Source organism: Populus alba, chromosome 13, assembly GCF_005239225.2.
Source record: "Populus alba chromosome 13, ASM523922v2, whole genome shotgun sequence".
Taxonomy (NCBI): domain Eukaryota; kingdom Viridiplantae; phylum Streptophyta; class Magnoliopsida; order Malpighiales; family Salicaceae; genus Populus; species Populus alba.
The window spans coordinates 3,519,257-3,663,047 of NC_133296.1; the positions used below are offsets into that span (position 1 = coordinate 3,519,257).

Below are 143,791 nucleotides of genomic sequence, written 5' to 3' on the forward strand. Positions count from 1 at the left end.
TAGATTATTTGGTGTATTTTTCTTTTGGAGCCATTGGTCAGCAGGTTATATAGGGCATGTATAGCCTCATGCTATTGATTTTTTTAGCTGTTTCTTGGTTGTTCTTTAATTAGTGTTTACTTATTGTTTATTCCATATTTGATCATATAATATTGATGGATCTCACTGTTATTTTAAAATCTAATGTCCTTCCTCCTTTTGTTCTTAACTGGATAGCCTAAAAATGATTGGTGCCCTTACCAGCTACCATATATTAAAGAGTTGGTATACATACTGAGGTTTTTTAATCCTTGCAAGTAACTGCTAGCATGGCAGAGCAGAAAACAAAAAATTAACATATTGGCCACTTGATTTTACAGATGGATGTGAGGACTCAATTTCTGCTGTGCAAAACCCAAGAAAACTAAGTAATAACACAAAATCAAAGGGATATGAAACACAACATGGTTTGGCAAAGCCTACTTCACAAAAACATCTTACCATCTAAAATTCGTATAAATCCAAGGAATTTTCATTACACAACTGTTAGCCCTCACAAACTACAATTGTGAAAAACTAAACGATAAGGCAACCCTTTCACAAAACCCACCACTGCCCTCATCAAACAATACAACTATCAAGAAAACAATTATTTATTGTTGTATAAAACTAGCCACCACATGCTATTTATTTATACTAGCAATAAGGTGGATCCTTGTTTTACTAGGAAAAAGGCTTCAAGTTCAAGTTCAATAATAGAATATGTTAACCAATCTAACCTAAACCAACTCACCAATTTAAGCCACAACTCAACAATTTCTTTGATTTTTCCTTTTGGTCTTAACAGTCATGGAGACAGAATGGTGTTATTGAAATGCTGATTTGCAGCGACAAGGTTTCTTGTTTGATCGAAATGAAGCACAAAAAGGAGATAGTAGTTGACAGGACAAATAATGGTAGAATTAAATGTTCTAACCCAGTAATGCGGTCCGTTTTATAGGCGGTAGAAACTATGAGAGGGTGTCAGAGTTTTATAAAATTTGGTTACGATTCGCCTATTGGTGTACCAATTTTTTAGTTAGATAATCATTTGTTGGCTGCTGTCCTGCAGCTATATAGTTCTCTGTAGTTTCCTTGTTCGTTCCATGACTTTATGTAAGTGCCTTGCCTTTATCGTTAGGTGTATTAAGAACTTATGAGGGGAAACACAAATGTTAGGTATTGTTATGGCTTTCATTCAACAAACTTTTGTTTTTGATAGTCAGGATCAACCATATGAATGCCAGTTATTGGATGGAATAATGGCCTGCACTGCAGGGTCCTTTCTTAACATAAATGGTCATCTGTTTGGATATGTTCGCATCGTTGCTGATGAGATGGTCTTTCAGTAGTGGTCCTCTCTCAATGTTTTCATAACATGTCGTTTTCCATTTTTTGCCGTACATTTTTGTAATAAAGCTCTATTTCGTGGCTAACATGGCATTCTTCTCATGTGTTGAAACACATTAAGGTTACCTTAGGCGTTTGTTTTGTGTTTTTTAATGTATTATTGGCTTCTAAGCATTTGGGTGAGTACTAAATTACTAAGCTTGTACGGGACCCTCAACAACTGCCAAAAGAACTAGGGAAAATAAACAAAAGTATTGCTTCTTAGCCTATTTGTTGAAGGGATGCCAAAATTAATAGTACCTTATGGTACAGCTACAATCAACAAGTTACTGTATAGGTGGTTTCATGTAGTCACGACTCAGTCCATTATGTGTGCTATAGGAATAGAGAGATTTCATTAGTTGTAATCTCCATGACATCAAGGGCCAGAAAAAGTGTTTATGCTGTTGAGGTGAGCAATGCTTGTAGTTGCATGACTCATGATGTTTGGTCCGGATTAGATCTATCTAGGACTGTGCTTGTCAGTTGATGCAACTAGCTCACTGGTTTCTGAATTAGACATGAGAGATGCTTGGAAACAAATCACAGTAAGTTTTCCAAGTTTTGTTGGAAGCAGTTAAAAAATGGCTGGTTGGACTTGAAAGAGCGCGGGCTTTGTTTTTATGTGTATTTTGTCAGTTTGGGCAGTGAAGAAATCAAACCTCAACTCGCATTGCTGTATTCTGGGTAAAGCAACCAACTTCATTCTTGATGTCAGATGTGTTATCTACTTTGCAAATTAAACAAGAATGGATATTTCTTTTTCTGTATGATTATGGAGAGCTGAGAGGCAATGAAATTGATTACCGAGGCTTGGTGATAAGATAAACTAAAATGTATGAACAAGGCTAGGTAATGGAGACCTGGAGAGACAATTAAGTTGCGTTGGATGGTGATACTAAACTAGTGTTCTATCACTTACCGTGGAGGGAAAAGACTTGACATTCATCTAAATCAATGTGTTTTCTCTCTCTGTTAGTCTTCAGCACTCCTTTTATGTGCCAGAAACTGTGAAGAAAAGGAAAGAAAAAAATGTTGAATTGCTTCAGAAGTTGGTGATATTTCTTTAAGCATATTCACTTGCTATGTTTTCTTGTCCCTTTCATGAATCAACTGGAGAATAAGCTAATTTTTCAGGCCCATTTCCTCGAAAGAAGAAAGAGTTTCTTTGCCTACTTTTATTCGTTATTTTTCCCTTGCTATTTATTATTTAACTATTTATTATTCATGCCTTCATCTTTTATTCATGCAGTATCTGGATGAAAACAAGTCATTGATTTTGAAGATTGTTGAGAGCCAGAATTTAGGGAAGCTCAGTGAGTGTGCAGAGTATGTAGTAGCCTCTCTCATTTTTCATTTGAAAATTTTCCTTCCCTCTGTTTAGAGGAGGCATCCATGCTGCTAATAGTCTGCTTTTTACATGTTTGGTCTTTGTTAGAAGTAAGGGAATATGGTAAAAGAGACATTGAACTTGGTTCATGATCAACGATTAATTTGTCCTCGATATCTTCTGCATTTGGCTGCTCACCATACAACCAGATATCTATCAGTCATGATCATTTTTAAACCTTTGGCATGCTGGTGTTTTAAATTTAATTGACTAGCCCATTTGTCGATGCAGGTTAGTACCAAAAATTTGCCCACCTCTATAGAGCTTATATTCTACTCATTTTCTCTTACCAAGGTGTCTTCTTCTCTCCTCCAGGGTGGTGACTTTTCTTGGTTATATAGCATTCTCTGTCATCTTCTTCCACTGTTTATTTTGTACCTCTGGTCCCAACATGATACTCTCCATAGCTTGGCAAGCTGAAATGATGGTCTTGAATTCTATTTGGGAAAATGATTTTGTCCTTGATGTAGGCAATTTAGATCCTAGACTGATGTCTAAAAGCTAGAGCTGTAGTATAGGTGATTTCTGTTTGTGCCCTTTCTAGTTGGAGTTCGTAAGTGAATCTATCTGTCTGGAAGTGATTATTAAAGGATTAATTGATGACCTAAATATGTACTCCAAAATAACAAGCCGGCTCCGAGGTTGGAAATTATTCATATTTAAATTGCTAAACTCTGAGCATTTTGTGTCGTAGGAACCAAGCAAGACTACAGCGGAACCTGATGTACTTGGCTGCAATTGCTGACTCTCAGCCCCCGCCACCTACCATGCATGCCCAGGTAAAAGTGCTTTAGAGAAGTGTTTAATTTGTTACCTGATTTTGATTTTTTTTTTTTTTTATCTGTAAATCCCTGTAGTTCCCTTCCAGCAGCATTATGCAGCCAGGAGCACATTACATGCAGCACCAACAAGCTCAACAGATGACACCACAAGCTCTTATGGCTGCTCGCTCTTCCATGCTGCAGTATGCTCAACAGCCATTCTCAGCTCTGCAACAACAGCAAGTGCAAGCCTTACACGGCCAGCTCGGTATGAGTTCGGGTGGAAGCGCGGGACTTCATATGCTGCAAAATGAGGCCATCATGGCAGGAGGCGGTGGAGCACTTGGAGGTGGAGGATTTCCTGATTTTGGAATCGATGCTGCTGGTAGAGGAATTGCAAGTGGGAGCAAGCAAGATATTCGGAGTGCAGGATCTAGTGAAGGGCGAGGTGCGAGCTCTGGAGGGCATGGTGGTGATGGAGGTGAAACCCTTTACTTGAAATCTGCAGATGATGGGAATTGAGATGTAAGAAATGGTGAACCTACTGGTTTGTCAACATCTGAACTTAGGAATGTTTAGCCAGGAAGTTGATCTAGAGATAGGAACCAGGGAGGACTTGCTGCCTATAAAACTTGTCATGCAAAAACTCGTTGAAGACTTGCCCCAAACCATTGGCTGGCTTGTTTTGAAGTGTTGAGACAATGAATCTTGTGCTAGTGTATCATTGTAAATTTCTAGGTTATGTTTTGGTGTGCTTTAATCCTGCTCCCTTTCTTCATGTTGCTGGTGAGCTTGAAATATAGGTGTCGCACTCTACATCGCGGCGGCCTTAAAAATTATCTAGATTATGGAAAAAGAATAAATTTTTGGCATCTGGTTCTTTTTTTAAAAAAAGTCTTGTTTAAGAAGTCGCTACCTAGTATTATGGTCATTAAGAACCCTAATTGGTTAACAAAGATTTTATGGTACGAGACTGGTTACGTAAAAGGAAAGATATTATCACCTCTTAAACGTTCTGCCTGAGACAGACTGCATTGCTGGTTTTGTCTTAAATTGCTAAATATTTATTGGTTTGTACTCTAATGGTTTACTTGCAATATTTCTGTCTCTGGCGCTAGTGAATATTCAACTACGGATAATTCCAACTCTAGCGTTGGTAAATATTACCTAGCTATAAAATAAATTTAAATCAATATTTTTTTTATTCCTGACTTTAACGCTAGTGAATAAACAAATAAAATAAATTTATTTTTATGAATGCATATATTGTTTATTATTTTTCTAGCTAAATAAAATAAAATACAATGAATAATATAAATTTAAACCGGTATTTTCATTCCCAACTTTGACGTTAATGAATAAACCAATAAATTTATATTATTTTTATTAATGTATATACATTTTATTTTTTATTTTTTTACTTTTTTACATTTTTATATTTTTATTTTTTGGTTGGGCCTAGCTCAGTCCATATGAGTTAGACCCAGCCAGCCCGACTCGGTCATTAACCCAAGCCAGTGACCCGGCTAGGCAAGGGCACGCACAATGCGCGCGTACTCAATGAAGGGATAATTAAATTTACGGCAACAGTGTCCAATGAATTAAATTGCAGAATGGGAGAGGATGTACTTACCTGGTCTGGTGTGCTTGACAACGAAGACGAAGCTGCGGGTGATTAGTGCCTTCCTTTGCTTTTTCTCCTGGTTCTGGAAACGCCGAGGGCAGTAGCAACGGTCTCGGTGACTTTCCTTTGCTTGTGTTCTTTTTTGCTGTATTTCATCTGTATTTTTTTTTTGTTTTTCTCACTATTTGGTGCTGAGGCCTTTCTCTGACCCTCCTTCTTTGTCCCCCCTCTGTTTTCTGGGTTTTTCCTCTGGGTTATGCGTGCGTTTTTTCTCCCCCTGTTTCTCGGTCCAATCCCCCTGTTTTCTTCTCTGGTTCCTGGCCTCCCCCCTGTTTTTTTTTTTTTTTTTTTTTTTCAGTCCCCTGTGTTATTCGTCTTCCACTCGTTCTCTGTTTCCATTGTTCTTCCCCTGTCTCCAGGGTTTTTATTCTTTGGTTTTTTTCCCTCTTGGTTTAGCTTCCTCTCCTGCTCTGGTTTTCGGGTCCCTCCTTCGGTTTGTTCGGTTCTTTTCTAGCTGGTTTCTGTTTTTTTCGTTTGGGTTTAGCTTGAGTTTTTCCTCGGTTTCTCATTCAAACCCCCCTCCTTGTTCTCTGCTCTGCCCTGCCTTTTATAAGGCCAGAGAGCTTCAAAAACCATCACCTCCACAAACGGGATCGTGGTAATCGTGGCAGAAGACATGGTCATGATTTGGATCGGCTGCACTGATTTTCTTGTTGAATCGGCTGCCTCCACGCGAAAATGAAGGGATGATGAACAGTGCCTCCAAACGGTGCCATTGGCATCCTAGGGAAATGACAATTTTTCACTTTGGTCCCTAAACGTTTTAAACTCAACAATTTGGATCTTAATCAGTAATAATTAATTTCTAATTGTGCCCTTGGATTAAATTCAATTTGAATCCCTGAGTTATAGCGCCATTTACACAACAGTCCTGGATTTATGGACTATTCAATTTGGTCCTTGAACTTTATTTTTCTAGCAATTTTTTTTTGAATCAGCTCCAAACTTTGGTATTTATTTAGTTAATGTTTGTTTACGCGTTAAGAATCACGTTTAATGTAAAACGCAGGAGGCAAGTGTTTGGTAACAGAAAAACCACTGATTACTGTTCATGGGCCCCTTTAATTTCTGTGTTGGGAACGCAGGCTTGAAAGAAGCAGCTGAAGTCTGCTTTTCTTGCACTGTTCACGTAATTGCACTGTTCGATGAACAGTGCAATTACGTGAATAGTGTACATCAGCACACTGTTCATATGAACAGTGCAAGGGAATTGCACTGTTCACTTGCCCTGCAGTTGGTTTGTTTTTTTTTTTTTTTTAAAAAAAAAATTTAATTTAATTTAATGAGTTAAGTTTTTTTTTAAAAAAAAAATAATTAGTTTAGAGTGAATTTTATACTTGATAATATTTTATCTAATTTTATTATACGCTAAAACAATTATGAAAACTGTAGTTCTTGTCGGATGTATTTTGTACGTAATGGAATTGTAGATGGTTTTAAAGAATAATAAAAAAATATTTTTATATTAAGTATGATTTATTTCATGATATAATAGCAATAGTTAAATCCACAATATTTAAATTAAAAATCATCAATATTAATATATATATTTAAAAATTATTTTATAACCTCAATTTCAAAAGCATTCTTAACCAAACACATTAAACTACTTTTTGTTCAACCTCAATTTAAACCACAGTTTTAACCAAACACCTATTTTTTCAAACCAACCTCAACTAAAAGCACTTTTTATAAAACAACTTTTTTTCAAACCACAACCACAACAGCTACCGCAATACCAAACACACTCTTAATTAAACCCCTGATTCCTTTAATTGATTAAATCAAAGTTTAATTAAGTACTCAAACTCATTAATTTTTAAATTAAGCTCTTGATTTCATTAATCAAAATAATCTAAATTTTAATTAAATTCTCAAACTTATTAATTCTTCAATTTCTGACCAATTAACTCTCAAATTTTAAAAATTTTAACGTTGAGCTTTGAATTTGTGTTGTCTTAATCCAATTCTCAACTAAATTTATTTTTTTAATATTTATTTAAAAATTAGGTTATGAGAATGGGTGGCTAGTTTCAATCTAATTTTGAATGTGGTCGAACCATGTTCTAGGAAAGCATGTATTTGCAAGCCTTTGAAATCACAGAGGCATCACTTGGATACCTCCACCCGTAACGTTTGTCAGAATCTAAAACTTCTATAAACACAAAGTGACTGGCGGTTTTGATTCGTTGATAGAAGTGAAGTTTGGAAATCTGGAACTTTGAACGACAACTTTGTTCTGGAGGTGTTATTGAATGTAAAAATTGCAGTAATGAAACCGTTTGGAGATGAAAGCCCTGCTCATACGTGCTTTCAATCTTAAGTTCCAACAAGACAGTATTGTGCTGCTGCCAAAAACCCAACAGCCAAGAAAATATAATTCAAGCTTATAGATTTATTCGTGATGAAATAGTAGAAGAGAATATCCTGAGAGGGGGGGGGGGGGGGGACCAACCGCGCGTGTAGCTGCAGGTAAAACGTAAGCTATTAATTAATCATGCAAAAACACAAGGAAATCGAAATTCAAAAGACATATCTGAAACATCTCCCCAAAAGAAACCATCTTCTGTCTGCAGAAATGGTGTGTTGTTGGGAAAAACATCATGCACACCTGCCATATTGAACTGTGGAGTTCCATAGTGAGGAACTTGACTGGCTTCTTCATTGCTAATCATCGAATATGCATCAAAGGGATCTTCAACTTTGGAATCTTTTCCTGTTAATTCTTGAACAATTGCCCTAAACTCGGAGGCACTGGTTGCTTTAACCATTGTTGGGCTTGAAATGTATGTTATCTTGACCGGTTCTTTCTTGTGCTTGGTGCGTTTTTTGCCCCTTCTAGGTTCTTGACGGCCAGAATATTGCTCAGTAAGCTGGCTCATTTTCTTCGATTTTTGGTGGAAATATGAAGACGAGGAAGAGGGAGAGAGCAGCTGGTTTTAGTTTTGTTGTGTGTTGATCCTTTGCCTCTTATAGGGTTTTTTTTTGTGAGGAGGAGTCGAGCTCGAGGGTGCTTCCAAGAAATTAAGGATGGCTGAGGTACGTGACAAAATTGGAAAAACCAAAGGATGACTGGAGAGGAAAAACATTTGTGGGGCGCACACTTCCTTCCTTCCTCTGTTTGGTGGGCACTAACTAAATTTCTACAATGGCTGCCTAAACCATGAGTGACAGCAGCAAATGTAGTATTGAGCTATCTCATGAATAATCACTCCCAAGAAAACATTTATCTTGTACTTGGTTTTTCGGACGGTCCACATATCACTTTTAAGTGGAGATTTGAGCTCCAAGTACTCATGAGATATGATTTCATATCTGATAAGGTATTGACCATGTTCATGGTTAACAAATGCCTTTGAGTTTCAGATTACCGGGAGACCAAAAATCTCCTTTGCAAAGTAATCTAGATTCGAACTTTGTCTTCTTTATTGACCAAAAACCTTGTTATAATGAGCATATATTCTTATCACCAAATTATTATTTTGTATTAGATTATGTCAAATTTAATAATAATAATAATAAAAAAAAAAAGACTTAGTAGCTGATCAAGAGGCAGTGAAGGAAGTAGAGTGCTTGCGTCCACTTTCGCTAAGAAAGCCGACATCAATATTGACTGCAGAAGATAAATTATTAGACGAATCTATTTCTTTTTCCAGGACCATGCATGATGCATCAATAACCTAACCTTTATTCCTTGTAAGAATTTCCAATATATATCTTTATCAAAACTAAGAAAAAGGATAGCAGGTTACAAACTTCCAACCATACCTCCAAGAACTGAAAGCAAAAGGTTCGAAAGCCAAGTGTTGTCTTTTTTCCACGTGATTTGTGATTTAGCTAACCTTGAAATTGATATATGTTTACATTATATTATATTTAATTTTTATCAAATAAATAAAAATAATGAAATTTAAGGTCATGATTACTTAATCATCAAGGCGTTAATACTATATCTAAGAACTAATTCAACATAAAAACTTAAGTTTTTAGGTTGAATTAGTTGATCGTTTGATAATCAAGGTTTTAATAGAATGTCAAAGAACTAATTCAGTGTAATAATTTAATTTTTTAAGTGATGTTTTAAAATATATTTTTTATTATTTTGTAATAAAAACAAGTATTATCGATATAATTAACAATAAAGAGTGAGTTTGATTTAAGTATTCATATCGAAAATGAATAAGTTTAATATTTAAATATTTATTTTTAAAATGAATAATTTAATATATTATTTTATATATTTAGTAAATAAATTTGTGTGTTAGCTAAGTTATGAACGTGTATAAGTGACAATGTCCAGTCATGGGTGACAGCAACAATATTTTTCTTGTTGATTCAGTCGACATGCTCATATAAATATTTCATAATAACTAGGTTGAAAATCATGGAAGAAGTTTGGCTATTCAGCTGGTCTGGTTTTCACACTTCATTTTCTCACGTGCTAATATTATTCTATTAACAGAAGTAGTCAAGGTGACGTCCTTGCAATCTCTATCAAGCTTTCGTATCAATTCTGGAAAAAGGGGTAATTAAATTATTATTAAAAAAAAAAAAAAAAGAATAGAGAGAGGGCGTAGATCTATTGGTAGAATTGATGCATGTCTTATTCTTGGGTTGAATAATAAAAGGCAATGAAGCTTCCTAGAAAATATGATCGAAGAAGAAATTTCTAACTTTCAACCCATATGCCTCTTTTATATATATATATATATATATATAGAGAGAGAGAGAGAGAGAGAGAGAGGGGGGGGATGAGAATGACAACTTAAATAATATATTTCGTATTCACATTATATGGTTACATAATTATTAATTTTAAGTTTTATAAAATTACTCATGCATAAATTAATCCGGATATATATATATATATATATATATATATATTTGGTATTAATATATCAAAAGAATATATAAATATAAGTAAATAATTTTAAATAAATAGATAAATAAAATTTAATTTATTTTAAAAACATAAAAATAATCTTCAGGTTCACTGAACATCCTACAAGCCCAGTGAATATATAAGATACCACGAAGGTGACACACATACACAAAGTGAAGCTTGAACCCTGGTATAAAAAAAAAACAAATCCTTTCAACCATTAAACCAAAACCCCTATGTGGATTAAATAAGATTCTTGGTATTGCTAAGAAGTGCTAACCAAAAGATAAAAGTGTCGTCAAATTGCCAATTATCTCTTCGGAATACGACAATTGACAAAAATGTTGGATTCAATAAATCTTTTTTTTTTTCAACAAAAAATATAATTTTCATATATTTTGATTTTTTTCTTATTCAAAAAATAAGTTGTATATCGAAATTAAACCCCTTCTTCTCCCAGTTTTTATAAGCACAATCTCCACCTGGATTTGATACATTAAAAAGAATTAATAAATTTTAGTACTGGATGCTAGCTTTAATACTTGAATTTAAAAAATCAAGGAAAATAATATATCTTCTCGTCCACAAGCAAACCTTGATTGTTGCACGCATTTGCATGGAGAATTTATTTGAATAACATTACCAAGAAACAAATAATTTTAATTTGAAGGGTTATAATTTAACTGATTAAGTTTTAAGTTTATAAATTTTAAAGTTATTGTAAATTTGATTTTAAAACTTATAAAATTAATTAAGATGTGTATAAGCTGGTCCAAATATTTATATTAATAAAAAAATAAAAATAAATATTTTTTACATAATTTTTTTTTTCACTGTTTAAATTTTTGGTGAAAGAAAGTAGATGTATCTAGAAAGGATTGTCAGTTTTAGTCCATCAATTAATTAGTGGGACAGTTAAAGCAGATTTTGTTGACTTTATCACCAAATCAGGTTGACTTTTTGGGAAAATAGTTTTAAGACAAATGTTTTATATTAAATTTAATGTGTCAATCAATAAATGATAAATTATAAGTCCCATAAAATTTAAACAATTGGGCTCTCGTGAAAAAATAACTTCACGTGTTTGTGTAGAAATCTTGTGTGAAGACTTTTTCACTACCGGATTTTATTTATTTTTTTACTTCACACCGCAGTCATTTTTCCTTATTTTAAGTAAACATCCTTTGTTTTTTAGCTGCGGTTATAGTCTCTATAATATAATTTGCTAAAAAAAAAGGAATTTAATATATCAAATACATGCGTAGGTTGTTCTATAAATATAATTGTCTGTGTAATATAAATTTTATAAATATATGTATTTTACATCTTGTAAAATATATGTATTACATATGTATTATCTTGTAAAATATTTTTTTATTTTAAATATTTTTGTACCCATAAAACCCCAAATTAAATAAATTCTTCCATACCAAAAAAAAAAAAAACCAAATGTGCTGACACTGTTAAATGAGTTTTTTAATATGAAGATTTTATTTTGGGAGGTTAAATAGATACCAAAAATTTTTAATTTTATAAAGATATAATTATTGTAAGTTTAGAATTAAAACAAAAGTTAAAAGAGATATAATTATGCATACATTCACAATTCACATTGAATTTGTATAATAAAATTATTATTTTGATCTCAATAACAAAAATCATATAACTTACTGAACAAAATTATCTTTTTTACATAATTTAATTTTCATTACTAAATTGAAAAGGGATAGAGTGGTTTTTTTTATTTCTTATTTGCATAGTATACTGTCTAAAATAACCTTAAAAATTAGATTGTTTAACTGTTTGGGCAGGGATGTTTTTGGTTTTCTATCTTTGTTAGTATAATGTAATTATTAAGATACCCTTATAAGCAGGAAATCTATAGCTTAGATCAAAAGGCTTTTTGGTCTTTTATGGTTTTTTTCATTAATATCATGTAAGGTTATAAACGATTAGATCTTTTGATAAATTAAAAAAATAATTAGCGATGCATTTAGCGCTCGTGTTAGTGTGTGGGAGGCACTTGTACTCTTTAAACAAAGTATATGGTGCCTACCATCAACAAAAAAATAGCCAACCGCCATGTTTGCCAATGATTCACGTTGAGGTGTATCCAACAAGGTGATGCATGTATAGTATATTGCGGTGGTTGAATTTTTTTTCTCCTTATCATTTTCTCTCTTTCCCACACAAAAAAACATGTTAATCTAGTCAAAATTAAAAATTGTCCTATATTTTCTTTTTATTTCAATTATGACTTTTATTTTTTTTAATTATTCTTTATTTGCTTTGAATATTTTTTTTTAGATTCCTCAACATCTTATCCTATTTGGTATTTATATCAAATTTGATTTTTTTTAATTACATCCTTTATCATTTATCATTTGACTTAATTTAATTTTTATATCAGATTTAACTATTATCCCATTATTTGTTTTAGAAAAAAAAAGAGACCACTATATATCAGCAAAATATCCTTCACCTCTCTTGTCTAGTACCAATTTTATTTATTTATTATGGGAAATTATTATGATTATAACCTCTTAAGTAGTACTAGAAATTAAAAAAAAAAAAACAATGGGTGCCTTTTAATTTATAAACAATATAAATGGTCACGTAGTAAATATCATCACCTCTCTCGACTCTCAAGGGAAAATCTAAAATAGTAAAAAAAATAATTATTAATGCTTGCTTTATAAAAATAATAATTATAAAAAAAGAGAAGAATAAGAAAAAAATATGTTTATATCTAGATAAAATTATTTTTATTATTTAAATTTAATTTTTTTTTATCTCTCTCCCTCCCTCTCTCTCTAAATATATATATATATATATATATATATATGTATGTATGTATGTATGTATGTATGTATGTATTCCCATCCAAGACTCTAAAATTTCTCCATTATCACTTACCTTTCAAGTTTTTTTTTTTCTTTTCCTAATCATCAACCATTGTAGATTCCTTGCAGATTCCTTTTCTTTAGAGGATGTTTAGGAATATAGGTAGTGTTGGTTTTCAAAGTGCTTTTCACTTAGAAAAGTATGCTAATAATATATATATTTTTTATTTTTTAAAAATTATTTTTGAGATCAGCACATCAAAATGATTTGAAAAAATAAAAAAGATATTAACTTAAAGCAAAATAAAAAATAAAAAATTTTCAAATTTTTTCAAAAGTGTTTTTGAAAAGCATTCCAAACAGGCCCTAATTTGTTTATTTTTTTATGCATTTTTTTTTAAAAAAATTGAATAGACTACATGTCATCCACACAATTTTAAAAAAGAAAAAATGTTAGGTGCTTTTCATGGCCTTCTAGTCCACACACACTTGAGGTTTTCATTTTAGAGGCCTGGTGGTGTAAACTCCTACACTCATAAACATGTTTTTTTTTTAAATAAAAAATAAAATAATTTTTTTTTAAAAAAATTAATAATTTAAAAGCATCCCTCTAAATTCACCTTGCGCATTTATAATAATTTTTTTTATATTCCAAATAAACCAACAACATTGTCTAACAATAAACCAAAAATTAAATTTCCATTTCATTAACATGATAAATGCTGACAAATTTCCTTCCTTCTCATCATATTCAAAGGAAAAAAAAAGAGAGGAAAAACCCCTTTCATGCACTGCTTGAAAAGTTGTGATCATGGATTAAAATCAAACGGCCATTAAGAAGAGATGCAGCATAACACGGTACTGTCAGTCATAGCATATAGATGGAGACATTTTCGTCGAGAGAGAGAGAAGAGGTGGTTAGTAGCCACGAATTGGCGCGAAACCATAGGAAACCAAACCGAACTCAAAGGTCCTCTTGAAGACTGTCTCACCTATTGTCTTCCCCTCTCCCCCTTCACTCTCTATCCTTTCTTTTCCCCTCTTCTATACTAATTAAGAAACATATATAAAAAAAATTCTTCATTTTCTTTGAATATCCAATCTTTTATATCTATTTTTTCCCCATAATTGGAATTGGAGTCGTTTTGTTTTTAAAAAAGAAATCTAAGTTGATCTAGTTTCTGTGAAATTTTGAGCTTGATTCGTGTTTGTATCAAAAGAGTCAGGAATGGAGGTTCCTATGTGGTCATTGCTCTACTTATGGATTTGATATGATCAACAAGGTAGAATCTTGAGAGCCAAGAGAAAGTTGAATGGTTGGATCCTTACATTTTATGAAGATGGTGCTTGCTTAGTCCAACCTTGAATTTAAATAGCTTCAAAATGGTGCGTGGATTTATATTTTACTAACTTCTTCTTCTTCTTTTTTTGGTATAGGCTACAGATTGATTTCTTGTTATTGGTTTTTTTTTTTTTTCATGTGATGATACCATATGTCTTTGTATGAAATGAATCCCATTTTTAAGGGAAGAGTAAATGGTATGGCATTGATAAGGTTTGAATCTGTGTGCCTTGAGTGTGTTCTATTGAAGGAAAAAAAAAACAATTAGTACAACATTAGACTTGGCTGCTTATAAAGACACTGGGCTGATGATTATGAAGAAAATAATGACTATGTTAAATAGTTTGGTGATTCCTGGAAAGTTACTAGATATATGGGGTTATGATGTGATGTAAGAATAAATCAGAAGATGAATCAGATTCAAGGGAACATAACTCGGCCATTAGTTTCTATCTGTAGATCTATCCACACAAGGTTGAGCAGCTTGCAAAATACTTTCACAGAGATATGACCATACGGGGATGTAGTTTTGTAGTGGTGATTTGCAAATATTCTGATGGGAGGCTCGATAGTGTTGTAAGATGGAAAAAGTTTGTGAAGAAGGATGCTGATAGAGAGGTTTGTATGCTTTCTAATGGAAAGAAATGTTGCGATGTTTTACCTTAAAAGACGTAATCACATGGATGGCGACGTTTTTGCCTTCCATTGTTTCGTTGGGAATGGATTGAACTTACTTTGGTATGTAAACTTTGAACTTAGTATTGTCGATTTGATCTAGCAACAATGTGGTGGTATTGAAGCTGTTAGATCGCTCCGAGGAATTGATGTAGCTTTCCACAGGGCTTGCAACGTTCTATAGCAATCCAGTTAACTACTCATCATCTATCTTTCATGAAGAAGAGAAGAAGAACGCTAAAAGAGAGAATATACTGTTGAGGTGTTAGCGAAGCTGAACATCTATCACTACTTCCTTTTCTTCTTCCTTGATCCTAAACAAGTTTCAGATAGCAACTGAATCAATGAAAAGTAAGGGTCATTTACACCTCTTAGGTTTGAGATAGATAAGAGATACACATTAGAGCATTGGCGTTACAAAGACTTCGGAGACAGAGAAGAAGAAGAAGAAGATATTATGCTTTTAGTAGGAAAATTCGAGCAGATTCATTCTTTTATCTGTTGAAATCTCTCATCCAGTTTTATAAAGTATAGCTTAGCTACATTGTCGAATATCTTAACATCCCTTATGCTATGATGGGGGCTTAAAGGTTAAGTTTCTGTTTATTTGATTTCTTTGCATCTGATTAAGGATGTGAAACCAAATATGCATATATTGTGAAAGTAATAGTGCATTTCTAGCTAAATATTTACAGGCTGCACCTTATATATGTTCATGCTTTGAATATCGGCTTCTGCAGGGAAGTACGGAGAATATAATTGTAGGTTCTGAAGTTTGGGTTGAAGACCCTCAGTTGGCTTGGCTTGATGGAAAGGTATCAAAGATTACAGGGCAGGATGCGGAGATCGAGACTTCAAACGGAAAGAAGGTGCATCGAATGCCTTAGTTTTTTATGTTTTGATTTAATTTCTTCCTATGGAATAACAGCTCCTGTGGTTAATGGTTGTCGAATGGTATTTATACTAGGATTTTGATGCCTTGTCCCTCTGTAATCATACTAGAGTTGCATTTCATGGACTAGCTCTACATGTTTTGAAATTGAGAAGAAATTCTTCTTTTTAGCAGCTTGTGTCCTCGGTAACCGTTCATGCATGTCTCTGTTGCTAAAACCAAAAATTAAAACTAATCTTGCTGAAATATTCATCTGTTATTTATGATTTAGATACTGGTTATACAAAAATATAAAAATTCAAAGCAACTTGATAATAAAATCACTTAATCAGAACAATGTTCACATTGCATTTCAATGTTGGTTTTTTCCTGCTCCCTGACATTCTCTTTTCTGTTTGTCTAAATACAAGGTCACTGCTAAATTATCAAAAATATATCCGAAGGATATGGAAGCTCCTGCTGGTGGAGTTGATGACATGACAAAGCTTTCTTACTTGCATGAGCCTGGAGTTCTGGAGAATTTGAAAACGAGATACGAACTGAATGAGATCTATGTAAATTTTCCTTCCACTTCATGTTAATATTATAACTAGCATTGCTCTAAGTTACAAAAGAAAAAAGAAGAGAAAACTGTTAATTTCAGCCTCGATGGTCCGTGCAACAATATAAACCTCCATGTTTCTATTGCAGACATATACCGGAAATATTCTTATTGCCATTAATCCATTTCAAAGACTGCCTCATCTCTATGATGGCCACATGATGCAACAATACAAGGGAGCACCATTTGGAGAGCTGAGTCCTCATGTTTTTGCGGTTGCTGATGTTGCATACAGGTTATTCCTATTCACATTTTCACTTTTTCGTTTTCTTTACAAATGGAAATATATTCAACAAAGTGTTTTATTGACCTCAGGGCAATGATCAATGAAAGGAAAAGCAATTCCATTTTGGTCAGTGGTGAAAGTGGTGCAGGTAAAACTGAGACCACGAAAATGCTTATGAGGTACCTTGCATTTTTAGGAGGTCGAGCTGCCACCGAAGGACGGACCGTTGAACAACAAGTTCTTGAAGTATGTTTGAAAATTCAGCTTTTGTTGTTAAATTTGGTGTTTCACTATTCCATTTAATCTTCCATTTGGTGACATTCCTTTCATTTCTCATGAATTCTGACTAGACCTTTCTATTATCTGATTTGATTGCAGTCAAATCCAGTCCTTGAAGCATTCGGGAATGCTAAAACTGTTAGAAATAACAACTCCAGGTGAGATAATTCTCTTGACATGAAATTGGTATCAGATAAAATTGTTACATGCTTTAGCATCGAATCTTCCACAACCTCCAATAATTTTATGGACAATGTCATTAAGATGTTTCAAAACTACATTCATTGGTGTTTTTGCGTTGATGTGTTCCTAAAATTAATACTGGTGCAGCCGTTTTGGTAAATTTGTTGAGATCCAGTTTGACAAGCATGGAAGAATTTCTGGAGCTGCCATCAGAACTTACCTTTTAGAGAGATCTCGTGTTTGCCAAGTTTCCAGTCCTGAGCGCAACTACCACTGTTTTTACCTTCTTTGTGCCGCACCACAGGAGGTAACTTTCTGGTGAAATGATAGCTCCAAATGTGATTTTATAGTCAATGGCGAATGCTTATTATGCCAGCATGTTACAACTTCTAGCCTTTTGTTAACAGGAAGTAGAGAAGTACAAGTTGGGGAGCCCAAAATCATTCCACTATCTTAACCAGACAAATTGCTTTGAACTGGCTGGTGTAAGTGATGCCCATGACTATCTTTCCACTAGAAGAGCTATGGATATTGTTGGAATAAGTGCGAAGGAGCAGGTAAGCTTTCGAAGAAGTATGCTTTTTACTGCTGCCAGTCAATCCAGTATCTTACCCTCTCCCTCTCCCAGGAAGCAATTTTCAGAGTCGTTGCTGCAGTCCTTCATATTGGAAATATTGATTTTTCCAAGGGAAAAGAAGCTGATTCGTCCGTTCCTAAAGATGACCAGGCTAAATTCCATCTCAAAACAACAGCAGAGCTACTAATGTACAACACTACAACTCTAAATTTACATATACGAGCATAGATGGTATCTGATACGTTACTGTTGAATTTTTTATTTATTTTAGGTGTGATCCTGTAGCCTTGGAAGATGCATTATGTAAGCGTGTTATGATCACCCCTGAGGAGGTCATCAAGAGAAGTCTTGATCCTCAAAGTGCAGTGACTAGCAGGGATGGTTTAGCTAAGACGGTTTATTCTCGTTTATTTGATTGGTAAGACATTAGTGTCTTCAATTGATAACATCTATAACTTGAAGAGTCATATGATGATAACCATGCGTGGTTATGTACAGGATAGTAGATAAGATTAATAATTCCATTGGACAAGATCCTGACTCAAAATCTCTGATTGGAGTCCTTGACATCTACGGTTTTGAAAGCTTTAAGACGAATAGGTAAGGAGCAATGAAAAGTAGATGCATATAATTGAATGAATAGAATTATATTTATATACATCACAGGAACTACTTAGGCAGTTCTCATAACAATTTTACAATTCCTGCTGCGCAGCTTTGAGCAGTTCTGCATTAATTTCACAAACGAGAAGTTGCAGCAGCATTTCAACCAGGTAATGCTGCAGACCATGTTAACTATTTAGCTAAAGTTATTTTCAACTTTTAACTGAAGAAGGTTTCATGATAACTTTCAGCACGTCTTCAAAATGGAACAAGAGGAATACACAAAAGAGCAGATTGATTGGAGCTATATTGAGTTTGTCGATAATCAAGATGTCTTGGATCTTCTTGAAAAGGTTTTTTCCCTGTGATTCACATTTTTCTTTTTTCTAAACCTGAATTCTAGATAAAATATCTTAATGGGGTATGTATGTGCAAATTTTGAGTGTTCTAACTATTTATGAGTTATTTTTGGCTCATTTTATACTCCATCACTCCTATTATTTACTACCCTTTTTTTTTTTGTTATTGCAGAAACCAGGAGGTATAATAGCTCTCCTTGATGAAGCTTGGTATGTTACTTTAATTTATGCTTTCCAGGATAATTTGCATCTATATGAAAAGAATTCTGACTGTACTTACCACTTCTTATAATTGTTTAAAACTCTCCCCTTATCTATTATCAGCCGCTTGTTGTTTCTTTCTTTAAGCATCTTGTTGAAGATCAAATTGGCTTCTCAATTCTTGTTAACAATGCCTTGTTTTCAGCATGTTTCCAAAGTCAACGCATGAAACATTTTCAAATAAGCTTTATCAGACATTTAAAGTTCACAAGCGTTTTATCAAGCCAAAACTGTCTCGCACAGATTTCACCATCGCTCATTATGCTGGAGAGGTAAGCTATATTGATAAAACATTAGTTGTGTATACTTGTATGATGTGAATTGCTGCTGCATTAAGATTAAGTTTCTCGTATTTTCAGGTCCAGTATCAATCGGACCATTTTTTGGACAAGAACAAAGACTATGTGGTTCCTGAACATCAAGATTTGTTGAATGCTTCCAGATGTCCTTTCGTAGCTGGCCTGTTCCCTCGACTTCCAGAGGAGACAAGTAAATCTTCAAAGTTCTCTTCAATCGGTTCTCGTTTCAAGGTAGAATTATTTGTTATCTAAATGAGCAAGGCAGTTGCCTTTTTCTTCATAAACAACAGTTGAGCTCTATATATACCCCTTATGCCTTTTGTCTATATTGTATGCTTTCTTGTGGTTCAATAATTGAGAACTAACTTTCTGTATACAAAATGATGCAGATACAACTACAGCAACTAATGGATACATTAAATTCTACTGAACCTCACTACATTAGATGTGTAAAGCCAAACAATCTACTAAAACCTGCTGTATTTGAGAATATCAACATCATGCAGCAATTGCGATGCGGTGTAAGTACAATTTAACTTTTCTTCATTGTTGAGCTGGTTTTCTCAAATGTACTTGTTTATCAATGTCTTTTGCAAAAAAAGGTATCTAATTCTCATTACAATCTGACATTTAGTTTTGAGATGGTTTTCACAAATTCTTGCTAGTTTTTATTGGTTAGTGTAATTTTAATGGTTGTCAATGTAGGGTGTTTTAGAAGCAATTCGAATAAGTATGGCTGGATATCCTACTCGCCGCCCTTTCTTTGAATTCATAAATCGATTTGGACTTCTTGCCCCAGAGGCTTTGGAAGGAAGGTAAGTAATCTATTGTAGGATAAATTGTTGTTTTAGTAGTTAATAATTGTGGCTCCTTTCACTGTGAAGTTGTGGCCACTTTGAATTAGTCTTGAATTTGTTGAATATACTTGAGAAAAATGTGGATTTATTAAATATAAAATTTGTTGTGAACAGCTATGATGAAAAGACTGTTTGCAAAAAGATTTTGGAAAAGAAGGGGCTTAAAGGGTTCCAGGTAAAGCTGAAGTTTCTTTGCTTTTTGTGCCAATAGCAGATAATGTAGGAGATAATTATGAGATTGTTTTCTGATATGAAAGCGACATGAATGAAATGTGTTATGCATGATTCACAGTTGATGTCTATGTTTTAACTTAAAGGAAGTTCTCCATCCAGTCACATATTGTTTCGAAATAATTGAGTCCTCTGTTAGACTGTAATTCAATTGGCACTGGAATGGCTTGCAGATAGGCAAAACAAAGGTTTTCTTGAGAGCTGGTCAGATGGCTGAATTGGATGCAAGGAGAGCTGAGGTACTCAACAACGCGGCAAAAACCATCCAGGGACGGATACGGACGCATTATGCTCGCAAACAGTTTATTGCATTGCGGAAGGCTACCATAGTGGTGCAATCACTATGGAGAGGTCATTCATCAGAAAATATACTAGCTTAACCTGGTTTAGAAATGCAACCAGTTTTAAAATTTGACATGCTTTTACACGAATCTGTATGATTTTGTAGGAAGACTGGCTTGCAAAGTTTATGAAAGCATAAAGAGGGAGGCAGCTGCTAGAAAAATTCAGAAGCATATACGTAGATATGCAGCCAGAACAGCCTACAAGAAACTTCATATATCTGCGCTTCTCTTGCAAACAGGTTTAAGGGCAATGGTTGCTCGCAAGGAATTCAGATTTAGGAAGCGAACTAAAGCTGCAACCATTATTCAGGTTACACCCTTGATGATATGTCTCTTATTTATTACTTCTCTACTTTCTGGTGCTCCAACAATAAATTATATTACTCTTTACTTGGATGACAAATGCAGGCCCGATGGCACTGTCATAAAGCTGCTTCCTACTATAAAAGGCTGCAGAGAAGTGCAATTATCACACAAACAGGATGGAGGTGTAGAGTTGCTAGGAGAGAGCTAAGGTTGCTCAAAATGGTCAGTTTCGGGCAATCTTTTATTTATATGGTTTTAAAAGGTTTTTATTTTCCATGTGTAATTGTCAACTTCATGTTTGCAAGACATTGATCTAAGGGTATAACATAATTTAATGAATGTAATTTTGAAACTACCTGTATCAGCTTTACTCCACAAGATAATCTGAGTATCTTGGTTAACAAATTATTACCACTTGAAAAAAAAAAAAAAAAAACAGAGTTCTTCAATATATAGAGAAGTCTAGATATGGAAATTTGATCAGAATTTTAGGTGGTGCGTAAAGGGAGGGTAATTAATAACCAAAAGGTTCACTCGAGTTTTCGGTATAAGCCATAGATATGGTCTTAGTACATGAGCTTCAAATTGAAGTATCAAATTCTGAGCTATACTAGTTTAGTTTGATAATAGAAACAGAGGATATTTCAATTAGAATTAACAAGAACAATAGGCCATCATTGACACCTTAAGGGCTTTCATAAACATGACAAAGCCAACAGCTATAATGACAACATATATTTGATATGAATAGCATTTTTTTTCCTACTAAATGCTTGAAATATGTTTCATATTAATGCCTGTGATTTTTAAGTAGGATTATTGACATACATCTCCGATTTCTTGCAGGCTGCAAGAGACACAGGTGCACTACGAGAAGCCAAAGATAAGCTTGAAAAGCATGTAGAGGAACTCACATGGCGTTTGCAGCTGGAAAAACGTTTAAGGGTAACATGTTCTGCAGAATGATATTTTTCCAACAAGAGAGTTCTTGGATATATGTGAATTTACAACATACTATGAAAAGCAGTATACTAACACAACATCTAGCAGAATAGTACAATTTTGAATCTAAATGGAAACTATTTGACCTCAACACCCTTCAAATACTATCAGATAATTTATGATGAGAAGAAATTGTTGCTTTTAAGTGATGGAGTTTGATAATTATATGCTCATGCCAAGGCTTGACATCACGCATGCAGACCGATTTGGAAGAAGCAAAAGCACAAGAAGTGGTGAAATTTCAGAATTCACTTGAAGAAATGAAAAACAAAATAGAAGAAGCGAATGCATTGATAATCAAGGAAAGGGAGGCTGCAAAGAAGGCTATTGATGACGCACCTCCTGTAATTAAAGAAACTCAAGTACTTGTTGAAGATACTAAGAAAATTGATTCTCTAACAGAAGAAGTAGAAAACCTAAAGGTAAGAAGTTCAATCAAGTAATCAATAAATACCTTTTTCTGTAGAATCAAATGTGATATCAGGTAGTCATTTGATTTCTAATTGAGGAAACATGTTCGGAAAATAATGCGTCATTTAGCAAAATCCCTTTCAACAATTTGGATTCATTTGAGTTAATGGGTGCATATCTATTGTTCATCCACTACTAGAAACACTTTTGAATTTGCACAGGTTTTGGTTTATTGCATGTATACTAGCTGCAAAATTTATCATCTCATTTAGTCAATCTTGTCATTGGTTTCATGCACCGAAGACAACGTTAGATTCTGAGAAACAAAGAGCTGATGATACTGAGAAGAAATACAGTGAAGTAAAAGAGATTAGTGAAGAAAGACGGAAGAAATTGGAAGAAACAGAGAAGAAGGTTCAACAACTTCAGGAATCCTTGCAAAGGTAGGAAATCAATATTATTTGTTCATGCTTGCTTTATTTAGTATTGTATCACCACTTATATTCCGATAACTGTATTCTCCTGGACTGCAAACTTTTGAGAGTTCAATTAGTATCTGTAGCATGGAAATATCAATACGACTTGCCTTTTTATTATTAGGCTAGAAGAGAAACTTACCAACTTAGAGTCAGAGAATAAAGTCCTGCGGCAACAGGCTCTATCAATGACGCCCAACAAGTACCTCTCAGGACGCTCCAGATCAATTATGCAGGTAATTCTTTATAATGTCATATATTAGACTTTGCATTTTCTGTCACGGGAAGGAATTAGAGCTTTTCCCGTTTTCTGATATTTGACAGAGGGCTGAGAGTCACATTCCAGTGGATGCTGCAAGAGCAAGTTTGGTAAGCATAGCTTACATAATTACACATTTTCAGTCTTTTGGGCTCCTGAAATGTTTTTTCTTGACTCCTTTTATGATTCTGTTCACCTGATTAAATGGATTAGGATCTGCAAAGCCCTTCAATTAATCACAGGGAGCACTCTGAAGTAGATGATAAGCCACAAAAGTCATTAAATGAGAAACAACAGGAGAACCAGGAGTTGCTCATTCGCTGTGTTGCACAACACTTGGGATTTTCAGGGAACAGACCTATCGCTGCTTGTATCATATACAAGTGCCTTTTGCAGTGGAGATCGTTTGAAGTTGAGAGAACCAGTGTGTTTGATCGGATCATTCAGACCATAGGCCATGCAATTGAGGTTTGGAATGCCAAATCTTATGCATTATTGTTTTTATTTATTACCATTTTCCCCCCACCAGAAGTCACCCCTTTTCACCTGTTATTTCAATTTGAACATCAGACCCAGGATAACAATGATGTCTTGGCCTATTGGCTATCCAATGCCTCAACACTCCTCTTACTGCTCCAACGCACATTGAAAGCAAGTGGTGCAGCAGGAATGGCTCCACAACGTCGACGATCATCATCAGCTACTCTATTTGGAAGAATGACTCAGGCATGTACAAGTTTCTCATTGAAATCACCAAAAGCCATCAAGATAATTTCATTTCTTTACTAAAGTCAGGTTTCTTCCGTGTTATTTTCTTTCAGAGTTTTCGTGGAGCTCCACAAGGAGTCAATCTATCCTTAATCAATGGGGGCATTAATGGTGGAGTGGACACATTGCGGCAAGTTGAAGCCAAGTATCCAGCTTTGCTTTTCAAGCAGCAGCTTACAGCATATGTAGAAAAAATTTATGGAATGATTCGGGATAATCTAAAGAAAGAAATCTCTCCTTTGCTTGGATTGTGCATCCAGGTATATTTTCTATGCATCAGTAACTACGTTGTTATATATATAATTATGCTTCTGTTAACATGTTTAAATTGTTTGCTGTAAAATTCCTTAGATAGCTTTTTGTTTGAACATGATTTTCATAGGCACCAAGAACATCCAGAGCAAGTTTAGTGAAGGGGGCGCGTTCAGTTGCCAATGCTGCAGCCCAGCAAGCCCTGATTGCTCACTGGCAAGGAATAGTGAAGAGCCTTGGAAGCTTCTTAAACACTTTGAAGTCAAATCATGTAAGAGTCCTCCCTTTGGTTTTCTTATTTATCAAATCCCCTTCTTTCTGCCTCGCTTATATGATAGGGATCAGCAGTAAATAGTCTTCTTGCTAGTCTAGTTGCCACCATACACAAGGTAGAAAGGACAGGAGCATGACCTCTTAGAGAATATAGGAATACTGAACACTTTTCATCTTCTTTTTCCTGCTTTTATATCCTCTTCCATAAAGGAAGGCTTCAAGGACTTCTACTTCCCTTTCTAGATTTCCTACAGGAACTCACTCATCCCATTTCCCTTCTACTTCGCTTCATCAAAACTTGAGTGATCAATTAACTGAATTCCTTTTTTCTTAATATGATTCTTCTTCTAGGTGCCGCCATTTTTAGTTCGTAAGGTGTTCACTCAGATATTTTCCTTCATCAATGTTCAACTATTCAACAGGTATTCAGTCCATGCTCCGATTTTCATTTGTCTTCTAAGGTGGCCGTAATTTTGGTTATTTATGATGCACTTTTTTTTCGGCAGCCTTTTATTAAGAAGAGAATGCTGTTCATTTAGTAATGGTGAATATGTTAAAGCTGGGCTGGCTGAATTGGAACATTGGTGCTACAAAGCAACGGATGAGGTACCTAGAATTCACTTCCTCGCATCTTGTTGCTATAAAATATAAGATTTACCAACCTCAAAAATATAAATGCAGTATGCAGGTTCAGCCTGGGATGAGCTCAAGCATATTAGACAGGCTATCGGGTTTCTGGTATGTTTTCCTTCTTTATGAATTCACGAGTGCTTCCACCAGACCACAATTACATGTTAAGATGGTGAAGAAGGAGAAACAATGACATGTTCAATTTGATCTTTTTTCCTGATGTAGGTCATTCATCAAAAGCCAAAGAAAACATTGGATGAAATAAGCCATGACCTGTGCCCAGTGAGTGATGAACTATCATCCAAGAGTGCCTGGATGTCGTTTTATTCCTGTGCTGTCATCTTCACCATTTCATAGCCAAATTAATTAATCTGTGCATGCAGGTTCTAAGTATCCAGCAGCTATACCGAATCAGTACCATGTACTGGGACGACAAGTATGGCACACACAGTGTGTCGACGGATGTAAGTTCTTACCGATACCATGACTTCACTAGGTTAGAGTCATCTTTGTCACATGGGAACATTGGTAACCGTTGCAGTATTACATTAATTTGATGAAAACTGATCCAGCTGAGCTTTACCATGTGTATGCTTTCCGTGTAGGTTATATCCAAAATGAGGGTGTTGATGACAGAAGATTCAAATAATGCAGTTAGCAATTCTTTCCTGCTGGATGATGATTCAAGGTCAGCAAACAATGTTATCTTTTCCTTTATGTTCTGCATCATTCAACCTTTTTCTTTTATTATTTGAACTTGTGATACACGTTTTTGCATACCCAGCTAGAATTTTAGCTGGAAAGTATGAGTGCTGAAAACTTTCAGCAAGAATCCAGTGCTATCCACCTGTAGCTAAAACATCATATTAATGAATAGAAGTTAATCTGGAATGAGGAATATTTCTTTGCCACAAGAAGAGGCGCCTCCCCTTAACCTGAACTTGTGGCTGTCACTGACCTTTTACAAAAATTTTCATGCTTGCAGCATTCCATTTTCAGTTGATGACTTGTCGAAGTCCATGGAACAAATTGACATCGCTGACATCGAACCACCACCTCTGATTCGTGAAAACTCTGGCTTTAGTTTCTTGCTGCCACGCTGTGATTAAATATGATCACACTGCAGAAATGGATCGAGTTCTATTCATCAGTCTCCCTTACTGAAAGATGTAAATTAAAGCCACAAGCTCCCTAACTGTAGATGCCCTCCTGAGAGGTTATTCATTTTGCGAGATTTTCCATTACGCTAGACATTACTATGTCCTTTGAAATTCTTTTCTATAGGTAGTCCATTGCTGCAAAAAGGGATGCCATTGCTCCCATATCAATTTAGCAACGTTTCTCTGTTTTTTTGTTGTACAACTAGTTGATATCTCTTACGAGGAAGAAAAAATAAAGGCTTACAAGATTTTTCTCTTGAATAACATTTGTCAAACCCTAATCCTTGTTGCAGAAGCAATACTCGAAGAAATTATACTAAATATTAAAACTCGTACGAAATTCACAGTAGACGCCATCACTATTCGTGCGCGCACAGATCACTTCATATGATCATAATGCATTGATGTCAACTGCATATTACCGAACAGATGTATACCAACGACCTTTGGAGGAGGTACTGAAGTTCTAGACTTGTCAATAATCATTCTGATTCTGTCTTTACCTTCATCCTTCAATTGGTGGTAACTAGCTTTCCATGAATGTAGCGCCTGGCCTATGGTTTCCTGCTACTGCATTTTTGTTTTGCGTCTTTGGATGTTCTTCCCGTTTGGCGGCTGCTGTGGTTTAGGTTAGGGTTTGGAAGACAATTGAGTTTTTTTTTAGTGTTGGTTGACCGGTTCAATCGGCTTTGAACATTTGAAATCGAATCAAATTGAAAAATTTTAGGTTTTCTAATCAATTAATTCAGATTTTTTTAAGTTTGTTTTTTTGGTTATTTTTTATTTTTTAATTTAATTAGTTTTTTGAGTTTTTTTACTTATCTTTAATAAATATAATATTAAAAGATAAAATTTTAAAAAAAAACTTAAATTGAAAATAAAAGAAAAAAGAGTTTTAAAAATTTTGAGAATGAAAGTAAAAAACTTCATGTCATTTAACTATAATGCCAAGGATTTCTAATATAATAATAATAATAATAATAATAATAATAATGCACTTCATCCATTGATAATTATGATTTCGAATTATACGTTAAATATCAAAAAGTATAAGTGGTTATTCCAGATAAGCTCAAGAAAAACGAGATGTGCTTCAACGTTAAATCCAAGTCAGTGAAGTAACTAATCCAACGGCCATAAATCACTCATCTCACTCCTTGAAAACAAGAAAGAAATCTGAAAATCCCCTTTTCTCTCGCTCCTTAAAAAAAACCCTAAAATACACACTCAAATCCTAAAAAGTAAAAATATTCAATTCCAGAAAAATAAAAAAAAAATCTCACAATTCCCTTCTCTATCTCTCTAAAAAGGAAAAAAAAGTAATGGAACCCAACGACTCGCACCCACAGCAGCAACACCACTTCACCTCTTACTTCTCCACCACCACCTCCACCACCACCACCACAACCACCCCATCACCTACCAATGGCCTCCTGCCACCTCATCAACCCACAGACTCCACCACTCCTACTGGGCCCCACATGCTCTACCCTCATTCAATGGGACCCTCAACCACTGCTACGGTGACAGGAGGAGGAGGAGCACCAGTGGAGGCGGCGGCAGCGGCAGCAGCAGCAGCAGCGAAGAGAAAGAGAGGGAGGCCAAGGAAATATGGGACGCCTGAGCAAGCGTTGGCTGCCAAGAAAACGGCCTCCTCGAATTCTGCTGCTGCTTACAGAGAAAAGAAAGAACACCAAGCTGGTTCTTCCTCTACTATTTCCTCGTTTTCAGCCTATTCATCCAAAAAATCTCAACATGCTTCTCTTGGTAAGTTTTTCTCGTTTATATTCCAATTAGTTGAATGTTGATTTTCGTTTTGTTTGTGAAATGTAGTTTAATTCCTTTAAGAGTTTTGTCTTTAGTGATGTAAATAGTTGAATTTGATATTTTTTTTATTGTTCTTGTTTGTGAAATGCTGTGTATTTGATTGAAAGATATGGTCTTTGCTGGTGTAAATTTCAGAATTTCTTATTGCTTGAAGTTTTGCATGTTGTATAAGGCTTGCATGTATTTGTCTAGTATTCTTCACTGGTATTCTTTTTTTATGTTTTATGGAATTTTTAAATAAAAAAAATACTAGGTGTCCCATTTTTTCGTGAAAACACGGTATTTTGAAGGGTTTTTGTATTCGGTGGTATAAGTAGTTGAATTTATTAGTGAAAGGTTTTTGTGTTTTGGTGGATTTGTTTGTAAAATGCTATTTAATGCCTTGAGAAGTTTGGTTTTTGGTTGTGAAAATGTGATTTTTTTTCCTCTAATTTTTTTCTGTGGTTGAATTGAAATTCATTGACTTGTGGTGGGTTTCTTGCAAGTTTAGTTCAGTTTTATACTGTTATTTATGGTTTTCGTTTATAAGATGTTGTTTAATTGGTAAAAAGGTTTGGTCTTTGATGGTTTCAGTTGAAATTTTTGAATTAGCTGGATTTTTCTATTGTGTATGAGTCATTGCATGCGTTTGTCTTAATTGTTTTTTCTAGTTTAATGAATTTTTTTCTAAAAAAATTGACAATAGGTTTTGGAATTCTTTTTTGATCAATGAGTAAGTGAGTGAATCCATTTATCTTGTTTGTTTAATTCTTAAAATGCTTTTTCCATGAATATGTTTCTTAGGTGCATTTCCTTGAACTGCTGTCTCTTTTTGGTGTTTTCAATGGACGTGATTTTTTTTTCCTTATTTCTTTTTTTGCTGCTTTGGCTGTGGAATTCTGTAGTGTACAAATTCCTTGAAAAGCTTCTTTTTTTGGTGGTTTGCAATTGCAGCAAGTATCTAGAATCTTGCATTTTGTGCGATCATTGCTTGTGTTTGTGTCGAGTAACTAGTAATTTTGTAAAATTTGTTTTGTTCTTGGTCTGATGGGTTCTGCGAGCTATTTGTATTATGATGGTTTCTAGCAACTTGTCTTTTTTTAGTGGGAATTTATTGTGCATTATCTCTTAGACAACTTATCTTTCCGTATGTTGAATTTGTGTTTCTTGAATGAATGAGGGTTTGTTCCCCTGTCAGTACAATGTGCACTCCCCCCCCCCCTCCCATTGGGTAATAATCATTTAGTTATTTCTGTTTTCTCTGCTGCTACCAGATGAGTTTCTGACTATTCTTTGTCCAAGATTTTTCCTGTTATAATGGTTATTTCTTGAAGTTCGTTGTTGACATTATTTTTGATTTATTCTAATTTGATGGGAAAAATGAGCAAACAGTATTTAACTGTGCTTGTCCTACTACATGGGGTGGCTCTCTGCACACTCTTTGGTGATAGGGCATACCATATTAGGTATAGCAGAATCCCTTGAGAAGTGCTAGTTGATCAATATTCTTGTCCTTGTTTGTTGATTTGAATTGGTATTTACTTGAAAGGAATCAGCAAGCACCTGCTTTATTAAGATGGCCGGGCTTCCTAAGGACTAGTCAGTTGATCCTGTTGTGATCCTGTAAATTGTTGTGAAGGTTGCAACCATTTTTAGCTTTGCAATATGTGTTAATTTTGTTTGAGGATTCATTGTCATGTGTTTTGATTATTTGATCCCAAGAATGGAAAAGAAATCTAGGCAATATTCTGTATTTTGGATTTGTTTAACGAGGCTGCATTTTCATCAGCCTCACTTATTTCCTGTCTCATTCTCTTTCCCCTAGAAAATTCATTGAGGGCCCCATTAACTGCATGGCTCTTTGATATGGTTACCTTATCTCGTCTTTCTGCTATTTCAGGCATTCCTTGTTCTTTTGTATTGTCACACTAGTTTTAAATGCTATAACACAACCTCATTCATAACTCCCATCTCAGTTTTGAGCTTAATTATTCTGCTACTGTCTAGTGCTTTGTTGGATGTTCTGTTTCCCAATGAATACCAGGCCCTATAATTGTTCTTCTTCATTACAACATTTTCAACATATAGATAAAGAAATTGATATAGAAGGCAAACAAAATTTAGGTCTAGGCTATATGTGTGATATTATATAATCTACATAGCCTTGAGTAGGAGTTTCTGGGTGTGATCTATATAGCCTTGAATAGGAGTATCTGGATGTACCTGAATAACAATAAGCACCTTGTTTCATCAGCTTGTGAGTTATCAGGAGGATCTGATACTATCTCGTTGTTTGTAAGGCTCTTTTTTGTGATGTCACTTGACTCTTAGCTTGAGTGAGATGGCAACCTAACATACTGTACATCGGTTATGGTTTTGTTTAATGGCTCTTCCAATAATGCAATGTCACTTATGCTGCATGCAGATTATTAAATCAGTACTTCTGCTATAAATATGCAGGATACCTATATTGGGTGTTAAGTGTAGTTTGCATTTGTATTGGATAAAGTACTTTCCCTTTGCCTGCTTATGCTGTCATTCTTCGAGTGCCTTTAGAGGTGTAATATAGCTGATATTTAGTGAGATTGAGCTGCTTTAGTTTTTATAATTTAGTTTGTTAGTATGCTGCGCCCATATACTGGATGCTGACTTATCCTTCCTTTTGTGATTGCACTTCTCCTTCATTATTGATACATTTTCTTTTGCCTAAAAAATGTAGTTTGCATTTGATAATATGTGCAGAGAAAGTTTGTTGATGTCATTGAATTTGTGTCTGACTTGCTCTGTCATTAATTGTGTGCATTTCTTATGTGATACTAGGAATTTGTTTGAGTGTGGTTGATTAGGAACGTTTTCTAGTCAAATAGATGAGAATGCTGATTTTATTGAACTTGAATATGATGCCAATTTGCTAATTTGAGTTGGGAATACCTTCTTGAATTAGTTCTGGAGTTGCTTTCACACCACCATTGACAGACTCTCACTCCGTATAATGTCTTTAGTTGGTTTGGAACCCTGTATGTTATGAGACTGATTTATTTATTTTTCTGGTTTTGAGAATGCCTATTCAGGAATATCATTCCATTACATGATTTTTTGGTAAACGGTAAACTTGTATTTCTTTGATGTACTGTTTCTTTGATAAAAATGATTTCAATTTTACTGTTCTCATTGATTTTATTGCACAGATTGAATGCTTACCCTTCTTGTTCTTTTCTCTTTGTTGCAGGCAATGCTGGGCACGGTTTTACACCACATGTTATTACAGTAGCTGAGGGTGAGGTATGGAAACTCTCTAACCTTGGATTATACTACTATTATCAGAAATTAGTTGGTAGCTTGTTTTTTATTTATCCGGCTGTTTCTTTTGCATGCTATGCAAGCATACAGAAAAAATCTTTGTTCATGAGGATTTCCTCAACTCTTTCCACTATTTGTTTTGTTTTTATTTTTTTTTATGTATTGCATACTGTGGCACTGTGTGCTTTAATGGGGTTTTCCTCTTTTAGTGACTTGGCAGGAAAACCATAGTCAACCTGCCCATGTCTTTTAAAAATGTGGATTCATTTATTTCCTTACTCTTGGGAAGCAATAATTTAGTGGTGATTTGCCTGGTTTTCTGAACATCCAATTTTAAAATTTTGATTTAGAACTGAAATATATACTTAGTTGTGATATGGAGGGATTGTTTTCCTTTGCTTTCAGTATTGTTGCTGCTCAGTTTTGGTATGCATATGCAGACTTCTACATGTTTTCTTTGCTGGGAGAAAGCTAATGTTCTTGATGACTTAGCTAATGTTATAGACATGTGGTATTTTTAATTGTTAAAGATAATGCAAGTATATGGTTGGTTTATGCTTGTAGATACTTGAGGAGGTTTGTTTGATGGTTGTGTCCTTTAGCTGTGGATGATTATGATGTCAATATTTAAGGAAGTTTTGAAATTTTGATGATGTATCATGTGCTAGGTGGTTATCAGAGATGCATTTGGTGGAAGGTTATTGATTACATCCTAAAATCAATATTTGTGCTGGCCACTATCAGTATGTGATAATTGGGGAGAAATGTATAATTTTTTTATAGTCTTATAGATTTTGGTTTACCTACAATGAACTCCTGGATGAAGTTGGGGTTCTTTCCTTCTAAGTTCCTCATGGAAATGGTTGGCTTTTGTTGTTGTGGAGAAAGGTTGTGAGAAAGTGTTCATTAGCATGCATAGTGAAGCGTTACATGTCGAATTGAAAAGATAAAAAAGACCATGATCTAAAATTCTTAATTGGCCAAATTACTATGGCACATACTTATGGTTTCCATCCAGGAAAGGAAAGAAATAGGAAGTCAGAGAATGGAGTTGATGGTGGAAGAATCTATATATATGATGTCTGTGAATTCTAGACAGTATTTCTCTGATAATGTAGACTCTTTTGATTGGGGTGGAAGATAGAATGTTAAGAGTCTGGTTTTTGGGTTGTTAATTGTTTCCAGATTCCCTTTGCTATATGTGTTGAATTCTTTCTTAGGAATTATCAGGGTCATTATGTCTGTTTGTTTGAACAACTTTAGTTAAGTTCTTTACTGTTCCATTGGGAATGACAATTTTTTCAGAGAATTTGCCCATACAGATTTCACAATATTAGTCGGTCATGGTAACAAACTGCATGTGTTTTTCATTTTTTATTACTGGTTTGTCTTGGTTCCTTCTGTGTGCAGTTTCTAAGTATCTGTAAAGTCTATGACTCGTTACTTATTTGTTATTTTAAATGTTAAACAAGGTGATTGGATCTTTTTGTGGTATTTCATTAGCACACACAAGCTGGAAAGCAGCTCCTTTAAATGTGATGCATGGGTGATAGTATGTCTGTATATTTCTGTTCCAAAACTGTCAGTAAAGAATTCCCTTCATTGTTGGTTTTTATTCTGGTGAACATTATGTGGTTGAGTTTTATACTTAAGAGTCCTGGGCATTCAAGTGATAAAGATTTGGGATGTGATTAGGGTGTGATAGATCATGGTTAATCTATTTCTGAAGTCATTTGTTGCATCTATTAGTAACTAGATGCTACAACAAGAGAGTAGGATGTGATTAGGGTGTGATAGATCATGGTTAATCTAGTTCTGAAGTCATTTGTTGCATCTATTAGGAACTAGATGCTATGAGTAGTTGGAATGCCAATAGTGGTTTTAGAGATACATCCAAGTCTCTGTTTATTCCTCAGTAACATAGATTCTCAACAGGATGTCACCCAGAAAATCATGCATTTCCTACAACAAAGTATGCGTGAAATGTGTATTTTATCAGCATCTGGTTCAATTTTGAGTGCATCTCTCAGCCAACCAGCTACTTCAGGAGGCAACATTTCATATGAGGTAATTGTTTATGGATGTTTTTAACTTTTCAAATTCCTTTATGGCCTCTGGTTATCTTTTCCAATATCATGATTCTGTATCTGACTGAAAGAAAGATACTTGACTGAGAGGAAATAAAGAACAAAATATAAGAAGGGAACAAAAAAATTGCATCTCTTCAAGGGTATATGATAAAGAAGAACCACGTGACATGACAACTGCAAAGAAGTCACCTCATGGTGGTTTAAGTGCTCCTCTGGTTCTGAGAAATGATTTCTGATTAGTGGAGGAATAGTGTGGAACTCTTCATGTCTGCACGTAGAAAAATAAGATTCATCTCATGGAAAATGGGATGGCTGGCAGGCGGGCAGGAAAGGACATATCAACTGTAAAGGGTTTGGCATGGAGGTTTTTATTTTTTTTCTTAATAAAAGACATAAAGGAACCTATGCTTAGGTGGTTCAGTTCTAATAATCTACAAATCTGCACAACGGGGAAGTGCAATATATAGCTGAGCACCATTATTAGTACATTTCCATGATATCATGATTTGTTTTTGTTGGTTAGACCAACTAATTGAGGAAGTCTGCGAACGATACAGACAGAAGAAGCTTTGCAAAAATTCAACAGCATATACACTGTGTATCACTCGAAAATCAAATGGTATACAAAGTTGCTTTCTAGCTCTCTTATATCTGGAAGCCTTTTTAATATTTTCATGTGTGCCCAAGAATCCTCTGATAGCATATACTCTTGGTAAATTATCATTTTACTGTTTGCATGAACAATTGATACACTTCCGGTGAAATTTTATGCTCTGAAAACCAACTTGACAATTCGAAGAGCTAGTTAAAGGGTAAAAATGATGTTCTGAGATGATATGAAATTAATTGTTTTTCCTGCATCTCTTCAACATTAGGGTCGGTATGAGATCATTTCATTGTGTGGATCGTATGTACGTACTGATTTGGGGGGAAGAGCAGGTGGGCTCAGTGTATGCCTATCTGATACAAATGGCCAGATTATTGGAGGAGGAGTTGGTGGACCTCTAAAGGCTGCTGGCCCTGTGCAGGTATTGCTTAAAATATACAATTTTTCCAATAAAACATCTGTTGAAGTAGGGAGCAAACCATGATGAGGACAATCCTTTTAGTTTGCAAGCACATGCATGCATGTCACAGAGTCCTGATCATAGAAATCCTTGTTCCAGATTTAAAGGGATTAATGCGATCAGGTCTTTAATATTTAATGATTTATTAGTTGTTTGTACACAGGTCATCGTCGGTACTTTTATGCTTGACAATAAGAAGGGTGGTAGTGGAAAAGGCGATGCCTCTGGCAGTAAGTTGACATCACCAGTCGGAGCATCAGTACCAAGTTTTGGCTTCCGCTCTCCAGTTGAATCTTCTTTGATGAATCCAGCTAGGGCAAATGAAGACCATCCACCCATCGGAGGGAATCCTTTTACAATGCAACCTACCAGCATGCATATGACACCTCCAAGGCCCCTGGATTGGATGAGTGGTCCAGATGTCAGAACTGCAGGTTATGATTTTACAGGTATATTATCCTCCCCCCTCCTCTACTTCCTCTAATCCACAGACAAGAACGACTGACATGAGGTGTTTCTTCTTTTTCAGGAAGAACAGGTCATGGAGGACCCCAATCTCCGGAAAACGGGGACTACCAGTAAATTCCAGGTTACAGATTGGTTGACTTTTGAAACACTGTTTTGCCATCGTTCTTGTGATCATTGACCAGAGAAAATGCATGCACAAGCTTTTGGACCCTTCGTGGAGTGCTAGATGATATATATCTGTACAGTTTAGTCGCAATCATTACTCATTGCTAGCTTATGCTTCCTCCTAGATTATGGCCCTAAATTAGAAGTGTTAGCCTTATTTTATGTTCCTGTACTGTTTTGTTCTTTTTTCGTGTCTCCATTTACTCTGGTTTTGCACACTGGAGTTGGTGGCTGATTCCTGTTGACATTGAATTAAGGTTCAACGGCAAACCTGGCATGAAAGGGAAAGTTGTGCAAATTGAGATGATTTCTATCATGCGTACCGCCTACGCGCCACCATGAGATCTTCGCCTGATGATTATACTAAGCATGTGAGGTTATAATACCAGCAGCTCTTTATAAATAAGCTGAGAGTTGCTCGATTAATGGCCAAAGATTGACAATTATACTTTATAAAATAAAAATTACCTCGTATTTAACAAAATACTCAAAAGTACAGAACGAATATTGCACAAGGTATTATTTGTTAGATATACATAAAATAATAAAAATATACTTTTAAAAATATTTTAAAAAAATTCTGTTTATAATTTTTTCCAAGAATTCTATTCACCATAAGCCACATGTACTTCTAAATAACACTCTTTTTAAACAGCCCTTCCTCTTTCTCTCATCTTTTTTTTTTTTTTCTTTTCTTTTTTCTAATTATTCTAACCAGATACAATATTTTTAATTGTTCAAACAGTTATGGATTAGATTTATATAATCTTTTTTTTTTTTTTGGAAGAACTCAAAGAATTTATTTGGCAAGAGATTTCAGAGTTTTGAGACACATAAAAAAGGCACCACGTGAAAAGCCTGAAAATGAAGAACTTACTTGGAAGTCCATAAAATGAAGTAGACAAGATGCCACTCGAGGTCAATGATTTTCGCTATTGTGACCAAGTCTTCTTCACTTTATTAGAATCGATTATCAGGGTTGCAATCTCATTTTGAATCTTTGAAAAATTTAATGGCTAAGTATATATTGTTTTTAGTATTATTAAAATTACATGTTTCTATATTTTTTTTTTTTAATCAATTATAAAATTAAGAATTATCAAAACTTTAAAGGGATACTGATGGTGGAGGTGGGATGGTAATGGTGAAGTTAATGATAAATGATATTATAAGATTTTTTTTATCCATAAAATGTTTTAGTTCTTTTTATTTCTAAAAAAATAAACTAAGTCATATATATTATTTGTGAAATATTTTATATTATTTATTTTTTTAGTAATTTCTTACTGAAATTTAAAAAATATTTTATATAAAACAAATGCTCCATTTTAATAGAAAATAAAAACTTTATCACACTTCATGGTGTCATTACCCCTAGGTCTAACGTGGGTGGTGATCATGACATTAGTATTAGCAGTGGTTTTATGTGCGGTGGAGTTACAATATTCAATAGTTATTGGTTGCAAAGTTAGAAAAAATTATTAGAGAAAATCATATATATATATATATATATATATATATATATATATGATTTGCTAATGTGAATGATCAATATTGAATACCATACATAAAACCACTACTAATACTAATATAAATGATCACCACAACCATTCTTATATATATGTGTGTGTGTTTTGAAGAAATATTAAATATTACATTTCCAAATATTAATATTTCTTTGGAAATGTAATATTTAATATTTCTTCAAAACACACACACACACATATATATAAGAATGGTTGTGGTGATCATTTATATTAGTATTGGTAGTGGTTTTATGTGCGGTAGAGTTACGGCATTCAATATTGATCATTCACATTAGAAAATCATATGTGTGTGTGTGTGTTAAAGAACTAAAACATATAATATATGTTTTTGAAGTTGCTTCATTATAAATCTTGTCAGAAAAAATATTATGGGACAAAACCTCGGTGAAAAAAATAATATAACATGTATATATCTTCTTCTCATGTGAGTATACTGACAAATATGTTCGAGCCGAAGCATTCCAATTTTATGTATGAGTTTTTTTAAAGATATGAAAGGTAAGCTTTTGTGAACAAATATGTTAGATTCTTATTTGATTATACCTAATGAACATTGATTTCTTTTTTTTTTTGTTTTCTATTTTTTGGTAATCATGTGCCAACAAATTTTTTGATGATATGTGATTAGTTTTTTCACCTTTAATATAACATCTTTTTATTTAAGTAATGCAAGCAACATTACCCTTATATAATATTATTGTGCTCCATTTAATTGTTGAAAGATTACATTCCTCTTTAATATGTTGAATCAAAGATCTCAATCATATACATTCTTAACTTGCTTCATGAAGTGCTAATATCTTGACATGATTTAAAGAATTAGCTGCAATAGTTTGTTTAGTGGAGCACTAATATATAGTAATACCACCATATGTGAATAAATATCATGTTTGAGAGGGGTTTTTATATAGATCAGACAAATACTCAATATCTGTATATACTATCAATCATGGATTTTATTATTTTGAATATAATAATAATCTCATATAAGTTATTTCATGAAGATAATAAAATATATTTTCACATCATTTCAATGTCTTCATGTTAGTGTTGAAATGTACCTTGCCAATAAGCTAATATAAAATGTTGTATCTAGTCTTGTCTAGTTAGCAAGATACATTAATGCACTAACTGTACTGAGATATGGTATTTTAAGACTAGTAATCCTTTATTATTTTCTAGAATATGAAAATGATCATTTTTTATATCAAGGGATTGAACTATTAACAAAGAGTTTAATGGATTTGCTTTGTACATATAAAAATGTTTTGCACTTTTTTTTTTTGTATAAATGAATTGATGGACAAGTATTTCATTTGATAATTGCTTGATTTGTAGATGAAGAAATTTATTTTTATCAATATACATCGCAATAATAGCAAATCTAAATTTTGATTTCATAATAAAAATGCATGGACTGGTGAGATTATTGACATTCCCTTTTAAAGAAGATATGTGATAAAATTTGTGTTACATTCGTTTTGATTGTTTTAATCTATACAAAGATATTTATACTTTAATTCTATATATTTTTCGGGGCTTTGAGTTGTATGCTTTGGAAATATTTAGTCCTTCAAGAACTTTCATATAAATACCACTATTAATTGAGCAATATACGGTTATTACAACAAACATGAGATGCATAAGGAGTCCTTTATAAATTGTTAAGCTAATTAAAAATCTAAATGTAATTTCATCTACCACATGAGAATATATTTTCCCATAATCAATTTTAGATATATGTGAAAAACCTTATGCTACATGTCATGCTTTATATCTTACAACTTAATTATTTTCATTTTGTTTTCTTATAAAAACACCAGTATGTATCCTATAGATTTGAGTCATTTGACATTTCTCGGAGCTTGAAGTACTAGTCCAAAAAATTTATGTTTTGTAAGTGAATTTAGTTCTATTTTGTTTGTGCCTTTTTACTTTTGCTAATCATTTCTATGATGATATTTTTTAATATACTTCAATTTAAAATCCTCTTTTTTTTTTAATTAGATTAGTAGCTAGTACATATACAAATACTTTAGCAATAAAAACTTTATTTTGATTCCATTTTTCTCCATAGTGATATAATTTACTGAAATTTCTTCATTCTTAATATTTATTTACTTTGAATATTTTTAGGTACTTAATTGACTTCTAAAGTTGTTTATTTGAATATGTTCACTACTTATGTTTGTGTCATAACCACTTGAAGGTACTAAAAACTATAAAGATGTTGACTTTCTTATTCTTCATGAACATATTGGACAAAATATTTGACTATCATAACTTGTTACAATAATAAAATGACAAAACCAATTATGATAAAGATGAATAATTATCTCTTTAATATCAAATAGTCTTTTCATGAATGTTATCAATGTACATTGAATTTCTTTTATGAGAACGGTTTAGGATATGACTCTTTTTTCCATATTAGACATGCAATTAAGACTAATACTATCATAATTTAATTTTTACCCCTTCTAAAAAATTCACGTCAAATTTAATAGATTTTGAAGGAAATGATGGTTGTTAAATTATGATAAAAATACAAATAATAATAAAAAAAATGTGATTTGAGATAAAATTAGACAAATAACAAATTTCTAAAAGCAATAATTAGGCCAAAGTAGGTACAATTAAGTCAAGCATAATTGTTTACCATTTGGAGTTTAATTGAATAGAAATTGAGAAAAAAGGTTGAAATTAAAGTCATTCCCAATAATTTGTTTTCATTATAACAATTAATTAGCAATTGAAAAGACACAAAGCACTGACTATATATTTAGTCGCATATGGCATGCAACGTGGTGGTATGTCATGGGTCAATAAATCATCGTCTAATTATTTGGTTTATAGTAATTAAAAAGCCCGAGCATACCAATTTTATTAAAAATTTTAAGAATGAGAGATTAGTTGTGGTTATAAAAAATATTAATACTTCTAGCACAACTTATCTAAAGTAAGTTGCATTGTATGATTTAAATATGGTTTAAATATTTTGATGAGTTTTTAATCGGTGGTCAGTCGATGACTTAAAGAAAAAAAAATACTCTTATAAATAAATCTAATATTTCAAATTTGTTATGAGCTCATATGCTTAGATAAATTTTCATGTAAAAAATCCATGAAGATATCTTGATAAGGTTCACCTATCATGGAAGGCAAGAAAAGTTTTCCACAACTCGTATATTGTGGTGAAAAAATACTCCCAATTAAAATTGATAAATATTTAAAATAATTCTAAATTTTTTCTAGTTAATTCCTAATATTTAATTACCAGTTTATTTGTAGGTCTAACATTTATATTATAATGTTGACCATTAAAATACTATTATTAAAATCCTAATAGGCAAGTTGTGTTGAGACTATTTATATTGATGAACAATTTAATTTGAAGAATAAATAATACAATCTTCATATCATTTTATTTTTGGTCTTGTTTTTATATAAAATTCTATATTTCTACGAGTAAGCATTTATATACACACACACTAAACAATTTCCTACAATTTCTTCTACATCAAAGACACAAAAAAGAAGGAAAAATCAAGGCTTAAAAAAAGAAAAAAAATTGAATGATTCTTAAATTGTAACTATCAATACTTACACTATAGAAAAGAGATTAATATAAATAAGCCTAATAAAAATAATAAAAATATATTAAACATCTTAAAAAATCATTTTTAATTATTTATCATATTGTTTCTATTTTTTTATACTATAAATATTCAGGGTGACACCCTGAGCAATATAAAATTTATGATATAAACGAGAGAGAAGCAAACTTTCTAGACGAGAAAGCAACAAGCTTCAAAGAAAGGCCTCCCATGAATTACCATCTTTCTATTCTATATAAATAATATTCTATTCCCTCGTTCATGGGGGTTGATTAGAGAGAAGCAGAGAGTGTCTAGGTTCTCTTCACCTTCACTCTGTGGGGACCCCACTCTTCAACCCTTTCCATCCTTTCTCTCTCTCCATCCTTCAACTCTCTCTCTCTCTCTACCTTGAAAAAAAAACCCACACTTTCAGCTTCGGACACACTTCCTTCAACTCTCTCTCTCTCTCTCTCTCTCACCCTATCACTATCACATCTTAACGCTATATTTCTCTCTTTGATCTTTGTTAGAAAAGAGAGGGAGGGAGAGAGGAAACTTCTACGTATGACAAGAAAACAAAGAAAACGGAAGATCTTTTCTTGCTCTTCTTCTTCTTTGTGAGAGTGATTGATAGCTCATACAGCAACAATATCTGAGAATCTTTTTTTTTTTTCTTTTTTTTAACAGTGATTTGAAAAGCTGAGATGTTTTGATCTGGGTTTTATTAATATACCACAAAGGGATAAGTGGTTTTGATTCAAGAGGGCACAAGGTGTATTTTTTTTTACCTTCTTTTATTTGGTCCACTCTTCATTTCTGATCCCTCCTTTTATTTTGCAAAGTGATAGATAGATAGATATTTGTTTTCAATTTAGAATTTTGCTTCTTTTTTTTTTTTATTACTTTTGTTGTATGGCTATCTAAATAATTGGAGCAATGGAGAGATGAGCAGTGGTAGGGAAATGTGCTAAAGACTACTGGTGGTGGAAAAAGATTATAGTTGTCTGATTTCTTTTTCTTGGGATCTGTAAGATCTTGAATTTTAGTTGATAGTGTTGTTGATTTTTAGTGTAAAATTCAGATTGGTATGTTAATCTTGAAGTGTTGGGCATGGCTTTTTGGTTCATGGAATGTATGTTCATGCTTGGGGTTGTAGAGATATAGTACAAGTAGTTTTCTTTCATTCATCATTTTTTTTTTTATTAGGAAATACTAGGGATTTGTAAGAATTGAATTAGGGCAGAGACAAGAATGCATTAGGCCAGTGTTCATTTGGGTGCAATGTTAAGAGCATTAGCTCCTAGATTCTTGTTGATTTCATATCTAGTGATCTTGGTCACTGCCAGTGACAATGACTTTGTAAATTGTAATTGCGATGATGAGGGTTTTTGGAGTATACACAACATTCAAGAATGTCAGAGAGTGAGTGATTTTTTGATTGCAGTTGCCTATTTTTCGATACCAATTGAACTTCTTTACTTTGTTAGCTGCTCCAACTTTCCTTTCAAATGGGTCCTTCTTCAGTTTATAGCGTTCATAGTCCTTTGTGGACTGACTCATTTGCTCAATGCATGGACTTATTATGGACCGCACTCATTCCAGCTGATACTGTCCCTCACCATTGCTAAGTCCCTCACAGCATTAGTTTCATGTGCAACTGCCATAACCCTTTTAACTTTGATTCCACTTCTTCTCAAATGGAAAGTGAGGGAGCTTTTCTTAAAGCAAAATGTGTTGGAATTAGATCAAGAGGTTGGGATGATGAAGAAGCAAAAGGAAGCCAGTTGGCATGTTAGAATGCTAACTCAAGAAATTAGGAAGTCGCTTGACAAGCATATGATATTGTATACCACTCTAGTTGAGCTTTCTAAGACTTTGGACTTGCAAAATTGTGCTGTATGGATGCCAAACGAGAATAGAAAGGAGTTCCATCTCACCCATGAGCTGAAAACTAATTCAAAAAATTATCCTCTTTCTATCTCTGTTAATGACCCGGATGTGTTAGAAATACAAGGTAGCAAGGGGGTCAAGGTTTTGAGGCCTGATTCGGCACTTGCGGCTTCAAGTGGTGGAGGTTCAGAGGAGTCAGGTGCTGTCGCAGCAATCCGGATGCCAATGCTACGGGTTTCAAATTTCAAAGGGGGGACACCTGAATTAGTGGATACTTGTTATGCTATACTGGTTTTGGTTCTTCCAAGTATGAGTTCTAGAGGTTGGAGCTATGAGGAAATGGAAATAGTGGAAGTAGTTGCTGATCAGGTTGCTGTGGCTTTGTCTCATGCAGCAGTTCTAGAAGAATCACGAGTAATGAGAGACAAGCTGAGTGAGCAGAATCATGCGTTGCAACAGGCTAGGAAGAATGCAATGATGGCGAACCTGGCAAGGAAATCATTTCAAAAAGTGATGAGCCATGGGTTGAGGAGACCGATGCACTCAATCTCGGGCCTGCTTTCTATGTTCCAAAATGAGAATATGGGATTCGAGCAAAGGATTGTTATTGACACATTGGTGAAAACCAGCAATGTTCTTTCAACTTTGATTAATGATGTGATGGAAATTTCAGCAGAAGATACTGGAAGGTTCCCTTTAGAGATGAGGCCCTTTCGTCTACACTCCATGATCAAGGAAGCTTCTTGCCTTGCCAATTGCTTGTGTGTGTATAAAGGTTTTGGGTTTGAACTTGATGTTCAGAGTTCTTTGCCTGATTTAGTGATAGGAGATGAAAGAAGGGCCTTTCAAGTTATTTTACACATGATTGGATATCTATTAAACATCTATGATGGTGGGGGAAATGTTATATTTCGGGTTTCTTCAGAGAATGGCAGTGAGGGCAAGACAGATAGAATGTTGGGGATGTGGAAACCAAATGCTCTAGATGAGTTTGTATGTATAAAGTTTGACATGGAGATCAGTGAGGGAAGTTCTCTCTCTGATGTAGCTAGCTCAACGACAAACTCTTCTGGTAAAAGGCAAGACAGTGCTGGAGTTAAGGAGGGCCTGGGCTTCAGCATGTGCAAAAGGCTTGTACAGGTGAGGCATCAAATATTATTTCTTCCATGTGGCTACACATATGCCATTCTTTGTTAATTGTTGCTTCATTATTGTGCAATAGAGGTCACGACAGCAGACATCCCATGATGTAAAATGTTGCCATTTTATTTAACTGCATCTAGAGATGAAAATGTGTTGCATGCAGTAAAATTTGTGAAAGAACACACTCTTGTTCAAGTTTACGACATTTTTGGTGCAGGTTCCATTGTTTAAATCTAGAGGATAGTTATCATGCTTTACTTCTTGTAAATGCATCTGATTAGATTGGAGGTGTTCTTCTTTTGTAGGATGCTTCTATATGACCTTATTCCACGGACAATCTCTCAGCTAATTCTGTATCTGAAAATGACAACTCACTTCTGCATCCAAATAACCTAATCAAATATTGCTCAATGATTTCTTTCCTCCTAACATGCTTAGAGTCAGTTGGCATGACTTTTACAACCAAAAGAATAATCTTAAGTATGTTTGGTTAGAGATACCTTATTTAGATTAAAAACTTATTTCTAGAATTGAGACAAAATTTTGCTCAAAAGTTGAAATTTCTGCCTTTCAAACTTTTAACCTATTGATTCTAACTCGTACCATCTCCATTATTCAAAGAAACTGTTTTGAGTCCATGCCTGCCAAAGATAAATCTAACTTGAATTATTCTTATGAGAAGTCATTTTTTAAATTAAGTTTTGAATTTTGACTTAAAGTCAAAAGTAGTTCTCTATAAGTCATGCCAAATGGACCCTTAATCTGTGTCTCATTTGTTTTTTAAAGCCTTTTTTTTTTTTTTTTTTTGGGGGGGGGGTGTCAGAATGATCTGTTACCTTTGTTTGTTCCTTGGCTTGTACCATAGCATACTTGAAAAGGTTTATTTATTTAATTATTTATTTATCTTGTTAATTTGTCTTCCTGGAGTATATTTAAGATGCATTAACTATGTATCATATTCAACATTATTAGAAAGAAGTGTATATGCAGATGATGCAAGGTAATATCTGGATATCTTTGAACCCTCTGGGTTTTGCACAAGGCATGACTCTGGTTCTCTGGTTTCAAATCCGGCCATCTTATGGAAGAGCCATATTTGCCCCGGGAACTTCCTCAGAACAACCAAATTCCAATTCTCAGTTCAGAGGCCTTAGTGTTATACTTGCTGATGATGATCATGTAAATAGGACTGTGACCAAGAAGCTACTTGAGAAGTTAGGCTGTGAAGTGACTGCCGTTTCATCTGGGTTTGAATGCCTTAGTGCTCTTAGCTCTGCTGAAAACTCTTTCATGCTAGTTGTTTTGGATCTTCAAATGCCAGAAATGGATGGTTTCGAAGTGGCAACACGAATCCGGAAGTTTCGAAGTTGTAATTGGCCATTGATTATAGCTGTGACTGCCAGTGCTGAGGATAATGTTTGGGAGAGATGCCTACAGATGGGAATGAATGGAGTGATTCGAAAACCTGTTCTCTTACAAGCGATGGAAGATGAGCTTCGAAGAGTTCTGCAGAGGGCTGGTGAAGGGTTGTGAAAATAAGTTGTAAAGATGATCAGACATTGGTTTATAGAACATTTGTTCGACTTTTTTCAGTCAGCTCTTCATCAAAATCCAGCACTGGGATGTTTAACTTGACACTATACTTCATTTATACAAAGTGTAAACTTCCTACTTTTTTCTAACCATTTTCCTTGTCGAGCTCAATGGCTAGAGTTTCACAGAATGGATAATGACTCATGAGAAATAATATTTCTATATAACAGTTAAAGGAATTCACAGAAGTGAAATAATACAGATAGATTGAACTTTCCACATTGTTTTGATGTCTCCTCAATTAGTGTTTTGTAAAAAGTTGTAGTAGATCTTTTATTGTTTTCTTTTATTCCAGGAGAAACACCAGAGAACACACTTTATGTTTTGAGTGATTGAAACATTTTTGGTCCTGATATCTTTGTTGTGTTGTAGGTTATAGGTTCACTGGGTGGTTTTGCAAAGAATGTTGAGTCAAAGGTTAAGATGATGTCCTGAATTTAAAATGCAAGTCATGCAGAACAATGAACTTGAATTTAGTTGAACTTAAGATTATGTTTGCAGTTGGCTTCTAGATTTACTTCAAGATTAGCTGGCTGTTTGTTAGTTCAGTTGCTTTTTACTCTTCTTATATTGCTACTAACTGCTATTTTATACATGTTAAGATTGTCAGGTTGCATGTCTTGGTCTGTGATTTATGTCTGGTGCACCTTTCATCCTTCCGTGGAGAAATAGAAGCTTTCAGCTTTCACAGAGCAAAGGGTAGCCACTTTGATTGAAAAAAAATGAAACATCAAATCATGATCTGGATTTGGATCACTGTAGCTTGGGGTACTTTTAGTTTCCAATGTTTTGGCAAAATAGCATAGTGAAGAAAAGTCTTAAGAAAATAGCATAGTTTAGTCAAAGATGTGAATCTCATTCGTGTTTTTCACTAAAAGACGTTAATAAGTTTAACGTCTTTAAACCAAACCCTGAATCAACTTTAAATATAAATTTTAAACAATCAAAATCTCAAATTAACTCAAAATCACCGTAACCCCAAATTAATCTCAAATTTCAAATCTCTAATCCCTAATATAAACACTAATTCAAATCTCAAACCCTAATCTCTTAAATCCAAATCTAAAACTATAATCTCTAATCATAAACCCCAAACCCATAATCTCTAATCTGAAACCTCAAACATATAATCCTTAATTCTAAAAACCAAACCCTAAATGCTAAACAATAACCCTAAATATAAACCTCTAATCCCTAAACACCAACTCTAAATTCAAACCCAAAAAATGCAAATAATCCCTAACACGTGACAAAAATAAGAAGATATTGTTGTATTTAAAAAAGCACAAAAAATAGCATTAAAGTTTTCATTACATTGATGTAATATGTTAATGTTGTTTTTGTTTGTTTAATTGTACTTAATGTGCCGCCATTTGTTCACTTGTAAATATCATTGTATTTATTATCCTGTAAATATTTACTTTGTAATTATAAATAACATGTTGTCAATGATCTTAAGTTCACTTGTAAATTTATGATTTTAAACTCTACCTACCTAACCCAAATAAATTTAAATATTCATAATATAGAAGATAAAATTAAAATCTCAATATGACAAATTCAAAACAATTATAAAAGTTTAATAAAATACAAAAAAAAAAACTCATAACTAAACAAATAACATAGTATAATTGTGACAACGAGTCGACTTCATCAATAACATGATTTTTTAGTGTTTAAGTGGTCTCATCCTCTAACATAACATAATCCAAATGTAATGTCTCTCTATGTATCTTAAGTGTAGTGTAGTATGAGGTGAACCAATAAGACAAGATGCATAATGATAAACAAGTCCATCATCTTCAAAATCACGAAGATCAACAATGACTTCTCGACTATCTATAATTCTAACCTATCTGATTTTATAAATAACATTAATTACATAGAAACATATCTAATTGTATGACTCAAACCCTAAATTAATTCAATTCAAACAAAATATCCAATTATAAAATACAAAACAAAAAATAATAGATCAAAACTAAAAGCTCTCAATTTCACAATGAAACCTATAAAATTAAGAGAAGTATAATGTTTTTACCTTGATTTGTTGACGGTTAGTTGGTGGTCGTAGTGATCATGATGGGAGAGACTAAAGAGAGAGATTGAGTCCGTGTTTTTTCTTGAAAAAACATTAAAGAAATACCTGGAAATGAAAGGTATATGATTTTCGTGTTTTGATAGAATAAAAAGTTATTTTTAGTGTTTTGAAGGAAGAAGACGAGTGATGGCCATAAAAAAAAGAAAAAAAAAAATAAAGTTTTTATGTTTATCAAATATATGATTCTGAATCATGTTTTAATTATATAATTATGATTGGAAATTGTGTTTTAAATAAAAATCATGATTTTATTTAAACAATGCTATTTTCAGAAGAAAATTTTCAACTTATTTTATTTTGCTAAAATTTTACTCAAACAACACTACTTTTTGTTTTTTTATTAGAAAATATGGTAGCTTGACTGCTTGAGAAGGCACATGCTACGATAATGTGGAATCATTTAAGATTGGATCCTAAAGCTGATTGCTAGACTTTGGTGGGTTTTAGGACAAGGGTGCTCATGTGGTTTTGATTTTTGTTACATTGAACTTTCCCGTTCGGAAATCATTACCATTTTTCCTCAAGGTCCAAATTATGCTCGATAATGAAGCCTTGTTGTGATTACTCTAATAATTAGGCGGTGTTAGCTTGCCGGTAGCCTAAAGGGCGATGGTTGTTGAAGCCTCAAGGCGGTGATTATACCTTCGGCTGTCTGGAATTATCTGTCGTCGTTTCTAATTCTCCATCAGCACATCCCGCTCCCCTGTCCTTAGTGACCTTTTCATTCAATGGCAGTGGTCCGCCTCTAGTAGAGCTCTCCCCGTTCAATGGCTAGGGTTGACTTAGAGTTTGGGACCAAAGTTGGGTAATTTCTTACCACTTGGACAGTTAACCATGGTGCAGGGACAGTCTTTTCTTCATTTCTTTTCTCCACCAAAGAAATGTAAGTGCTCTGTATCATCCCTGCAAGCACTTCTGATTCCAAGATCAGCACTATTTAGACTATTAAATTTAGTTTGCGTTCAGGATGAACACGATTGAAACTATATTTTTTTAAAATTTAATTTTTGTAATATTTTTTAATCGTTTAAAGTTGTTAAGTGCAGTAATTTTGAATTCAGAGTACTAATAATATCAAAATCTACTATATGGATATTCATTTCTTTTCATGAAGAAATTCATTATATTTATTGGATACTAATCTCGATATTTTATTAAAAAAGAAAAAGGAAAAAATAAAACGGCGGAGTATCCTTTCTTTGCAACTAGACCGAACCTTTAGGGTTATATATAGCTTCTCTGCTTACGGGATAGAAAGAGGCAGAATGAGTGCAGAGACAGAAGCAGAAGCAGAAGCAGAGTACTTCTCCAAAGACTTTGAATGGGAAACACTAAGACAAGAAATAGAAGACAACCCTTCTTATCAATACCACTTACTCCCTTTCACTTATACTCCTCCTTCACAACAACAAGAAATTCAAGTAAGTGAAGATTCAAAAGCATGGAAAAGGTTCCATCTTCGCCATTCCTCTGGCAAATTCTTCAAGGTCTTTACTTACTATTTAATTTTTTTTCAATTGAGTTTGGATTCATTTTCTTGATTTTAAAGAAATGGGTTATGTTTTTTAAGTGCAGGAGAGAAGGTATTTGTTGAAGGAATTCCCTGAGTTGGTTTCTTGTAAAGAGTTTTCGAAGGTTTTGGAAGTTGGCTGTGGCAATGGCAGTTCTGTTATTCCTATCTTACGGTAACCTTATAAAAACAACCGCAACTTTACTTTCTTTGTCTGTTTTAAGGCTGTGATTTTCTGTGGAACTGTTCTTATACATAGGAATTGCAAGTGTGTTCTTTCACTTTACAAATGTCTACATTTTAGACTTTATTAATTTTTTCTTACTAGAAACTAAAAATGATGGAAGTGAGAACCTGGGTTGAGCTGTTCATGCCTATGTCTTGAGTTTGAATCTCACATGGGCTGCTTGGATGTATTGATGTGTAGATGATAGGCTTGCCTACTTAGGTGAAAAAGATCATATTCTAATGGGATTCGTATTGTAAGAAGATTCACATTTGATAAAGTTGTAAGGGGGGAAATCTCTCTTAAAAATGTTTAACGCAATAGTGACCAAAGTAGGCTTATATAGGCTTTTTCTTTTTTAAGATAATCTGATAGAACAAAACCGTTTCCATAAATGGTCCTGATGATGACATAATAATTGTCACAATTTCAACATTTTTCTCTCTTTTCTGCCCCTTGTTAATAATTTCTGTCATTTGGAAGATCATCATTGGAAAATGTCTCATTTTTGGTATTGACTCCATGTTAGATATAATTTCTTATGAACTATTTATTTGCTGTGTCATGATCAATTTGTTATGTATTTTTTGGTGACAATGTGCCATCGATTACAGCAATATTCAGGGAATGTGTAGTGATACCTTGATTTAAATTCAACTAACTGGTAATTAAGGTGCAGATGTGAACTTGTGTTTGGGAATTCTGATAATCATCTTGCATGCGAACTGTATGTGTTAAACTTAGTTACATTCTTTCATTGATATTCCGGGGATGAATCCTCATATGTTGCACTCACCAGGTCATATCATTTCATTAGTAGACCTTAAATCATGCTTCCGGTGTTCCGTCCATTAAAAAGCTTTTCTCTTTTCTTTTTGTAGTGGCAACAAGGACATTATCGTATATGCTTGTGATTGTAGCAGTGAGACTCTTGAGAGGGCTAAAGAGATTGTTCATTCCACGAATATATTTGCAGTCCAAAATCGTTTCCACCTGTTCTTCTGTGACTTTGCTTTTACTGGGTTCCCGAAATGGTTTGTTTGTGATTCTTGTGTAGAAAGTTTTTCACTGAAACAGCAAGAACACTCCTCAGGTTGGTACTTCTTTCTTGTTTGCCTTTTCATCCTTGATTACTGTAACCACAGGTACATTTCAAGCTGGTTAATTCTGCTCGCTTCTTCAGATGTTAAAGAGGGTGTGGCAGATACGAGTGGTTCATATTTGTCAAGAGAATGTGGCTGTTGCATTGGTGGGGTTGATTTTGTTAGCTTGGTATGTTTTCTTTTTTGCTACTTATGCTTTCTTCTGTACTGACATCCATCCGACCCACTTTGTAGCATCTGGTTGTAGCAAAATAAAACAGCAAATAAGTTACTATAGTATATCTCACATAAATTTCTTGGATAACTAAAATCACATTTATCTAATACAGGCTTCATAGAAAACAATAAAAGATCATTTATTTGAGATAAAAAAGAAATAAAGAGAAGATCTTTGGAACATAGAATGGATGCAGCAGCCACCATGGAAGCGCGCAAACATGGACTGCATGTATTGGTTCAATCATGACTGTTTTGTGTGGCATGGTTAATGCTTTGGGAGGAAAAAATTCAATTTATTGCAGAAGAACAAAGAACAAAGAAAAAAGAGTCATTTTTTTTTCTCTTATAACTTAGATCACTTAAGTTGTCCTGGTAAAGATTTTTTTCTGAATTCTTGAAAGAACTAGCTGAGAAAACGATGTTTAAGAACATAGACAAGATTCAGGTGGATGTTTCAAAGTTTATCATGCCATCTGGTTTTTTATCTGTCTGTCTCAATCATCATACAATGAACACCCACCATGATCTTGAATATACTCTTCTTGCATGTGCTTACATGACTTCAAGTCTTGCTCCTCTCTTTTTATCTAAAGGTAATTTTCAGTGGTTTTAGTTTGGAGATCTATACTTGGTAGTATATTGCTTCATTTCATGAATCTCATGCATTAATGAATTATCATCAATGCCAAACAAAATAAAAAAATAAAACAGAGAATCTCCATGTTCTGGTAGTTCATTTTGCAATTTGTTGGAAGCAGTGACTTTTGTTTATTGAGGTTTTTCATTTCTTTTGTATTATGCCAGATATTCACACTATCAGCAGTGCCACAAAAAAAAATGTCCTCAGCTATCAAGGAGTGCTTTTCTGTCCTGAAGCCTGGTGGCCTGCTACTTTTCAGGGATTATGGTAATAGAATTACAACCATAAGATCAATAATTGTAAATTGACAAATGATTAATTAATACCATGTATCTGTATTCCATTTTTCGTCCTTTCCATATGCTAATTGTATTTCTGCAACTACTTCATATAACTGCTATCAGATGTTTTGATGACATTCAGGGCTGTATGACATGACTATGCTGCGGTTTGAGCAAGAAAAGAGAGTGGGGTTCCGTGAGTACATGCGATCAGATGGAACTCGTTCTTATTTCTTCTGTTTGGATACAGTCAGGGATCTTTTTGTGGGCGTAGGATTCATTGAGGTACTTGTTTTATCTCTTTTATTGGGCTGTTGCAAACAGTTGTCATTGCATTCCAGATTTCTATGGTGTATGATTTCACTTTCTATTAGGCCTGCATGGTTGCTACCATGTAACTGGAACTGAAATATTATTTGGTACTCAATTGATATCGAGTCTTAAAGTTGTTGATTAATTCCTGACTACCTGGAAACTTAAACATAAATACTTTATATTTTGACTGTTGCATTAATTCACTTATGCACCTACAGCTTGAGCTTGAGTATTGTTGTGTCAAGTCTGTGAATCGCCGTAAAGGGAAGAGCATGCAGAGGGTGTGGGTTCATGCGAAGTTCCAAAAGCCCGCATAAAGTAGCAGTCAAGATGTCACTTGTTGAGGTACAGCTTTCAAGAGATAAAACCTTCTTGTTCTCCCACCATACATTTCATGTTACAAGTTGCTTCCTTACTGTTGTAACATCTAGATGAGATTAACCAGTTTTGGGTTTTATTTGTTTTTACAAAGAGTTAGGTAGAATCGATTGTTAGAGAAAGCATCTCGTTCTTTTTTTCCCTTCGCCCTAATCTTCTAATCTCAGTTTGATTGTTGACAAGATTGCTGCAATTAATGGGAAAACTTTGATTAGCGGCAGGATAGCTATTCATTTGGGGACTCAAATTTATATTTTCTTTTAGAAAAACTGTTCAATAATTACAAAAATATAAAACAATATATAAATCTGAAAGTTGAGACTCGCCAAAATGCTCAGTATATTTTGGATGAAACCTAGACTTAACTATCAAATTTAATTTAATTTGGCATCAAAGGCTCAACCCTAGAGCTCAAGTCACTTGATAGACTATAAAAAAGAGTTGTATGTGAGGGGAAATATCGAGAACCTATAATAATTACAAGAAAGACTGAGAATGTGATGTCTATTATAGGGTTTAATAGATGGAATTTGTATTTAACTATGAAAACAATCCAGCAAAGATCCTGGAGAGATACAAATTATAGGGAGTATTTAGAGAATCTATATCACATTAAATAATTACAATAAGATAAAATAATATATAAAGCTAACAATGCATCGCCATGATTTAATTATCAAAATTAATCACTTTGTTGTAATAGCATGTTCTTTAAACCAAAACATTCATTCTCTCACCGTGCGTATGCGTTTTTCCTTCTGTGGCAAGGACAGCTTTGACTTCTGTGGCAAAAGAAAAACTGATGCGTGGCATGGATCTCGAGTCAAGCTTACTCCTTGAAGCCTACTCCTTAGATGTTGCAGCTTCCTACTGCACAGAAGCTCCCTTTGGCTATTTGAAGCTAAAGCTTGATTGCATTTCTGGGTTCTTACATCCAGAATGTGATGTTCTTTTCTTAGGGTTTTCTGCCCTCTGTATCCCAGCAGTGGTTCCACTTTCCGGTAGGTGACAGCATGATGGAGATGTCTAGCTAGTGCTCAAAGTACAAACAACGATACAAATATGACACTGTCTATAATAGTAATAATAATAATTACCCTAAATTCGTCGAAAGGGATTTGGATTTGGGAATATTTCTAACGGGCATCTTGGGTGCATGGCATCCTGTCCCTAGTTCAACCAAGGACGTAGGCAACTAGATTCCGTAATAGTTCATCTTTCTACATCAAGATTGTAAATTGCTGTGCTACACTAAAATCTCCATGGAACTTGAGTGATGTTATTTTCTCACTAGACTTCACATGACATCAAGGAAAGTAAATTTCTTCTCTTAAGAAAAATTGTATCCTTGGAATCAGTTTTCGTACTTGGAGATTTACTTTGAACATCAGTGTGAAGTTACTTCTGAATTGGATTTGAAATAGGTTATTCAATGTTGCATTCACAAAAAAAATAAAAATAAAATAAAATCTTGTGGTCTCCATTAGAATTTGAGCCTTTAACATGAGGAGTAAATCCACTGATCACCAATATTGTTACACCTTATGTAATAATATACAGGAGTGTTTTCTCCCTGCTGCAGGATTAACGGAGGCCCATGATATGGACAGGTGCTGCCATATTCCTGGAGGGCCTTAGGGGCATATATTTAAGTCAAAAGGTAAACAGGATCCTTCGTAATTTGATCATTTCAAAGGTCTTTTCTCACTTTAATTTGTCCATTTTGAAGCTTATTTATTCTTGATCGTATCCATGATAAACTCTATGTTGTTGCTGATCAATTTGGCAAATATCATAGACCTCCCTTGAAGTCTTTCAAAATATTACTGGTATATATCCCCTAGGCTAGGTTTCTATTAACATTCCATGCGTGAGTAGTCTAGAGCTTAATTTGTAATGTTCATATGCAACCCTAGAAGCTAGAATGTGGATGATTTTCATGTTCTGAACACAATATGGTTTCGGTCAGTATGAACAATCCCGTTGAGTTTCACTGAAAGAAACACAAAGGGAATAAAACAAAGGGTTTAAATGCTCAGGAATCCAATATTCAATGGATGAAAATATATAAAGTTTACAGGAAAATGTCAATATTTTTTATGTTGAAGCACAAGTGGGAAATGTTGGGTTTGTCTAAATTATTCTATAACTCCCTTGGTTAGGAGCCTTTTAAGAAAAATAGAAAATGGATAATTTTTGTTGTTTACCAGACTAGGATAATTTGATTAACCAATTCTAAATCATGAAGAAATAGTTATAGGAATAGCCTTTGTAATATCCAAAATAAAAATAAAATAGATTTGAAAAGTTAATGGTGCCCTTGCGTGCATTATTATAAGTGTTAATGATTGAGGAGCAAATTGGACAATTAACATGATATGTGGAAGAACAAATGAGAAAGAAGAAGGGAGATAGATAAAAATCAAAAGAAGAAGAGAGGAAGCAGGAAAAAGAAAGAGAAAGGAGTAAGAAGAAAAGGAAAGAAGAAGTGGAAGTTGGAGATGAGGTTTTCTAAGGTAAAATCTTGATTTTTTATGCTTGATTCTATTGGATGATTTAAGATGTTTAATAAATGTTTAGATTTTTAGTTTGGATTAAATCAAATTGATATGAGGATTGAAGTTATGAGTTTTTAAGGAACATGTTGAATTTTTAGGATCTGTAATTTTGAAAGTTAGCCTAATGGTTTTGGTCGACCGAGCAATGGAGGTTGATCAGTTCCTTTAGGTTCAATAAATTTGAAAAATGTTTGAGATCGATTATATTGATTTGTTTCGGGTTTATAATTATATTTTGATTTTTAATTTTAGAGTTGTAATCTTTTATGCTATCTGTTTCAAGTTGTTTTGAGTATTTTTTGTATTTGATGTAGGTTCTGCTAATATTCCTCCTAACGATCCTTAGTAATCTTTAGTTCAATATTTGTTTGTCTTTTACCTTTGTTTTTTTAGATAAGTGGAATAATTTTTAATATGCATGCAATATAAACATGAATATATTAATTATATAAGGAATACAACTGATTATTTCTTAAATATTTATATATATGTTGCTTTATTTTTTAGGTACTCATCAATTCTTGAATTTGTGCTCGTATTCTATTGAATTAAATTCTATTCATTATAACATTCATTTACTTTGATAATTATCAGAATATTTATTATGTCTTGATATCGAGATACTTGTTAGAAACTTCATACTAGCAGAGAGTATTTAGTCTATATACATATATTAGTTTATATACTAAGCTTGTGAGAAAGACATCAATTTATGACAACTGATTCTCCCACAATTATCAGGTCCGCAAACCTCATCTATTATTAGAACCTTAGGGTTTTCATCTATTACCTAACATATATTTCATTACCATATACTAATATGCTTATATATATATATATATAATAGTTTTATTCTTCTATTATATCAATATAAATATAGCTTAAAATTTATAACATCTATGATGTATATTATAAGTTATTTTCTCATTGAATTGGTTGAACTCATTTTTTTTTTTTTAATATTATTTTCAGGTTATTAGTTTTTGTTAAAAGTTCATGCTTTCACTTTTGGTTGGTTTACCTAGCTTGTTTCCATGATGCTTTTCTTTTAGTCTTGTTTTAACATCTTAGAGTGCTCCATTATTGCACTTATTTAGTTAAAGTTTGATTTTTTATATTGTAACAAGTATTTGTTTTTATTGGTTTTGAAGAATATCTTGAAAGTTTATGGAATGTTGTGAAATTTTATATAATTTATTTTATGAGAAGCATGTTTGAGGCTTAGCGTAAATGGATGTTGTTTTGTCACTGCTTTTGTGTTGCTAACCATAGGCTTGGAATTTGGGTCATGACAACCCTGGTGCTTGTGCTTCGCCACGAGGATGAATTATCTTTTTGTGTGAAAAAAATGATGCTTGGTTGTTGCAAGCGTGTTTTTTTTTTTTCAAATACAAGAATCGAGTCATAAACCTGATTAGAACAAATAAGTTGGTTTTGATTCAATTAGAAAAAAAAAATAGCAAATGGATCTACAACCTATTAAATATGGAAGAAAAAAAAGGTAAATAAATGACATAAAAAATTGGTCTTGGCCAACCCGAGTTAACATAACAAACCTATAACCTCAGTAAAAAGGGCCGAGCCACCTATAATATCCTGTTAAACTTATGTTAACTTTTTAAACTTGTAACCCGGATTCTCAGACCTGAAGTACCCAATCTAGAATAATTATAAAATTCAATTCTCAATCAATCAAATATTAAAGGATAAATTTTTTTTAAAAAAAACTTCAATTATATAAAAGGATTAAGAAAATAACAATTAAAAGAATGAAGATCAAAATTAAAAAAAAAATTATTTAATTGAAGGATGAAATTTAAAAGAAAAATCAATTTAGTAAAATGACAAAAAAAAAATCAAAAGAACATGGATTGAAATGACATAAAAAAATAAAACAATATTGTCATTAAAGGGTGAAATTGAAAAGAATAATAAATTTTATAAAAGGCTAATAAAAATTAGAAATTAAAACAATAAGAATCAAATTGAAAAACATATTACTATCAATTTAAATTGAAGAATGAAATTAAAATCACTAAAACTTTTATAAAAGAGCGAAGAAAAAAAATAATAAAAATCTAAAGAATGAGGCCTAAATTGAAGAATATAATATTTGGTAAATTGAGATTGAAGGATGAAGTTGAAGATTAATAAAACTTCTACAAAAGAACCAAGATGAAAATTTAAAAATCAAAAGAATAAAGACTGAATTTGAAATACTAACAATAAAAATATATATATATATATAATTTTCAGGAGAAGAGAGAGAGAGAAGAAAAAAAAAAGACCACCAACATTTACACACACCATACCAACAAGAAAATGACATAGCAAGGCTATCAATGACACGACGTAATGTAAACTATAATTTTTAAAAGAATAAAAAAAAGTAAAAAAATAACTAAATTAGATTGTCATGATAATTTTCCTTTAAAAATAACAATATTATATAATTAGGATTTAAGCAGAGAACCATTTGAATATATATTATTTGATAATTGCGAAATAGCAAACTAGAAAAAGCTAGTGTTGAACGTTGCAGGGATCAAATATCTGCCTCATCTTTCGAGGTCAAGGGGTGATGGCTTTTCATAATTATAATTTCTTATCAATAAATTATGTTTTTTTTTTTTTTTATGTGATGATCAAGAATATTCTTATATCACTTTGTACATTAATTAAAATTATTATTTTTTAAATGATTATAAAAAATAAGAATGACAATATGTGAAAATAAAATAATATATGAAAAAATTATAATTGAAGGACTAAATTGAAAAAATAAAAATTAAAAGAATAAAGAATGAAATCAAAACATAAAAAACAAAGAGAACCAACATGTATTTCTGGGAAATAAGAGAGAAAAGAAGGGGGGGGGGAATTCTAATTATATTTCAAATTTTTATTTATTTTGTGTTTTAATTATTAAGTCAGTACTTTAATTTGTTGTTTAAACATTACTATACACTATTAACACTAAGGGTTATTGACATTTAGAGGTTATTAAATCAAAATTATCTGAATAGTGTAGCTATAATTAATTTTAGAGTCAGGAACAAGGAAAGGTTTCATTTCCAAATTTCATGAATTAGCGATTAGCTTGCAAACTTAATTTCCATGCATGCTTGGTTAATAGATCAAACTCAAAGAAAAGAGATGCTAATATCAGTTGAAATATAACTCATTAACTATTGCCTAAAATTGGAGCACAAGAACAATCATGGCATTAATGTTAAGAAAATGATCAAAGATAAAACCTTGATTTACATGTCATGAATTTGTTCTTTTCACTCTTTCTCTAGACAACTAATCTTAGATAGTTTAACTAACTCACACATATTCATGATAATTATAATTTTGTTGTCCTCTTCAACAAGGCTAGTATTTATCGGTTATGTCAAATAATCAATTCAACCTAAAAATTTAAGTTGTTGGGTAAGGTCAGAAAATATAATTTATATTATTTTTTGATTTATTTTTTTAAGTGAAAGTTCTTGAAACTTGTATAAACCTACATTATTTTATATTTAAATTTTATTAAATAAATAAGAATGATGATATTCAAACTTATGATCATTTAACTATTAAAACCATGATACCATATCATATACTATAAGAAGCTGGTGACAGTGTTTATGTCATTACATAAACAGGAGCAATGCCGGGGTCATATATCACTTAGATGTTATGAAAAATAATTATACTAATGGTTAATTAATAAATAAATAAACGGTAAGAAGGCCTCAATGTCACAAATACGCTTCCCGATTAGTGTAAATGAGATGATATTAAGAATATACATAATCCTGACGATGAAGCACAACCTTTCGTGGAGAGTTAGGTCAAAAGACAAATAATTCTGCCGGGAACAACGTGTACTCCACGTCAATTGCGTGCGACGAACCAAGAAATTTTCCAGCATTCAGGACGTGGAAAGTAAATATGAATAATCTTTTTCCTCGATGATGCATGATTCTCCATCATCTTTTGTTATTAAATTAATCAATTTGTTTTCATTATCATGTAATTTAATTAGGCTTTATCTGGTGGTCCACACATCAGCTCAATGCTGGGTTTTGTGGATTCCTTTTCAAAGTATTATAGTTAATTGTGCTGTTGGACTTTCAACATGGCTGGTGTAACAACACTTCAGAAAGTGAACCAGTGCGGGGGGAGGAGGAGGTACCGGATAGATTATTTTAATCAAAAGACATTGATTAATTATGAACCCTAGGAGGGCTGCGAGAGGGCACTGCTGCTTTTTTGCGAATAACAACATTAATATATAGAATGTTGTGTGCATGAATGTAACAAGGTCAAATAATTGTACGAACTTCATTAACAATGGCATGTGAATCCATGTGAAGATGGTCCTCTGTGTTTCTAAGCCCTAGAAATCCATTTGAGTGCAAAGAAACATCGATTTTAGAAACGTTGTACTGATCTTAGCCAGAAAGTTGTGCTCGTTCCCTTTTTTAAAGCTTAAATATATGATAGTTTTCCATGTTGGTATGAGTTTATATAATCATTGCTGGCTTATCGTGCTCCCTCAAGGTGCCGTTGTGAGCATGTGAATAATATTTTAGGTATGGATTAATCTAAGAAGCCATCAACACAGTTCTTATTTACTTGGATATAAACATGGTTTTTTTCTATGTAACTAATTCTAAAAAAAGAAGAAGAAAGAAGTCTGAAACTCTACTTCTTTATTAATGAATTGAACATAGACCAATTTCAATTTTGCTGGTGGATATTAAATAAATCTATTTTATTATAAGATAATATAAATCATATCTTGAAAGTTTATATAAAAACTTAATTTTTTAGATTAAGATAATTCTTTGACATAATATCAAGACTACATTTCTAAAATTCTTGAACCCTTGATTTTTTTTCCCTTTATTATTGTTGTCTCTGTTTTTTTTTTTTTTTCCAAGTCTTTGAATCCTTTAAGAAAAAAAATAATAATATCTTTCTCTCTTTGATATGTTAAGAGACAAATATTGTGTTTGTGTTTAATTATTTTAAATTGAGAGATCCAAGAAATTTGCAATTTCTTGAAATAGTGATTTGGGGATCTGTTTAGTTTTGATCAAATGCTTTGATTAGAGTTATTTGTGATTTTACTGAGCCAAAAGTTTTTAGAAACACTCACATTGTGACGTACTATAATTTGAATGGTGAAGATTGAATTTAGAGCAACCTATCTAGTGTTTTTAACCGTAAACAATAATCATAATTTTATTATTCATAAAAAAAGAACTTATTTTTGTTTGTTTTGTGATTGATTTGGATATCTCAATCTCAAATTAGAGAGAGAAAGATATAATATATATATGAATTCATCAAAATTTTGTGAGATAAAATAATGGATGAAAAAAGCTGATTGCTAAGTCATACAAGGCTTATAAGATTGCTACAACTACTGCGCACTGAACTGGATCCAAGTAGTCAAAGAACAATAATGGTTTCAATAAATTTACTTACAGATAAAATTATTGTAATAAGATGGGTCATACCAAAAGCTGATGTTACAAGCTTGTGGGATATTCATAATGATGGGATCATACTTATGATTTATAAAAAAATAATTTCAAGAAAACCTCCACTATACCAATTTTTAAAACAAAGCTAGGAAAAACCTCAACATTTGTAGTAGTTGCAAATAATAATGATAAGGTTTTAAATAGTTAAATATGTACTTGTTTCTAATGGCGCATGGATAATTTATTTTATTGTTATAGTTTACATGAAATTTAATTCTACACATGTCTCACCTCTTAATTTATCATCATAAAAAAATATTTTTATTGTTAATGGTACTTCAACCCCAATTACCAAATAAAGTTTTTTAACCCTTAATGATATTTTTGAATTTAGATTTTATTGTAGTTATTCCATCATTAAATTATAACATGTTTTGATTAGTTGCCCAAATAACATCAACTTTATCTTGTTCAAGTCAAGTGTTCTTATAGTTTTCAAATAGGCTGGATATGTGTGATATTTTTACACCAACTTAAAGGGGAGTATTGTTAAGATTTCCTGATTTCATATTGAAAACTTAAGAGTTAATTTCTTAATTATTAGGTTCCTTATTTAATGTATAATTATTTTTCTAAGTTAGATTAGTTAGTATTGTGTGTGTGTCTTGTTCCTTATTCTCTAAATAAATAAAATATCAAAAGAGTATTTTGCTTCATATTAAAAATATGGCATCAAACCATGGTTAAATATGTTATAGAGTTAACTTGTTGCACTAGTATTTGTGAAAGTATACAAATTTTACACAATAAAAACTTATGGGGCGGTAAATTTGGGATTGCTTGGGCATAAATTGCTATAGTGAGAACCTAAAATGGTATTCAAAAGTATATTTGATATGATGTCAGAGTTTTAATTACTAAATGGTTATGAGTTGAATAACACAATTTACATTCTCTTTTCTAATTAAAATTAATTAATAGCATAATATTACATGGGTCTGTGCAAATTTTAACTTTAAAGAATTTTTATTTGAAAAATATGTTATAAAATAATATAAATTATATCTTATAACCTCACATAGCATTTCAAGTTTTTAAGATAAGATAATTCTTTAATATGTATCACTCATCTCAAGGGTAACAATGAGTAGAAACTTTTACATGTTGATTTTCAATAACTACTAGTATGATCTTTCTTTTTGGTCTTCATATGTATATTTCTTGAGGTAGAAATTCAATTAGTTTGTCAAATTAATTAGGGGCTAAATTCAACACACATATCGACATGATCAAAAGTAAACTCTTGGAGATCATAATGTCCTTTTGATTTGCTTAATTTTAAGAATTCAAACTTCAACTTGCAATTTAAAATTGCAAATGTAAGCATTGGTCTATAGTTGCCAACTCCACCATGCCACCACCTTGACAATTACTACCATTAATTCTCCGTTCAAATTATGACATTTTCCTTTCTTTCGTTTTTTTTTGTTCTTTTTCCTGCTACCCTTTGATTTCTTGTTAGAGCATAACACGCGCCATGAACTATTTAGTAAGAGTGCATGCATTCAGCCATATACCATTCCTGGCTTCTTTTTGGAGAAGAAATCCATGCGTTTGAACCTAAAACTTGGCTCATCAGTTTTAATTGAATGTTATTAATTGGTCAGTTAATTTATTAACTAATTAAGTACTTAATTTCTCGTCCTCAACCTAAAGTCTCTTAATTGATATATAGGTACGGAAGAGCAAAAATTAATCACAAGACAGCCTTCACATAGGTGTTAATTTGAGCATCTTATATTTTTAATAAAATACACACACACACACACATATATATATATTGAATTTAGATGTTTGTTTAATGGACCTCGTGTAAGTTGGGAGCCTCACTTATAATCACATAGGTGGTAACTTAAAGCTCTATCCATTTTAAGGGATTAATTAAACAACAATGAATTATCAAATGCCCTTAGACGATTAAATTAAAATTGGGCATCCAAAAGGTTATTTCCAATAAAATTTTATGAATTTTAAAACCCACTAGACACGATAAATTTTAGACACAAAATCAAATATCGAGAAATGTCAATGTTATTATAACGGATAGATTGTCTCTATTAGACAAAGACTATAGAATAAATTGAATATTTGATGTTAATTTGATTATGTTGTGTGATGATCACATGTTAGTTGAGTATTGTTGTCGCACAACAATTAATTAGGTGTAGGGTGAATAACATATTTATTTTTTATAATAATTAAAAATTTTATTAAATAAACCAGAATACCATTAAGACTATGACATATTAATTGTGAGAGCGAAGTAACAAAAATAAACAAGAAGGAAACTAGAAAAAAATATCATCTTACAAAAATCTATAAATAAACACTTATTACCTATTAGATTATTTCAAAATATCATTAAGATCTTTAAACAAATCATTCTTTGTATATGAGAAATCACCACTCAAGTTTAAGGCCTTCAACAAAGAGCAAGAAAATTAAGAATGAGCTAAAACATTACATTCCAATCAGGTTTTTTATCCTCAAAGATCAGCTTGTTTCTTGCAGTTCAAATATCCCATGAAATTTCATATGATAGCACTGTGAAAGCTCTTCGATGGAACTTTTCTTTAACCATTCCACTCAACTGCAAAATCACATGATCTATTGATTTTGACATACACCCAAAAACTCCAGACTAGGTCAGAAAGCGTTGCCAGATCCTCCAAGTTTCAAAGCAATGAAGGAGAAGATGATTAACATGATCTAGTAGTGATTTAGGGTTTAGCATTTTACTTAATATGTGTGTGACAAATTTATTGTTGCCCAACATATATAATAGTTGATTCATACCACAGCTGATACTGAGTGGTGATAGCAAGAAATTTTGTGGCAACGAACTAATAACATATAAAATGCGTTATACATACTGAAGGAAGTCTTCGGATTTGGGTTAAGGAAAATTAAGTTAAAAAAAAAAAAAACATATGTAGTATAAGAAAAAAAAAGAATCGATCTATCATTAAATTTTGAAAAACCATGAAACTCATTGAGAAGATCAGAAGAAGATAATAATACTCCAAAGTGATGCAAATATTAAAGAAAAATCATAGTAGGAAAATACACAAGATATTGTAGATCACCATTAATATCTTTATTTATTCATCCCTATCTTGCCCTATTATCTCTGAACATTCCTTTTTATCTCAATTGTAGCAATTCCTAGCTAATAGGGTGGTCTGCCGTGAGCCCACCCATATCCTTCATGGTTCAATTGTCCGTTAGGCACCATATTTGGCAATTGATAAACTGGCATTGATGTTGCTGGATCCCCCATGCCCCCACCATTACCCTCACCGCTACCGTTGCCGCCACCGAGCTGCCCTTGTGCCCCACCACTGCCTTCCTCTTCATCTTCTAGTGGCAATCTCTCATAAGTAGCATTTGAAAATGTTGCAGCAATAACCATTACCGGTCCTGATGCAACTAGTGATCCTACCACACTGCCTCCTACCACTTGTCCTTGCCCTCCGGCTAAATATATAGTTAGTCCTGTCGCTCCAGGTGGGGCTGGTCCAGGCAAGAACGCTCCAGTGAGTGACAAAATCTCAAACCTACCATGGAGAGCCATAACAGCACCTGAGGCAGAAGGTTGCTTGAGGGTTACATTGGTTACCATACCACTTCCACTAAGCACACAAACTCCTCTTTGTCGCTTCCTTGCAAAACAAGCTAAATTTTCAGCTATATCAGATCCACTAGCTATCTCCATCACATGACTCTTGAGTGCATTAGGGCTATCTCGCGTAACGAAAATTGGTGGCTTAGGCTTGTTCTTGGACCCTGGTGGACGGCCTCTAGGGCGGCGAGAGGCGATATCTATAGCGCCTTCTCTAGGCTCGTCGCTATTTTCTCTTTCGTCTTCTTGCTCATCTTCTTTGCCACCACCACTCTCGGTTGCTTCTCTATTGTTGTTGGACATGGATATACCTAGATCTGGCTTTTTCATTGGAGATGATGAACTGGTTGATGTGTCCATCCCCGGCAATCCCACTTGCCCTGTCCACCACCGGTTTGCCATGGTTGTCAAAGGAACACAAACAAGATGGTCAAAAACCTATATTACTCACAAGACAAGAAGGTCCTCCTTCTTTTGGAGCTTATGAACTGAAGATTGATATATATATATATTGTCTTATACGGATATATAGTACTAAATAGGAGGCATCTAGATACTGTATAAGTAATGAATATATATAGATCAAAGAAGGAAGCAACAAATATTGACGATCTATGTTAATACAAGTAATTAAAGAGATAACGATTTACAAAAGAAATTAAGAACCAAAGTAAAGTAGCTAGCTGTAGTAAGTATTAAACAAGGAAGAAACTAAAGACTGATCAAAACTCCAAGCCCTAGCTAGGAGTATAAAAAGAAGAAATCTACAGACATGATTTAGGATATGAACAAGAAGAAAGATCAAGAACAAGAACTGTTTATTTATCTTGGATTCATGGTTGTTATGGATGCTAGTGTGTGTTTGCCTTGATTCGGGGTGCGTCAAGTTCTTGGGGGAGCTGTGGGGTTTTGTATTTTTCTCCCTAACCAGCTAAAATGTGGGTTTGTGCTTGTCTTTCTTTCTCTAATAAATTTTTCTCTAACACACTGTCATGGCAATAGTTTATTTAGAAATGAGAAGATGGTGGTCCTCTTGGAAATTAGGGTTTTGAATGTATGGTAGCGTGAGCTTGAGAAAGTGGGGTGCACGTCCTTCTCTTTGGCCCCAACATGTGCGGTGGAGGAGAGGGATGCTCTCTAGTCTCTACAATATGGTAATAAACAAATACAACTTTCATTGTTAAAATATTGCACAAGTCTTTGAATGTATGTAATTTGTATCTTTTCTTTACTTATTCTTGAATATATCATCATTGGGCTCCATGAGTTTATTAACCCTTCTTAATTTAATTTATACATGCATGGTTTTGTTTCTTTCTTTCGTGAGAATGATACAGAATATTCTTAACTAGATAAGCTACAAAATATATAAATATTCATCATTCTTTCAAGCATTTGAAGTTAGTATTATGAAAAGAAAATGCTATCAAAGTTTTTTCCTTCATTATGCAATATTAATTTATTTGATTCCTTGAATCAGGAATGATTAATTTAGAGAAGGTAAGCTTAATTACTCAGTAATTAGTTAATCAAGTGTCGTCAACGAGCATGTAACTGAACTGATAATAGAATTCTTTTTCTCTCGAGAGATCTCATGTTCAAACCTTTTCTTTGTAATAAAAAAATTAATCTGATTTGATATTAATGCTTTGCAAATTACCCTAAAAAAGGGGAAGTAATTCATCTTAGAAAAAAAAAACCCATTAATTGAGTATTTTTCAATTCAATGGACGATTGGGTATGTTATTAATATACAAGTAGAAGTGTAACACTATATGTAATCACGCTACTAATTACTATTTAACAATTGATTTAATCATCTTCTCAAAATTAAAACAAAACAATGATTAGTTTAATTGTACTGCTTATTTCATTGCACGTGTATGAGAAAGAATAAATGATCAATTGTACTATATATTAACATATTAAAATATGAAGGGAAAAAAAAAGAGCTATAGAACTACTATATCAAAGATAACGTTCGCCAGCGATTGAAGAAATCCCAAAATCCAGAAAGAATGAAAAGAAGAAATCAATCCACATTCTTTGCATGGCCATTTCATTAATTCTTTGTATGATCCTTCCATCACCTACACAAACAGTTTTAGATCTCTGAAATCTCTCTCCAAATCATAATTAATTACTAACATCCTCTATAAAATGGGGACGAAGGGATACTTACTTAAATACTTCGTTAATATATTTATTTTTGTAGTCTGCCGATTTTATTATAAATTAAAGATGGATCACACTGGAGAATGGGTCTCCCTTAAAATAATGTAGAACGTATGCATCACTCGCTGATAGCTAGGAGCTATCTAGCCCGTTTTATAGGCAATGAGTAATTCATCACCTTCCCTAGGAATAATTCAACTTTTATATGATGTTTTTCCTTTTTTTTCTTCTTGCAACGTACAATGATGTTAACAATGCTTGAAAACTAACTATTTAGAAAAGTTTAGGATTAAAAAATTTATTTTTTTTATAATTTTAAGTTTGAGTTTTGTGGTTACTAATATAATAATCATTTGAGGCTTACATAGTAATTAAATTCAGGATCCGCGGAATTAGTCGAGGTACATATAAGTTGGCCCAGACACTCATGTTAATCCAAAAAAAATACATGAAAACTATAAAATAATATAATTTGGTTAGTAAATCGACAAGTATAAACATGAATTAGGAAGTAACTAGTTCCACCTTGTAAGATGTGTAATATTCTAACTAATAGATATGTAGACAATGTGGACAAGTGATAGTAAATTCTTTCTACTTTTAAGATTAATCACATATTCAAATATTCTATATAACGCAAATGCTTCATTATAAGACAAGATTAAAGTAATTCCTTATCTTTAAAGGGTGTGATACTTTTAAAATCGTCAATGAAGTTTAGTTTTGCTTGATATGTAAATTAGCTCGAAGATAACTTTTTGTTGAGAATTTTGCTTAAGAACATAGTTAGTGGATATATTTGAATTCAAATTAAAAATGAAGTACAATTACTTTTTGGGTTAAAATTTTGTTAGAATTTAATCACTAATATAAACTTTTTAATGTGAAACATTAACATGATTTAAATAAATTTTGGGTAAATGAGAACTTGATATCAAATAACTCTTAGTTGACATGTTTTAATGAAATTCAAAGCCTTCTAAAATAACTTTATTCTATAAAGAAAAGAAACAAAAATTCTTTGTTGTTTATAAAGTTGGAAGTTGAGAAGTTAAAATTAGATCTAAAAAGTACCCGAACTTATAGAAGGGAAAATCCTAATTAAAGTGAACTTAAACTCATGCACATGTATATCAACTTGGCTCAGACCAAGTTTAGGTTAAGTATTATCATGAGTCACGAAAGATTATTTTTTTCTTCTAGCCTATTGGTTTGTCTAGGTCATTAAAGAAAGAGATTGATCAGTTTTTCAAGAACTCTTCAACAATACATGAAGAGATTTTTCAGCTCAAAAGTCATATAATTTAAATACAAAAACATTCATTTAAGAATTTTAGTTAAACTAAAATACATTATTTAAACACATGTTATGTTAAAGGTTAACTTTATAAAAATTATTAATAATTTGACTGATGAAGGATTCATTAAGGAAAATCAGTTAAATATGCTATTCAAGTGATAGGAAGAAAGAGCATTTACCAAAAATAATATACAAAATTATTTATTTTTTAATTACTCTTTGATTGATTAAAAATTACAATAACAATCCGAAATAAAAAAAAGTTTTTAAGCTTTCCATAAAAGTAATTTATTTTAAATTATATTCACAAATAACAAGTGAACAAAATCTTCAATTAACCAAATCTTAAGTGATTTGTGAAAATACTTTCATCAAAATTTTATAAATTAACTTAAAACCTAGAATTTGAAAACTCATTGTATTTTACCCTGCCCATATTTTATGTAAGGGCATTCAAAAAAATTGATTTATATATAATATTTATATTATTTGACCAAACTCTACTTGTAAAAGTCAAATACTATGAATATTACAAATGATAATGGGTTAAAAAAATCTAAAAAATAGATATAATGATAGCGGGTTAAAAAATTCTAAAAAATAGATATCATGGATCGGGTAATGGGTTGGGATTTTTTAAACTCAATTAATTTGACTCAACTCGTATACCTTATACTCCTTTTGTTTTTTATATTTGATAATTTACAAATTTAGCATTTATTTTAAAAAATTTTGACTACAAATTTCTTTTTAGTGGGCTTTATGTTAGATTTTTTAATATAATAATAATAATAATAATAATAATAAAAAAAAGCTTGTTTCTTTGCTAGAAGGGAGATGAGAGGTAACTATAATTTAATAGTGATACAATGAGTGAAAATTAGACCTAATATTAATGGTGTTATGGCATCTATAATGCTATAGGCCTGCCTTTAGATATTGACTCATGAAAATTAGTGATATAAACTCAACTCATGAATATGTGTAATATTCATAAAAAATTTAGTTCACCTTGATATATTTAACCTACTTGAATTCAAAAAAATTAAATAGATCAAGTTTATAATTTATAAGATATCAAAATTTTGGTTGTATAATTACTTAGACACAATTATATCCATAAAACACATTAAATTTATTTAATCAACTTAACCAAATTAGGTGATTAAGCCCAAACTTATTTCTAATTAATGGACTATGACAGAGTTACCCAAATGATCGAAGTTGAGTACTGCATCATATGGGCTTCTTCAGCCACAGCATTTAGGCTTCAATCACTAACTTTAACTTGGCCCATTAAAAGCAGCAGCCATCCATCATCGTCTTCCTCAGTCATTAAAGAACCAAAAGGGCTTAAAACTTTTTGAGTTTTGATCATAAGATACAGAGAGAGAGAGAGAGAGAGAGAGAGGGAGTGGGGAGAATCCTCTTGCTCATCAACTGTAATAATTTGCAAATCTAAATGGGTGATAGTTTATTTGAAGGCTTGCCACCACCTTCTCATCAGCAACAAAACCAAGAAGCAGAAGCTAACGATACTACAAAAACAACTAAAAGAGAACCATCTACAGTGCCAGCTCCACCAAAACCAGCTTTGAAAAGTGCCCTCAAGCGCCCTAAACCAGTGGAAGCCGAACCAGACCTAGAAGGTAAACTTCCATACCTTTCTTTTTCTTTCTAGATTTTGTTCTTTTTATGCATGTATCTTTGATAATAGTTTCTGGGTTTTTCAATTTATTTTCAAGGTTTGAAGTTTTGGGTTTTTCTATTTTTTACTTTTGAGTCTAAACCACTGGAAGGAAAGAATTTTGCTTCAAGAATGTCTATGGAAGTGTACCTTGTGCTCTTTGTGATCATGTAATGACATTTGTTCTTCTTATTTGGAAATAGAGTTTTTCCCATAATAAAAGTTTGAGTTCTTTTTATTAATTTGTTGTTAAGTGGATCTGAAATGTCAGGGATACTTGAAGGATTGCTTGTATTAGTGTTTGTAATGGAGGGTTTAGTTTCTTTGTGATCATAAAGGATTTCTTTCTGATGATATTATTGCCACTGCCAGTTCTGAATTTATTTCTGAAAGACTATTAGGGTTTCTTTCACTCCATATATCTTGCTTAGATTCTGGACTTTGATATGATTTGGAGTTTTCCTAACACATCCTTTCAAATAGAAGTTTTATGTTATATATCTCTTTATTTGCTCTATAGAAGCTAAATGTCCCATTATAACTAACAGATGGTGCAGCTGAAAAGGCCACTGCATCTGGAAAGCGGTTGAGGTTTAAAACAACAACAGATGCCTCAGAGACGCAAGTTATAGAGGCCATGAAGAAGATAGCATCGCATATCAAGACTCCAACTAAGTTTTCTAAAGCTTCAAAGCTTGCCATACAGCTAATTCAGGCTGGAAGTGTAAAACCAGGAACTAGTGACCACTTCTTTGCCATACTTGAGGCTGCCATGTCCTCAACCACTTCTTGCACAGATCCTTCTGTGCGGGCAGATTATCATGCCTTGTTCTCAGCAGCTCAGGATGCAGCTGAAGTAAGTATGTAGCATCATAGTATATTTTCAGAAGAAGAAAATGTCTCCTTTGGGTCTTACCATATTGTCCTATTGCAGTGCCTCAATAAGAAGCAGAAGAACCAATTAGCTACATGGACAGTTAGGGCAGTGTTAGCAAATGACTTCTTCACTGATGACAGCTTTTTGGTATGCACTTTACTTCTATCATGGCATTTTCTTTTTAAAATCTCTGAATCCTTACTTCAAAATCCATCTTCATATGTCACAGTATGGAGTGTGTGACAGTCTGCAATAGTTTTTGACATTCATTCGTGCTTTGCTAATTTCTGGCTGGTTCTTGCTTTCATGTTTGCTTTGCTAATATTTAGGATATTGGATATGAAAATCATCAAAATGTTCATATATGATTTTGGTTATCCGCAATTTCAATCAACTGTAGTCTATATTGCATTCATTTGTTTTAGCTCACTTCTCCTTGCATTCTGTATCACTAGTAGTCAATATACTTGTTAGCTGTGGAAGTTTTAGGATTGTAAAATAACATTCACTCAATGAAATCAATCATGTGTGAGTATCATCAATCGTTAAGGATTCAATTAGGGATTTTTTTTTTTTGTGTGTGGCCAATTGCTTGCACTTCAAAATCATTATTTTTTTTTTCTCAAAAAAAGAAGAAGGAATTGCAGTGATTAATTATTATGACATTGAATTTACTGAATAATCAGCTACTAGAAGATATAGGATAATTGTTATTTTTGGAAGGATGGAAAGAGAAATGTAATCTGTAAAATGCAGCCAAATATAAGTGTGGTTTCACCTGTGTGTAAGTATTAATTTAAAACTATTTGGTGATGTTTCTGATGAGTGGGATACCCTAATCTTATTAATTTTTTCAGTCTTGACCATTGACATTTCATATAGATTGTTGTTGGGTTGTAAAAGCTATGGGCCACAGTGGTTGAAGCAGATTCTTGTTGCCTACCATCAGTAGTTGGGTAAGGCATTGTAGATTTATTTTCCATCAAGTAGATATTCATGAGGACCTTGTACTATATTTTCTTGTCCTTGGTTTAGTTATCATATATAAGGAAATTCATAATGAACATTGAAATACTAGAAAATATGAAAGACTAGCTCGGATTTTATAAATAAAAACTCAAGACTCTTAAAACTTCCAGAAAACTCTAGAATAATCAAACATATAAAGCTTTTCTCCATTGAACATTCAATGCAGACCACACACAAGAAACTCACTTAAATTAAGCCATAATGCAGTATTAACGATCAACTGCTGGACCCACCACCTCCTATTAGTTTTGTAATAGATTAATCTCATGAGAATTTCATCTAATTCAAAAGAAGAATCAGATGAAAATAGCTCCTAGATTTCTTTTTCCTTGGCTGCATCTATCGGCTTGAACAGATTGAAGAAAGAATACATTTGATCCTACTAGCATGTTCCTGTCCTCCTTAACTTTGAGCGTCATTTTCTTGTCCTGGCAAAACAATATGTACTATTAAGATAAGACAGAGAAACTACAGCAAGGACATTAAGGTATCCTCCTACAGATGCCTCTGGGATGGGCAGCTACTGCTGTAATATGGTCTTGTGGGTTCAAATTATTGGAGAAACTCCATAAGTTGCTTTAATGTCAGAAACTTAATTGAGGAATGAAAATGTTGGGTAGATATGCTGTTCAAGCTAAGAATGTTATTGATGACATAACCAGGATCTCTTTTGCTTTAATTTTATCCATTAAAAGTACCAAAGAAAATGAGGAGTAATACATTCAAAGTCAATGATGGGCATAGTTGAAATTTAATGTTATAGTTGATAATTTAGTTGGTAGTGGTGTTTGGATGTGGATGTGACTGTTGTAACCACGTGGTGCTTCCTAAAGATACAGTAGAATATATATTTTCTTGCGGTTTTTTTTTGTTGTTGGCTGATTAGTGAAACATCTTGTATAAATATACTTCACTATGATATCAACCTCTCTGATTTGATTGGTTATGTCTAATTTATTACATTGCCTGATCTGTTTTCATCATGGTCTTTGGTTAACTTTTTTCTTTTTGTTATTTTTCTGTTTGATTTTGTACTTTTTGAGATGAACGTTCTGTTAATGATCTGGTCTTTTAAGTAAAACATAGACTGAGAATTAAAATGACCGACAAGTGATAACATTTTTTTTCTGTGATCTAAGAGCATGCTAACTTAAAGATGTTACTTCAGATATTGTAACTTGTCTGATATTTGCTGTATTTTGTGGACCTTCATATAGTTTTCAAAGACAGCTGGACAAGTAAAAGATGCCATAGCTGATCTTCCTGTTGCAACCAAGGATGATGACATAGAGGAAGCTGCATCACTAATCGATAAGGCAGTGACAACTGATGAATATAGTAAAAGAGAAGATACATGTTCAGGTGGTGAAGCTGAAGAGAATAAGGATGTGTCTGATCCGTTTGGGCTTGATGCTCTGATTCCAAGCACAGTGAAGAAAGATGAGAAGGTAAAGGGGAAGAAAGATATGCCAGTCAAGGTGAGGGAGGAAGAGGAAGAAGAGAGTAAGAGATTCCTCAAGTACCAGCGAGAGGCCTTGATTACCTGTTTAGAGATAGCTGCTCGGCGTTACAAAATACCATGGTACAAATATTCACCTTTTCTGCACGTACTGCACACACACTTCGAGATATCAAATACTTTTATGCACTGTGAGTGATGATTATGTAGTCTTTTTTATTGAAAAGCTCGAAACTTTTTCATGTCAGGTGCCAAACAGTGATAGACATTTTGGTGAAGCATGCCTTTGATAATGTCGCAAGGTTCACATCTTGCCAAAGGGATGCCATTCAGAAACTTTGGGCTTCCATACGGGAGCAGCAAACACGGAGAAAGCAAGGGAAATCAGTAAATGGGAAACTCGATGTGAATGGTTTTGAATGGCTTCAACAGAAGTACGCTGGTGAGAAAATCAGTATTCGGCACTCTGTTGGTGGCAGTGGGGATCGTCGCGCCTCACAGTGGCTTGGTTAACAGTTAGTCTGCTGCGTTGTATCGCAGCATTTGCAGTGACAGCTGAACCCGTGAAGCAAAGTGGATCTGTTCGAAATTCTTGTTGTCTAAATCTAACATGTATTGTTACACTTTTTCAGAAATACCATTAACATGTGGAACTCGAGTTGTCGCGTTTCCCTTCTCTGGCCTGTTGCCTAAAATTCACATTAGAATCTCAGTTGTTTTGTTGTTGACAATCAGCTCAAAGTACGAAACCCACTTTGCACTTGATTTACCAACCCTTGGTGTGAGATATGGCAATTTCAGTGGTTACTTCTATTTATTATGTCACAACAATTTATCTATGTTATCAGTTAGTAACTTAATTCATTTTTACATAATTCTGCTACTTACTAAATATTATAGTACAATTGAATAGAAAATAAACAACACCTAAATTCATACATGTTAGATTATGAACTGTTAAACAAATTCATTTTATGTACTGTAAAAAGGATTTTAATTTTTTCATAATTAGAATAATCACTAACAACTGAGCATAATTTTAACAAAAGAAAGTTGAAGGAAAAGGTAGCATGTAAACCCTCAAGAAATTATCTTATGTGAATATAAACCAATAAGCACTTGCATTTATTGCATCGTAAGCTTAAAGGTATTACAAGTATAGCATCTTCAGATAACCATATCAAGCACCAATAGATGTCATCTTTGCTACCATCCTGGAGTATATAAAAAGCCAATTGACAATTGGAACTTATTTGGTTCAAAACCTGCTTTATAATTTACAACACTTGAGAGTGGATTGGAGGTGCCCAACAGTTAGAAAACAGAGAGAAACTCACGAGAAATTCCTCAAGGAAATGAGGTTTTGGTGCTCCAATCTTGGAAAGGTCATTTTCCAATGTTACAGTCTCTAGCTACATCACACTTGCAGGACTGCAAATATTTCAATATTTCCTTGCTTCTTTGTAGTGATGTAATAATGAAAGAACTACATATTAACAATGCTAATCTAGAGTTCATGATGGTCTCATATAGGATCCTAGATTTCAGATCAAGAGAAGGTTAGGATGCTGCTGGTTCAAACAGACATCTTTTCCCAGTTGGACAATTGATAGAGCTTGAACATAGCTTTCAATGTAATTATCTGCCTGTACATAAACGATTTATAATAATAATACAGAAACTTTTTTGGTATCGTTACCAGTAACCACCACAAGAACAAGATCCTTCTCTAAAATGGTGAAAACGGTTACGGTCCCTGACTATAATTACCCTTTTGTAGATCTTAGACAATAGCTTGGTTACTGTATGGCAGTCATCACAAATTCGGAGATTCTTAACAACTCGAATAGGAGTCCCTGGAGCAGTACTGATGAGACCGAAAGCCATCGCCAACTTCTCGCTATGGTAGTTAAGTGCAGTTTCTTTCTCTTCCTCGTCAATATTGTGCAGGACTACAGATGTGTCTGGCAAGTAGCCAGCCTCTTTTAATTTCTTGCTCATCTCAGCTAGCATTTCACTGATTTTTTCAATCAGAGGGTGTGCTGTATCTCCCATTATAAAATCGTGAACTAAACCATTTACTTCGATTGAGCTCATTCCCGGTTCCTTTTTTATTCCTGTATCCTTCACAGCTTTTCTCATGCCTGCAACATCATTCCATCTGTTTGCTGCAGCATACATGTTTGACATGAGAACTTTGTAACCACAATTTTGAGGTTCTAATGCAAGAAGCTCTCTCGCTGCTAATTCCCCCATGTTAGAATTTTTATGAATCTTGCAAGCAGCAAGCATAGCACCCCATATTGCAATATTAGGTTTCACGGGCATGCTTTCAATCATCTTATAAGCCTCATCAAGCAGTCCAGCTCGACCAAGAAGATCAACCATACACCCATAATGCTCAACCTTTGGAACCAAGCCAAAGTCATGGATCATTTTCTCAAAAAGTCCTTTTCCTTCCACCACCAAACCAGCGTGACTGCAAGCATGCAGAGCTCCTATAAATGTGATGTCATTGGGTTTTACACCCAGTGTCTCCATCTCTGTGAATAGTTTCAAAGCTTTCTCACCATATCCATGCATCCCGTATCCAGCCATCATTACATTCCATGTGCAGATGTCTCGATCTATGGCTTCGCTGAACAGCCTCTGAGCCCCACTAATATCCCCACACTTGGCATACATGTCTATTAAAGCAGTTTTCAGTATCACATCTACTTCAACACCTTGCTTGTCTATGTAAGCATGAAACCACTTGCCCATGTCAAGGGCTCCATTTTCTGCACATAACGAAAGCAGGCTTACCATTGTCAATTCATTTGGCCTCACTCCGTTATCCCTCATCTGGACAAATAGTTGAAAAGCATAATCTATACAATTAGCTTGCGCATAAGCTGAAATCATAGCTGTCCAAGTCATAACATCTTTGTTCTTCATGCTATCAAATATAGCTCTTGCACTTCTTATCTCACCACATTTTCCATACATGTCAACCAAAGCAGTGGCTAAAGCCAAAGACATTCCAAACTCATTTCTTAAAATGTAGGCATGTAGCCGCTTGCCCAATTGTACAGCCCCTACAAATCCGCATGAAATAATCAAACTCAACATGGTGATATCATTAGGAAACACATTTTCTTCAATCATTCTAACGAATAATCTTTCACCCTCTTCCAAATCATTGCACCTAATGTAGCCAGCAATCATGGCAGTCCATGAAACAATGCTTCTTTGACTAAAACCATCAAAAAGTGTTATTGCAGCATCTAAATTTCCACACTTTGCATACATATCAATCAAACAAGTAGTCAAAGGCACAACCATTTTCTCACTATTGCTATTCCTTATAACATAACCATGCATTGCTTTCCCCATTTCACCATTCTCAAGGTCAGAAAATAGATTAACCATGCTAATCATAGCAACCTCACTAGGCTTGACATTCGAAAAATGCATATTTTCAATAAGTTTCAACCCTTCTTTGAACAATTTGTTTCTACTGTAAGCTCTAATCATCGTACTCCACGAAACAACATCTCTCTCACTCATTTTATCAAACAGCAATCGGGCCGATACTAAACTACCACATTCAGAGTACATTTGCACCAATGCATTGACTACAAAAACATCACTAACCAATCCATTCTTAACAGAAAAACCATGAATCTCTTTCCCCATCCGGGCTACTGAGATTTGGCTGCAAGCTTTAAGAACTGATGGTATAATGAAACTGTCAACTTCTATGTCAAGTTTTCTCATGTAAGTATAGGTGTTCAGTGCATATCTTGGCTTGTTGTTTTTAATGTATGATGTTATAAGGAGATTGTACCGGGCTTCATGGCTTAAGTGTGATTCGAAGGGGCTAAAAGAAACTTGTTGGGCGTGATTGAAGTGGGTTCTGATTATGTGGGCATGGAGCTGCTGGGTTTGGTCAAGACAGAGATGGTTATTAGGAGTGAACGATGGATGCTTTTGGTGTTTGTTTTGATGTTGAGGTGATGGGTTTTGTGGGGTTTTGGTGAAGGTGGAAGGTGGAGGAATCGGTTGTTTGAGTGTTTGAAGTGTGAGAGGGAGGAGGGAAGTAGGCTTGGACACCAGCGGCGTTTCCATGATTTAGGCCGTTTTCTGTTGGGCATCCTTGTGAAGTTGTCATGTAAGGCGGTCACCTTGCATGTTTTTTCTTTTCAGCCACACAAATATCATCCATCAACCCCTCTTTTCACCAAACCCTAACATTTTTTTTGAAAAAAAAAACTTAAAGAGCCATGGAGTGTGAGTGGTCTAACCCTACCTCTCCCTCTCTTTACAATTCTTCTCTCTTCTCTAATTTTTTTTTACATATAATTCTATGATTTTTAGAAAAATACTCTCAAACCTACACGGCCAATCATGTGACCTTTTCTCAGACAATGAAGCTCGCCTTTTTGTTTCACAAGCTGAGAATCTTTAATCTAAGAAATCTTAAGGCAAACATTTGAATTGGACATTGGAAACTTTATTCTTTGATTTTGAGGAAACCCAGGAAAACGTTCTTATATATTCCTTTGATTTATAAAAATATATTATTAATAAAACGTGTAGTATATAAGAGTATATGGATAGGTTTCTTTTTGATTTATTAGAATGAAGAGGAAGGGATTTTTATATGGAATTAAGCATTCCTAGTATTTTCTTCTTTACCTTGTTTTCATGGCGAGCACCTCTGGTTCCTGTCCTCGTGTTCTGCAAGAACAGTTTCTTTTGATTTTATACTTTATTGAAGCATAGAATATTTAGCATTCGTAAAGGCTTTCTTGCATCATCGGCAAAATAGAAACAACAACTACCTCGGAATATTGCCCCTTGTTTTATTTTTGTTTTGTTTCTTGCTTCTAACTCAAAAGGGAGCAACCAATTCTCTAACCCTTGACCACATGACCTAACTGCAGTCGCCCTTAATTTGCTCGTTGCTTGTAAAAAGCACTCTATCACCTCTGCACCAGAAGGGCTTTTGTTTTCTGGCAATTCGCATTAAAACTACTAACTCAAATCAAGAAGCAGCCTCGTCTGACGTTCTGGTTTCTGATGCTTAAGTTGCTCACAAAGTCCCTTGTTTGTCCAGCTATGCCTGCTAACCTCATGTTGATATCAATTGCTAGCACTGAAGTTAATGGTCTCCATTTATTTTACAAGTTGAAAAATAGAGAACAAAATCGACAAATGAATCATCAGCCAGACGTAGTACTAGCTAGGCGATGTTCTCGAATAGCTGACAATTTTCCAGCAAGCCTGCACACACCAACGCTGAGGCAGTGATTAATTAGGCAAATGATGATTAGAGAGCTTGTTGTAATCCTGATTAAACAGCTGATAGAACTATAATTACACAAAAAATATTAGCATGCTCCTACTTTTGGTGTTCACATCATATTCTTTTCCAAGAGATCTTGGCAAGCCTTTCAAACACAATTAAGAAAAGAAAAGGTATGATCACACATAATAAGCATGAAGCTCATAAAATACACAAATGTTGTATGCATGCGTGCGTGCGTAGCAACCTGCCATCAAATATCAGACGACAGTAATGACAACTGCATGGAAGTATTAAACCTGACAAAGTGTGTGACTGAGTGTGTGTGTGTGAGAGAGAGAGAGAGAGACAGAGACAGAGAGTGAATTAAAAACCTGCCAAGTAAGACCAGATGCATAGCAATGACAACATTAAACGTTTGATCCTACGCATACAAACTATTAGAAAGGAAGCATGCGTAGATGATAAGGCTGAAACTTTCTAATTGCAGTGTTATTTTGATTTGCAGTTGCTCCCAACACATTCAGTAAAAAGCAGGGATTTGAAAAGGAAAAAAAATAAAGGATATTTCAGCAAATGAACAGAGAATAAACAGTGAGGGGTGTAGTACAGAAAACTCCTTGGTCCATTTCAAGAAGATAACTAACACATTACACTACATACGAGGATAAACTCATGGAACTGTGAACTGAAAAAGACTGAAATCCTTCCTGACATGGCATGTCAAATAACTACATAAAGCTGCTTACCTGTCATTTGTCCTCCAAATCTGCCTCTTACAGTACTCTGTAAATTCTAATCGAACTAAAAGATCAGAATGATTGCATGGTGTGCATCAGAGATCTTGATTGCCACTCTACGACAAAAACAGAGCTAGCACAAAGACCCTAAGCCGAAAACTTGAACCATATTTCAGCTGCCAGAACTTTGTATCACAAAAAATTGAACTTCGTCAACTAAATAAATCCTTTAGAGCTTTAGAATGTCCAACAAGAGCATCTTAAACTATACTTGTAATTGAAAAGCACGCACACAAGAGCACAACTTTTTTTCTTCTCCCATCTTTTCTTTTTTTCTTTTAACAGGCAAAGCTCATGAACGATGAAAACAGATAAACTGGCTCTCCTCGGCTGCAAATGTATGAATTGCAAAGCTATGGGACATTTAGGAAATAAAAAATTGTTTTACATCCATACAGATGCTTTACTAGATATAAGCTGTTGTTGTATAACCTTTAATCGTCCAGCCAAATCTTTAAAGAAGCCCCAGAATAAGACGCAATATACCTTCCGATTTTCTCAATCATCTCAGGTTCACCATCTTGGCCAAAATTATGAAAGCAGATGGAAGGTATTATCATAATGGCATCGCAGAGCAGAGACTTTCTAAGAATGACTTGAATGAATTCTCTGAATTATGCTACTCATGACATGCACTCCTTGTACTGAGAAAAGCATGTAAAATTGCATTGTTATGCAATCTTCTACTTCATATCACTTCTTTTTGAAAAATAATACAAGCTAGCAAAGGGAATAACAGATAACACACACTGTTAAGGGTCAAGAAGGCTTCCATCATATGTTGGCCACTCTAACACATCATTTTAGGATGGAATATGGACGTTCAAGATGTGGAAATCTAAAAGGAGAATGATTAATGGAATCTTAAATTATTATGTATCATAAATTACAAATAGTACAAAAATTAAGTTGCCTCCTAACAAATAACACAGCAGAGTATTAAGGCAGCTTGCTAGTTTTGATAATAGAAAGGATTGCAGTAACATGATACAGGGCATTGATGCCCATATCAATCCCAAGTTCAAGTCTTAAGCATTACTATCATCATACAACACTGTGTATTAATCTCCATGTAATCAAGAGTAAAATAGAGTTGCTAACTCACTATGATTTCACTCCCAGTCCTCATCGCTCAATTGATCATCGGTCTCGTACCTTGGTGGCCTAACCACCAACAACACAGTCCCTAAGCAATCCACCACATTCCTTTCCTTCAACGCCGAACCCCTTTCAACCTTGAAATCACCACCGGCGCCGTCAAGAGTAACCAAATAAAACCCGTCATCTGCTTTCACTTCCGTGCTCCCCCTATCAGCAACCACCAAAATAGACTCCTCTTTATACCACCTATTTGCCTTCCATGGTAATACCCTTGCATCTGGAAAAGCCACCGCCACTCCCCCTCTAGCCAACCCAAGTACCGGTTCCCACCCTGGCAACACCACCCACCTTTCCCACGCTTTCTCTGCCACCACCACACCAAACTCACCCTGGCCCTTACACTCCCACGGTGCTTCCACAATTTTTCTTTCCCCGTCCTCTGATCTACAAACCGGTAAAACTACAACACTACTCGCCTCCGCAACCTCACCAATCTTCAACCTAACAACCGGAACCCGAACCCCATCTGCTGTTTCTCCTTCTGCCCTCTCTTTCCCTTCTCCCTCTCCTTCTAACTCCTTCAAAATCGCACTTTTCGCTTTTTCAGACTCTGCAACCTCTAATGCCATCTGTAGAGCATTGGTCCGCGACTCTGACTGATTCTTATGCTCTCTAGACTGCCTGTAGTACATAAACGACAGGCAGTCTCCTGGGAGAACGTAATCAAAGCTCTCCCAGAACTTATCCCCGCGCCTACGAGGAAAATCCTTCATGGCGCGGGCCAAATCTTGAGCACCCTTAGCGTCCATCTTATTAAGGATGATATAGCGGGCAGCTGCAGACCGCTGCGTGGCACTAAGGAGACGAATTTCATACAATAACTCCGCACCACCAAGGTCAAATGAAGCAACAATTTCTGGGTCAGTGTTAGACTGAACTAAAGAATCCCTCACTTGAGCTCCAACAACTAAACGGTTTTGCTCAACCCCAGAAATACCAGTGACTTCTTCTAATGATGGTGGAGTAAAACCTTCTTGGAATAAAGAGGGGATTAAAGGGGCATACTCGTACCAAAGGCCAAGACGATTAGCGAGGATTTCGAGACGAGAAGGGGCGTCAAGAGACTTGTACTGCGAAGGGATAGGAGAAGGTGGAGGTCTAAAGGGTTGGTAGAGTTGTTGATTTGAAGGAGGTGGAGAAGAGGGGATAAGAGTGGCTGAAACTGATAGCGTTGTGGTGGGTTTAAACGGGGTTTTTGATAAATGAAGGATAAAGAGAGGTTGTTGGCTAAGGAAAGGAGAGGAAAAGATTTTGTTGTTAGAGTTTGAAAGAAAGAGAGGCTTATGGGTGTTTAGAGTTGGAGAAAACATAGTGACTGAGTGACTGAGTGAGAGAAGCTATGGGTGTTTGAGGAAGATGGGGAAAGGGTGCCTTATCTTGAAGAGAGGGAGGGAGGGAGAAGGAAGAGTTTTGTTTTGTTGTGCTCTATGGGTTGGTTGGGCCTTGTAAGCGGGAAGCTAATTGGATTGAAATTCGAAGTTGGTCTTGTTGAAATTTATTGGAGTAGGAATGGGCCTTATTGCAAATAGATAACTATTTATAAATGACTTTGAGCCCGATTATTTTACATTTTAAAAATATTTTAAACAAATTAAAATTAATTTATTTTATATTTTTTGATATGATAATATCAAAAAAAATTTAAAAATAAAAAAATCATTTTAACTGATAAAAAATTATATTTTCTAAATAAAAAATACTTTTAAAAATAACTGTTATCACAATACCAAATTAATATATATATATATATATATATATATAAACACACACATATAAGATAAAAATGCATCAAGTTATAAGTTTATTTTGACCTAATTAAGTGAGTTAACTTACTGATAAATCAACCAAGATTTGTTTATATTGATAAAAAAATTTATTTTTTTATTTTTTCACTAAAAAAATATATTTTAAGAGTTTTAGTTGTTCACGAGTCAATCAACTTTACTAATGCAAATAGATGTTGTGCCTAAATGCAACGAAAAATAGTAAAATGATTGATGCAATTTTGCATACATATGGAAGACTACAGGATATAAGGGGATATGATTGTGGTATGTGTAAACTTTTTTTTTTTTTTTAATTTATAATCTTCCTAATAAATAGATCCAAGCAAGGTTTTATGAGTTAAATCAACCACAGCTAATCTTATTCCTGTTACCACGAGCATTTGTATTTAGATTTAATTCATTTAGCTAATACTAGGTAATTTATTCATGCTTCCCTGTGAATCGGACAAATTTTTAAAATTTTTTGTTTTAAATTTGCATGTATTGCTAATGTATTTGCAATTAAATCTTGATTATAAACTTAGATTTAATATATATAGTTATACACATATGCTAGAAGTATAATTGTTTTTTAAATATCAAAATGATAACATTTTCGGTCAATCTAAACTAATCTATTAAACTTGTAATTTAAATTATGAACTCTACTAGACTTAATAAGATAATTTTGCACTTGAGGTATTGGCCCAGCGGTTGAAGGAACTTGTTCCCTTCCTCTGCATTCTGGATTCAAACCTCACCGTGCACGCCTGTCACCCCCGCGGTGCCTTACATGCTCACTGGGTTTGCAGGATGTTCAGTGAGCCATAGGATTAGTCGTGGTACGCGCAAGCTGGCCCGGACACCCACGTAAAAAAAATGATTTTTTTAGACAATTTTTATTTAATTGTATTACCAAATAAAGATAGAATAAGATTAATTTAATGTCATGTCCATATTATTCCTCTCGCGAGTTTTAATATCATCATCTTAATTTTCCGGTGTTTTGTTTTTTTAGACTTTTTTTTATTAGCTAATTTGGATTCATAGGATTGGCAATTGTAACTTTTTTATTTTTTTTTATAGTGTCAAGTTGTGAGTTTTTTTTCTTCTTTAAATTACATTAATAGTTTTTTAGCAACGTTTTTTTACATTACAAAAAATTTAACAAGTTCCGTGCAACCACCTATATAATTTTCAACTAAAAGACATGTTTTTGTAACAATCCTGTCAAGTTTTTCTGCATGAACAAGGTGTTTAATTTGTAAAAATAAAAATCAAATTTAAAAATTTAACATATTTTTTTAAAAGGCTTTATAAATAACTATAATTCTAGCAAACGGACACCACAAAATCCAAAAAGAAGTAGCAAATTCATAATCAAATGAGGCGACTCCATGAAAAGACCGGTGAGGAGAAAACTAGCCAGTTCATGATCTTATTTGGCGGCCAAAAGCTTCTAGATACCCGTAGTAAGGACATCACTGAATGCAAATGGCAATATATATATATGTGTGTGTGTGTGTGTGTGTGTGTGTGGTTGGTATCGCTATTAAATCCCACTGGGTTATCATAATCTTCTGTCGTTATCATAAACAGGTCTCTTCTCCTGCGAAATTAGCCGGCAACGATTACATTAGATACATGGAAAGCTCCGAAACGCAATTAGATTTGGTGCAAAACGGATCAGGCTATGACATAGAAAAAGAAATCAAGGCCTTTGATGAATCAAAGGCTGGTGTTAAGGGTCTTGTAGATTCTGGGATAGTAAAAATACCACCCTTCTTTGTGGTTCCAGAAAATGTAGTCTCTTCTCAACCGACTCCAGCCCATCTTCAGATTCCTGTCATAGACCTCAAAGACATCCGTGATGATCCTGTTCGACACGAAAAGGTCATCGAGGAAATACGAAGTGCTTTAGAGATATGGGGGTTCTTCCAGGTCGTGAACCATGGTGTATCAGAGGATATTACGGAGGGAATGATTGAAGGAGTGAAGGGATTTCACGAGGAAAAAAATGAAATCAAAAGGGAATATTATACGAGGGATGTGAAGAAGAAGGTGACTTACACTAGCAACACTCTTATTCATAAGACAAAAGCAGCAGATTGGAAGGATACCTTGTATTTTCGAATGGCTCCTGATTCTCCACGCCCTGAAGAACTTCCAGTTGTCTGCAGGTAATTTTAATTTTTTTTTTTTAATTTAAGGTGGAGTCAGTAATCAGTTACCCTGCTATGAAGTTTTAGAGTAACACTCTTACTCATAATTAGTGGTTAGTAGACTGCTTAAATACTTTTTGACACACGTGATTCATTGCAATTCAATGTTCTGCACCTTCCAAACAAATCAAAGGAGAGAAGACGGGCATTTCTTTTGCAGAAATCTCTTGGAAAAATCAAGTTCTTACTCCTTTCACCAAGAACTCCTGAAACATCATACTTGCATTTAAAGAAACGGCTGCATCATAAGCCACTCCAACTGAAGGGTTGAAAGGGAGAGCCTAAAAGATGCCAATTATCCCACCAAAAGAAAAAATTGATTACACTCCAAGTTAATTCGTAGTATATATCCTTTTGTAGGCTCTGTGATTGCTAAAAAATGCAAGATTTCTGATAAAAGTAGCATATAAGAGCATTTTGTTTTCTTACCACACAGTTAAACACACCAAATAGAAAGATATCTTGGGATGCATGATGTTGGGATACAGTTCTGAACTAGTTTCACATGTTGCAGGGAGACAACAATCAAGTATTCAGCATATATAAGGGGTTTAGGGGATACCCTTCTTAAATTAGTATCGGAGGCTCTTGGACTCAATCCTAATTATCTGATTGAATTTGGGTGCGCTAGAGGGTTCAAGATTATGTGCCATTACTATCCACCGTGCCCTGAACCCAACCGAACTCTGGGAAGCAAGCCGCATACTGATCCTGACTTCCTGACTATCCTTATGCAAGACCATATTGGTGGTCTCCAAGTTTTTTATCAGAATCAATGGATTAATGTCCCTCCAATTCCAGGAGCTTTTGTAATTAACGCTGGTGACCTTCTACAGGTTAGTACCTTGTTCTTGTGATTTCTTTCACATACATCTTTTCACCTTTGTCTGCAATTGACAAATAATTGTATCGAAACAGCTTATATCAAATGGAAAGTTCAAGAGCGTTGAGCACAGGGTGCTGGCTAATCACAATGGGCCAAGAATATCAGTGGCCAGCTTCTTTGCTATTTATGACAGGATTTGTGGTCCAATAAAAGAGTTGCTATCGGATGAAAATCCCCCGTTGTACAAGGAAGTCCCTCTCATGGAATACATTGCTCAATACATGTGGAAAGAACAAGATGGAGGAATGACCACACTTGATCGTTTCAGGCTGTGATTTTGGAAATTAGAGCACGTTGAAGTCAACTTGTTCACTCCATCTCTGTCATTCCAAAATTTTACATCTCAGCAGCCTCTGCTCGGGGAATTCACAACATTTAAGTTTCTGGTGGTGTTTGATAAGCATTCAATGCGCATTTGTGTGTTGCAGTCAAGAATTTATGCTTGATTTTTGTTGTTTCAGTTAATTTCAGTGATGCACTTGAGAAACCGAACCATTTAGCATATCAGATTACTCTGTGTTGTATGTTAGTGGCAGCTACGCACCTATCTACACGATCTTATTCTTGTCTTTTCAGCCAAACCATGAAGTAATAAATTGATAAGACTATTATACTATTGCCAAGGACAGCTAAATAACTGAATTGACAAAGCAAATTCTATTTTCTTGAATATTTTCTAATCAATAAAAGGAAGAAATCAAGAAATTGAATGACCCAAGACAATCCGTTCAAGAACACTGAGCACACGGTGATGGCTGGTCACCTTAACCGGTCCAAGAATATACGTGACAAGCTTACTCAAAACAAAATCTTACCCTTCTTGAACAGGACTTGATGGTGGCTCCCTTGCATTCGGTAATTTCATGCTGTGAAATGGAAATCACTGAAGTTTCCTCTGGTACTCTATTTGATTATGAACTTGGAACTAGAACATATTAGTTGCATTTGCTACTTATTTGGTTATTCAAGAGTAGCACCAAATTTAGTCATTACCCAAGTTTGCCTAAGCAGAAATCTGAGGGCATCGAAATCTGAGGGCATCTATATCTCCTTTTTCTTTCTGTTTGTTTTCAAGATTGCCAAAACTGTGTTCTTCTTGTTGGTATTTGAATCATCATTGTTTGCATATTGAGAGCCTGCTCCTGGTTTTTCTTTCAGAGGATTTGATCATTATTTTGCATGGTACAGCAGCTACAGCTATCTGCGCTTTTGTGAATGCTTGCTGAAAATGCCTCCTGTCTTCTAATTAAGTGATAGTATCTCATGTTTCTAAGATTGAAAATATCCTTCCCTGAGATCTCAGGTCCATCTTGGAACAATCTGACAGGCAGAAAGCAAGGATATGCTTTGATTCAGTATTCTAATTCATTTTATAATGCAATGCTTGCCTATATACATCACCAATCCCTCAACTTTTAATCATATCTCAGTAAGAAGTGACCTTAACCTACCTTTTCAGGAAATACTGGAGAGTGTTGGTCCCTTCCAGTCCCCATTATGCCCAAGTATGAACCTGATTTATTAAATCAATATTCAAGTGATCTGTTCACCATTTTTTATAACTTTTAAGATTTAATAAATGATGTTAGAAACTGAAGCTGATAGCACAAACAGCCAGTTCAAGTTTTTAACAAGTTTCGTTCTATCACAAAACAGCCAAGAGATATGAACAGAGGGCATTTCTAGGGAGGAGGTTATGGAGACATGAATGTCAAGCTTACTTCAGCCATTCCATGGAATCCTCTCATGCCTTGAAATCATCTCTCAAGCCTTAAATTTCACCTTCTATCATTTCATGATGAAGTTCTTCATTCACTGGACTTGCAGCATCCCAAAAATCCAGATTGGCTTTTCTGACACAAATTTTATAGTCTGCCTGCCTGCCAGCCAGGGTTTACCAATGGACTTCAGAGATTTTGATAGCAACTTTATGACAACATCCACATTTTTAAAGGAATTTTAAAGAGAGCAGATCATGAGAAGTATTATTGGGACAATTGACTTCCAACCTCAACAAGAGTTATATAACTATTTTCTATGGAGGCAAGCCGGCAGCATTCAGTAACAGCTCATAGTTTTAGGTCGGGAATCTAACTCAAACCTCTTGTCATCTAACTGGAAGATTGATTTATTGTTTATTGCTTTTTGTCTCCGTCCTTCCTCTCTCTTATTGTTCCTTTTGTTTGTTTGTGTTGACTTTTTTTCTGTTAGAGGCAAGGGTGTCAATTCCGTTTCGTTTCGTTCGAAATGATCGAAACATTCAACACCAATTCAAAAAACAAAACAAAACAAAACAAGTTTCATCTCATTTTAAATCTCGATTCATTCCGGTTTATTCATCTAAATTTTGACTGGAACGTTCCAGTTTCATTCCACATGTTCCGTTCCACTCTTAAAAAGACATTGAATCAAATTGAACCTTGTTCAATTTAATTAATTGAACCACCTAAGTATAAAAAGCTATTTTTCATTTCTATTTTCAATAACAATGATATTAATAATAATATTGAAAATTATTATTACTATTTTCATTAACAATGATATTAATTTTTTAAAATTAGATTTATCACTAATATATATAGTTTATATTAATGTTGTTTTTTTCATGTTTATACTTTGTAGGAATTTGAGCAAAACAAGGAATGCTTTAGATTTCATTAGCCTTGATAACATTGACCTAACTTTATATTTAAAATATTTGTGTTAAAACATTTTACTTTCATAATATTTTGATATTTTATTTAAGTTGAATTACTTTAAGTTAAAGATCTATTTAATCTTGACTATTTAGAAATATTTTAAATTTTGAACTTATATTTATTTGGCATTGTGTTTGTATAGCATAATTTATAATTAATTTATCTTGAATTTGAATTATGTTTGTATATATGAACAGTACAATCTCGAAACGGCACGCCGAAACATTCTGAAACTAAAATATTCCATTCCAATTGAAAAAACAAAATACTTATCGAAATGGAATTGACAACCTTGGTTAAAGGTCTCTTCTCCTTCGAAACATAACAAAATGCAGTCAGACTTGGTTCAAAATGGATCTGTCTATGATATAGAAAAAGAATTACAGGCTTTTGACGAGTCAAAATCCGGTGTCAAGGGACTTGTAGATGCTAGGATAATTAAAACTCCTCCCTTCTTTGTGGTACCAGAAAGGGAAGTCTCTTGCCAACCAAGTCCAGCCCATTTTCATATTCCTGCCATAGACCTGAAAGGCATTCATGAAGATGGTGTTCGACGTAGAGAAATTGTTGAGCAGATGTGCAATGCTTCAGAGACATGGGGGTTCTTTCAGGTTGTGAATCATGGTATATCAAAAAATGTCATGGAGGGAATGGTTGAGGGAGTGAAGGGATTTCACGAGGAAAAGAATCAAGTGAACATGGAATATTATACAAGGGACACGAAGAAGAAGGTGACTTACACTAGCAATTCTCTCCTTTAGAAGGCAAAAGCAGCAAACTGGAGGGATATTTTCTCATGGCTCCCGATGCTCCAGATTCTGAAGAATATCCAGAAGTCTGCAGGTAATTATTTTCTCTTATTTCCCTAACTCATTTTAATCCACGGTTATGACATAGATCCTTTAATTAAAAACAGTAACTGTGTTAAATTCTGCCGGCTAAGTTTCTGAAGTTTTTAGGCAATAAATTTATAGTAACAAGTATTACTTGTCATTGTGTTTTATGCAAATGCACCAGCTTCTGTAATAAATAGTAGGGCCAGCAAGAACACCTCCCCTGTATTGGAACAGAGCAAAAAAGTCCAAGGCTGAAGAAACGAAGCTGACCTAGCTGACTAGCTCTAGTGTGCGAATGCTTATGAAACTTCTGTTGATTTTGGTTGTGAAGCTGTTGAGTTTCACTTATTGCAGGGAGATAGAAATCAAATATTTAGCATATATAAAGAGGCTGGGAGGAACTCTTCTTGAATTACTATCAGAAGCTCTTGGACTTCTTGACTACCCTTTTGCAAGACCATATTGGCGGCCTCCATGTATTTCACCAAGATCACTGGGTTGATGTCCCTCCAATTGCTGGAGCTTTTGTAGTTATCATCGGTAATTTACCACAGGTAAGAACCATACGGTGGCACTACTTTACAAATCCTGGAACATTTTATGACCTAGAACTTGATTTGTTTGCTTTGACAAGTTATGTTATTGAAACAGCAAGTTCCAGATTTCTGAGAACAGGGTGCTGGCTAATCACATCGGTCCAAAAACATCAGTTGCGAGCTTCTTCGCAATCTATGACTGGATTTGTGCCCCGTTAAAAGAGCTGATATCATATGAAAATCCTCTGTGCAAGGAGGTTCCGCTGAAAGACTACATTATTCAATACAGGTGGAAAGAACGAGATGGTGGCATCTCTACACTTGATCGTTTCAGGTTGTGATTTTGAAAATGAGAACACACTGAAATTACCCTGTTCATTTCATATGATCATCAGAGACCGTTAAAAATTCAGTAAATTTTCCTTCTTGATAACCTGAAGGCTGTCAAAGAACTCTTTTTGGCCACGCTACGATTTGAACTTGTGATTATTTCATATTATCTAGCAAAGTAAAACCCTGAAAGTACTTATATCTGTCGGTGTTCAAATAAGCACTGTTGCAATTGCGTACCTGTACTTAGTGTTTTGTTGTTTATGTGAATTGCAATTACACTCTTGAAGAAAAAGACCCAGTGCAATTTCTGTCTCCACTTTCTTTCTGCAAAAAAATGTATCTATCTTATGAGGGTTATCAGTCTCTCTGGGTACCTCGTCTTTGTACTGCAACAATTTAGTCCTTGTTCTTGAGCTAGAAGCAGAATAGGGTTTTTTTTTTGGAATTTTTGGATGAAGGGTTCAGCCATTTGAACCTTGAGTAGGAATATAGAACCTTGAGTGCTTTATCTTCCTATTTCTGGACTGCAAATAATTCCTTGGAGAGTTTGTCCATCAATTAATTAATTTCATAAATAGCGTTTTATATTTGTTTTTTCAAATATTTTTTTCTTGAAAAATATATTAAAATATTTTTTTATTTTTTTAAATATATTTTTAACATCGGTACATTAATAAAAAAAATTAATTTTAAATAAAAAAAAAATTCAAATTTTCACTACACAGCTTTTGCAACGCTACCTAAATGGAATCAAAAGAGAAAAACATTTCGGCACAATTATTTATTTTATATTCACGTTAATTACATTTTGCAACAAATACCTTAGTTCATATATATTCAAGAAAATATACATTCTCAAAATAAAGTGAAATGCATAGTATATATAAAAAATATTATACCTTAGACAAGTGCATTTCAAATGACAATTAGAAATATTATTTCTCTCAAGTATTTGTTTCATTTTTATAAATGGAGCATTGAGAAAACTAAAGTATTTATTTTATATTTAACTTCAATTAAAAAATAAATATAAATATTTTGTACTAGTAATATAGCAAGATTTATTTGTATACCTCAATTGAAAAATGAAAGTGACAATTGCACAGGAAATTACAGAGAGTTTACAAGTGTAGAGCTAGAAAACTAAAAGAAAACATTAAGTTGCATGGAAGAGAAAACAATTAAACAAATTAAAAGCTTTTAAAGTAAGTATATAAATAAAGCATGTAAGTAATGCAGTAAAAAAAACATTAACATAAAGCATATATCTAAAAAAAATAAAAATAAATTGTAAAAAAAGCAATAATAAAAACTTGAGAAATTATGTATTGATTTTTCATCAGGGGTTGACCAATAAAAATACAACAAGCACGACTCCGTTAAATAATGTTCTAACACCTTGTCATTGGTAGGTGGCTCAATAATAAGAACTTGGGATTAAAAAGAAGTTTGTTTTCCCTGTAATTTTAGGTCCGAGCCTTGAGATTGCTAATATTGATAGTTACTAAAGGCTTACCTGGTCATTAATTTCAGGACCCATGATAATTAATCGAGATGCGTGTAATATGGCTCAAACACCCCACGTGAATAAAATAAAAATAAAAAAAAAATATTCTAACCCCTAAACTTCCTTGTGATACCATCAAGGAAATTAAACCAACCTAAAAGTCAATTTGTATCTAGAAAACATTTATTAATTAGGCTATAGTTAGTAGGAGGATAAAATTAACCATTGTAAAATTTAAGCTAGCCTGGTATAATTTTTGGATGGGGTGATTTTTAAATGGGATGGTTTTTTAGTGGGTAAATTTTACCCTCCAATGGAGAGTAAAATTTAAACTCCAAATTTGTTGTTGTTGTTATTTTGTCTCTCACCTACTTTTTTATTTTAAAATACATATTAAATATCTTTTTCTTTCTCATTAGTCATTATTAATTCTTTAATTATTCTCTCTCTCTTTCTACCAACATTTAACTGTACATTCTTAAAATTCACTTTTACGCTATTAAATACTAAAATATAAGTGATGCATAAAACAAAAAACAACAAAAAAACAATTAAAAACCAGAATTTGATGAACAAAAAGGTTTTAGACATAAACTTTAAAGTTGTAGTTTTATTAAGTCTAATAAATTCTGTCTCTTTAAAAGATTTATAATTCTTTCAAACAGATTAAATAATAAAATCAAAATACTAAAATAAAAAAAATAAAAATATATATGTATATAATCCAGAAAAATAAAAAAATAAAAATAAAAATAGTTCAAACAGAACTCTACTAATACATAAAAACATCTATTAAACAATCCAATTAATCTATTTACAACAAATTCTCATTTGATTGTTCAGATTTTTCAATTTATGTAGGCCTGATTGCATCAATAAAGGTCTAAAACATTTTTATTTATCCAACTGCCATTTTTTTACTTTTTTTTTATTTTTTTTCTATTAAAAAACTCGGGAACATGTTCATTGCCTAAAGTTTTAGATTTTTTTCTTGTCGATGAATCATAAAACTTGTTCAAGTTAATTACTTTACAGAATTACCAATAAAATCATTCTAAAACATCATATCTAAAATAAATTATATTATTATTTATTTTATAATGCAATACCTAGTATATCCTTGTTAAAAACTTGTCTCCACTAACATATGTGTCTGTTTATGGTAAAAGACTAACATGAGATAAGATTATTTGAATCTAGATCAAAAAACAAGACCCAGTCTTCATATTTTAAATTACAAGCATTGGAGGATGATGATTGATTATTGGGATTTATCTCATTTTTCAAAATGATCCCAGAAATCTCTTCGTGCTCAATGGATCTTTGCATGGTCAAGCTAACCCCGACCAAATCTTTTCATAACAAGAAAATTATTCTTAAACAAGCATCCTCATAACCAAAAAAAAAAAAATACAAATAAAGACCAAACAATATCATGAAGTATGTGTTTGCATGCATGTATATTTAAATAAGATGTTGTTACCTCGAAGGTAACTCTATGGATAATTAAGATTGTGGTTTATTTAATAAGGGAAAATTAAATTAAGAGGGTATTACCAAAGATACTTTTAACTCTTAAATCCATATATATTCAAACAAAAAAACATTTAAAAAAGACTGTAAATCATGACTGAGGTTCGGACAGTAGCTTTGAAACGAAGTTTCTCATCTTTTCTAGCTTTTGATCTTGTAGCCTGTAGATATGAGAACTGTAGGAACCTTACGGGTCAGCTTTTGTTACCGACAAATGAATTTGGATTGGCTATTTGACAAGACAACCTTAGCCAAATTATCCAACGGTACTAGGTTATAACCAGCAAGAATTCTATGGGTAAACAACTCTTCTATTATTACTTATTATGACTAAAAATTCAAAAAACTATCCTTTGAAAAAATAGACCGACAAAGAGCTAGAAAGAAGAAAAAATCATTCAATTTAGAGTTTTTAATATTTCTTAGAGTTCAATCACAAGAATTCTAAATATGAAATTAAGTTTGAATCATGACTCCAATATTTCATAATCAATTTCAGATATATATTATGCATTCAAGATACTAGAATAGAATAAATATTTGACCGAATTAAAACTATCTTCATCCAAATAAGACAACAAACCCAATTCCTCGTGCCATCAACAAGATCCATTATAGCAAGTCACAAGTTTATATTTCAGAAATTAAAAAAAAAATCATGAACAAACTACCAAAATAAAATAACATAAAATGAGTTAAAAAAAAAAAATAACTTCACTTTATATTAAAAAAGTACTTCCAATCATCTAATAGGTGGTTCAGTGGTAAAAGTTTGGGACTAAAGAGTTTGTTTTTTCTATGATTTTAAGTTCAATTTTTATGGTTGCTAATATAATGGTCACTGAAGGTTTACATTGTTGTTAATTTTAAAGCTTATAGAATTAATTAAAACACGCGCAAGCAGTTCTTGACATTTATATTAATAAAAACAAAAAAAAAGTGCTTCCTCATCAACAAAGTGAGAAGGTGTTAATAAAATGCTTGAGAAAAAAGGGAAAGAGCTTCCACTGAACTTTCATGCATCACCCATTACCCATAAAATTGAGCTTTTTGACCGAAGTTTTTATAAAGAAGTTTGAAGTTCCAAGAGACTTTCAAAAACTTCTGGAAGTCCCAAATGAATTTCCATCATGTTTCATTGACCAACCTCAGAGGTGACACGTCATTTCAAATCCCATGTTATTTTATTCACACAATCATCACCTTATCTTATATATTATTCATTTATTGACCCTCTTTTGAAACCATAAACCCAGTGGATAACGGATACATCAAGTTGCTTATAAAGTTTACAAGCAATACGAGGGTCATGTTCACACCTCACTTTGCCTCGAGGAACTGTTTTTGGGTTTCTATGGATGGGGTAATTATTATTTTTTAAGATATTTTTTATTTAAAAATATAATAAAATTAAATCATCATCATCATCCAAATATATTTTTAATATTAATATATTAAAACAATATAAAAATATAAAAAAATTAATTTGAAACAAATAAAAAGAGTGAAGATGTGTGTTTGTGTGTGTATAGTTACGCTGATCTCTTAATGTAAATTTATTTTACTGTATGATATGATTCAAATTAGATGTTGGGATTTCAAGATCATCTCGCTTGGGACTAGCTCGATTAATAATGTGTATATATATCTTCTAATTTATAAAATGATGGGATTGTAATATTAAACTTTATATTAGGCACAAAACTTATAATATGAATTAATTTGAACTTTTTATCGAGTCACATTTAATTAACATCTTTCTCTATTGTTCTTATTTTAAAAAGACCAGTCTAGACCGAACCAGGTTTAATAATAACAATCCAAATTATTTTTTTACTGGAGCACGGGATTAATGTGTTAATAATACGCTCCAACTTTAAAATCTGTAATTAATTTACATTATAATACTAAATTAGATTAAAAAAAAAACATTTTGCTTTTGACTAAACTAGCATTGAGATTGCTTAATTTTTGTTCGCTAAAGGTGGCCTACGAATTAATTCCACCTAATTCTCCAATAACAGAAAGAAAATAGAACTCATAATCTGGGATTTTAAAAGCAAGATGCTTTTTTCCAGTAAACTTTAATGCTGCCCCTGTAGATTTATCAATGTTAATTTCACGTCTACCCTTATAGTTTAAAATTCTCAAAGCTAATTTAGTCGAAAGCAGACCAATATTCATTACAATTAGGGAATTAATGACAAATTATATCCTCATAATCCCGCAGAACAGGGAGTATATATATCCAGTTAATTACTAGCAAAATCATCAACTCCCAGGATTGCTCTGTGTTCGATCTAGAAGATGATATAGAAGATGGTTTCATCCAGTAAGTGCAGCACCGAGCAGTCCCACACTTTACCTCTAACCTCCATAGAATAATATCATGGATAAGATTAGTGCCTCATTCCATGGTAGCTCGTCAAGTTAGGCAGGTCGTCGGAGGGGTCAAAACCCACGTCTGAAACCCTCGATCGTTTGTTTTTGTAGCAGAACTTTTTGTAATGATGATATGATTATAGGGAAAGTAATTTGGATCATGGCATTAGGTCACTGTTTGCCCCTGTTAAGTCAAGACTATTTGCACTTAAAATATTAACTGTTGGCATTTTTATATATATGCATAAGTATAATTAATGTTCAGTAGAGATTAGGGTTCACGCATCTAATTCAAGGAATCACATTTGTGTTTGCATAATTAATTATTGTGATAATTTTCTCGTTGCTGGGGAAATGGATTCAATTGGCACGAGGGCTAATTGAAAGCCAAAAAGGAACCTAATTCGTGGCACTTGAGGTGACATGGTTGAAGGTGATATTACGAGTGTTGAAGATAGCTCGACGAGCAATTATTTATCCCTATAAGGCTATAAATGGATTCTTTAGAAATAGGTTGTTTGGTGATGAAGATATTTAGCAATCCATTAAACAGGACAAAAAATCAAAACAAGCTGGTTGGTAAAGCAGAGAGTGTAATATATGCGTTCACATGCTTGCTTCGTCCAAATTCATCATCTATTTTTAGTTGATAACTTGTTTTAAAAATAGATGAATTACTTATTAGACATTTTGTTTGGAAAATAAATCAATATTATATTTTTCTTAAAAGTTAAAATCAAACTTGTAGCGACACCTAGTCACACACAAAGATTAAAAAAAAAAAACAACAAAACAAGGATTTTTTTATAACCATAAACATAATTTACTATTCACTATTTTGCGAATCAAGAGTATTTTTATATTTTTGGTTAGCTTATATGTTTGATTAAGAGTAGTAAAATAATTTAGCATTTAAATAATATTTTTAAATTTAAAAAAGTCACTAGCACATGAAAGCTGTCACAAACTTTAAGCGGCACATGTAGCACCTCTTGTTGGTGAAAAGAAGGTTTTCCCCACATCATTTTATTCAATGCCATCTCATGTTTTATTATGATTGTCGCAATGACATCCAAATATGGCTAGTTCATCACTGGTAATCCTTTTATTTCTTTTTCCTACCTTGATATATACATTATAGTCCTTATTGTTATTAGTATTTCAGATTCAACCCTTTTAATTTTTATTTTTGTATTTTTGTCATTTTTTTTTATTAAAGTTTTATTTGTTTTTAATTTAACACCTATTTTTTTATTTGTATATGTCTTATTTTTTAATTTAGTCCTTCTACTTTTAATTTCTTTTTTTTCCTTTCTCTTTTATTAAAGTTTTTTTTACTTTCAATTTTATCCATTAATTCAAGTTTATGATTTTTTTTTATTTTTTCTATGATGATAATAATGATTTCAATTCATCCATTTTTTTTTGTTATTTTTTTTCTTGGCTCTTTTGTCAAAGTTTTTATAGTTTTTAATTTTATTCATTCAATCAAGTTAATGATTTTTTTTTTTAATAGTAGTAGTAATAGTAGTAATAATGATGATGATAATGATGATGATGATGATAATAGTGATTTTAATTTTTTGAATTGCTATATTTTTAAATTCTTTTGTATAATTACAATTTTTTTTATTTCAATTTATCCTTTAATATTTAATTGATTGATAATCAAACTTCATGATTTTTTCAGATTAAATGCTTTAGACTAATGACTTGGGTCATTTGTATAAGAAGTTAACATAATTTTTTTAAAAAAAAAATTATAATATTCTTTTTATTTTTTTATCGAGTTATTTCAGTCACATGATTTATATCGCGAATTTAGCAAGATATCTCATATTAACTTAGCCCTAATTAAAGTTATTACAGATTTGTTATGATAGGTTTTTATATATTTTTTTATCTTATCTTAATATCCAAGCATTATTTTTACAAAAAAAAAAAAAAAAAATTAATTCTACCTCGCTGCTTCGCTTTGACACCAGAGCTAGTATGTATTAAAATGGGTTGGAACGACTTTTAAGTATTTATAAAACTGAAAGACTATATCTTGCTATTCTAGAAAAATGCTTTACGCTTTCTCAAAGCACAAGGAGAAGAACAAACTTTTTATTAATTCTTCATGCATAAACTCATACCAAAAAGTATACATTACACCATGTGCCGAATATGAGCCACCTTTCAAAACAAAAATAAAATAAGACTTCACATCTTTGAAAGTATTATTAATTATAAGATAAATTTTGTATATTCTGTGCCTGCACGCCTTTGATTCTCTGTTTTTCTTACGCTCAGGGGGGATGAACCAAAGGATTTCCTTAATTATTTTATATTTTATTTGTGCCACCAATGACCAATTCCGCCTAATAGCAGTGTCTTGTTTGTGCTTAATATCTTGGTCAAGCAAAAAAGACATAATACCGCTTGGAGTGTCTACAAAGATAATATACTAGTATTTAATTCAGCAAACCCAAAAGGAGAAAATCATGATTTAAACCCCTTTTTAAAAAAAAAAAAGTATACACAGCTAGGATTCTCAAACTCTTAAAATTTTACAGTTCTAAACTGGTAAAAATAAAATAAAATTGGGGTTTTCAAATTTTAAGGATGTAGCTTTAATTATAGAGAAAAATATGAAACTTTGTTAGTTTCTAAAAAGTCTTTATTTTATAATTCTCTTCTCCAAAAAAAAAAAAGGCTACAGAGTTGTTTAAACATAATAAAAATGTCATAATTAGTAAAATCTTAGTTAAATTGAAAGTCCCAATCTAAATTGAAAAAATAATCCAAACCAAGAAGGAAAATAAAGAAAATTTCAAAGTAGTAACTCCTAGGCTTAATTTAGAGATGAAAACGAAAGCACCTTATAACTTTATTAGGCCTTTACAATAAATCAACAAAACTTTAACTTGATTCAATAGCTAGATAAAGATTATAATAATTTTTTCTAGACTGCATGTTTAAATCATTTGAAACTACTCGAAACATAGAAAATCTTAACAATTAAAAAAGTAATACAATAAAAATAATTATGCCTAGAATAATAAAGAAAGTGTCCCCACATCAATCCCCTTTGCTTGCAAAATACTTGCTTTTAGGTTAATTGTCAGAAATTAAACTTGACCATGCCAAATGAATAAATAATTTGAATATAATATTGTTATCAATTTATATACAAGATACATTATCCTAGATAACTTAAATCTAATTTCAACAAATATGTGTTCATATATAATTTTAAAATCCAATCAAGACTTCTCAAGACCAAAATTAATATCACATGAAATCATCTTTTGAGATGATAGCTACTTCTGTTTACAGGTCTAGTCATTTCTAATAATAATATCTTGATTATTATTTAAATTGGGAATCAATAAAGATTCATTTAACATGTATATAAATGTTTGGACGACACATTCACACTTAATTAAATCCTTTTTTATATTAACTTTAGCCTTCTAAGCAATTCCAACAATTTGTTTTAGTTTTTCATCCATTAGTTTAATCTCAATTTGTTTACTAACTTTAGATTGTTTCTTAGATTTCACCTATATTTCATGTTCTTTTGGTTTTTTAGCATGTTTAATAACTTCAAGTTGTTTTTCTAGTGTCACCTCAATCTTAGAAATTATTGATTCTGGTTTATCAACTCACTTTAACACTACTAAATCTTTAATGCCTTGCCTCTAAATGAGTAAACAACATCTACACTCCAATCTTATCTCGGGTTATTGGTCTTAACCCTCTTGGAAATCATGTAACTTGCCACCCCTCTCCTAAAAGTTGTTATGTTCTATTACCTTATAAAACCCAACATTATACATATGTGCATATCTAAACATTTTTGACATTGTTGAGATAAGTATTGTTCATAACCAAGAGAAAAGAACCTTTGGTGCATCATCTACCTCATATACATTCATTATGTTATAGGATGTCTCCCATTGTTTATTTGTCTACCACTTTCATTTGAAAAAAGTTATGCCCTTCAAATTATATACGACTAGTTTCACAATCTTTTTTTTCATGATACTCACATATTTTCTAACCCTATCATATTCAGCGATCCAATTAAGAAACTCTTTTATGTCCACATCTCCATTGAAGGTGAGGATTTCTAGTCTTGTTTGGAACTCGTCCCCTTGTTGTCTCTTGGGCTATGGTGGTATGTTTTAATCTATAAAAAGCTTTATAGTCTCATCAAGTCTATCTTCTCCAACACCCTCCACATAGACACATGGTTATTGGTCTCATCAAGTCTATCTTTTATCTTTTCAAGCTTTAAAGTTAACTCGTAATTGTTGATAAAAATATAAAATTTTAATAATTTTAAAAAAGTTTTTATTATAAATTTTTTCTCTAAAAAAACAGGTTAAATTTCAATTATTCTAATAGTTGAATTAAAAATTATAATTGTTTTTATAGATTAAGTTTAACTCTCGAAACCTAGAAAATAGAAATTCATAATGTAACAAAATTAATTGTGTCAAAAAAAAAGATAGTACCTTACGTACGTTATTGGTCCTAAACATAACTAAGTTAGAGACCGTTTGGCATTGTATTTGTACATGCGTTTCATCAAATTTTAATTTTTTTTTTTTACTAAAATTGAGTGCGGTTTGTACTTTTTGAATCGTTTTGATGTGCTGATGTCAAAAATAATTTTTAAAAAATAAAAAAAATATCATTTACATGTATTTCGGCACGAAAAACTATTTAAAAAGCAACCGCTATCACACTGTCAAACACGTTCTTAGTCTCTTGATCGGAGCAATACACTGTTAATATTTTTAGATGTGCTTTTAGTTACATTGACAATGAGTGAGATTGGAAGACTTGACCGTAAATGAGGGATGTCTAAAGGGGAAAAAAATTGTCAGGAAACATGAACTGAAAGATTAAATTACAATAAATACAAAAATATAATGATGTAACATTGAGGTCTTTAAATAAAAGGATTAATTAATTTTTTTTATATAAAAAACAAAGATTAAATAATAATTTGCTCAATCATACCAAACGTGAAAGATTTTAAATTAAAGTGGCCGTACGTAGACTGTAGATGACAGAAGGTTCCAAACTCTTCACTCCACACAAGTGATGATGTTATAGGTTCATGCATCATCAAGAAGAAGAGCTAGAAAATAGACATGGCCATTCAATATATATATATATATATATGTTGTAATTATAATTTCTTGCCGTTTGTTTTACTCAATATTAGCAACTTGTAAGTTGTTTTATCTTTATCTATTGAGATCTCACAAGGTTTGCGCCCATCACATAGAAAATTGTTATGGAGTAATTTTTCATACTTCTTAGTATAATATATATTTATCTCATTAACATACTCAAAATGAGTAAAAACAAAAAAGCTCTTCCACTTGTGTGAATTAAAAATTAAGAACTTGATAGATAGAGATAAATAGATATATTTTAAAATGTTTTTGGATGCATGGTTCATAAATATTATTTTAAAAAGGACAAATCTTAACCGAGTTTTATCTCAAGTTGCAGATAAATATAAATTTAATCGTTGATATATTTGTTTTTTTACTAGACTAGAAAAAATATAAACCGTCAAACCCTAAATTATTTTGGAATTGATACCATCCAACTGGAGCATTTTTCAAGTACAAATATTGCTTCTTCTAAAACTATGAGATATGAATCAACAACTAATAATTGGCTACAACATTACACCAAATAGTATTGGAATTAATTTTTATATCTTTATATTCTGGAAACATTTTTAGATGTTTCAGTATTGAAATACAGACGGGCCAATATTAGTAGTTGAAAAAAGATGGCGCAGCCCATTTCCTAATGATTTATCACTTAATAACTTAAAAGTTAGTCAATTATTAAAGAAATAATATATATATATATTATCTTTGTATATATGTATTAAGATTTAGATTTAAGGTCGGATTCTGAGAAATAAAATTCTCATATATAAATGTTAATATTAATCCGGATGTAAATAGTTTATTTTTAGGTATTTGGAAATTTATATTTAATGTATGAAGAATAGTATTAAAATACCTCTAATAATTATAAAACAAAAACAGAAAGCAATTTGAAACGAAATTGACCACCTTCCCATGTCCTCTAGGTCTAAAAATCTCCGAATAAAAAAGAGAAAAAGAGGGTGTTCTTCCTTTTTCGAACAAAAAAGAGTAGATTATTCAGCTTCGAGCACATATATACTCATTAGCTGGGCTAATGATCAGTGTTCTTATTCTGTTTGCTGCAACAAGTGTGAACAAAAAGGAACATTTAGGTGGTGGCTCAGTGATAAAAGCTTGGGATTAAGAGGTTTGCTTCCTCGGTGCTCTCAGGTTCAAGCTCTGGAGTTGCTCATATGATAGCCACTGGAGGCTTACATGATCGTTAACTTCAGGGCCCGTGGGATTAGTCGAAGTGCACGCAAGCTGGCCCGGACATCCACGTTAAACTAAAAAAAATAATAATAATAATGGAAACAGCAAATCGCTAGAAAGGACATAACAAATCGATTAATGGCTGGTGCCATTGCCAGATGGACGTGGCTAAGGTGCCAGGTAGGCAAGCCTTCAAAACACCAAGAACACTGAAATCATCAAGATGATGTCACCATGGATTCTTCTTTGACCTAGCCGCCATGCCCCATTGGCTCTTTGACTCACGTGCATCAACCCATTCATAGGCCACTTTAACGACCAGATTTATTGAAAATGCCCCATAGTAACCATGTTCATGTAATATGTCTTTTTCACCATAGGGCATACCACTTTCCTTCACAAAAAAAAAAAAACAAAAAAAAGCATACCACTTTCCTTTAAAAATAAAGATAACTTGAGGATCTTCCTCTCTTGTGCCTATATAAACTGCCTTGTTTTCAAACATTATGTCCCATGACCAGAGACTAGCTAGCTACCAGAGAAAAACCAGCCATTCAAACACCAAAACAATTCCCACCTCAATCCCTTGATGGATTCTTCATTTTTTCACTACCAAAACTCGCAATTCTCCCCGGAATCGTCTTCTTCCTTCAACTCCCTTGATTCTTCCTCGTGTAACGCACAGAACTTCTACAGCCAACCCCTCCCTTTTAACGAAAATGATTCCCAGGAAATGCTTCTGTTAGGACTCCTCAATGAGGCCCCCATCAACTCTTTTGATACCACGTCATCTACCAATTCCAACTACGATGAGGTAAGTTCAAGAGCTGATTATCAACGGGAACAACCCCGAGAAATCTCTTACAGAGGGGTTAGAAGGCGGCCCTGGGGCAAGTACGCCGCCGAGATAAGGGATTCGACAAGAAACGGTGTGAGAGTTTGGCTAGGAACATTCGATACTGCCGAGGCGGCGGCCTTGGCTTATGATCAAGCTGCATTTGCAATGAGAGGTTCAATGGCAGTACTAAATTTTCCTGCCCAGAAAGTCTACGAGTCACTCAAAGAAAAGGGCTATGGCTTCCAAGAAGGACAGTCACCGATTTTAGCAATGAAGAAAAGACATTCAATGAACAGGAAAGCCGAGAGCAGGAAGAGGAAAGAGAAAGAAATGAGAAGGGAAACGGAAAACGTCGTCGTGCTAGAGGATCTAGGGGCTGAATATTTGGAGGAACTGCTAGCCATTTCAGAGAGTGCTAGTCCTTGGTGAATTAGCTAGTGTCTACAAGCTTTCGTTTTGCTCACCTCCTCTTCTTTTCGTCCTAGGAAGTGTTAGTTTGGAGGTGGAGTAAGGATTCTATCCTCCAATTCTACTCCATGATCATCACTATCACTTAACCAACGGTTCATTGGCCAATTGTGTCTATTTTTTGTATTTTTAATCATTTCACTTTAGATGATGAAGATAATTACCACTTTTTTTTGGTTGGATAATGTCTTTTTGTGTGCACTTGATATTTTTAAAGATAATGAGAAGAAGAAAGATTGAAGTCTTAATTATCATTATCATCCGCAACAAAAGTAATTATTATGTGGGGCTCTAGCTAGCTCTGGGATTTAGTCACGAAGACAAGGGGACAATATTTCTTTCTCCCGTATTTGTTTATTTTAGTGGATTAATTAAAATATATTAAAAGGCTCTGGCATGCAAATTTTTTTTTTTTTATTTTTTATTAGATTATTATGGTATCGTCACTCGGGTCGTGAGCAAATTAACCAAAAAAATTTTTAGCATCCTTTTTAATTAATTAAAAATTATATTTTATAATTTGTTTCAGTTTACGTTTTATGATGTTATCTTGGTTCTTATGACTTGAATTATGAATTTGATTGATTATTAGTGATTTTTTAAAAAAACAATTAATTATTTTTTTAATTTCACTAATTAATATTGAGTTGATTGAGTTGATTTTTATAATTTGTTTTAATTAGTTTGCTATGAAGTTATTCTAATCTCATAACTCAGGTTTGATAGGTTAATCTAAGTTGAATTAACTTATTTTTTTCAGTTGAGTTTTATTTTTAAATTCATTATTAAACACTGAGTTGATTAAAAATTAGATTCAGTAAGTTTTTTTAAAAAATAATTATTTCTATAAAGTTATTAGAATCTCATTATTAATCTAGGTAATGGATTTGACTGGTTAACTCAAGTTGACATGAGTCAATCTAATATATTTTTATTTTAATTTTTAATAAAAAATATTATCTTAATTTTTTTAATTAAACTATATTTTTATTAGTTATTTAAATTATTTTTAAACTTACACGTTCACGAGATCATTTTAAACTTGCACATCTTATGAATCCCTGTATAGTTTTATTTTTCTTCTACTAAAAATTACATTCACAATATCTATATATTTTTTTTATTTTTTATGTAAAAAAAATGCGATACGGTCCCTAGAGAAGCGTGTAGGATCATCTATTGTTATCCTACTGCACATCGATAGTGATAGCTGGTGGCAGGGATTGCTTGGTTGATATGTGCAATAATTTGATAGGAGAAAAGGTCGCCATACGTTTATATAATTTGTTTGAAGTCAAACTTTGATTTTCTGTTAAAAGTTCTTACAAGGCACAGAGGCAAATGGAATGCTGAGCTGGCTTTATTAGTGACTCGGGTTCACACGTCAATTCATTTGTTGCTGCCTTCATTAGCTCGTAAATTTCTAGTTCAATTGACATCAATTATTTATTTTTTATATATAAAAAGAAAGTTTCTTAGGTATAAATCTCTTATGTTTTAGTTATTTTATTTTTTACCTTGTTTTTGAAAATAAAATTAAAATGGATAATACTTTTTATTCTATACTAATTAAAAAATAATAAAAATAAATTATGTTGATTTTGTAAAATATTCTCAAGATAAAATGATTTCATTTCTTGATGGTTCTTTGCTGTCATTTCTCACAATAGGCGTCGAAGCAGGAAAAAAAATGATGTATTTTTTGCAATATTTTATTCTAATACATGGATATCTGGTGTGCAGGGCTAAGGTATATTAACGAATATTTTTTAAAATAATTTTTTGTTTAATAATACATAAAATAATATTTTTTTTATTTTTTAAAATTTATTTTTAACATTAAAATATTAAAATAATAAAAAAATTAATTTTAAACTGTTTATTTAAAAAAAAATTAACAAACACAAAGCGAACGAGCTTCGTTGCTTAAACATCATTTTGCTAAAAATATATTTCAATTTGGTTAATTCTCTTGAAAGTTTTCTATAATAAAATAAAAGTTAAAGAAGAGAATGCATCATCGGAGAAAGAACATTCTTTCTTCTAAATATTAAAACACCCCAAAACAATAACTTCTAACACTTCAATCTCGGATCAAAATCCTTGGAGGTAAACAACCACAAACACTCAGAGCTGCTCTAAAGTTTGGTCTTTTATTTTTTTTCTCTCTCTTTCTTTTGGGAGGTGACTTCCCTCCATCTCCTTCGCCTATTAGGGGTGATGGGATCCTTGCTCTTTGCTTGACAGATCTGCTTTCTCCAGGAGATCTGATAGGTAAGAGGTTTGGTACGGAAAGAATTCCCTCATTTTGTTTTTTGCTTTTTAACTTCTTGTTGATTTAGGGGTGGTAATTTGTTGTGTATGGTAATGTAAGTGGGTGTCAAGATGGTGGCTTGGGATTGATGGTGGATGTTTTACAACAAATATGAAGCCTTCTTGGACGAGTACTGATTATTTTTTGGAAAGAAGTTGTTTTTTTTTTATAACCCTAGGTGTTCGGACTAGCTTACGCGCACCACAACTAATTTCAGGGGCTACTGAACATCCTGCAAGCCCAGTAGGCAGGTAAGGCACCGCGGGAGTGACAGACTGATACTCTTGAGGATCGAACCTAGGACGTTCGCAAAAACAAGCCTTACAGTTGACCAATGGGCTAGACCCTCAAATATAAAAGAAATTGTTATTTGTTCGAGATGGTGATGGTTTGCTCGATTCCAGTGTGTGGTGAGAGTAGGTGGAGAATGTTGAGTTGTTTTTTTTGTTTTTTTCACTAAAAAAATTAAAATAACGAAGTACAGAAAATTATTTAGAATACTTAGGTTAGAGAATCACGGATAATATATGCAGCTTGTGAGTCTGTGTTATTTACTATTCTCTCAAATTCAAAACAATGGACTAATACAATTTATAATAAAGAGAGAGAGAGGAGAGAGAAAAATAAATAAAAAAAGAAAAAAGAGAAAGAGAAAGAACATGGAGACCCTAAAATTCTAATGATAATATTATTGGTATTGTTTAAATGATATTAATAAGATAAATTTCACAAAACAAAATCAAAATTAATAATCAAAGTAGGTCATATTAGTCATATATTTAGCCATTTAGTATTTATTTATATTCAAATAGCTCTTGTAACTTACTTTAGTCATCATTAATAACTTTCCTTGAAATCGTTGGATTTAATTTTCCAAGATTTTTTCAACATAGTGTAATAATTGGAGCTTTAATATGTTTTGTGGTCTTTTTCTTCATTTTTTTTTATTATAAATTATGTTGGTTTATTTTTAGCATATGAGAAGGTCTTATATATATATATATATTTATATATATTTACAAATATTATTTGCAAATCTTTAAATTATGTTATTTTTTAAAATATTTATATAATGTGTTATTTTATCTAGTTTTTTTTTTAAGTATTATAGTACAAAAATACTCGAGAATGATTACAAACTTAGTTATTAAATTTGTCCTTGCAAAAATAGTAATCTGGAGTTTCATCTGTTGAGTTTTAAATTAAACTTGGAAAAGACATTTGTAAGGCAAAAACCAGTTGACCGGGGTTTTTATTAGCTTAATTCACCTATTAAATCCATTTTAATTTTCAAACAAAATGTTGAAAGAAGAGAACGAGGACGAGAGACAATAGCATATAAAAACAATCTATAGAATAGGGGTTTTACTATAATTTTTTTTTTATAAAACTATTAATTGGTAATACTTATTTATCTATTTATTTCAATGAATGTTTATATATATATACACACACACACTTAATTTTTTTTATTAAGGTATCTCACTTTCATGACATGAATTATAGATTTGTTATTAAGTTATCTTACTTTTATATTTGATGGATTAATCCATGTCATGAAAATGAGATAACTTTTTATGATCCATGCCACGAAAGTGAGATAACTTAATAACAAATTATCTCATTTTCATGATATGGATTAATCCATTAAATCTATGATCCATGTCACGAAAGTGAGATATATCTTATTTTCATGTGTGTGTGTTTATAATTGAAAATTAAACTTCATAATTTATTTTGTTTAATTTCTATTAGGTTATTCTGGCCTTGTGACCTATGAATAATGTTTAATAGGTTAACCCGAGTTTATTCGAGTTATTTTTTTTTTAATTTCATTATTAAACATTGAATCAGTTGAGAATTAAACTTTATAGTTTTAATTTGCTTTCTATGAAAATATCTTGGTCTTATGATCAAGGTCACAAGTTTTGGTATTTTTACCTTAATTAAATCGGGTCGTTTTTTCAACTTTTTTCTTAGAGATTATAACGTTCTCATAACTCGGATCATGAGTCCTTCAACATTGAATTTATTTTTTTATTGGGTTGTCTCGTCTCATGACGCGGTCACGAGTTTGACAAGTTAACTATGTTTTTTTTTTAAAAAAATTTCCTTTTAATTTTATCTTTAAATATTGAGTTAATTGAAAATCAAACTTCATAATTTGTTTTTATTTGTTTTTTGTAGGGTTATCAAAGTCTTAAGACTAATGTGGTGAATTTAACTTGTTAACCCGAATTGATTCAAGTCAATCCAATATATTATTATTTTAATATTAAAAAAAATGTTATCTTATTTTTTTTTGGGTAGCCAATTATGTTTTTACAAGTTGTTATGTTACTTTTGGACCCTCAAAATTAACCCTCATAAGGTTTAAATTATTTTTTAATAAAAAAAACATTAACAACGTTCAAATATTGTTTTTTTATATTCATGAAATTTTTTGACCCGAACCACATCCTAACGTGTTTAAATAATCAAGTTATATCTTGGCAAAAGAATTAAAAAAATGCCTTCTGTCTGAGTTCATTTTTCCTTTCCCCGCAAAATATCTTCATTATATATATTTTAAAGATCTAATCATCTAAGAGCATAAACATCCTCAAATAAGCCCATAAATGAAGCCGAAAGAAGGGCTAGAGGCCCATATAGTGCGAACCCTACTATGCCTTAATATTAACAGAGATTGGCCCAAATGTAATTGTGTCTAGCCCATAGGCCCATGCGTCGTTGACAAAACTTTCACCAAAAAAATAAAATCGAGGAGTTTGATAGGTACAATACAGCTACTTGACTTCGTTAGATTGGCAAGTAATTAAAGGAGATTGTACTCAAATATCAAAGAAATCAATTAAAACCATGGTTAAAAATAATCAGATGTCCCTTCATTATATGCTTTTAGACTAAGGCTCCGTTTGTTTGCAGGAAAGTGAATTCCTTTTGGAAAGTGAATTCCGGGGAAAGTGAATTCCTGGAAAGTGAATTCCGGGAAAGTATTTTCCGATGTTTGGTAGTGTTATGGAAAGTGAACTGGAAAACACTTTCCAGTGTTTGTTTGTGTTATGGAAAATAAACTGGAAAATAATTTATTAATGAATTAATTTTTTTTTCAAGTTTATCTAATATATATATATATATATATATAATATTTAATATATATATTTAATCACTTATAATAAAAAAATAAAATCTAAAAAGTATAATGATAAATTTTTTTATTGTATCCTATATTTATATATAACTTATTTTATTATAGTCTTTGGTCTCTTTATTGACTACAAAGTTTGAGAAGATAAAAACAGAAAGGACATGGTAGAGGTCTACGATACTGATTATCGTTGCTTTATCGAGTTTAGTTTTTAAGAGAGGTTTTGGGAGCTTCAAAGAGTACCCAGATGAGAAAATTGAGTTAACAGTAAAACCCATAGAGGTTTTGCAGATTATGCAAGACAAATTAGACCCTTCGTAATTTCCTCACTTTTCCCTCAGGTTTTCCCTTGTTTTCTCTGCTGCCAAACTAGTTAGAAACAGAAATAAGGCTCCGTTGCTGCAGCTAAGTTTTGGTTACAAATTTTCATCCTGTCGACGACACCTTCCCATACCCATCCAATCGTTGAGCTAATGAACGCCAGCTGCTCTTCAACCGCATCCCCCCCTTTTTGTTCTGCACAGTTGAATGATTTGTTGAGTTTGGGTCAGCATCGTATCTGGAAACCTATGGCCGTATCTTCGACTGGGTAATTAACGTGTTTTCTTTCTTTCATTTTTTTCTTGTAAGAAAAAAAAGAGAATGATATTGGGACACCGAAAATGGGAGATTGTGTGCGCACACCGAAAATGGGAGACTGCGTGCTGGACCCGTGTTGTGGAAGTGGGGATTTGGCATTTCTCCTGTCTGAAAAAGTTGGCTCCAATGGCGGCAAGGTTCCTTTCTGAATCCTTAGTTGTGCTTGAATTATCTGTAGCAATGGGAAGTAATTTCTTGTCAAAATTTGCAGGTGGGAAATCTTGATTTCTCAATCAGCTGTTTATGGCTTCATCCCGGCAACATTTGCTTGCAAAGGTTTACTGCAAGAGCATCGAGTGAGCATTGGTAAAAGATTTTTTTCGCACCTAGTGATTTTAACATTTTGGATAACCTGATTTACATTGCATTGATTGATCACTGGTGCGTTGAGGACGAGGCGACTGATTTGCCCTTCCAAGATTGTTACTTTGATGCTATTCCCATAGGTTATGGGTTTCGAAAATGTGGTGGATAAGCGGAAGGCCTTGCAGGAGATGTTTAGAGTGCTGAGACCAGGAGAAGATGTGTTTTATTAACAAAGGAAAGTGTTTTCCTTTTGATAAGGAAAGGAAAACACTTTCCTACGGCTGAAAGTAATTTCCTTGTTGACCGGAAAGTTAAGGAATTAACTTTCCTTTGACTAACTTTCCGGATGGTTGCCAAACATTGGAAAATGAGGAAACTGAATTCCTGAAATTCAGTTTCCTTGAAACAAACAAGGCATAAGTAATTCTTCTACAACGAATTCACTAGATATTATTGAAAAAATACATGGGACCGTGGGGAAGGGCACAGTAGTCTTTTTAATTTCTTCCAGGTATTGCACAAAAATAAAGGAAAAGGATACAGAGGAAAGAGAAGAAAAAGAAAAAGAAAAAATGTCTGAGCCAAGTCGTTTTTCCACCAACTCACAAGCCGCCATGGGAAGGAGGGATGACAAAGACAATTATGGCAACATAAAAAAAGGACAATATCGGGTCTGAAGAAAGCTGCACGTGTCGCTCAAATATGATGGTTCTCTCACATATGCTATTTATTTTTCTTAATTCGGTTCCTCATCAATTTTTCTTATTAGTATTGGTAACTATTAAATTTTTTATTTAATCTTTAATTTTTTCATAACTTTTTAATTTGATTCGAAACTTTATCACACATAAGCTCAATAAAATCTCACCGATAAGAAAGGAAATGATAAAGGATTTTTTTATTATTATTTGATCATTGTTTTTTAATAACTTTTTTTTTATTTTGATTATCCGTTTTTCTATATCTAATCTTTATATCACCCAAGCCAAATGAAAATCCAACCAATGAAAAAAAAAATAAAAAATAAAAAATAAAAAATAAAAAATAAAAGAGATAACTAGCTAAACTAGGTTAACTCATTATAGTTATGCAATGATCCTCACCGCACATTTAGCAGGTTAGATTAAGTTGGCAGGAGTAGATCTAATATGGTGTTTTCTTTTCATTTTGCTCCATGAATTCTCGTTTTATTTTTTTAATTTTTCCTTTTTATTTTGTTATTTAACACTTGAGCCTGATCGAGTTAGGCAGGAGTTTGAAACGACAGGTCTTAATTATTTTTTTAAACCAAATCATATTTTGAATGGGATGATCAAATATCATTTGGTAAAATAGTACATATCAAGCCAGCTCTAACATAATTAGATTTCGAGCTCATGTTATTTACTGGCCAACAACATGGGTTAACACTAGACAAATAAAAAAGTTAAGAAACTATGAAAAACTTAAAATTATATAGTGCATAAAATTCTCTTGTTAAAAATAAAAAACTAAAATATTAGGCATAAACCTTGTTTATCAAGACTAGATAATTATGAAAAATATTATTTTATTATTCTATATGAGTATTTTAAATTAAAATTATATTCAATCATGTATTTTAATAAAATTAAATATTTATTCAGTTATATTTACTTAATTTTTAGATAATTAAATTCATTTCTACAAACATATCAGCAAAGAAATTGGCAAACCAGTACAAAGAGCAATTTGCTAGTCTACTCCAATAGTTTGCACTTGCCATTGGAGGGATGACTTCAAAAGGCTATTTCAGCATTAATTCCAGCCAACGGTCTTTTTGACAATAATAATTTCTTGCATAACGCGTCTTTGAAAGACCAAAAGAATATATATATATATATATATATATATATATATATATTATATATATATATATATATATATATATATTAAATGTACTTAGATTTTACAAGGACATTCTATCAGCCCAGTTTTATAAAAGGATTAGCTCATTATAACTAAATATGATCAAAAAATTATTTAAATTAGACTTAGAAAATATTTTCCAGGTTAGTTTTGTTATTTTTCTTTTTTAATTTTGGATTTTTCTAGTTTTTTGAGGATTTTTATATATTTTTTTTATTTTCGAGTTTTCTAGTTTTTTTTTAATATTTGATAATAAAATTCTAAAGTAAAAAGAAGTATGTATGTATTATTTGTATTTGTAGTATCACATGTGATGTATCAATCTGAATGTGGAAATTCTCACCAACAAATTAAAAGGAATGCCGTTGGTGGAGGACTTGTTGTTACACCTTCAAAGTCTTCTTCCATCATCTGCCTGCCTTGTATAAATAGCAGACAAACTCTCTACCCATCCATCGCCATATAACAATGAAGGTTCTTTCTTCCATATTGTTAGCAATTTTGCTGCTTTTCGGAGCTTTTGGACCCGGTGCAAGAACCTGCTATGCCGTCCGATATCTCAATAAAATGGAGCATTCAAGAATCGGATTCCATGCGTTTGAGAAGAGGACAATTCCCGGAAGTGGGGGAAATCCAGCTCCTGATCCCAATTTACGGTACAGTCAAGCGCCACCTATAGCCAAATAATAAGATGGATCTAAATCGTATTTCCTCCATTTTCTTAGAGGGGTTCTTGTGATTTCTAGTTCTCAACTAGGCTTGATCTCCTAATGTTTCGTTTCTGTATTAATTCTCAGCTGTTTAATTTCCTTGCTATCCTATATATCTTGAATAATATATCATAAGCAAATGCCTCTTTCCTTTTATTACACGTTTCAATTTCTTGTTCTTTTTAAGGTAGTAGTAGCGATACTCAACAAGAAAAAAAACTATTTATGTTTTACAAGAGTGAGTGCCAACGAAGCAGATATACATTCACTGATTAAAATCTAAAACTTACACAAGTGATTCGTTTGCACCACCAGGCCAACTGTACAGAGGGTTATTATCAAACAGATAATGTTACAAAATTCAAATGTTAATCCTTAGAGAAAATAGCCATGCTAAAACAAAAATATTATAACTCCAAACGGATAAAACATGAATCGGCATATATATTTTTATATCTAGTATTGAAATCAAGAAAAATAATTAAAATATTGTCAATAACAAATTATATATTTCGGGGAGGTAAACGAACTATTTATTACAAAACCTATTCTGGAAGCCTTGCAGCAAGAATATTGGGATACAGGTGAGCTCAATCATGATTCAAGAAAAAAGGATGTTTGAGCTAAGTCGTTTTTCCACCAACACACAAGGCTCAAGCCGCCATGGGAAGGATGGACGCCAAGACAATTATGGCAACAATAGTTTGTTAATATATATTAAATATTGTAATCAGATTTTACAAGGACATTCTATCAGCCCAGTTTTTATAAAAGGATTAGCTCGTTATAACTAAATATGATCAAAAAATTATTTAAATTAGACTCAGAAAATATTTTCCAGGTTAGTTTCGATTTTTCTTTTTTAATTTTGGATTTTTCTAGTTTTTTGAGGATTTTTATTAATTTTTTTTAATTTTCGAGTTTTCTAGTTTTTTTTTTTAATATTTGATAATAAAATTCTAAAGTAAATAGAATTATGTATGTATTATTTGTATTTGTTGTATCACATGTGATGCGTATCAATCTGAATGTGGAAATTAACTTCTCACCAACAAATTAAAAGGAATGCCGTTGGTCGTTATATGCTTTTAGTCAAAGTAATTCTTCTACAACGAATTTAATCAAGCTAACCCTTCACTGGACGGGCACAGTAGTTTTTCTTCTCTTTTTTTTCAAAGTCTTCTTCCATATCTGCCTGCATATTGTTAGCAATTGTTAAACCTTCAAAGTCTTCTTCCATCATCTGCATGCCGTTGGTCGACTAAAGGAACCGGACATGTTACATGCACCTTCATAGTCTTCTACCTGTCTTGTATAAATAGCACACAAACACAACTAGGTTTCTTCACATAACAATGCAGGTTCTTTCTTGCATGTTGTTAGCAAGAAAAAAAACTATTTATGTTTTACAAGAGTGAGTACCGAAGAAACAGATATACATTCAGTACTGATTAAAATCTAGAACTTATACAAGTGATTCGTTTGCACCACCAGGCCAACTGTACATAGGGTTATTATCAAACAGATTATGTTACAAAATTCAAATCTTAATCCTTAGAGAAAATACCCATGCTAAAACAAAGAAATCTCATCAACAGAAGAAGATACGCAATAATCTCTGTCCTTGATGTTTGTAAGAGGTTAATTTAGTAGCTTCAACTTTGTTTTGGCTACACAAGACAAAAGTTGGTAGAAACGTTTGCCTAGACTTGAATATTGGGAATTTAAAAACGGTGGCATAAGTTGTTAAGATTTGGAATCAAAACAATTAAAGCTTGATTTGTAAATCGTATCTTAGAGATTTAGTTTGATTGTTATTGCTGTAATTAAGTCCTAAATATTAGTTGCTAGTCTGTCAGTTTACTTATTTAGACAAGAACTTTCCTATATAAACTATGTATACGGAGTGTATCAAATACATTGAATAATAAGTCTGCCCTGCTATTCTTCAAACTTCCTCTGTCAATTTTCTTGCTTTCTTTATGGTATCAGAGCAGTGGTTCAACACCTAATATTGCTCATTATTTTGCTTCCGCCAACATCACCATGACAGAAACAATGGATTTTTATGATCCTTATTACATCCATCCCTCAGATCACATCAATCACGCCATTGTCAACCAACTTTTGGAAGGTGATAATCATGCAACATGGAGCCGTGCCATGATGATGTCTCTGGAGGCCAAGAATAAGCTTGGTTTCATTGATGGCACATTAAAAGCACCTTCAGAGACAGATCCTAAATATAGAGCTTGGAGACGATGCAATCAGATCGTAAAGTCATGGATCCTCAACTCCATCAGTCCATCCTTGACAAATACTGTAATCTTCTCTGATACTGCTGCTGATGTCTGGGCAGATCTCAGTGAGCGTTTCTCACAAGGAAATCTCTCACGCATATTTGAGCTCAAACGAGGGATCGTGGAACATCGTCAACAACAACAAACCATAGCAGCTTATTATTCAGCACTCAAGTCCTTTTGGGATGAATTAGGATCATACAATGATCCACCTTTATGTAACTGTGCAGGACTAAAACAGATTGCTGAAAGAGAAGAACATGAACGAATTTTCCAATTCCTCATGGGGCTGAATGATACGTATTCTGCTGTCCGTGGACAGATCCTGTTGATGCAGCCACTCCCTAACATCAGGAAGATATATTCACTCCTGCTTCAAGAGGAAAAACAACGGCAACTCACTGAAGCCACTGACAGCCCCATTCATGCCATGAATGTGAAAAGGAACACAAGGATCACAGAGAATAGACAATCCACACGGCTACAAAACAGCAAGGGCAAATCTTTATTTTGCTCACACTGTGAGGGAGATACACACACAGTTGATCGTTGCTATTATATCATTGGATTTCCACCAGGACATAAATTTCATGGCAAAGAAATCAAACCACCAAATCGACACAAACGGCTTGCAGTCAATAATGCCAGCAACGCAGTCAAACCCAACACAGCAGCAAGCGGACATCAGACCTTTCTTCAGTTTACAGAAGAGGAATACAATCAAATAAGGGCATTACTTGGTAAAAATCAGTTCTGTGGAAATGTGACAGGTAAACAAACTTCTAAATGTCATAAAACATGGATCATTGACAGCGGTGCTAGCGATCATATATCATCTTCCTCTCATTTACTATCTCAAACACCACGTCATGATATTGTTCATTTACCTGATGGCTCACATTTAAAAACCTTATCAGTTGGTAATGCACAAGTTAATCAACACTTGTGCGTCAAGAATGTTCTCCACATACCATCCTTTCAAGTTAATCTTCTCTCAGTCAGTAAACTCACCCGTGACCTAAATTGTATCATCACTTTCCATCCTAACTTCTGTATCTTGCAGGACCTGAACACGATGAAGATGATTGGCCTGGGGAAGGAGCATAATGGCTTATACTATCTATCCGAGCACACTGCTATCAAGCCACCATCAAAAATTCAAGCCAACACCATTTCCACCATCCCAGATTTATGGCACTGTCGCTTAGGACACCCCTCTGCTGCACCATTACAATTTTTATCTAAGACTATTCCTAATTTTTCTATTCATCATCCTATGCATTGTGACATCTGCCCTATGGCAAAACAAACCAGACTACCTTTCAATATGAGTTCTATTTCCTCACATGCATCTTTTGATCTTATCCATTGTGACATATGGGGTCCTCATCGCACACATACACACTCGGGTGCTCGATATTTTTTAACTATTGTAGACGATTACTCACGTTACACTTGGATCCATCTTATGAAGCTTAAATCTGAAACGCAAACCTTACTCAAGTCCTTTATTGCGTTTGTCAAAACACAATTTCAATGTAATGTTAAATGTGTGAGAGCAGACAATGGGAGTGAGTTTACTTCCATGCGACCCTTTTTCAATGATTTAGGAATTCTCTTTCAACACTCCTGTCCAGCCACACCACAACAAAATAGTGTCGTAGAGCGCAAGCATCGTCATCTTTTAAACGTTGCTCGCGCTCTACGCTTCCAAGCTTGTTTGCCACTTCAATTTTGGGGGGAAAGTATACTCACTGCAGCCTATATCATCAATCGCTTACCTACACCCATTCTTTCAAAAGCTTCACCATATGAGAAGCTGCACAATACCATACCTACATACCATCACATGAAGGTTTTTGGCTGTCTTTGTTATGCCACCACTATTACACCTTCACACAAATTTGATTCTAGAGCACGTAAATGTGTTTTTGTGGGTTATCCTTTGGGTCAAAAAGCATATCGCCTTTATGATCTCTCAACTCACACATTCTTCTCTAGCCGAGATGTCACTTTCCATGAATCTATATTCCCCTTCTCTACTCAACTACAAGGCACACTGCCCGATCAGCCAAACACTTTCACCTCCAGCTTACCCTTATCAACTCCTATTCCCCCTCAAACACTATCCATTCCCTCCTCCAACGATGACACACTTTCCTCTCCTATGCTTTCTCCTCCCTCAAACCATGCTCTGCCATCATCTCCTATCAACATCCCTAGCCTTGTTGAGCCACCTTTATCACCACCTGTTTCCACATCGCCTACTCTCCCACGCCGAAGTACTCGAACCCATACCCGCCCCTCCCACCTCCAAGATTATCACTGCTTTCATGCCGCCTTGCTTCCCCCTGGCTCGTCATGTTCTCGTTCAGGTACTCACCATCCTTTATCTAAATTTGTTTCTTATGCTCATTTATCTCCATCTCACCGTGCTTTCATTACAAGCCTTTCTGCCCACAGTGAGCCTACATCATTTGCACAGGCTGCCTCTGATCCCCGCTGGCAGGATGCCATGCAAGCTGAATTAACAGCTCTTGAACTGAACAATACCTGGATATTATGTCCCTTACCAGCAGGTAAACGTGCCATTGGGAGCAGATGGGTTTATAAGCTTAAATATCACTCTGATGGCACCATCGACCGGTTCAAAGCTCGCCTCGTTGCCAAGGGTTACACACAATTGGAAGGACTTGACTACACAGACACCTTCTCCCCTGTTGCCAAGTTAGTTACTCTCAAATGCTTGCTTGATGTTGCTACTGTTCGTCACTGGCCCTTACACCAACTCGACGTTCAAAATGCCTTCCTTCACGGTGATTTGAATGAAGAGGTTTACATGCAGCCTCCTCCTGGCCTTCCTCGTCAGGGGGCGAATATTGTGTGTCGGCTTCAGAAGTCCATTTACGGTTTAAAGCAGGCATCACGTAATTGGTTCTCAAAATTTTCCACAGCCATCAAGAGCTTTGGATTTCAACAATCCAAAGCAGATTACTCTCTGTTTACTAAGGTACAAGGGGCTTCCTTTACAGCAATACTACTCTACGTTGATGATATGATCATCACAGGAAATGACACTACCACAGTTGAAAAACTGAAAAAGTTTCTTCACAACCATTTTCGAATTAAGGATTTGGGCAATCTCAAGTACTTCCTTGGAATTGAAGTTGCCTACTCCAAACAAGGTATTGCCATCTCCCAACGTAAATACACTCTTGATATACTTAAAGATGCAGGTTTGATTGGGTCAAGACCAACTAAAATTCCAATGGAACAAAACCAACGACTCACCCCTTCAGAAGGTGAACTGCTCAATGATCCATCACCATATCGACGCCTTGTCGGCCGTCTTCTATATCTCACCATCACAAGGCCAGACATTGCCTTCTCTGTACACGTTCTCAGCCAATTCATGCAGCAACCAAGGAAATCTCACTTGGATGCAGCTCACCGTGTCCTACGATATCTGAAGCAAGCACCAGGACAAGGCATTTTATTTCCATCACATGGAGAGTTACAGTTGAAAGGGTATTGTGATGCTGATTGGGCAAGTTGTCCAACAACCAGGCGATCTGTTACTGGCTTTTGTGTTTTCTTTGGAGGAGCTCCCATATCTTGGAAGAGTAAGAAACAGTCGGTGGTATCACGTTCTTCAGCAGAATCAAAATATAGATCAATGGCATCACTTACCTGTGAGCTGGTTTGGCTTAAACAACTCCTATGTGATTTGCAGGTGCCACACTTGCAGCCAACCCTCCTGTACTGTGACAACCAAGCTGTATTACACATCGCAGCCAACCCCGTATTTCATGAACGCACAAAACATATCGAGATTGATTGTCATACTGTGCGTGAGAAAATACAATCAGGATTGATAAAGACCACTTATGTACCTTCAACACAGCAGATAGCAGATATATTCACAAAGCCTCTTGGTAGCCCGTTATTTCATAATCTGTTGCGCAAGCTGGGAACCTTGGACATCCATGCTCCAGCTTGAGGGGGCGTGTTAAGATTTGGAATCAAAACAATTAAAGCTTGATTTGTAAATCGTATCTTAGAGATTTAGTTTGATTGTTATTGCTGTAATTAAGTCCTAAATATTAGTTGCTAGTCTGTCAGTTTACTTATTTAGACAAGAACTTTCCTATATAAACTATGTATACGGAGTGTAGCAAATACATTGAATAATAAGTCTGCCCTGCTATTCTTCAAACTTCCTCTGTCAATTTTCTTGCTTTCTTTATAAGTTGTTTTTTATTTGAAAATATATTAAATTTATTTTTTTTATTTTTTAAAAATTATTTTTGATACTAAAAAAAAATAAAAAAAATATTATAAATCCAGAAGGGATCAAACATGAATTGGTATATATATTTTTATTTCTAGTATTGAAATCAGGAAAAATAATTATAATATTGTCAATAACAAAATATATATTTCGGGGAAGAGACGCTATAAGCTTTGCAGCCAGAAAATCGGGATACAGGTGATGATTCAAATTGGGACCACTGAGAAGAAATAGCTAGGTCAAAAGTTATCCTCGCAGAGCAATGAGCTTTGTATTCAGATATATAATCCTTGTGCTCCACGTTAGATTTGTGGCCGTCCTCTTGTAAGAGAAAAGGAAGACCGGTTCTGGTTTCCAAGCTATTTAATGGCAGTGAACTCCCTAGCTATTTGTGGAAGGACGAAAGAGACTTAATATATAGAGAAAAAAAAAGAGTAACATCAAAGTTGAAAATTGGAAAGCTTCATTCTGTCGATATTTGTATTATCATTCCATTGATAATTAATTTACCAACAAAATAAGAGTAACATCAAAGTTGAAAATTGGAAAGCTGGAGGAGCTAAAATTCAGCCATTATTTCCAGGAAACTTCCTGCTCTGTGTCGGCTGCAATGTTGAATTTTTGCAGCCATTCAACTACCAAGAATGGTTTAATTCAAGTATTTAGGCTCATATTAATAGATAAATTATTGATTCACGCACCAAGATTGCATAAATAAGTCCAAAGAGTAGGTTTTAATCTCAAAATCAATTCCCAAATGAACAAAATTTCAAACTTGATAGTGTTCATGTCACTTCACGGACTAGCAATGCTATCCCCTCCCGCTAGTGCCATGCACAAGGTTCAGGCCTCTGATACGGCTGATCAGCAGGCAGCATTGGAAACAACTTCCAGTAGGAACTGGGATTTTCCTCGAAAACTCAAGGTAGCATACCCACCGGAAAACATGATAGGAAATGACAGATATTATACAGCGGAAAAATTGAAATGTATGAAAGCACTTTATCCTCTTCTTTCCTTAATTTTGCAGGTAAACCATCAAAATTTCTAGTCCAGAACATTTCTAGGGTGCCATCAATATGTTATTGTGGCGATAGTTTATCATTGTCATAATCTTTAGATTTATTGATGGAATTTTTTATTAGTATTTGTACTATCATTTTATTGGTAATTATTTTACCAACGAAATCAACGATATAAATGATTTATCAGTAAATCTTTAATCGGTAATTTTTTTTTATTGATAATAAAAAAAATATTATTACCAATGGATTTACTGACGGAAAAGATACGCAAAAAAAAATATCCACTTTATTCCGTCGGTATTTTCCTCAGAAAAATATTGTATGTAATTCATTTTACAAAACTATAAAACTATTAAATTAATATAAATCAACACTTTATAATACTCAAAACATTTGCAAAAAAAAAAAAGAAAGAAGAATATCATTTGAAAAAAAATCCTACAACAATATTCATACAATTATTAAGAACAAAAACAATTAAAAATAAAACAAATATAGTAAGAAAAAAAAACATAAAAGAAGAAGAAGAAAAAAAAAAATCTTACCTTAAAGTGGTTGCAAATGAAGCTAAGAAGATAAAAAAAAATTCATAAAATATATTAATTAAAAAAAATGAGAAAAAAAAGAAGAAAAGAAAAGAATACATACCTCAGCATGGAGGTATAATTTTTAAACCCGACCCGGTTGTTGACACGGTCTAATGATTGGGTCACGGAAAAAAATAAACCGTAAGATCAAAATATGCTTAATAGTTGAGTTAATGACTCGCAAAAGAAATCCAACAATCAACAAGCATACAGAACAATAAGTTTATAGGTTTATTATATAAAATGAACTGTGTTTTTATTTTCTTTCCCTTAATATTATGTTAGTTTCTTATTGAGATCTGAACTGTTGGGTCAAGAACGTTTAGAAACTTTTTTTTTATTAAATATCCCAGTTGAACAAGATTAACTCTACCATTATTAATTAACAACATTCTAAAAAATGCGGAAAAATACTTTAGCTTTTTCAATGTCTTTTATGCATCAGTGTTTCATTGTGCATTGTACAGTGAAACTCTTAGCTATCCTTTTTTTTTTTTTTATTATGCCTTTATGAATTATTTTTTTTCCCTTTTTCTTTGTGTTTTTTTTTAATGAATTTTTTTGTTTAATTTAGTTTGTTAATGTGAACTTTTTTTTTTATTTAATTATCAGATTTTCATGATACAGATCTTAGGTTTGACGGATTAACCTGGTTTGACGAGTTAACCCGGAATTTTTTTTTCTTTTTAATTAATTTTTTTGTTTAGTTTAGTTTGTTAATGTTAAATTTCTTTTTATTTAATTATTAGACTTTCATGACACATATCTCAAGATTGACGGGTTAACCCAGTTAATTCATATTTTTTTTCTTTTTCTTCATTAGTTTTTTTCTTCCTGTTGGTTTTTTTTCTTTGTTTTTTTTTAATTAATTTATTTAATTATCACACTTTTATGACACGACCTTGTTGTCAGACCCACATCCAAGGCTCTTGGATTTGGTGTTGCAGCCAGAGTCACTTAAACTTGAGTTATGTAAATTTAATATTATAATTATTATTCTTGGGTCAAGCATTGGAGCTAGACCCAAGGCTCTTGAGTATATCTTTACAAAAAAACCGAACACTCTTAGATCTTAGCCGTTTTTTATATTTTTATGTAAGAAAAAAAAAATTAACCTGTGGCGTATGCCTTTGTTCCCCCCCCCCTTTTTAAGCCTTTTATTGTGGACTGCTTCATGCAGTCCACAATAAAAAAGTTGATGCTTTTAGTTTTTGTTTTCTATAGTTTCTTAATATTAAATTTTTTTTCTGTTTAATTATTAGACTTTCATGACATGGATCCCGGGTTTGACGAGTTAACCCAGTTGATTCAGATTTTTTTTCTTTTTCTTCATTAGTTTTTTTCTTCCTCTAGGTTTTTTTTTCTTTGTTTTTTCCTTTTTAATTAATCTTTTTTTTTAATTTAGTTCATTAATATGAAATCTTTTTTTTATTTAGTTATCACACTTCCATGACACGAATCTCAAGTTTGACGGGTTAATCTAGTTGATTTAGATTTTCTTTTCTTTTTCCTCATTAGTAAAAGGCTGATGTCTTTTGTTTTTTTTTTTATTTTTAATTAATTGTTTTTGTTTAATTTAGTTTGTAATGTTTTTTTTTTTCTATTTAGTTATCAAACTTTTATGACACGGATCTTGGGTTTGACGAGTAACCTGGTTTGACGGGTTAGCCCAATTAATTCTAGGTTAACTTGTTAATTTTTTTTTTTATTTAGTTATCAAACTTTCACGACACAAATCCAAAGTTTAATAGGTTAACCTGGTTTAAAGGGTTAACCCAGTTAATTCAGATTCTTTTTTTTTTTTCTTCATTAACTTTTTTCTTTCTATTGATTTTTTTAATTAATTTATTTAATTATCATATTTTTATAATATGACCTTACAGCCAGACGCACATCCAAGGCTATTGGGTCTGGTATTGCAGCCAGACCCACTTAAACTTGGATCATGCAAGTTTAATGTTATTATTAATATTATAAATATTACTCTTGGATCAGATGTTGCAGCCAAACCCAAGACTCTTGGGTATAGCTTTGCAGAAAAACTTAATACTTTTAAATCTTAATTTTTTTTTTAATATTTTTTATGTAAAAAAAATTAATTCCTGACATCGCGCGGGTCATCTAACTATTACTTATGTAAAATGTGTGGATAATCAGGTTCTTAAATATGGTTTCATGTTTGTATGACGATAATATAATATTTACAAGAAATGTATGGTTTACAGTGAAGTGGTTGTGTGAACAAAAGTTCTCTTATTAAAAAAATAAAGCAAATGGTATAAACTCTTCATCAAAACGCAGGAAACTGTGGGAAGTACTATTTTATTATTTTATATGAGCATTTTAAATTAAATTTATACTAAATCATGTTTTTAATAGAATTAAATGTGTAATCAGTTATATTTGCTTAATTTTCAGGTAATTAAATTCATTTCTACAAACATATCAACAAAGAAATTGGCTAGCCAGTACAAAGAGCAATTTGACAACTTGCTAGTCAACTACAATAGTTTGAAGGGATGACTTCAAAAAGCCTTGCAACAATAATAGAGGCACGTTGGGCTGGCTATTTCAGCTTTTCCAGCCAGCGCTTTTTTTTGACAATAATAATTTCTTACCACCCACGGACCTGGGCTCCTTTAAAAATATGCCATGCTAAATAACGCGTCTTTGAAAGACCAAAAGAAGTCAGTTTCTGTGTACATAAATTTTAGCTTATGTAAAAGATTTAATATCTTGTGTTTAACACATATAACTCACAATATGGAGCTTTGTCCTCTTAAAAAAGAAAAGTTAATTAAATTTCCAAAAGACGTTTTGTAATTTTTATAACATTTACATACAAAAATCTCAGTTGGATGTTAATTTGAGCTTATATAACAAGAATTGTAATAAGTTTTGGTTCCTCGATGAACTGGATGTCACAATATGATCAGGTTAAGTAGTTTAGGCTAAATTTTATATGATGACAAGTTGTGTTCATTATCTAAAATATTTTTTTATATTTACAGGTTTTCTAGATTTCTTAAAAAATATTTGGTAATAACATGCTAAAGTAAATAGAATTATGTATTATTTATATGTTGTATCATATGTCATGTTTCCATCGGAATGTGAAAACATCTCACCAACTAAAAGGAACGCCGTTGGTCGACTGAAGGAACCGGATATGTTACACACCTTCAAAGTCTTCTACCTGTCTTGTACAAATAGCAGACATACACAAATGGGTTTCTTCACAGCATACACACTCTCTACCCATCCATCGCCACATAACAATGCAGGTTCTTTCTTCCATATTGTTAGCGATTTTGGTGCTTTTCGGAGCTTTTGGACCCGGTGCAAGAACTTGCTTTGCCGTCCGATATGTCAATAAAATGGAGCATTCAAGAATCGGATTGCGTGCGTTCGAGAAGAGGAGAATTCCCGCGCATCGGCTATCTCCTCCTGATCCCAACAGAATGCGCAGTCAATTCGTACCACCACAACGTCCACCACAACAACGTCCACCACCACCTAGAACCATATATTAAGATCGATCTAAATCGTCTTTCCTCCATTTTCTTAGAGGGGTTCTTGTGATTTCTAGTTCTTTACTAGGTTTGATCTCCTAATGTTTCGTTTTTGTATTAATTCTCAGCTGTTTAATTTCCTTGCTATCCTATATATCTTGAATAATATATCATAAGCAAATGCCTCTTTCCTTTTATTACACGTTTCAATTTCTTTGTTCTTTTTAAGGAAGTAATAGCGAAACTCAAACGAAAAAAAGATCTATTTATGTTTTACAAGAGTGAGTGCCAACTGCCAACGAAGTAGATATACATTCACTGATTAAAATCTAGAACTTCCACATGTGATTCGTTTGCATCACCAGGCCAACTGTACAGAGAGTTATTATCAAACAGATCATGTTACAAAATGCAAATCTTAATCCTTAGAGAAAATAGCCATGCTAAAACGAAGAAACCTCATCAAGAGAAGATACGCTATAATCTCTATCCATTTTAGGTTGATGTTTGTAAGAGGTTAATTTAGTAGCTTCAATTTTGTTTTGTCTACTACAAGAAAAGGAAGAACGATTCTGGTTTCCAAGCTATATATGTAATGGCAGTGAACTCCCTAGCTATTTGTGGAAGGACAAAAGAAACTGTAATATTTGGAAAAACAGAGTAACATTAAAGTTGAAAATTGGAAAGCTGGAGGAGCGAAAATTCAACCATCATTTCCTGGAAACTTCCTCTCTGTGTCGGCTGCAATGTTGATTTTTTGCAGCCATTCAACTACCAAGAATGGTTTAATTCAAGTATTTAGGCTCATATTAATAGATAAATTATTGATTGCGTAAATAAGTTCAAAGAGTAGGTTTTGATCTCAAAATCAATTCCCAAATGAACAAAATTTCAAACTTGATAGTGTTCATGTCACTTCACGGACTAGCAATGCTATCCCCTCCCGCTAGTGCCATGCACAAGGTTCAGGCCTCTGATACGGCTGATCAGCAGGCAGCATTGGAAACAACTTCCAGTAGGAACTGGGATTTTCCTCGAAAACTCAAGGTAGCATACCCACCGGAAAACATGAGAGGAAATGACAAATATTATACAGCGTAAAGATTGAAAGGTATGAAGCACTTTATCCTCTTCTTTCATTAATTTTGCAGGTAAACCATCAAAATTTCTAGTCCAACTGATATACATGAACATTTCTAGGTTGCCATCAATATGTTATAGTGGCGATGGTTTATTATCAGAATGAAAGTTTTTCTTTCTGGTTTTTTCTCATAATAATTCTTGCTGTGCTGTTCCAAATATATAAACTAAGCAGAGGCATCAAAATCATGCTCGCTCTCGATAGTGATCGTCAGTCGGGCACTGTTAAAATTGCTTCCACTAAGCATTTCTCTGCAGAAGTAAACGCGGAGCCAGAAACAAGACTCGGGACACCGAAACCATCTTCTCCAATTCCCAGCCCACTCCATCATTATGGCACTCCTCCCAGGAATGTGGGCCGTAAATTTTCACCACCACCGCCGATGTCATTGTATTGTCAGTCGTGCCGTTAAAATTTTCACATGCATTGCCCCGTTGCCTGAGTATCTTCTTATTGTTGTTTGTTGTTGAAAGTTTAGTAACAATTGTCATTGCATTGACAGTCATTTCTAATGTCCAATTTATTTTTAGTTTGATTCCATATATACCCAAAGGATTATACTGCACTATTTGGAGGAAATCACTCTATCAGTTGATATCCCACCTTCGCAAAAATGTGCATCCTTTTCATTTTACTTGGATTATACAGCCAATAGATTCAAAGGGAGCACCGGAGCTAATAATCACTCCTGCCTACTCTTTTGTTAAAATTTTTATTAGAATAATTTTTTTTTAAAATTAATACATCAAAATAATAAAAAAATATTAAATTTAAATTTTTATAAAAAATAAAAATTTAAAAATACATGGTTTAACTGCTTTCCCAAACAATATCTAAGTTATTTATATTGTTCCTTGCATCATTTTGATCTGTTTCTTTTTATAGAAATATTTTGGTTTCATTATGAAGGTAGTATGGTTAGGTATTTTTATCCTGGTTAAATTAGATTCTATTTTAATTTTTTTTTGTAAGAGGTTATCTCGGTCACATGAATCGGATCATGAGTACTTCAACATTAAATTTTTTTTTATTACGTTGTCTCTATCTTATAACGTGATCACGGGTTTGACAAGTTAATTCAGGTTTTTTAAGTTTTTTTGTACTTATTTTGTTTTTAATTTTATTCTTTAATATTAAGTTGATTGGGAATTAAATTTCATAATTTGTTTTGATTATTTTTTATGAGATTATTATAGTATCAGAATTCGGGTGAAGAATTTGACTTAACTCGGATTTACTTATATCAATCTAATATGTTCTTAACTTAGTATTAAAAAAAAAAGATATGATCTTAAAAAAATTTGTAGTTAAATTATGTTTTTACATGTTATCAAGAATTTTTTGGACCGGCAAAACCAACCCTCATAAGGTTTAATTTAAAAAAAAACATATTAGCAATATCTAAAAAAAAAAAATTAACCCATCGAGAGCACATGGATAAATAATCTTTAAAAATGTTTTTTTGAAAAAAGGCCTTCTATTCGAGTTCATTTTTCTTTTCCCGGCAAAATACCTTCACTAAATATGTTTAAAAGATCTTAGAGCCTGAACATATTCAAATAAGCCCATAAATGAAGCCGAAAGAAGGGCTAGAGGCCCATATATTGGAGCCCTACTTTGCCTTCGTATTAATAGAGACTTTCCCAAATGTAGTTATGTCTAGTCCACACACAAACTTATTCAGCTCAAAATCTACCGCCGTTCAGTTTACTCTTTTTGCTTGCCGTGTAAACCTTAATATTCAATTTACGAAAATTGTGATAAAATCAATTCAAAGTCTTAACATTCAATTCAAAAAAGTGCTTTCAAACCCACAATTTATAATTAAGACTCAAAGTAGCATAGTTTTAAAATCCGGACCGGCCCGGCGAGTTGACCTGGGATCCGGTCGATCCGAGCATGGGACCGGTCCGGATGGAGGCCAAAACCTGGTTGGGAATTGACCCGGCCAGACCCGGTCGACCTGGGACCTGGCTAACCCAGCAAGACCCGGTCAAAACTCAGCCTCAAACCCGTTGACTTTTATTTATTTTTGTTTTTTAAAAAAATATTTTACTAAAACAATATTGTTTTGATTTTTTAAAAAAAAAAAAATTGACCCGGCCGACCCAACGACCAGATTAAGACCCGGTAACCCGGTCAAAACTCGAAACCCGGGTTTTGAACCGGGCCGATCACCGGACCGGGTCTTAAAACTATGCAAAGGAGGATACAGTTTTTATACGTAGCAACATTTCTCGTGCCTGTTTGTCATTTAGCGGCATCTTTCCTTGGGGGATGTAGCTGTCTTCAATTGGGAAAATCTCAGCTCATAAAGGACGTCCAAAATTGAGTGGTTCCAAGTTGTTTAACTCACGAAGTCACTTTCTCAATACATGGGAATTCCAATACTACGATGCAATCTATCAGTAACTTTAACGGTAGAATTAAATGTTTAATCAGTTATATTTGCTTAATTTTCAGGTAATTAAATTCATTTCTACAAACATATCAACAAAGAAATTGGCAAACAAGAACAAAGAGCAATTTGACAACTTGCTAGTCAACTCCAAGAGTTTGTACTTGTACTCCATGAAAAATTGGCCAAACTAAATAACACGTCTTTGAAAGACCAAAAGAAGTCAGTTTCTACACACACACACACACACTTGTTACACCTTCAAAGTCTTCTTCCATCATCTGCATGCCTTGTATAAATAGCAGACAAACACAACTGGGTTTCTTCACAGCATACACCCTCTCTATCCATTCATCGCCACATAACAATGAAGGTTCTTTCTTACATATTGTTAGCTATTATGCTGTTTTTCGGAGCTTTTGGACCCGGTGCAAGAACTTGCTATGCCGTCCGATATGTCAATAAAATGGAGCATTCAAGAATGGGATTACGCGCGTTTGAGAAGAGGGATATTCCCGTAGGTGGGGGATATCCAGGCGCTCCTGATCACAACACATTGTACAGTCAAGCCGCACCACCATCACCACCACCACCCGGGGGCCTATCTTAAGATCGATCTAAATCGTCTTTCCTCCATTTTCTTAGAGGGGTTCTTGTGATTTCTAGTTCTCAACTAGGCTTGATCTCCTAATGTTTCGTTTCTGTATTAATTCTCAGCTGTTTAATTTCCTTGCTATCCTATGTATCTTGAATAATTTATCATAAGCAAATGCCTCTTTCCTTTTTTTACACGTTTCAATTTCTTGTTCTTTTTAAGGTAGTAATAGCGATACTCAAACAAGAAAAAAAACTATTTATGTACCGAAGAAACAGATATACATTCACTGATTAAAATCTAGAACTTACACAAGTGATTCATTTGCACCACCAGGCCAACTGTACAGAGGGTTATTATCAAACAGATTATGTTACAAAATTCAAATTTTTTTTTTATTATTATTAACATGATGTTTAGATCAGTTTGCGCGAACCTTAACTAATCACATGGTTTTAAAATTAATGATAATATTAGTCTTCAGTGACCCTAAAAGAATTCAAACTCATGATTATTAAAAAACAAATTTAAAATTAAGATGGATCTAAATCGTCTTTCCTCCATTTTCTTAGAGGGGTTCTTGTGATTTCTGGTTCTCAACTAGGCTCGATCTCCTAATGTTTCGTTTCTGTATTAATTCTCAGCTGTTTAATTTCCTTGCTATCCTGTCTTGAATAATTTATCATAAGCGAATGGCTCTTTCCTTTTATTACACGTTTCAATTTCTTTGTTCTTTTTAAGGTAGTAATAGCGATACTCAAACAAGAAAAAAAAACTATTTGTGTTTTACAAGAGTGTGTGCCAACGAAGCAGATACTCATTCACCGATTAAAATCTAGAACTTACACATGTGATTCGTTTGCACCCCCAGGCCAACTGTACAAAGGGTTATTATCACACAGATTATGTTACAAAATTCAATTATTTATTTATTTATTTATTAATGTGGGTATCCAGGCTAGCTTGCGCGTACCTTAACTAATCACATGGGCCCTGAAATTAAAGACTATGTAAACCTTCAGTGGCCCTGAAAAGATTCGAACTCGTGATCATTTGAGAGCAAATCCAAAGCCTGACTAGTTGAGCTACCCCTTAAGATTATAAAATTCAAATCTTAATCCTTAGAGTAAATAGCAATGACCTAGATTGTGTTTATTTTTCGGAAAGTGGTTTCCGGAAAATCACTTTTCAAATGTTCATGTGTTTGTTTGTCATTAAAAAAGTTGGTCAACATAAAATATTTTCTAGTCAAAGAAAAATTTGACTTGGTTTCTAGAAAAGTGTTTTCCTTTTATTTTGGGTGGAAAACACTTTCCGGAACTTATGAAAAATTTAGAAATGTCATATTATTTGCTGATTATATCAAATTTGGTCCTCAAACTTTTGATTGCTATATATATTTTGTTTTGAATATTTATTTTTTAATTTTATCCCTTAGAATTTAATTTTTATATTAACTTTGGTCCTCATTTTTATAATTGTTATTTGCTTTTCCCTTATCATTTTTTAATTGAAATTTTTTATCTATCAAATTTGGTCCTCATTCTTTTGATTGTTACTTATTTGATTTGAAATAATTTATGAAATGTTAATTATTAATATTTTAATTTTTTTCATCTTTTAATTTTTTTTATTTGATCTCTATTATTATGATTATTATTTATAAGTTTTGTTCCTCATTATTTTAATAAACTTGAGAAAAATAAAATATTAATAAGTTATTTTCCAGCTCATTTTCTGTGACATAACCAAACACTGGAAAATATTTTCGAATTTATTTTTCATTACACTACTAAACATCAAAAAATAATTAACTTTATCAAAATTTACTTTCTAAAAAAACCTATTTTTCAGCGATCAAACAGGCCTAGATCCTTATTATTTTCACCACTCGCTTTTATTTTTCGATTCACACGCAGATAAACAAAGGGCGGGCTGGAGTCATACTACAGGAGATGCGAAATTTTAATGAGGTTCTAAAAAAGTTAGATGAATAAAATCACTTATGCTATAACTAATTTTTATCAATAAAAAAATATTAGAAGTTTTATTTAAAAGAAGAAGAAGAAGAAGTTTTAGGAGTATTGATTCTAATTATCGATTTGAATTATAATAAAAGATATTAAAACATGAAATCATCCTTGATAAATACTTCTTTTTATTATTTCTTTCAAGTATTTTGAATTAATTTTTTAATTGATACCAAGATTCTTAACAAGACTTAATATTAAAAAAAAAAAACAAAAACAAAAAAATACCAAACGAAACACTAAAAGAGATTGGTGCTTTTGTGCATTTAAAAACATGTTATTGTTAATTAAAAAAAATATTTGTAACAGTAAAATAGTCATTTCATCATTCTCAAATAAAATCATTTAATTAGCTATTAGGAGCAAAATAATTTTTTTATATTATTGTTATTTCAATTTTTGACCCATCTTTTTGATATATTTTTTGAAAAAATCCAAAAATAATAAAAAAAAAATATATTTTTAATATATTTGCATCGTTTTTAAAATTTTAAGCATCGTCTTAGAAAAATTTAAATTTTCAAAGACCTTTGGAACACGTTCAACTTTTAATGCGTTATTTTTAAAATCACTGATTTTTCTCATTTGAGTCGATGTTGATAAGAAAAAATTTTTTTAAAAAAGAAAAATCAAATTTACAAAATAAAATAAAATTTTAGGGACTATATTTGAAAAACCTAGCAATGTTTTTATCTATAAATAGAAGTTTTCAACATATAAAAAAAGATGGGGTATTTTTGCAAATTAGAAGGCAACACAAAAATAAAACCCCCCCCCCCCCCCCCCCCCCCCCCCGGCTAAGGATTTGGGGGTCTCACCCTCGAGTCGTCCCCTGATTTTCCCTTTCCTTTATACAGAACCAGGGATTTAATTAGCTATTAGGAGCAAAATAATTATTTGTTATTGTAATGGCAATATATAAATGAAGACTTTACTTACAAGGACAACCATTCATCTAACCCGACTAGACCCAGCTCCTCTAACCCGCAACCACCGACAGACCACAACCCGACCTTCTCTTTCCCGTATCTGCTCTTCTTCTTCTTTTATCCTTTTCTCCGCAGATTGGCCTCCACAGAAACCAACCGTTGCTCGCCTTCCTCCAATCGAACTCACCGACAAGCAGTAACCCTGCTCCAGCAACACGCCCACAGAGCCGGCAACGTCCACCCTCACCTTGGAGCCGTCATCCATCAGAAAGAGGAAGAATTAATCGCAGATCTAAAAATTGAAAAGAACCGACTCGAGGAAACAGCTCTAAAAAAAGGAAAAAATCTACTGTTGTGTGCGTTTTTGTTGTTGCAGGTCACGGTGGCCAACACCGCCGGCATGGAAGGGAAGAATGGAGGAAGCCACTCCAGACTCCCCCTCCTGCTGGGAATTTCTTGCGGCCGCGCGTGGAAAGGACGCGCCGCCACTGTTCAACTATTCAGAAACCTTCCTCAGCACTGCATGCAGTTCCAGAAAGCTTCCTAGCACTGTTACGGATTTTTGAGGGGTTTATTTTGTAATTTGTGAATTGTTTAGTATTTTTGAATTGTTTAATGTATTCTTTTGATTTATTTTGAATTTTGGTGATTGGTTTTTTCCGATCAAAATGCGATGGGGTTGGCCTCGTTGATGATGGAGTGCTGAAACAGGCGGCTTCAAGACTGATGCGAGGTTGGAACCTGTCAACTCAGCAAACTCTTGAAATAGCAGAAGCTAACGTGAGGAAAGCGACCAATTTAATATATATCATAGTTCGTTGTGGGGGGGGACGCTGTCCATTATGCCCACAGGAACTACGCCTCTGCAAACATGGGGGACCTTATGCTTTCGTGACTTTTATGCATATTTTGATGAGTTTCATTGAAAAGAGAAAATCTCTTCAACTACTGTACCAGTTTTTAGTAGAGCCTCTTGAATTTCTCTTGACTGGTTGTTGTTTGGGATTTCGCATATTCAATGGGGTCTTCGAGGAAATGTAACTTCGTAATTTGAAGATGAACTTTCAATGTTTGTATATGTTCATGAAGATCTTAATGGAAAAATGAGTTTCCTTTCTTTTTGGTCAAGCGGCTATAGATTAAATTAAATTGGAATATTAAAAGAGAAAAAATCTATTTCAAAATCAAAAAAGCTTGAATACATAAAATCAAAACTTTCGTCAAAAAAATTAAATTGGAAAATTATATCTATTAAAAAAATTTACATTTACCAGTATCTAGCGTTTTCCATTAATAAATCTATAATTTGTTTTATATTGAATATTATTATACTATATTTTTATTTACAATAACCAAATTACAATATTTTTAAAATGTTTTTTATGCTAAAATATATTAAAATAATATTTTTATTTTTTAAAATTATTTTTAAAATAGTATATCAAAATGATTAAAATATATAAAAAAATATAATTTAAAATAATATATATATATATTTTAAAAAAAAAAAATTTAAATATAGGATAGCTCGCGTTCCGCTTAATGTTGTAGATTGCTGTGCTAAAGGAACGCAGCAAGGCAGAAAAAATGCTGAACAAGAAGTTGAGAAGGGTGGCAAACTGATGATGAAACAAAATGATGAAATAATTTCAAGCATACTTATTAAACCTTTTTCGGGAATTGACTTGATGAAGTGATCAGGTTTTTGGTTTGATAGTCAACTCGAGTTAATTCAAAAAAAAATATTTAAAATTTTAATATTTTATATAAAAAAATTAAAAAAAAAAATCTAGTAAATTTAGACTATATATATTGTAAATAATAAAGTTTTAAAAAATATTTTTTTAAAAAAATTATCCCACATTAAAAATATATTATGTTAAGCTTCTAAGTTGAAGTATTTAAACTAAAAACATTTTTATTCCACATTAAAAAAATAATTTTTTTTCTTAGCACATATAGTATATATATACTAATTGGTTTCAAATCCCACATTGAAAAAATTATAATATTTTTTTTTTTGAACATAAAATATATATATTAATAGGTTTTAAATTCTACATTAAAAAAAACATAACTTTTTTCTTAGAAACATAGAATATATATATAAAAGGGCTTCAAATCCCACATTAAAAAGATATTATGTTATCTTTTTAAATTAAAGTATTTAAACCAAAAAACAAATTTTACCTACATTGAAAAAACTTAACTTTTTTTCTTGGGAATATAGAGTATATATATTTATAAGTTTCAAATCCCACATCAAAAAAACATAACTTTTTTTCTTGGGAATATAAAATATATATACAAAAGGGCTTCAAATCCCGCATTGAAAAAACATAACTTTTTTCTTGAAAACATAAAGTATATATATTACTGGGTTTCAAATCCTACATTTGAAAAAAAATAACTCCCGGTCTCGTCCGGGTTCGCCTGGGTCACTCGAGTTATGGGTTGACCCGCCGGGTCGACCGGGTTTCTCTAAATTGTTATCTTGACTGGTTTTTTATTAAACCTAGACTGGTCTAATTATGAGATTAACCAGATCTTGGATCAACTTGTCGAGCCAAACCAGGTTTAATATCCAAGATTTCAAGAGTGAAACTTAGCTAAGGTCTCACCCACTTTTTAACATTTGTTACCCTGAATTAATAATAATATTCTTGCTTTGTGCTTTGTTTCGGTCCAACGTATAACAAGAAGCCTGTCTTGTCATTTAGAAAATGAAAAAGGTAAATTCATACTTGATTTGGCAGGTTAATCATAAAATGTTGTGTACATGCAGAACTCTTAATATTAAAAAATATATTTTTTATTTTTTAAAACCAAAACACTTTTTTTTATCCAATATTTATATTATCTTTATAATTATTAAATTGATTGAATGATTTTTATACAGTTTAATTTTAAATTTTAAATATAAATTAGATAAACATTTTAAAGTTTACATGTTGCATATCTTAAATAGTTTTTTATAATCAAAATATATTTTTTTAAGTTTTTTTTTTTAAAAATTCAGCCCCCACCAACGGCCTTGGTAAGTAAACTAAATAATTAGAAATCCAATCCTAATAATTCTAGATAATAAGTCTTAATAAATAAAGATAATCAAATAAACAATATCCTTGGAAGTTACACAACCGTTGGCCTTAGTTGTTAAGGCACTTTCAGTACTTTTACATCTGATATCCACGACTTACATGTATTATACAAATGACATATATATATATTGCCGGATACCATCGTAGACTCTAAAGGAAAGCAAAAATCGCTTGAAGCTTGAAACTTACTAAATCCATGTGAATGATCGATGGATGCTGCAGAATCTTTTGAAGAATGATATCTAGCATCAACATGGTGGTGGTTGTGGTCGTCTTCGTGGTCGTCGTCGTCGTGGAGGCGGCGGCGGCGGTGGTCGTGGTGGAGGACTTTTGTAATGAGTAGGAGCATGAACCATTGGAGGTGGAGGTGATGAAATTGTCCTTCTAGACACCCCCCTTCAACTTGTAATAAGAGATTTCATTTGATGAGATCACACCAGGGGAAGACCAAGACGGAGGAGCTTCCCATGCAGAGGCTTTGCCGTTGTTACTGATATGAGATTATAGAAGTGTGAAGATAGGTGGAGGTGCCTACCTTGGTGGAGGTGCCTACCTTGGGTGGAGGTGCTTTAACCAACTTGGCCACTTGCTCTTGCATGGATGCTTGCCTATAAATAGGCAATGCATCCAAGCATTGAAAACACACCACAAGAGAGATACAAGAGAGGAAGAGAAGAGTGAGAGAGGGAAAGTAATCCCACAAAATTGTGAGGTATTTGTGAGAGAGTAAGTGAGGTGTTTTCTCCTATTAATAGAGAGATTCTTAGTTGTTCTCCTATTAGTAGAGAGAGGTTGTAATTCCCACATTACTTAGTAAAATCCTTCTATACTTGCCCGTGGACGTAGCCTAATTGGGTGAACCACGTAAATTCTTGTATGTCTAATTTCTCATTTATCCTATCCTTTGCCTTTTGTCTTGTCGTGTTTGCATGCCAGTATCCTAACAGTGGTATCAGAGCCTTCTTGGTTGGTGTTGTTAACACACAAAAGTTATTCGTGTATACGGTTACTATTCACGTCTACGGCACTATTCACCCATACGGTACTGTTCACATACGTTACTGTTGGCGTATATAGAAAGTCAGTGCGGTGATTAAATACAGTCTAGGAAGTTCTGTCTAAGGAGATTGGGTTTTAAGCGGGACCGTTTGTGACCCCTCCAATCTTTCCTGGGAACTTACTTAGTGAAGTATTATTCACACGATACTATTTCTATATACGTTACAGATCTGTGAAATGGTGATAGCTGAATAGATCTCGGTGAATACAATGGCAGCAAAGTACGAGATTGAGAGGTTCAAGGGGATCAATTTCTCACTATGGAAAATGAGAATCAAGGCAATCTTGAGGAAAGACAATTGCTTGGCAGCAATTGGGGATCGGCCCGCGGAGATCACTGATAATGCAAAATGGAATGAGATGGATGGCAATGCTATTGCTAACATACATTTAGCATTAGCCGATGAAGTATTATCAAGTGTGGCGGAGAAGAAAACAGCTAAGGAGATATGGGAGACTCTAACCAAGCTATACGAGTCCAAGTCTTTGCATAATAAGATTTTCTTAAAGCGGAGACTTTATACCCTTCGAATGGCAGAAACCACGTCGGTGACTGACCACATCAACACAATAAGAACTCTATTTTCACAACTCACTACATTGGGTCAACAAATAGAGGAACATGAACGTGCAGAGCTTCTACTTCAAAGTCTTCCTGATTCGTATGATCAGCTCATTATCAACTTGACCAATAATATCCTCTCAGACTATTTAGTCTTCGATGATGTTGTAGCTGCTATCTTGGAAGAAGAAAATAGGCGTAAAAACAAAGGAGACAGAAACAGTTCAAATCAAGCTGAGGCATTGTTGGTATCAAGAGGAAGATCAACGGAACGTGGCTTCAGTGGGAGTCAAAGGCAGGGGAGGTCCAAATCAAGAAGTAAGAAGGCTGTGAAATGCTACAACTGTGGCAGAAAATGGCACTTCAAAAAGGATTGTTGGTTTAAAAAGGGTATAGAGAATACTGCAGAGTCATCAAAACCTCAAGGATGTGTTGCAAGCACCTCAGAAGATGGGGAGATTTTATATAGTGAAGCAGCAACAATCTCTACAGATAGAGAAGAGCTCACTAAGGTCTGGCTAATGGATTCAGGAGCAACATGGCATATGACCCCTAGACGAGATTGGTTCCATACATATGAACCTATCTCTGGAGGCATAGTGTTCATGGGTGATAATCATGCTGTAGAGATTTCTGGCATTGGCACCATCAAATTGAAGATGTATGATGGCTTAATTCATACTATTTCAGGAGTGCGACATGTGAAAGACTTAAAGAAGAATCTTTTGTCCGTAGGACAATTTGATAGTCTTGGCTGTAAGATCCGAACAGACAATGGAATCATGAAAATTGTCAAAGGCGCGCTGGTGGTTTTAAAGGCAAGAAAGACAGTTGCAAACATGTTTGTATTAATGGGAGAAACACATCAGGGGGCAGAAGCATCAATCACATCAGCCAGTCCTGCAGAAGAGAAGACGATGATGTGGCATCAAAAACTAGGCCACATGTCAGAGAAAGGTTTAAAGGTTCTCTCTGATCAGAAGTTACTCCCTGGGCTTACAAAGGTTGCTTTACCTTTTTGTGAGCACTGTGTTACAAGTAAACAACACAGGTTAAAGTTTGGCACGTCAACAACGAAGAGCAAATGCATCTTAGACCTGATTCACTCTGATGTTTGGCAAGCACCGGTTGTATCCTTGGGAGGAGCAAGATACTTTGTATCATTCATAGATGACTTCTCCAGGAGATGTTGGGTGTATCCGATTAGAAGGAAGGCAGATGTGTTCGCAGTTTTTAAAACCTTCAAAGCGCGGGTAGAACTTGAATCTGAAAAGAAGATCAAGTGTTTGAGGACTGACAATGGAGGAGAATATACCAGTGATGAATTTGATAACTTCTGTCAACATGAAGGTATCAAAAGGCAGTTCACAACGGCATACACTCCACAACAAAATGGAGTGGCAGAACGGATGAACAGAACTCTATTGGAAAGAACAAGAGCAATGTTGAAGGTTGTAGGTCTAGAAAAGTCATTCTGGGCTGAAGCAGTTAATACCACCTGTTATGTGATAAATCGATCTCCGTCAACTGCAATCGAGTTGAAGACACCGATGGAGATGTGGACTGGAAAGCCAGCTGATTATTCTCGATTGCATATATTTGGAAGTCCTGTGTACGTGATGTACAATACTCAAGAAGTCAGCAAGCTAGATTCAAAATCTAGAAAATGTGTATTCTTGGGATATGCTGATGGAGTGAAGGGGTATCGCTTGTGGGATCCCACTGCCCACAAAGTAGTCATCAGCAGAGATGTCATATTTGCAGAAGATAAAATGCAAATGGAAGAAAATAATAGCATTTTAAAGGAGACTACAGAAGTCCAGATGGAAAATACTCAGAATCGTACTTCTTCTAAAGCTGCACCAGAGCATGAAGAACAAGAACAAATAGAGTCTGAAACTCTTGAAGTTCGACGGTCAACTCGTGAAAGAAGACCACCGGCTTGGCACTCAGAATATGTTACTGAGAGCAACATTGCATACTGTCTTCTAACAGAGGATGGAGAGCCATCAACTTTCCATGAGGCTATCAAAAGCACAGATGTATCTATGTGGATGACAGCAATGCAAGAGGAGATTGAAGCTCTGCACAAGAATAACACTTGGGATCTTGTTCCACTACCACAAGGAAGAAAGGCCATTGGCAACAAATAGGTTTACAAGATAAAGTGTGATGGCAATGATCAAGTGGAGCGGTATCGTGCAAGATTGGTGGTGAAAGGATATGCTCAGAAAGAAGGAATAGACTTTAATGAGATATTTTCTCCGGTGGTACGACTTACTACAATCAGAGTAGTCTTGGCGATGTGTGCTATATTTGATCTTCACTTAGAGCAGTTAGATGTGAAAACTGCATTTCTTCATGGAGAACTTGAAGAAGAAATTTATATGCTCCAACCAGAGGGTTTTGCTGAAACAGGCAAGGAGAACTTGGTTTGCAGGTTGAACAAATCTCTATACGGTCTCAAACAGGCGCCGAGGTGTTGGTACAAGAGATTTGATTCCTTCATAATTAGCCTTGGGTACAACAGACTCAATTCAGACCATTGTACGTATTACAAGAGGTTTGAAGAAAATGATGTTTTCATCATTCTGTTGTTGTACGTGGATGACATGTTGGTAATAGGCCCCAACAAAGATCGAGTCCAAGAATTGAAGGCACAGTTGGCTAGGGAGTTTGATATGAAGGACTTGGGACCAGCAAACAAGATTCTAGGGATGCAAATTCACCGAGACAGAAGTAAGAGGAAGATTTGGCTTTCTTAGAAGAACTATTTAAAGAAGATCTTGCGACGCTTCAACATGCAAGATTGTAAGCCAATTTCCACCCCACTTCCTGTTAACTTCAAATTATCTTCAAGTATGTCTCCTAGCAATGAAGCAGAGAGGATGGAGATGTCTCGAGTACCGTATGCATCAGTAGTGGGAAGTTTAATGTTTGCCATGATATGTACAAGACCAGACATTGCACAAGCAGTGGGAGCAACTAGTCGATACATGGCAAATCCTGGTAGAGAGCATTGGAATACTATTAAGAGGATCTTGAGATACATCAAGGGTACCTCAGATGCCGTATTATGTTATGGAGGATCAGAATTTACTATCAGAGGTTATGTTGACTCACATTTTGCTGGTGACCTTGAGAAAAGAAAATCCACTATAGGCTATGTGTTCATAATTGCAGGAGGAGCTGTGAGCTGGGTCTCTAAACTTCAGACTGTTGTAGCATTATCCACAACAGAAGCTGAGTATATGGCAGCTACACAAGCTTGTAAAGAAGCAATATGGCTGAAGAAACTTATGGAGGAGCTCGGGCACAAACAAGAGAAGATTCTTTTGTATTGTGATAGTCAGAGTGCCTTGCATATTGCAAGGAATCCAGCATTTCATTCAAGAACAAAACATATAGATGTTCAGTATCACTTTGTTCGCGAAGTGGTGGAAGATGGAAGTGTGGATTTTCAGAAGGTTCACACAAAGGAAAACCCAGCAGATGCTTTAACCAAACCAGTCAACACTGATAAGTATATATGGTGCAGATCCTCTTGTGGCCTAGCAAAAACGTAAGCAGCATGAAGATGGCAAGTATTGAAAGGATAGAAGAATCACAAATGATACAGTGTGAAGACTTAATTCAATCATCAAAGTCTTCAAGTGGGAGAATGTGAAGATAGGTGGAGGTGCCTACCTTAGGTGGAGGTGCCTACCTTGGGTGGAGGTGCCTTAACCAACTTGGCCACTTGCTCTTGCATGAATGCTTTCCTATAAATAGGCAATGCATCCAAACATTGAAAACACACCACAAGAGAGAAACAAGAGAGGAAGAGAAGAGTGAGAGAGGGAAAGTAATCCCACAAAATTGTGAGGTATTTGTGAGAGAGTAAGTGAGGTGTTTTCTCCTATTAATAGAGAGATTCTTAGTTGTTCTCCTATTAGTAGAGAGAGGTTGTAATTCCCACATTACTTAGTAAAATCCTTCTATACTTGCCCGTGGACGTAGCCTAATTGGGTGAACCACGTAAATTCTTGTGTGTCTAATTTCTCATTTATCCTATCCTTTGCCTTTTGTCTTGTCGGGTTTGCATGTCAGTATCCTAACAAGAAGCAGCTCATGGATCAAAATGAAAGAAAGCAAATAAGCTATGCCGCCCATTGTTGCTTGTTATTCATGGAATACTACTCGACATGCCATTTTATATGTGTGGCTGGTGGTGTATGAAACCCTCCAATTAACACTAATTTAATTTCAAGGGGCACTTCTTTTCTGTTAGCGCTCTGATTTCAAGGGGTTTGGTAGAGATTTTGCTGCAAGTCAAAGACAGCTAGACATGGGAATCACAACTTCGCAACTTGCAGGTGGTTTCATGGAAAGTGTTACATGGAAAGCAGATATAGCCCTTTGGGCAGTGATCCTCAACGTAAAGCAACTAGTGGATCGAGTTTCTTTGTAGCGTGGTTGTAGTTGCTTTTTAAATAACGTTTCGTGTTAAAATACATGTCAATGATTTTTTTTATTTTTTAAAAATTATTTTTGATATTAGCACATCAAAATAATTTGAAAACACTTAAAACATATTAATTTAAAATTAATAAAAATATAATTTTTTTTTGAATTTTTTCAAAATTATTTTTGAAACGCAGAAACAAACAGGCCCAAATTAAACTATAAAGATAAGATAGATAGCCATTGTGTGAGCACGATCGCTCGAAGGCTTTCCATACAACACTTGGCAGGAAAACACCTGCAAGCTGCGAAATTGCGATCAAGGTTGTTAAAATCGCGATTTTAACACGGCACGGAAAGCCACACACAAACTCGGATTCATACATAGTTCAAACACCTTAAAAAACATGCTTCAAATAAAAATTCATACATAGTTCAAACATCTTAAAATACATGGTTCAAAAAAAAGTCATACATAATTTAAAATAACTTTTCATTAACTAATAATTAACAAACTTAAAATAAACAATCTGCTGGTGTGTCATGTAAACTAAAACCAGCTTCATTCCCTTCATCTTCCTCATCATTCCTCAAGCATTCATCAATATCATTAGCATCAAGAGGATTATTAGTATCAACTCAATCAACCCTGTAATCAATCCAAACATTTTATGATTATAATTAATTTTAATATTCAACATCCAGCTATAAAAAAAAGACCTAACACTGCATTCAGAAACTAATACTGAATTCATAAACATTTTAGATACTAGACATCCAGCTATAAAAAAAGATTACCATAATACTGAATTCAAAAACTAATTAAAGTCAGTAAACTAGTTAACAATTTCTTAAAATAAAACACTGAATCCAAAACACAAAATCACAGAATATAACTCATGACTTATGTTTTTCTTCTTCAAATAATTAATTTGTTGTTCACAAACTTTGTAGTGTTTTCCTCTCTGTCCCGTAAGCTCAAAAAATAAACAAACTATTTTTAAAATCAGAACCCAGTTTTCTGTCAAACCATTCACAGTCACAGGCTTTGTTTTCAAAATCCAAACATTGTTATCAAAACAAATGCACATTCATTGTTTAACACCAGATTTCAGACAACAACATCGGTGAGATATCGAAACACTGTTATCAAAACAAATTCACAGACAAATTTAACAAAATAGAAATTCTATTAGCAAACCCATTCACAAATTGAAGCAGTCGGTGAGAGAGTCATTCACAGACTTGTTTTCAGTGAGCAACCCATTCACAGACCCATCAATTCATAAAAATTCAAACAGTTGTGTAAAGACTGGGATTCGAACACAGGGGACAAATAAACAGGGGAAAAATTCGGTCTGCAATTTGAAAAATAAATTACTCTAGACTCTAAATCATGATGTTATTTGCAGAAGGTGCACAAATATAAATAGAATAACTTACTATGGCTGGTGGAGACTGGTCACTGGAGAGTGGAGAGTCGCCGCTATTGTTGTCTGAAATCTGGATCTCACGGTGGCTGGTGAAAAAGACGGTTGTTGCCCGTTGGTGGTGGACCGATGATTGATTGCTGGAACTTGGACGGCTGAGAGAAGGAGAACAAGGATTTAGTGACTTGGGTCTTGGGGAATTTGATTTTTTCTGGTTCTGTGTTATTAAGTTGTGTGAAAGACTGAAAAAAGATGAAGAATTGAAGATCGTGGTTCTGTTCTGCCTTCTGCGTGTGAGTCACACGGTGTGACTGTGTCAATAGGCCAATACTTGCTTGACACATGGACTGTGTCAATACGGGAGCAACATTTTCTGTTATGGCACAGATGCGTAAAATCGAGTGTAAAATCGCGATTTTACCCGATTTTAACGATTTTACCAATTTTCGATTTTTGTGAACGATTTAGCACGTTTAGCCTATATTGACTCGTAAAATCATACGATTTTACGAGTTGAATCGCGATTTTAACAACCTTGATTGCGATACCTTGCCAGCATTTCTATTTAAACTTTTGAGACTCCCATCTACCCCGTGATGAAGGTCTATTAATTTGACAAAGTCAATTTACCAATTCTTAATCAATCATATCTGAATTGTGATCAATCAAAAATTTAAAAAAATATATCAAAGAAATCAATTAAAACCATGGTTAGAAATCATCAGATGTCGCTTCATTGTATGCTTTTAGTCTAAGTAATTCTTCTACAACGAATTTTGTCTAGCTAACCCTTCACTAGATATTATTGAAAAAATACATGGGACCGTGGACAGGCACAGTAGTGGGTGTTTTTTTTTTTAGGTATTGCACAAAAATCAAGGGGAAAAAAGAAGGGAATAAGGGTGAGAAGAAAGAAAAAAAGGTTGTTGGAGCTGTCGTTTCTCCACCGACACACACTTCGCCTTGGGGAGGAGGGATGGCATTGTTAAAGTAATTCAGATCAAACATAAACATAAAAGAGGCTAGAATTTTCAATAATTTATTTATTATAAGTGCTTAAGTTAATCTAAATACAAAGAAATTATATATAAGTTAAACTGAAAATAATATTTTACCCTTAATAAATAAAATTAGATAAATATCATTTAACAAACAAGACAATTATAGCAACATTAAATAAGGGCAGTGTTAGGTCATGGAGAAAGCCGCACATCTCGCTCAAACATGATGGTTTTCTCACAAACTTGCGCATGGTTCATACTCACTTCCTATTTTTATTAATTTGGTCCCTTGTTAATTTTTTTTTATTTAGTCTTTGTTTTTTTTATAACTATTAAACTTTTTATTTCATTTCTAATTTTTTTATTATTTTTTAATTTGGTCCTAAACTTCATCACACCTGAATCCAGTAAAATCTTTAATAACCTTAAAAGTATTATTTTTATGGATTCATAGTTTTTTTATAGCTAAACTTTATAAGACCCGGCCCAAATAAAAGCCTAGCTAAAAAGAAAGAAAGCTAAAAGAAATAGAAGATACAATTGACAACTAGTAGCTATTATAGTAATGCAATGATCCTGACCATACATTTAGCAGGTTAGATTGGGTTGGCAAGAATCAATTTAATATGGTGTTATCTTTTTATTTTGCTTCATGAACTTTTTTTGTTGTGAATGTCGCGGGGTGCCGCGACGTCTTCTGGTGACGGCGGAGGCTCTTTGTTATGCCTCCTGATGTGAGATGTGTGTTGTGTATTGGGAAGGTTTTTTGGATTTAATCATAAAATTATGATTAATTTTTAGGAGTCGCCACCTAGTATTATGGTCACTAGGAACCTATGGTCCGCGAGAGTCTGAGTAAGGGACTGGTTGTGTAAGGGGAAGACACATCACCCCCAGTGCACCCTACCTAAGGTAAGTTGCATTGTTGTTTGATTGTTTTTCTAGGTCGGGTTTCTATTTGTGGATCTTTTCTAAGGCTCAAGGCAGATCTCTCTTCATGAGAGAGTCTCTACCCTATCGTGTTAAATCTTAACCATTCTAAAATCTAAACTTTAGCATCGCATTTTTTACACTTTGTATCTTTAATACCTGAGGGTGTACTTTATCGTGTAATTTTACACTCCACAAATATTAAAGTCTACATCTAGCCCAAAAAAGATTTGAAAAAGGTTTTTGATGTTTTGGTCAAGTCCTAATGGGCAATCATAAACTGATTACGATATCAATTTTTTTTAAAAAAATGAAAAAGATGCAATTTTTTGTTTTTGTTTTTACAAAATATATGCTTGGAAAAATTTTAGAATTTGTCCGTATGCAATGAAATATTTTTTTCCTTTTTGAAAATGGTTTTGCATTTTTTTTTTTGAAATATTTCGGAGAAAACCGGGTATTTTAATACCGGATTTGTATTTTACAGTGTAAATATACAATCCGATATTGTGCAAAATTGGTAGAAAAATATTTGAGAAAATCACAATTTTTTTAAATGATTTTTGAAAATTTTTTGATTTTTTGATTTAAAATAATAATAATAATAATAATAATAATAATAATAATAATAATAATAATAATAATAATATATAATATTAGATGTGGGCTGGGCCGACCCAGCTAACTGGGCCAGGCCCAGGAACTTTTGGTTGGGCCGATCTCGGCCCAACATATCCCTTTCTTCTTCTTTTTTTGGGCCAGGCCGGACCCAAATGGTCCGGCCCAGGCCTGCATGGTTGCTGGTCCAACCCAGCAACCATGCTAATTATTCATGCTGCATGCAGAAATGGATTCTGCATGCAGCATTCACGGCGAGGAAGAAAGTGCAAAGCTGGGTGGAGGAAGTTGCCTGGCGTCGGAGGAGCAGCCGCTGTCTAGTTGGATGACGAGAGGCTGGGGCGGCGTTGATGGAGAGCTTGGCTGCCGAAGTTACTACTGTGCAGGAAGATGAAGTTTGCAGAGGAGAGAGACACGCTGGAAGGAGAAGAAAGAGAGGGTCGCGGTGGCTGCTTGGTGACCGGTTGGCTTCTTATGGTGGAGCTGATGTTCGTGGTGGTTTTCTCACACACTCCCAAACAGGCCCGATCCATGAGTGAGAGAAAGGGATGATTCTGGCAATTTCAAATCTGTACAAGTTTCTGCATCCTACGAGTTTGCAACTAAAATGACATTATTGACATCTGAGTAATGAATGTAAGATATACGATTGCAGTGAGCCATGAATTAAACACTACCTCTAAAAGTAGGCCCCAAAACAGTGTGGAGACACAGAAGAACAGGAGAAAATAAGGAGAGCTCGCGAACTAAATTAGCATGCAGCCATAAGAGAACGCAAAGCAGCCACTAGCCACCGAGCCGGAGACTTCCAACTGCATATGAAATCCCACAATATAGCACAACTTTTTTCTGTCTTAATAGCGGCTATGCTGATGTCAAATTAATAAGTTCTTAATAGCGGCTATGCTGATTATTTGGTTTTTTAAAATAATTCTTATTAAAATATATATTAAAATAATATTTTTTTATTCTTTAAATTAATACATCAAATTAATAAAAAAAATATTAATTTTAAACTTTTATAAAAAATAAAATAAAAATTTAGAAATACATGGTTTAACTGCTTTCCCAAATAATATCTAAGTTATTTATAATGTTCCTTGCATCATTTTGATCTACTTTTTATGGGAATATCTTGGTTTTTATAATGAAGATAGTATGTTTAGGTATTTTTACCCTGGTTAAATTGGGTTGTATTTAAAAAAAAAATTTGTAAAAGGTGATCTCGGTCTCATTAATCGGATCACGAGTACTTCAACATTAATTTT

General features: G+C 33.4%; 12 protein-coding genes across 24 annotated transcripts in view; 9 read left to right on the forward strand and 3 right to left on the reverse strand.

Annotated features, from left to right (window-relative positions):
• Nucleotides 1-4,321, forward strand: part of LOC118044015 (GRF1-interacting factor 1) — a 5,167-nt gene extending 846 nt beyond the window's left edge. Inside the window, exons 2-4 of the mRNA XM_035052158.2 lie at nt 2,660-2,736; nt 3,492-3,576; nt 3,655-4,321. Of these exons, the coding sequence (XP_034908049.1) occupies nt 2,660-2,736; nt 3,492-3,576; nt 3,655-4,080 (588 nt within the window). The 3' untranslated portion in view covers nt 4,081-4,321. The remainder of the gene's footprint in view (nt 1-2,659; nt 2,737-3,491; nt 3,577-3,654) is intronic.
• A 3,416-nt stretch (nt 4,322-7,737) lies between these two features.
• On the reverse strand, nt 7,738-8,124 carry LOC118044069 (sigma factor binding protein 1, chloroplastic). Its single transcript, XM_035052230.1, has one exon. It carries the CDS (start codon nt 8,122-8,124, stop codon nt 7,738-7,740), a length of 387 nt encoding a protein of 128 aa, XP_034908121.1.
• An 8,183-nt stretch (nt 8,125-16,307) lies between these two features.
• On the forward strand, nt 16,308-26,465 carry LOC118044014 (myosin-9). 3 transcript variants are annotated; one of them, XM_035052156.2, is made up of 36 exons: nt 16,308-16,430; nt 16,567-16,712; nt 16,793-16,949; nt 17,082-17,140; nt 17,313-17,472; nt 17,573-17,722; nt 17,794-17,930; nt 18,014-18,160; nt 18,241-18,342; nt 18,458-18,515; nt 18,597-18,698; nt 18,877-18,914; nt 19,111-19,237; nt 19,325-19,495; nt 19,654-19,785; nt 19,970-20,079; nt 20,236-20,296; nt 20,526-20,703; nt 20,801-21,006; nt 21,105-21,224; nt 21,849-21,947; nt 22,205-22,426; nt 22,719-22,858; nt 23,016-23,142; nt 23,216-23,260; nt 23,364-23,618; nt 23,721-23,876; nt 23,972-24,178; nt 24,301-24,441; nt 24,795-24,865; nt 24,950-25,049; nt 25,125-25,181; nt 25,299-25,355; nt 25,457-25,537; nt 25,679-25,761; nt 26,059-26,465. In XM_035052156.2, exons 1-36 carry the CDS (start codon nt 16,323-16,325, stop codon nt 26,180-26,182), a joined length of 4,434 nt encoding a protein of 1,477 aa, XP_034908047.1. In that variant the 5' UTR covers nt 16,308-16,322; the 3' UTR covers nt 26,183-26,465. The 3 variants fall into 3 exon arrangements, with proteins under 3 accessions (XP_034908047.1, XP_034908045.1, XP_034908048.1); XM_035052154.2 differs by having other exon boundaries at nt 23,016-23,127; XM_035052157.2 differs by lacking the exon at nt 23,216-23,260.
• A 909-nt stretch (nt 26,466-27,374) lies between these two features.
• LOC118044013 (AT-hook motif nuclear-localized protein 14) lies at nt 27,375-35,445 on the forward strand. Its single transcript, XM_035052153.2, has 6 exons — nt 27,375-28,000; nt 31,269-31,321; nt 33,275-33,406; nt 34,305-34,457; nt 34,660-34,945; nt 35,026-35,445. Exons 1-6 carry the CDS (start codon nt 27,556-27,558, stop codon nt 35,076-35,078), a joined length of 1,122 nt encoding a protein of 373 aa, XP_034908044.1. The 5' UTR covers nt 27,375-27,555; the 3' UTR covers nt 35,079-35,445.
• Nucleotides 35,446-40,457: 5,012 nt separating this feature from the next.
• LOC118044010 (protein EIN4) lies at nt 40,458-45,118 on the forward strand. The gene is made up of 2 exons (XM_035052148.2): nt 40,458-43,305; nt 44,299-45,118. Exons 1-2 carry the CDS (start codon nt 41,557-41,559, stop codon nt 44,839-44,841), a joined length of 2,292 nt encoding a protein of 763 aa, XP_034908039.1. The 5' UTR covers nt 40,458-41,556; the 3' UTR covers nt 44,842-45,118.
• Nucleotides 45,119-47,423: 2,305 nt separating this feature from the next.
• On the forward strand, nt 47,424-54,651 carry LOC118044011 (uncharacterized). Of its 5 annotated transcripts, none has more exons than XM_035052151.2 (9): nt 47,424-47,885; nt 48,166-48,489; nt 48,578-48,687; nt 49,620-49,831; nt 49,922-50,010; nt 50,865-50,967; nt 51,124-51,266; nt 51,515-51,641; nt 53,257-54,651. In XM_035052151.2, the coding sequence occupies exons 2-8, from the start codon at nt 48,268-48,270 to the stop codon at nt 51,611-51,613; spliced, it is 978 nt and encodes a 325-aa protein (XP_034908042.1). In that variant the 5' UTR covers nt 47,424-47,885; nt 48,166-48,267; the 3' UTR covers nt 51,614-51,641; nt 53,257-54,651. The 5 variants fall into 5 exon arrangements, with proteins under 5 accessions (XP_034908042.1, XP_034908041.1, XP_034908040.1 ...); XM_035052150.2 differs by lacking the exon at nt 53,257-54,651 and adding an exon at nt 52,443-52,964; XM_035052149.2 differs by lacking the exon at nt 53,257-54,651 and adding an exon at nt 52,448-52,964 and having other exon boundaries at nt 47,425-47,885.
• Nucleotides 54,652-62,788: 8,137 nt separating this feature from the next.
• On the reverse strand, nt 62,789-64,487 carry LOC118044009 (AT-hook motif nuclear-localized protein 20). The gene has a single exon (XM_035052147.2). The coding sequence runs from the start codon at nt 63,800-63,802 to the stop codon at nt 62,948-62,950; it is 855 nt and encodes a 284-aa protein (XP_034908038.1). The 5' UTR covers nt 63,803-64,487; the 3' UTR covers nt 62,789-62,947.
• A 3,741-nt stretch (nt 64,488-68,228) lies between these two features.
• Nucleotides 68,229-72,700, forward strand: LOC118044008 (uncharacterized). 2 transcript variants are annotated; one of them, XM_035052146.1, is made up of 5 exons: nt 68,229-68,524; nt 69,120-69,418; nt 69,497-69,586; nt 71,686-72,050; nt 72,176-72,700. In XM_035052146.1, exons 1-5 carry the CDS (start codon nt 68,338-68,340, stop codon nt 72,438-72,440), a joined length of 1,206 nt encoding a protein of 401 aa, XP_034908037.1. In that variant the 5' UTR covers nt 68,229-68,337; the 3' UTR covers nt 72,441-72,700. The 2 variants fall into 2 exon arrangements, with proteins under 2 accessions (XP_034908037.1, XP_034908036.1); XM_035052145.2 differs by having other exon boundaries at nt 68,230-68,524; nt 69,111-69,418.
• A 145-nt stretch (nt 72,701-72,845) lies between these two features.
• LOC118044006 (rubisco accumulation factor 1.1, chloroplastic) lies at nt 72,846-80,585 on the reverse strand. Of its 6 annotated transcripts, none has more exons than XM_035052144.2 (2): nt 77,967-78,142; nt 72,846-77,195 (listed from the first exon to the last, which is right to left on the reverse strand). In XM_035052144.2, exon 2 carries the CDS (start codon nt 76,035-76,037, stop codon nt 73,623-73,625), a length of 2,415 nt encoding a protein of 804 aa, XP_034908035.1. In that variant the 5' UTR covers nt 76,038-77,195; nt 77,967-78,142; the 3' UTR covers nt 72,846-73,622. The 6 variants fall into 6 exon arrangements, with proteins under 6 accessions (XP_034908035.1, XP_034908033.1, XP_073260187.1 ...); XM_035052142.2 differs by lacking the exon at nt 77,967-78,142 and adding an exon at nt 79,123-80,585 and having other exon boundaries at nt 76,751-77,195; XM_073404086.1 differs by lacking the exon at nt 77,967-78,142 and adding an exon at nt 79,123-80,585 and having other exon boundaries at nt 76,751-77,210.
• A 1,881-nt stretch (nt 80,586-82,466) lies between these two features.
• LOC118044005 (1-aminocyclopropane-1-carboxylate oxidase homolog 1) lies at nt 82,467-84,581 on the forward strand. The gene is made up of 3 exons (XM_035052141.2): nt 82,467-83,124; nt 83,681-84,002; nt 84,085-84,581. Exons 1-3 carry the CDS (start codon nt 82,589-82,591, stop codon nt 84,325-84,327), a joined length of 1,101 nt encoding a protein of 366 aa, XP_034908032.2. The 5' UTR covers nt 82,467-82,588; the 3' UTR covers nt 84,328-84,581.
• A 2,499-nt stretch (nt 84,582-87,080) lies between these two features.
• On the forward strand, nt 87,081-88,464 carry LOC118044068 (deacetoxyvindoline 4-hydroxylase). Its single transcript, XM_035052229.1, has 3 exons — nt 87,081-87,482; nt 87,919-88,055; nt 88,239-88,464. Exons 1-3 carry the CDS (start codon nt 87,081-87,083, stop codon nt 88,462-88,464), a joined length of 765 nt encoding a protein of 254 aa, XP_034908120.1.
• Nucleotides 88,465-100,738: 12,274 nt separating this feature from the next.
• Nucleotides 100,739-101,742, forward strand: LOC118044059 (ethylene-response factor C3). Its single transcript, XM_035052215.2, has one exon. It carries the CDS (start codon nt 100,851-100,853, stop codon nt 101,526-101,528), a length of 678 nt encoding a protein of 225 aa, XP_034908106.1. The 5' UTR covers nt 100,739-100,850; the 3' UTR covers nt 101,529-101,742.
• Nucleotides 101,743-143,791: the final 42,049 nt, after the last annotated feature.

What these genes read in the sequence shown, in the direction of transcription:
- LOC118044008 (XM_035052145.2), top strand. Translation starts at nt 68,338, where the DNA reads ATGGGTGATAGTTTATTTGAAGGCTTGCCACCACCTTCTCATCAGCAA. An exon ending in TCACTGATGACAGCTTTTTG is followed by an intron (nt 69,587 to 71,685) that starts GTATGCACTTTA and finishes ACCTTCATATAG; the next exon opens with TTTTCAAAGACAGCTGGACA. An exon ending in CGGCGTTACAAAATACCATG is followed by an intron (nt 72,051 to 72,175) that starts GTACAAATATTC and finishes TTTTCATGTCAG; the next exon opens with GTGCCAAACAGTGATAGACA.
- LOC118044069 (XM_035052230.1), bottom strand. Translation starts at nt 8,124, where the DNA reads ATGAGCCAGCTTACTGAGCAATATTCTGGCCGTCAAGAACCTAGAAGG.
- LOC118044010 (XM_035052148.2), top strand. Translation starts at nt 41,557, where the DNA reads ATGTTAAGAGCATTAGCTCCTAGATTCTTGTTGATTTCATATCTAGTG. An exon ending in TGTGCAAAAGGCTTGTACAG is followed by an intron (nt 43,306 to 44,298) that starts GTGAGGCATCAA and finishes GTGTATATGCAG; the next exon opens with ATGATGCAAGGTAATATCTG.
- LOC118044011 (XM_035052151.2), top strand. Translation starts at nt 48,268, where the DNA reads ATGAGTGCAGAGACAGAAGCAGAAGCAGAAGCAGAGTACTTCTCCAAA. An exon ending in CCTCTGGCAAATTCTTCAAG is followed by an intron (nt 48,490 to 48,577) that starts GTCTTTACTTAC and finishes TTTTAAGTGCAG; the next exon opens with GAGAGAAGGTATTTGTTGAA. An exon ending in GGGTTGATTTTGTTAGCTTG is followed by an intron (nt 50,011 to 50,864) that starts GTATGTTTTCTT and finishes GTATTATGCCAG; the next exon opens with ATATTCACACTATCAGCAGT.
- LOC118044014 (XM_035052156.2), top strand. Translation starts at nt 16,323, where the DNA reads ATGGAAGCTCCTGCTGGTGGAGTTGATGACATGACAAAGCTTTCTTAC. An exon ending in GCTCTCCTTGATGAAGCTTG is followed by an intron (nt 18,915 to 19,110) that starts GTATGTTACTTT and finishes CCTTGTTTTCAG; the next exon opens with CATGTTTCCAAAGTCAACGC. An exon ending in TCGCTCATTATGCTGGAGAG is followed by an intron (nt 19,238 to 19,324) that starts GTAAGCTATATT and finishes TCGTATTTTCAG; the next exon opens with GTCCAGTATCAATCGGACCA.
- LOC118044068 (XM_035052229.1), top strand. Translation starts at nt 87,081, where the DNA reads ATGCAGTCAGACTTGGTTCAAAATGGATCTGTCTATGATATAGAAAAA. An exon ending in CAAGGGACACGAAGAAGAAG is followed by an intron (nt 87,483 to 87,918) that starts GTGACTTACACT and finishes TTGGTTGTGAAG; the next exon opens with CTGTTGAGTTTCACTTATTG. An exon ending in TTTGCAAGACCATATTGGCG is followed by an intron (nt 88,056 to 88,238) that starts GCCTCCATGTAT and finishes TTATTGAAACAG; the next exon opens with CAAGTTCCAGATTTCTGAGA.
- LOC118044013 (XM_035052153.2), top strand. Translation starts at nt 27,556, where the DNA reads ATGGAACCCAACGACTCGCACCCACAGCAGCAACACCACTTCACCTCT. An exon ending in ATCTCAACATGCTTCTCTTG is followed by an intron (nt 28,001 to 31,268) that starts GTAAGTTTTTCT and finishes TCTTTGTTGCAG; the next exon opens with GCAATGCTGGGCACGGTTTT. An exon ending in TGCAGGTTATGATTTTACAG is followed by an intron (nt 34,946 to 35,025) that starts GTATATTATCCT and finishes CTTCTTTTTCAG; the next exon opens with GAAGAACAGGTCATGGAGGA.
- LOC118044059 (XM_035052215.2), top strand. Translation starts at nt 100,851, where the DNA reads ATGGATTCTTCATTTTTTCACTACCAAAACTCGCAATTCTCCCCGGAA.
- LOC118044006 (XM_035052144.2), bottom strand. Translation starts at nt 76,037, where the DNA reads ATGGAAACGCCGCTGGTGTCCAAGCCTACTTCCCTCCTCCCTCTCACA.
- LOC118044005 (XM_035052141.2), top strand. Translation starts at nt 82,589, where the DNA reads ATGGAAAGCTCCGAAACGCAATTAGATTTGGTGCAAAACGGATCAGGC. An exon ending in GAACTTCCAGTTGTCTGCAG is followed by an intron (nt 83,125 to 83,680) that starts GTAATTTTAATT and finishes CACATGTTGCAG; the next exon opens with GGAGACAACAATCAAGTATT. An exon ending in ACGCTGGTGACCTTCTACAG is followed by an intron (nt 84,003 to 84,084) that starts GTTAGTACCTTG and finishes GTATCGAAACAG; the next exon opens with CTTATATCAAATGGAAAGTT.
- LOC118044009 (XM_035052147.2), bottom strand. Translation starts at nt 63,802, where the DNA reads ATGGCAAACCGGTGGTGGACAGGGCAAGTGGGATTGCCGGGGATGGAC.